Source organism: Eptesicus fuscus, chromosome 2 (genome assembly GCF_027574615.1).
Source record: "Eptesicus fuscus isolate TK198812 chromosome 2, DD_ASM_mEF_20220401, whole genome shotgun sequence".
NCBI lineage: Eukaryota > Metazoa > Chordata > Mammalia > Chiroptera > Vespertilionidae > Eptesicus > Eptesicus fuscus.
In genome coordinates, this window is record NC_072474.1 from 74,985,164 (window position 1) to 75,118,157 (window position 132,994).

The window sequence follows — 132,994 nt, forward strand, 5'->3', positions numbered from 1 at the left end:
AGGTCTATCAGAACAGAAGCTAGAGTTCTGGAGTGAATTGCCATTACTGCTAAACCATTGATGAGGATATGAGGATGATATAATGTTTATTGAAATGTTTATTGAGTGATTACTCTGGTTAGATACTTTCCCAGGTCATCTACCTTCATTTTTTCCATTTGCTACTCACAACTACTCTGAATGATATATTTGATTTTTATCTCTTTTTTTAAAAAACAGATGAATAAATCGAGGCACAGAGATTACATGACGTATTTAAAGTCACAAAGTTAGTGGCAGAGCAAAAATTTGAATCAAAGCCATCAGTACCTAGCTACTGCATTTTAAACTGCTATCTTAAACAGTCAGAGGTTTCATTAAGGCAGTGGTAATTGAGTTGGGCTTTTACCAAGTGTCATATTTAAATGAGAGAATAAGGACAACAACCCAGTGGGAAGGAGGCTGTGATGATGGGAGAGAAATTACAAAGGCAGAATGAATATTAGATGTTTTAGGAATGAGAAGCTTTATTAGACTTAAAGTTCATGATGTATCATGGGAAATATAGTTGGAATACATTTTATTCTGAGAGTGTTTTAAATTTCATTGAACACATTTTTGATGAAGTATAAAATAGAAAGCCATTCAAAGATGTTTTTTAATTATTTATTTTTTTTTAAATATATTTTATTGATTTTTTACAGAGATGAAGAGAGAGGGATAGAGAGTTAGAAACATCGATCAGCTGCCTCTAGCACACCCCCTACTGGGGGTGTGCCTGCAACCAAGGTACATGCCCTTGACCGGAATCGAACCTGGGACCCTTGAGTCCGCAGGCCGACGCTCTATCCACTGAGCCAAACCGGTTTCGGCTCAAAGATGTTTTTTAATAGTCACATGATGAAAGCCAGGCTTTTGGGCTATTAGTCTTTAATGAAGATGATGGTGAATTTGAAGGAAAAGAAAAAAAGTCATTGAGTTTAGATGAAAAGCTGTTATAACAGTCTAAGCTAGGCTAGGAAGAGAAAGGAATATATGAACCAAATAGACAATTTGAAGAAATAATTATTAAAGAATGAAATTGAGGACTGAGTCAAGGATACCTTTCAAATTTTGAGTGTAGGTGTTTGAGATATTGGGTGGTGTCACTGATAAAGGCAGAGAAGGTGGAGGCACAAAGAGTTGTTGGTTTTGAGATACCTAACTAGTCAGTAAAATTCTTTGAGAGCAGGGCATTGTCATATTTACCATTTTAGACTTAGTGATGTGATAGGCACAGTGCCTGGCAAATAGGTGGTCAATAAGACATTTTAAAAAATGTATGATTGCATATGCTCATGAAACAAAAAGTTAGTAGGCATCTATAGGACTACAACTTCAGTGAGGAGTAAAGTGATGATACAGATTGAGGAGTTGTCTGAATAGAAGAGTTCTATAAAGTCATGAGAATGTATTAATTCATGAAAGAAAAAATTGTTTTGGGAAAAACCCAGAGAACCTAGTATAGGAATCATTTACTTGAGGTCTTAAAGGACTTCCTTTAATTTAAAAATTATGAAAAAAGAAATAAAAGATTATTTAGTGTCCGTGTCACAAATAGTCTTTTTGGATTAAATCCTGCCCGAGGAGCTTGTGGTATGTTGATCAGTTTTGGCACAGTTTTTTTTTCTTTCAGTCAAAGCCAATGAGATATAGCTAATATACAATAATGAAAAATAGATTAGTCTGTGTTACTCAGATACAATATCACTTGATAAAGACAAGAGTATCTTAGTCCACTTGATTCTAAATGAGAATAACCTAATGGTTTTTTTAAAGTGTACACTGAAAAGTATTAGTAGATCATATTCATAGTGCATGCTTTCTCATTTAGGAATGGTGTACACAAAAATGGTGGCAGTGGTTAATTCTGATGGGGAGATGGAAGAGACTAGAAGAGTGGGTATTAATCCAAGTAGTAATTAAAATTTAATTATATTTTAAAAGGAGTCTGAATGTATTATAATATTTAAAGGTAGAGAAAGAAAAGTTTATGCTTTTTTCCATGCTCCTCTGAGAGAGGTAATACTTCCCAATAGGTCAAACTTCTGTTTATTTATTACTTATACTCAATCCTTTCTATTTTGTGAAGAGAGTATAACTAAAAGCAGATAATTTTATTCATAAATAATGTACCAAAGCAAGTAAACATAAATTGCAATGCAACTAGATAGAATGAAAGCAAATCAACAAATATCAGTGTCATTGTCTATTGAACTCCTAGTCTTTCCTTAGAGTATCTGGGATGCCATATGTAACATACAACCTGAGATCCAAGACTGAATGACGATTCCAATGTTAATAAAAGTATTAAACATTAGTAATGCTTTGCTTCTTTATTAATATTCTTTAGATTAAAAAATACATGTACAGTAAGTTCTAGTAGTTTTCTCCCATACCTCTGCTGATGTCCTTGTGCCTCACCCCCTCATGGAGTGTAAGCCCTTCTCTTTAAAGACTATATCAAACTAGTCTAGATTCACTCTAAAGGTTAATAATAGAAGCTAAATTGGCAAAAATAAAGGTTTGCTCTTGGGAGTGGTTCTTTAAAATTCTGGCAGCAGAAAATACCCTGGCTGGTATGGCTTAGTTGGTTGGTTGTTGTTGATTCCTGGTCAGGGCACACACCCAGGTTGCTGGCTCCATCCCTGGTAAGGGCATGCAGGAGGAGCCAAATAATGTTACATTCTCACATCGATGTCTCTCTGTTCTTCCTTTCTTCCTCTCTCTTTAAAAATCAATAAACTATTCCTTAAAAAATCCTTAAAAAAAATTCTGGCAGCAGGAAATATTTCCTAGATGTTATCTTAACATACAAACTCAGTAAACAGGGCTATGTGAAGAAGTGCTATCAGAACCAGTCACATCACCTCTGGGATCTACCCAGCTCAGGGCAACCAATCTTGGTTTATCAAACAGAAAACGAAGCTCTCTAAATATCATCATGATATTAATGACGTCATTCAAAAATTGAGAGTAGAGGTAAATATTTTTCACTTTCCTCATTCCCAGACTGAATGTCTCAGACCACATCCTTCCATGGAAAGTTTTTAAAAAAATAATAAAGAAATTAAGAATAAAATTCAACTTTGAAAACATACCCAATTATTCTTCCAAGTTTTACTTCCAACATTACCTTAATAGCCCAAATAGACTAAACTTAGCCTCAGAAATTTGTTTATTCATATAATTCAAAACTGTACTTTCCTCGAAAATTACAACATTTCACTGAAATCTACTAGTTTATGAGTGGGTGGAATAAGGCCATTAAATCACTTAATCTAAATTATTAGTCAAAGGTCACACAGTAAACTTGTAGTGAAGTTATCCAAGAAACAAACCACATGAAAATGTGTTCAGTCCTTATATAGATATCATTTGGAAAATATTGGAACACATTCAATTCACATTAGAAAAACTAACAATTCTGGAACCAAATAACAGTTTTATACCTATCTTGTAAAATTCAACTACAAATGTTTTAGGAGAAATTCCTTAGTTCTATATTATTTATTGAAGAGTAAAAGGATCAAAGTGTTTCTTAACCTGATTGCCATATCTTTCTAAATTTCTTCTCTGTATGGACTGAAAATTACTAACAAAACCACGAAATTCCATAGTGTCTCCTCCCTTTCTCCCCAACATAAGATTTGGGGAAAAAGAAAAACCAAAATCAAACCTGTTTTGTCTTAGAAGTTAAAATCTGAATTAAAACAATACATTTTCTTCATAATTATTAATAGTTATCAAAACTTTTGGGTCTAAGGTATTATAATGCCTAAAAGAGAGTTAAATAATCATGAGTTAAAAGAATGTTAGGAAACAATGCATAATTTAAAGCTATAAATACAGTTTAACCCTAGAAAACCAAATTTCTGTTTTCCAGAACCTGCTATGAGTCCTTCATCTTTTTTGTACCTAATATATAAAACAAAACATTGGGTAAAAATTTCTCTCCACTTCTCTCCCATTCCTTATTACTAATAATTAATTTGGGGCAAGGAAGGAGTTGGTATATTATGAAAATGAATAAACTAGATATGTCTTTAAAATATTCCATGGAGTACTATTAATATGTCTCACAAAACTTTTCCAGAGATTGAAGACTATTTTTACTTGGCAAAATATGAAATTCAAGGTGAGTAACAAACTAACTCAAAGATAGAATGAAATAAAACTGTGTGAATATTTGATGACAGTAAATGTTGCTTGTTTGGCTTCTCTGAATCCTGGAATCCTCACTGTAGTCAAGAATGCTCCTGTAGCAAATTATGTCTGCTATGTTGTGAGAGCAGACATAATTTGCTATGATTATTTGATGTTTGTCTTTGATCAATTGCAAGGTATTTGTAGACAGAAATTAATCTTATTTGCTATAGTGTGCTCAGCAATAATGTGACTGTGACAGATTGCTTTAGCCTGGCTGGCATGGTTCAGTGCTTGAGCATTGACCTATGAACTAGGAGGTCGGGTTTCTATTCCAGGTCAGGGCACAAGCCTGGGTTGTAGGCTCGATCCCCTGTAGGGGACTTGCAGGAAACAGCTGATCAATGATTCTCTCTCATCATTGATGTTTCTATCTCTTTCTCCCTCTCCCTTCCTCTCTGAAATAAATAAAATTATATTAAAAACAAACAAACAAACAAATAAATAAATAAAATCAATGGAAAAAATATCCTCGGGTAAGGATTAACCAAAAAAAAAATTAAATTAAAATAAAAGAATTTCTGGTTTACATCTGCCCTCTAGCCTCACCCTCTACCAATGACTCCATTAAACTGATTTTGTGGTTTTAAAAATTTCTAGAATATAAAAAATTGATACATTTTTCACCTTTGATGTTTACTTGATTCTACTATTACACAACTGAAAATAGAAACTTCCAAAACCATGAGAAGACCATAAAAAGAATGCTATGTTAGTTCCTAAAGTCTTACTCTACTGCTTAAAACAGAAAAAATTGTTTTAACTACCATTATAGATATTTATCAGCAAGGACATCATTTTAGTATTTTATATTTGAATGATAGAATATGTTTACAACTTTAAAGGTAGTTACAATGAAGTAATTAAGCTAATCACATTGAAATAAAATAATTTCTTTTGTATGTGAAACATATATTTTGCTTAAAAATAAAAGGTTTCCAAAAGAAACAATTAGGATCTGAAAAAAAGGTTGTCTTGAACACTGGTTCAAACAACTCTAGGATCTATGAATTGAAATTTTTTAAAAAAATGCATGTATATTATTTATTGATTGCTTCAATTCCATAATTTAATGAGCACATGTAAATGATCTCATTACATGTTAATGAGTTAATGAGTTAATCTTACAGTGAATGTCCCAGTTTTTGTTACTTTCATTTTCTGGACAAACAATTTTTGTTAATTCTTATAATATACTAGAAGCCATCACACGAAATCGCGTGGCCCTGCCCATCCACGCGCCTCACTGCGCATGCAGCTTCCTGGTGATCGGTCTTTGGTCCTTATGGTGTTATGACCACTGGGTTTTTATTATATAGATTATGGAAAGACCACCTAATTTGGTATCCTTTTCTTTAGGCCAATGATACATCCATTTTAATCTATAGGATTTATTTTCTCCCTCAAGAGTTTCCACTCTTCTGTTTTATCACCCTTTTAGCAGTGCTCATATGAGTGAAGATGTGATCCTTCATTAAATCCTCTTATGCTCTTTCTTCAATGGAAAAAATAGTACACTAATTGCCTGAGTAAGTGCAAAGCAAAACGTAAGGTCAACCCTCAAAACTTAGGCTACTAGTAAGTATGAGATTAAATTATATTTTGGCTGATGACTATTTAATTAAGTTCATAAATTTAGTTAATTATTATCAAGCCTGCAATTACAGGGAAATGTACACAATCCCATTATAAACTCTGGTTATCTTTTTCTATTCCTTTCTTTTATTTTGGATGCTGAAGAAATGCAATTAATTTGGGAGCATCTTAACTTTCCCCTTAATGTCCTGGTACAATGTCATCTTATTGCTGACTTTTCCTCGTTGACGTTTTGCATCATCCACTCATTGTCTTTGACTGATAATCAATCACTCAACAATGCAGCAGTAGAAACCAGTATGGTGCCTGCCCACATATGACTGAGGATGCTGAGAACCAATGAAATAAAATTCACATGTAGTAATTTCATTTCTATAGTACAAATTACTAATGCCTGCTAATCCTCAGAACTAGCTGATCGTTTTTCAGCCTAATAAAGAAAATTAATTTAAAAAATTCATGTTACATTAATTAGAACATAATACATCAATGTCTTTATTTATCACAAGTAAAGCAAAGGACTAGAGACAATGTGTTGTTGAAAAGAGAACCATACGAAGAGAAGAGTTAGAAAAATATCACTTTTGAAGTCTACTGAAAGCAATTAGCAATACAGTGAATTCTGGAAGGAGGGAGGGGATGAGAGTAGAGAGAGAATAAAATCCCTAATTTTTGAGGGCTTTATTATGGACCAGGAACTATTTTAAGTCTCATTTAAACTACATACAAGTATTATCCTCATTTTACAGCGGGAGAAACTGAAATGTAAACAGTTAAGAACATTCTCAAGTTCACAGTTAATGGTAACACCTGGAACTGAACCCAGGAGCAGGTGTATTCCACCATCCCACTCCACCACAGAGAATAAAAATAAGTTATTCCATATATTCACTGAAAGTAAAAGTAGGGGAGAAAGCTAAAAACAAACATATAAATAGAACCTTTAAAACCAAATTGAAGATAATTTGAAAGAATGAATAGCAGGAAAGGTTCCTGTGGGAGGCAGTTGAACCTCTATTTTTGAGGTTTTTAAAATAAAATAGCTTCTACTGTGATCGTTCACTAGTTAAATATTACTGTACCTCTGGATGCCCCACCCCAGTCTTCTGATGTAGTATGAAAATGCCGACTTTCTTAACTAGGAGAAGAAATTGTACATACGACATCTCATTCTAGAAGCCTCAAAGCTGGTTCTTGTTCTTACTTTAGACATGCTTAGCATAATTTTCTTCACTTAAGCCACAGAGTATATTTTCTACTGTATTATTATTTATTAATATAAAGAACTGAGAATATTTTTATGAGATTTAACAAATAAAATGAGAATATTTGTTTACAAATGAGAAACATTTTAATGTAACTACTAGACCCATTTTAAAAACATATTTGCACAATGCTAATTTAAAGTTAGCACAAGTACTACTATATAAAAAAATCAAAATAATAATGGGTCATAATAATAAACTAATAATTTTTTCGTACCTTTTTGTTAGATTTTATAAGTTTTTACTCTTGAGAAAAATCAAACACCCAAAGAACAAAGTTACTTTTGCTAAAGTAAGTTATAATTTTCAGTATAATTAAGTGATCTGTTAAGTTTTATGAAATATTTACTCAGAAATTTATTTTCCATCTCAAAATATATTTTCACATCTTCTGTCATATTGTTGATGATTATACATATTGTCAGTCTGCTTCAGTTTTTCATTTGCAAATGTTTTAGGAAATATATTCATATTAATGCTTAGCAGAATATTATAATGAAATTTTAATATTAGATTAATATTATTTGCAGTATTTTAAATAAAGGTATTCTGTATGAACAACACAATGTGTGTTTATAGCTTTTTCCCCCTTTAACATGTCCTGGCTCAGAGACTTTAAAAGTAGCTCTTTAAAATTATCTATTCTGCCTGGCTGGCTTGGCTCAGTGGTTGAGCATCAACCTATGAACTAGGAGGTCACAGTTTAATTCCCAGTCAGGTCATATACCCAGGTTGGAGCTCCATTTCCAGGGCAGGCCATGCAGAAGGCAGCCGATCAATAATTCTCTCTCATCATTGATGTTTCTATCTCTCTCTCCCTCTCCCTTCCTCTCTGAAATAAAAAAATATATATTTTAAAAAATTATCCATCCTACAACTTTACTGATCTTCATTGGACGTTCGTGTATTGAGACGTAAAGTCTGTGGATGAATATAATTATCTAAAGTGAATATGTATAAATAATGGGGAGTTCACATACACTAAGACTATGATATTTATCATTGTTGTGAGAAAAATTCTTTTTTTTTTTTTTTTTTTTGCTTTTTTGGGGGTACATTCTTGCAATAAAATCTGTTCTATTTAGAGCTAAAATGGACAGTGTTAGAAAAAGCTTCTACGGCCCTGCCATTCTACTTTATGAGGAATATAAGTCCCAAGGAGCTAAGCAGCTCTTCCATGGTCACACCAGCAAGGTGGCAAAAACAAGCATCCTGGCCTGTAGCCCAGGTCTTTCCTGCACCACCATCACTCATGGTTCCCTCAAAGGGAAGGGATATACAATCCTAATGAAGAAGTGCCACCAATGTATTCTAATATTTTGTTGTTGTTTTTTCAAAACAAATTGGGGCCACACCTCAGTGCCGATCATACCTCCCCAACTGGAAAATTGTGGCCTTCATGAATCACCCGCAGTTGCACCTTGTGGCCTTCACTGCTTGGAGCTTCTCTGTGGAACCGGCTGTCACAACATCGATCATGTTCTTATCAGACTATGTCTTGGTTGCAGACCTCAGTCACTGAGCCTGTCAGACTTGTTTCTTTTCTTGTTACCAATGACTGTCATTATTTTCCAGCCTCCTAGCCCTGACCTGGCTGATATAGATCAGATGGTGTCTGGATAGAAGCTGCCCCAGTTCTGGGTCCATGATGTATGCGTAAGTACTCACCGAAGCTTGCTTTTCTCAGTCAGGTTATCAACAGGGAGAGAGGTTTACACCTCCTGGGTCAGAAAGGACAGGTGATGGCTGGTGGAGAGTGCTTTAAAACTAAGAGTTTTTCATGTGTTATTGTTTTTTGTGTTAAAAGTTTTATTTTGTTGTTTTTAAGTGTAGGAGTTTTTTTTTTAAACCAAAGGAACCAATGTAGTCCTTTTTAAATAATAGAAATAGAAATTATATGCAGTAATAAATTAATTATGTTATATTTAAACATTTAGAAGAACCTATGCTTCAAAGAGTAAAGTTTTTAATACAGTTCATGTAACTTAGTATGATCAAATAGCTTGGTATAAATTTTTGTCTTATGTTGCCTATAGAAGTATACTCTGGAAAAACTAAAAATAAATTTAAGAGGGGAGTCAATTAGAATTTTTATTTCTCTGACTAAACAATGGAAAGTATGGTAACAACATATGAATGAAATGATGAAAATTAAAATATTGGTATCTAAAAATTATTGAGTTAACAAAATCTAGACTCTATGTGATATTTGTCATAATTCAACTCCAAAATAATTGATTAATTAATGAATTTAAGGCAAAGGATTTGTATATGTTTATATTTAGGCAATTTCAGGCTATTGCTTTACAGATTTGGTAATGAATAACTGATATTTTATCAGAGTGATTTCATTTAAACTCCTTGCTTAGTCTAACTTGACTTCTTACAGAACTTCTTGATTTCTCTACTGACACCAGTTTCCCACATATTCTGCACTGACTAATGTGTCAAGTGTATTCATGATTTTGTGATAATTATAAGTGTTCAGTTATTTGATTTTGTCTTTAATGAAATATAATACTTTAGGCTTAGAGGCTCTGACATTATCTGATGAGTGTTCTTGCTCTCTCAAATAATAGCTTGAGTCATATACATGGGTCCCCCACGGACCCTTTCATGTAAGCATAATGTAGCATATTATCCTAAGTTCTTATTAAAGACAAGGAAGTGTATTTCTTATTTACCAAGATAAGAACAGAGTAAGAAAAAATGTGCAGTGGAAAAAGCTTATAATTATATTTAACAAATATTCATATAAATATGAAAAGCTAATGATTTTAGTTTAAAAAAATTAATGAGCAGAGAACTTGACGTTCTGTTCTCATTTTTTTCAGAATTGTGTGTATGGCTTTTCTACTAACCTGGTTTTCCAATTTATGATGTCATCTCCACTCATTCATTTTTCCACTCTGAAAAATGACATGAAATTTCATTGCAGACATGAAATTTCTATATTGAGCCTCATCAGCTTTAATTCAGAGTTTATAGTTTTGAGGATTTTAAGTATTCTTTCTAATTGCATTCCAGGATGATATTGCCAAAAACTATGGATTGTGCCAGTGAGATAAGATAAGATAAGATGATTACTAATGGAATTCATTTTGCCCAAGATATAGAGTGTCAAGGAACAGATAAGCTAGATATGCAAAGCTTCTTAGCAGAAGTTACCTCTTTTCCATTGTGGCGTAGTGGAAGGAGTAGTAGCATGAGATTTAGATGTGTCTAGATTCAGCTTTGCACTTATTTGTCTGGACAAGTCACCTCTCAAGACTTCACTTTTTTAGTTATAAACTGTGGGGAGAGTTTACCGTAAAATAAATAGGGAAGAGGTTGTCACCATTAATGGGACTTGAAATCATCGTTGTGAATAATAACAAAGCTATTTTTGTTTTATTGGTTTATTACTTGTTTTATTTTGGTACTATTTAATTTGTGTGTTTTTTGTATTAAATAATGATGAGCTACTATCCAATATTAATTTTATTATATTTTAATATATCCCAAGTAGTAAATTAGTAAGTGTAAGTATTATATTATGAAACTGTTGTTTATGTGTGTGCCCCATACTGTGACGTAGAACATTTTTTTATTGTGGGTCATGGTAAAAAATATGTTTAAAAACATTGCATTAGATAGCATTAAAGTTCTTTGGAATACTTAAGTTTTATGATTTCTAAAGAGTTAACAGCTAGTTAATATGGAGATCATTAACTTTCTTAAGGTACTAGGGAATCATTTAAATTACCCCAGGGTTTACTTTTTTTTTTTTTAACTAGTCCCTATATCTGGTACTCTAAACCACAGTGAGGTAGAGATTAGAGATATGGTTACCAGCAGTAGAGACCTCAGAGGCAAGAAGCAAATCAATAAGCCACATGATGGCACACCCTGATAAGTGTAAAAATAAAGTAATATAAACAAGGTGCTAGAAGAGAAACCACTCAATCTTATAAAAGCTTCTTTGAATATACAATGATTGAGTTTAGTCCTATAAAAGCAAGTAGGATTATTAGAAGGAGAAAGAAGGAGATATTCTTGGGTTTGAGAACATAGCCCTTGCAAAGGTCAAGAGACTTGAGATATACTTACAAATAGCTATTGGGCATTATCAGATAAAAATGAAGTGAACAGTCAGACTACAAAAGGACTTTTGTACCAGATTAAAATCTCTGAACTTCATTAGGAGAGTTGAGTGAAAATTAAACAAGAGGAAAAAATGATGAAATTTGCAATTTAGAACTATTAGGGTGGAACAAAGCAGTTTGATGGTTCATTTGTCTTCTGGGTACAGTTGCAGAGCTAAAGAAAGGGAGTGGCATAGAGACCACCTATGTACATGTTTCTTCTGCCTTCAAGAGTTGTCATAGTCTTGAATTATACTTATAATCACCATATGCCTCCAATTAATGTTCCTTCCCACCTTTGGTGAGCCATTATTGTCTTCCTTCAAGATTCTAATCAAAGTTACTGTGAAATCTTTCTCTCCTACCCCCACATCCTGCATCTTAATTGTTCCTGAAGCACAGCCTTCCTATCAAACTTGCATAATACATTGTTTATATTTCTGTTGGCACTTCTCTATATGATTATTTGTTTTTCAATTATATCTCTTCAGTTAAGCAGAGAGCTTTCTGCATTCCCAGTGCCAAACATATTGCCTGGTCCATCACAGACTGTCAACATTCATGGTTTGATGTACAATAAAATATGCCTAGAGCCAAAGAACAGATGCTGAGAAATAGGAGAGGTTAATTAGGAATAAATGAAAATTTCAAACTTAACATTTTTTTACATACACTATTCAAAAAGGTGTATGAGATATTTGAGTTACAGTATTTGAGTAATTCAGAAGGTAAATAAAAAGCTGAGCAGTGGAGAGAATTCATCCCAAGTAAACATATATTGTGGTGCTGATGGGAATTTATTACAGAAGTGATAAAAGTACCAGATAAGTGCTTATAGACTAGATTTTAAAGTTTCATTTGTTCATTAATTCAACAAATGCTTATTACCAGTAGCACACTATACACGCATAATATATGTATATACATACATACATTATACATACACAGGATGTGTTATGTGTATATAGTACATGTGTACACATACACATATCACATACACGTAAACAAATACACATACAGACACACATAAATAAAACATGTTCTCTACTTTTATGGTTGACAATCTAGAGGAGGAGATGTAACAAACAACTAAACAAACAAATGGATGTGAATTATAAATATAAGTATGAGGTAAGGATTTGTACTTTTCCCAAAAACATTTTTTAAATATATTTTATTGATTTTGTACAGAGAGGAAGGGAGAGGGATAGAGAGTTAGAATCATCGATGAGAGAGAAACATCGATCAGCTGCCTCCTGCACACCCCGCACTGGGGATGTGCCCGCAACCCAGGTACATGCCCTTGATCGGAATCGAACCTGGGACCCTTCAGTCCGCAGGCCGATGCTCTATCCACTGAGCCAAACTGGTTTTGGCCCAAAAACATTTTTCTAATTCACTTCATTTATAATTCCTGGATTTGATGATAATGCTGGTAGTGATAACTGATATCTTTTATTTACAAGAAGTTTTTAGTTTACATGATAACATGCTGCAGTCTACTTTTGTTTATCTCCACGATTAATTTGTGAAATGTATTTTTAAAACATTAAGTACTGAAAAAGTTTTCTACTGTGCTTAATGAAGCTTTGTGAAGATCTAAATAGGACCTCTTGACACTATTCAACAAATGTAGGAAGACTGCATAGAAACCAGTATTTGACTAAGAAGCTAAGTCTGTGTTGCTTTAAGCAAGGATTTGTAGTAGTCTTTTTAAAAAGGATATTGTGTATTGGGGTACTGTGCACTGGTGAATGGATATTTAGGGACAGATAGCAAGAAAGTTTTCATACTTTTGAATCATATAATCACTATATGGCTTCCTTATTTATTATGAAGCATTGAACCCTTAGCATTTCAGGAACATTTATATTCAAACTATAGAAATTTATTACAGAAGAGATAAAGCATCAGATAAGTGCTTATAGACTAGACAAATTCAAAGACAAATCAGAAATGTTTGCATTGGGTTCTGTACATTATATTTACTTCCAATAATGTATATGAGTAAACTTTAACTTTTACTTGATTCTTTTTAGTTGCCAGTCTTTAAAATATATTTACTTGTTTTTAAATAATTTTGCAAAGTTGTTAAGGATTTTATAATTGCTTGCTTATTTCTGCTCAAAATTTGAAAGCAGGCTGCTTTGAGGCATGGGGCAATTTATATAACATTATCATTGGGGGAAGAGAGCAACCCACATTTTAGATATTTTATATAAAATAAAATGAATTAATTTAAAATATAACTAAAGAAAATATACAGTAGCATGATATACTAGTGGAGACCATATGAAATTAAACCTTATTAGGTTAAAAATAACTGGATATCAGAAATTTCATATGGTTCAAACTTACCAAGTCTCCTTCAGATCTTGTTTTATTTATTCTAGAATATAATATATGGAATGACTAATGCAACTTTAAAATTACATAATTTAAAAAGCTATCAAGGTAACATTTGAAAAATTTTTTGTACTATCTAAAATATACTGGCTTAAATACTAGAATCTCAACCAATCTTCAACACACATCCCAACAAATGAAATATAACAGAGCAAGTTGGCAAGAATTAACTCCTAAAAATAGAAGAAAAAAATCCAGTGCAAAACAGAGTATAGGGTGTGTCTAGACCAGTGATGGGCAACCTTTTGAGCTTGGTGTGTCAAACTTCGCCAAAAAACTGAGCATAACTCGGGTAGTGTGTCACTTTGAGGAAAAAACATTATTTCGCAAATGTTTCATCCTCAGGAGCAGCAAATGTTTCATCCTCGGCGTGCGGCCGCCTCAGCGGCCGCGTGTCATCAGAAATGGCTACACGTGTCAGTGCTGACACGCGTGTCATAGGTTCGCCATCACTGGTCTAGACACTACTGAAAGAAAAAAACGGGGGGAAAAATCCAGTTAATTGTTTGAGCTACAAGGTGTCAAACAACTGCCTTAAGTGTTTTATCTGCTCCCTTAGGCCCACTGAGAGATTCTTGTATAATCAGACAAATACACTTGAACAGGCATAAGACCTAAAATGAATGAGGCCTTTGGTGTGATATTGTAGTGTTAAATTTTAAGAGAAATGATACAAAGTAAGAATATACAGTTTCATCTTGATAACATTTTATAAAAATAGATTAAAAATCAGGTCAGTAATGTTACTCCCATCGTTCACATTGAAATCATGATTTTGGTCATGCGTGTAGACCTGAACAAGTTGTGGAGACCTGTTAAAGACTGGATTTGACAATTAGCATGAACACTGCCTCGAAACTGCATTAATGGTATCATCTCAGCTCTCTGCTCTACTAAGTCTGTGAGGCATTTCCTGTCCCATTAATTCCCTACTACTTACCCTCCCCTCCCACTTACCATTCATCCTTTCATAATCATCTTTCTCCTGGATGGTTACTAGGGTCTGATTATGGCTTCATTTCCAAACTCAAACTTTGGTTGCTTTAGGTGGTACTGGGCCACTAATTTGCTATTGATAAGGTAGAGGAAAGATTGATTCATTTTTTTCATTGCTTATACTAGTATATCATGTCACTTTTAAGAATACATTAACTCTTAGGTATTATAATTGGGTACTTGGGATATTATCAGATAAAATAGTTGAGACAAGTACCTTCACCTTTTCACATTTTTTAAAAAATATGTTTTTATTTATTTCAGAGAGGAATGGAGAGGGAGAGAGAGATAGAAACATCAATGATGAGAGAGAATCATTGATCAGCTACCTCCTGGGGATTGAGTCCGCATATACCCTTGTCCGTAATCGAACCTGGGACCCTTCAGTCCACAGGTGGATGCTCTATCCACTGAGCCAAACCACCTAGGGCTACCTTTCACATTTTTAGCAAAGCTTACTCAATTAATAGGTCTTCCTTAGAAGTAAACACAGACTTATATCCCTTGCCTTTCATGAGTTATCTTTTTGAGGGGCAACTATATTTTGCTTAGGATTGCTTCTGTATTCTCTAACCCTTGGCTCAACAAGAGCAGCAAGAATTTAGTCAGTATTTACTATTTTAAAATTGGGAAAACCATTCATTTCCCCTTCTTTCAATTCATTTAGCTGGTCAGCTGCCATCATTCTCTTGCTGACAACAGCTGTTAAAGAACATCAAACACTTCTTATAACAACATTGTGACATTTAAAGATATAGCTTATTAGCCAAGAATTTCTTCATTCACAAATTTATGAACTTTGAGTCAATTTGTTAGTAATGTTATGCATATCTATTTGTATTATAGGGATCTATTTGCCCTGACTCTCTCAGGACCCTGCATTACTTGAAAATTTGGATGGGTTAGGTAGAGTTGCAATTTATTATTAAGGAACATAGTAAAGCTGAGTTCAGATTTAAGCATAAAAATCCTTATGATTTTCTTTCTGGGGGTGATTGAATAAATTTTAAATAAGATGCACTTTCATTCAACAGGTTATGTATTAGTTGCTCTAGGTGCCTGGGACTGGATTATCTGCTTTAATTATGTTATCTGTACATTAGAATAAATGAAATAAACATTATTTATAATGTAAGCTACTTATTAGAATAGTATTTTCTTTGATTCATATGCTAATGTTGCATTAATAACACAACTGCTTAACTGCAAAAGAGATTATACATAAAACTGGATTCCAAATCCTACAATATACTTAATAAAATATGGCTATTCTTATAGCTATAGCTTTAAGCTTTATTTCTGTAATTCCTCTTTAGAGTTTTATCTGTAGCCAGATGTAATACTATAAGTTGATTAATATATTTTCATGGAAATATAGAAGTAAATTTCTGTTAATCTATTTATGGAAATAAAAGAAGGATCTAAACGAGTATGAAATTCAATAATAAAACCCTAGGTACTCTTACAAATACAAAATTTAATACTTATATTGCTTAAACTATACACATAATTTGTAAGTTTTCTTTAAAAAGCTCAAAAGTTAGAGTTCAACTATTCTATGTGATTCCATAGCTATATGATATGTCTTTTAAACGTCTGGGAATTAGATGATTTTATTTTATAGCAATCAGGAAACCATATAATGTATACTCAGACCTTAAAATAATGGCTATTTAAAAAATTATAAATCTAATGAAATAGCCTTTGGCTTGTATGTTATTTTTATTCACTAGTCAATGATAAGGCAACTCAGCCTTGGAGAGGAAAATTCCAAGAATGAGGAACTCTTAAACTTCTTTGTATGCAGCACTCTAACCTACTCATTACTTCTTTCACACAGGGCCTGTCAGAAATGTGACAAAGATTCTGGGACATGTTAATTTTGCTTATTTAATATGCAGATTATATCAGTTGTAAATGAGAACATTGTTGACCTCTTTCATCTAGGACATTTATATCTTAATCATAGCTCCTCCCTTTTAACTGGATTGCAAAATACCACTGAAATATAAAACTTTAATACCAATCAATCATACAAGAAGCTAAGAGCAAAATATTGGCTGCTTATTGAAAGCAACATTGTTTTAAAATACATATTTATGCATTTCATTATTTAGTTTGCCAGAAATTGCATAGTAATAGCACATTCCTTTTGGCATCTGTCATACACAGAGTGAGGCAAAAGTAGGTTTACAGTTGTGAGTATGCGAAATTTATTCTTGTATTATTATTTATTAATTTGTATCATTTTCCATACAAATAATTGTAAACCTACTTTTGCCCCACCTTGTATATATATAATAGAGCTATTATTTATGGCAAATTCAAATTTATTGTAATTAATAGCACTTTGTATCACTATTTGGTCTCTAAATTATAGACAAAATATTAAAGATTTTTTTTGTGAATGTCATACCAAAAATGTTCAACGAAAATACAAAATATTTGTCAGGAGAATATGTGCTTAACAGTTATAAATTCTTTTTTTCAGGCACTAAGACTGTTTAAAATCTGCTTTTGCCCCCTAAGATATTCTCTCAAACTCAGTCTGGAGTAGTAAAATGGGTTTCTCAAGAAACATTTATGCTGTGCTGGATGAGGATGGTTAAAATTATTTTAGTTGTCAAAAATGGATTTGAGTTAAAAAAGGATTTAGTCAGAAACCATTGGGCTATCTCATAACACTACAACAGAAAGAATTGACACAGGAGGCATGGATCCAGTCTGGATCCAGTCAGCGAGGTGTGTTAAACGGAAAAGGAATAATTTAACATTTTTCTTTTTAATTTACCTTATGTCAATATTTGAAAAGAGAATTCCTGGCTAATTTTTTGAGGAAAACAGTAAATGTCCGGCCTGTTACCTAGTCTGAAGTACTAATATCTAGTGAAAAAATCTCATTTTTTTTCTTACTGGTAGATGGCATATGCTACTATTTGTCTAGAAAAAAAATAACTTCAAATCAGAGATTCTTGATTTGATCTGGGAAGTTATTTTTTTTTTTCTTAATTATTATTTTGCAAACATTGGTGTATGTCCTCCTAGTCTTGGGAAATGCTGGCAAGTTGTGAATCTGGGTATATTGTGATTCACTTTTATAGTTGAAATTTTCCACGTCAACAAGATTTTCTAACTGCTATGCAAGAACATATAAAAATAAGCAGAAGACAAACTTCTGCTCTTTGGGAGCTTACAATCTTGGAGAAGTAAACTTTACACATGTAAGTAAAAATTAAATTAGCATGCAATCAAGGGCTGAACAGGGTAATCCTATAAAATAAAAGCCTAATATGCAAACTGTCCCCTCGGGCGGTCGTTCGACTGGGAGTTTGACTGAGAGACTGGGAGTTTGACCGTTTGCTATGATGTGCACTGACCACCAGGGGGTGGCACGAAACATGGTGGATGTTGGCGACGCGGTGCTGGCAGTGGGCGGCAGTGGAGGTGCTGCTGGCCCCAATGGGCCCCGATGAGAGCGGGACCATGGTGGGATGGTGGAGCAGGTGAGGAGGCGGTGCTAGGCCAATGTGGGGTGCCAGGTGGGGCTGGGGCTGCGAGGCTGGGGGTGCAAGCTGTGGCCTGATCTTCGCAGGCCACCCTGAGGGACCCTACCCGTGCATAAATTCATGCACCAGGCCTCTAATAGACTATAAAGCACAGGCGGAAAGGACAGAGGAATGTTAATAATATTCCAGGTTGTTTATACAATCATCACAAGCAGTATTTGTATAATTTGTATCCCTTTTGTCTATATGGTATCCCTGTTAATATTGAACTTTTCTAAGTTTCACAATTACTAACTTTTAAAAATATTCAGAGTAATGTGATGCAACTCTGTATATCTACATTTTTGTTTTTAAATGAACTTTATTTGCTATAATATTGGCCAGATTTATAAAGCTAATTTTGTATATTCATACAAAAAATGTTGTGGAATTGTTTTGCATATCTCTTTGCAGTGACTTAGGTTGTTCCTTTTCATACTCACTATGTTTCATCCATTCAAGTATTTTTTCAGTATGTGAACTTGACAAGCTTCCACTCACCTTCCACACAGGCATCATATTTGCCTCCTCTGCATAGGCTGGTCCCTCTGAGCTTTGCTTAATTAGATAACCCTTCAGGTTTTGCTTTAAATGTCCCCAGGGAAACTTTCCCTGATCCCTTACTTTTGGTAAATTTTCCATTATATGCATCTTGCATTCCTTTTAACATTTCATGGTAATTATATATATATACTAGAGGCCCGGTGGATGAAATTAGTGCACGGGGGCCCGAGGGTGTCCCTCAGTCAGCCTGCACTCTCTCCAATTTGGGACATCCCTCTCACAATCCAGGATTGCTGGCTCCCAACTGCTCGCCTGCCTGCCTTCCTGATTGCCCCTAACCGCTTCTGCCTGCCAACCTGATCACCCCCTAACCAATCTCCTGCCAGCCTGATTGATGCCTAACTGCTCCCCTGCCAGCCTGTTTGCCCCTAATTGCCCTCCCCTGCAGGCCTGGTCACCACTAACTGCCCTCCCTTGCAGGCCTGGTCCCTCCCAACTGCCCTCCCCTGCTGGCCATCTTGTGTCCACATGAGAGCAGTCATCTTTGACCACATGGGGGCAGCCATCTTGTGTGTTGGAGAGATGGTCAATTTGCATATTATTCTTTTATTAGATAGGATTAGATAGGATAGAGGCCTGGTGCATGGGTAGGGGCCAGCTGGTTTTCCCTGAAGGGTGTCCTGGATCAGGGTGGGAGTTCCCGTGGGGCGTGGGATGGCCTGGGCGAGGAGCCTGTGGTGGTTTTCAGGCCAGCCACACCCCCTGGCAACCCAAGCAAAGGCCCTGGTATCTGGGATTTATTTATCTTCTATAGTTGAAAGTTTGTAGCCTTCAGCGGAGCCAAGCCTCCTGCTCGCTCCATGGCTGCAGCCATTTTTGTTGGGATTTATTTATCTTCTATCATTGAAACTTTGTAGCTTTGAGTGGAGGCCTGGGCTGGCAAGGGCAGGCAGAAAGCTTGTCTTCCTCCATTGCCTGGGAAACCCAAGCCTCCCTCCTGCTCTCTGTGGCCACAGCCATGTTGGTTGGGTTAATTTGCATACTCACTCCTGATTGGCTGGGGGCATGACTTGTGGGCATGGCTGGTGGGTATAGTGGAGGCATGGTCAATTTGCATATTACTCTTACATTAGATAGGATATCCTACCTAATGGAAGAGTATTATGCAGATTGACCATCACTCCAACATACAATATGGCTGCCCCCATGTGGATACAAGATGGCCACCACAAGATGGCCAGCAGGGGAGGGCAGTTGGGAGGCACCAGGCCTGCAAGGGAGGGCAGTTGAAAGGGACCAGGCCTGCAAGGGAGGGCAGTTGGAGGCAATCAACCCTGCAGGGGAGGGCAGTTAGGGGTGACCAGGATGGCAGAGGAGGGAAGTTGGGGGCAAACAGGCTGGCAGGGGAGCAGTTAGACATCAATCAGGCTGGCAGGGGAGTGGTTAGGGGGTGATCAGGCTGGCAGGCAGAAGTGGTTAGGGGTAATCAGGAAGGCAGGCAGGCGAGCAGTTGGGAGCCAGCAATCCTGGATTGTGAGAGGGATGTCCGACTGCCCGTTTAGGGATCGGGCCTAAAAGGGCAGTCGGACATCCCTCGAGGGGTCCCAGATTGGAGAGGGTGCAGGCTGGGCTGAGGGACACCCCCCCACCCCCGTGCATGAATTTTGTGCACCGGGCCTCTAGTATATCTATACTATTTTTTAATGTCTGCATCTCTCCCTGGCTGTATATTCTCTGAGTAGTTTTGTTAAACATTCTACTCCCAAACAGTCAACTTTTTCAATAACTATTTTTTGAATGACTATATGTGTCACATTTTTTTTAACCAAGCATAAAACTTGATTTCAAAAAAAATTGTTAGAAACCTTTTGTAATTACTAATTATCATGCATATGTAATAGATGCTTCCAAACTGCATAAAATATATACAATAGTTTCTTTCTTCAGAGGGTTATGGTATTTTCTTTTTAAATGTTTTTGTATGCACATCCTACAAAAGCCATAGTCTGAACTATCAAAAATTGAATTATAATAGTTTGAATTAAATCTTCCTTGAAGTTTCAAAAGAAACTCATATTCTTAGAAGGTTCTTGAGGCTGTGCAATTAACATTTACATATGTGTATTAGTTTGATGTTTTTAATTGCAGGGAATTAAAAACTCAGCCTCCAACTTGCTTAAACAAGAAACAAATATTCTTTAATATAACAGTAAACCCAAAGACAGGGCTTAATAGTGCTATTTGATATAGCAGCTCATATGTATTCCATGAGACCCAAGTTCTGTCTCTCCACTTTGTGGTTGTTAGTAAGTCAGCTTTTTTCTCAGTTGGCTCCTGTCAGAGTTGCAAGGTGGCTGCAACAGTCCCAGCAGTCACATTGACACACAATGTCCAGAGGGAAAATAAAGAAGTCCTCTCTTAGTTTGACTTATTTTAGAAGAAAGGAAGTCTTTCCTAGCAGTCCCCTCAACTAACTTCCCCTCATATATCATCAGTGGCCAGAATTGAATGCATGTCCATTTTTGAACAACCATTGGCTAGAGAGATGGAACTGTCTCACAGTAATTACCTGGGTGGTAATAGGGATGTGAGCTAGTGAATTTTTTGTCCACATATCAATGATAATAGTTCTTTTTATAATTCAGTGAATTGAGAACTCTTAAGTACTAAAACTAGCCAGAAATGTTTTCCCATTAAGGTGTCCAACTTCTTATTCAAGATAATATTTAAATAATAATCAGTTACTACTTTTATTAGCTGCTATTGGGGAAAAGCACCAAAAGTCTAAATTTAAGATCAATTCTGAAGAACTGACATGTAACTAGATTCAAATTCATAAGAGCTTTAACAGAAGAAACATACATGGGAAAAGCAGCTACATGCTCCCAGTGGTGGCCTGCTGGGGGGAAACCCATATCCCTCCCAGGACAGGGTCTCTTTTTTATAGGAGGTTAATAGTAAAAGCATATGGTGGGTAGTCATCGAGACCACCAGAAAGAACAATGTATTTCTGAGTTAACAGATAACACCCAGGCAGTTATCCACACTCCAGACATTCATTAACCTCCTTCCTGAGGCCTGACTTTTATCTTCAGGGGCATTCTGGCTTCTGGGTAGTCAGCGAAACCTGAGGCTATAGGCACAGAGAATTAAACAGAGAGCCCAACTTTTCCCAGACGCCTTTACTGCTGGAGCCATAATAAATTTCTAAAGTGAGTTCACCTACAGGTGCACATATTTCTTTTTGGTGATATCTTTCTCTTTTTTATTATTGTAAAACCTGTTCAAAATTTCAAGTTTCCTTGATTCCCTACCATGTTAGGTGATGAATATGAAAAGACATTTGACTGTTCAGTCTGTGAACATGACCTGAATACCATGTACAGTAATTCTTTTCCCTTGAGAGAGTAACTTCTTCCTATTTGATACTCAAGAAAAATAAAGATTCCTAATTACAAACTTCTATTCTTCATTTGGGAAAGTGATAGGTTTCCTCTACTCTCTAAAACAGACATTTCAATGTAATAGGCATAGTACAAGATTTAAGTCAAGTATATTTTCCTGATTTTTCTCTCTCTTTGTCATAATTGAGTCTGTGGAAAAGGAATGGTCTAAGTCTTGTTGAACTGTTCAGCTAGTGATAGTCTTACTATTGCTAAGGTTCAAAGGTTCCTTTGGCCTTCAAAATTACATTTAAAATGAACATTGTATTTGTTTTCTGTTGCTACTTGTCTCCCTTGGCATGTGTACGTCTCTACGTGTGTGTGTGTTTTAAGGAACGTTGTTAACCTCAGTTAACCCATGTAATTAAGAAGGTATTACTAATCACCAGCATTCCCAGAAATGAAGGCTTTTTGGCAAGAAGTAGAGAGAACTATGCCCAAACTGAATATCTAATATGTACCTGTCCTTCAAGTTGAATACAAATATGTTAAGACATGTGTAAGACATAAAAAGAATTCCCTTCAGGGCTACTTCCTGAAGAACACCTGATTAGCACATAAATATTTATGCTATACATAGAGCTCATTTACCTTAAGCTTGGTTATTTACTTTTCTTTAGTACCAAGGATAGGTATTTAAAATCTCATCTTGATGGCATCTTGATAGATTCACTTCACCCATTTCAAATGATTTGAACAGGGTTTCCTTGTAACATTTTAATGACATTGAGAACAAGCACAGAAATATCCCCCATGAGGAAGTCATGTGAGAGTAAACGAAAAGATTTGAATAATATTGGTCACAATTATCAAAAGATGTTTAAAGAGTCCTCACAAAATAACTTTCTTTTTTATTTTAAACCCTTGGCCAACTCATTGTCCTTTTCTTTGTGTTGCTGAGTCAAAATAATGAATAACTTTAAACATAAATTCTTGGCTTTCTGCTTCTAATTTTGAGAGGCATCACTGTTGACTGATTTTAAAACAAAGCCATAGCCTTACATCCTGAGTGAAAAAAGCAGACTTAAAGCCATAGCTTTATATTCTGAGTAAAAAAAAGTATTTCTTAGGGAGATGGGTTGTCATCATTTCTATTCACCTGCTATGTAATTCCTATTAATATCATTCAATTCCTGGAAGATGTATAAGAAATGTTTTCTTAATATATCCTTGACTGTACGGGGATTTTGCTAACTGGTGGAAGGATCTGGAAATGTTCACCTGAATCTAATTTATATGACAACAGGTACGTAGGTTTGTTCATCAGCGAATATATAGTGCCTATAACGGTGCTGGGCATTCAGTAGATGCTCAATAAAACCTGCTGAATGAATTAAATGTGACAGAAGGATCATTTTGTATGATCCTAAAGAAATATAAGTAGTGTAATGGATGTAAACTTTAGGAATGCATTCTTAAAAACTATCGACAGGTTATTCCAAGATGAGAGAAGTTTCCTCAGGACTTTAGGAAGGGAGGGTTTTAAGAATAGGATGGCCAACATTACAGTAGTGACACAATAAATAGGATTTTACCATTGGTGATTGAAGGGCATTGATTATGTTATGTTTAGGAATTCTGAGATTCTATATGGGTTTCTGGGAAAAATCAAGAAAGGAGTCTTCAAATTTCTATTTTCATGCTTACAAATTCAAATACATTTGTATCTGCAACCAATCTCAGAGGAAAAAGTTTCCTTTGTCAAAGACTATCTTCTCTAGATTTCAGTCTTTCTTACCTATCTGAGGATCTGGGAGAGAGAGGGAATAAATGGCTCATGCCTATATCTACCATCTGCCTGGTGATTCCTTACATATAGGTTGAAGTCTGTCAGGAGTTTCCTATGTAGATAAGACTTTATGGAGGTGATAGTTGATCTTGGGGTGCTTCTTGGGGACATGGTAGGTAAAGTCTGGAGGATGGAATGTGAGGATTTCGTTCTTTCTTATGACTCAATGACATTCTATTGTCTATATGTACCACTGCTTTGCTATCCACTCATCTATTGATGGGCAATTGGGTTGCTCCCATAATTTGTCTAATATAAATGACTAGAGGCCTGGTGCACAAAATTAGTACATGGGGGTTGTTCCTCAGCCCAGTCTACACCCTCTCACAATCCGAGACCCCTTGGGGGATGTCCAACTGCTAAACCAGCAGTTGAACATCTCTCTCACAATCCAGGACCACTGGCTCCTAACTACTTGCCTGCCTTCCTGATCGCCCCTAACCACTTGGCTGCCTGCATGATTGCCCCTAACTGCTCACCTGCCTGCCTGAAAACCCCTAAGTGCTCGCTTGCCTGCCTGCCTGCCTGATTGCCCCTAACTGCCTCTGCCTGCCTGCCTGATCTCCCCTAACCACCTCTGCCTTGGTCCACGCTGCTGTGGCTTCATCTGGACGGACATCCAGAAAGACTCTCGGAAGGTCGTTCGGCTGCCTGGTCTAATTAGCATATTATGCTTTTATTATTATAGACTAGAGGCCTGTTGCATGAAAATTCATGCAAGTGTAGGCCTTCTTTCCCCCGGCTGCTGGCACTGGCTTCTCTCTGGCACCAAGGACCAGGGCTTCCCTCCCTCCGGCCAGCCACAGGCACCCGGGCAGCAGGACCAGGGCAGCTTCCCCCAGGCTGGCCACAGGCAACTGGGACCCCAGCAGCTTCCTTCAGGCCGAGCCCTGGCTTTGTCAGGAAGGACATCCAGAATGACATCCGGTCTATCCTGTCTAATTAGCATGTTACCCTATTATTAATATAGATGCTACAATGCATACGTTTGCACCCCTAGATTGCTTTGGGCAGTATGGATATTTTAATGATCCTAATTCTTCCTATTCATATTCTTTTAAATTAGTATTTCTGGCTTCTTTGGGTATTCACCCAGAAGTGGAATTGATGGGTTGTAATGAAGTTCCATTTTTAATTTTTGGGGAAACTCCATACTGTTTTCCCTAATAGTTGTACCAATCTGAGGGCACAATATGCTCTAGGTCCATCTTTTCCCACCAATAGTGCATGAGAATTACCTTTTCTCCACATCCGGGATAACACTTGATATTTGTTGATTTATTGAGGATAGCCATTCTAACAGATGTAAGGTGATATTTCATTGTGGTTTTAATTTATATTTCTCTAGTGATTAGTGATGTTGAGCATCTTATCGTAATTATATGTATATTAGCCATCTGTATGTCCACTTTGGAGAAGTGTCTATTCAAGTCTTTTGCCCTTTTTAATTGGATTGTGTTTTTGTTTTTTGGTGTTGAGTTGTATGAGTTATTTATAAATTTTGGATATTAACTCCTTATTAGATGTATTAATTGGTAAATTTGTTCACCCTTTCAGTGGGCTGTATTTTCATTTTGTTGATGGTTTCCTTAGCTGTGCAAAACCTTTTTAGTTTGAGGTAGTCCCATTTGTTTCTTGTTGTTGTTTCCCTTGACCTAGGAGATATATCAGAAAAAAATATTGTTAAGAGAAATGTCTGAGATCTTACTATGTTTTCTTCTAGGATTTTTACGGTTTCAAATTTTATATTAAAGTCTTTAATTTATTTTGAGTTTATTCTTGTTATGGTGTGAGAAAGTGGCTGAATTTTATTTTTTTGCATGTATCTGTCCAATTTTTCTAGAACACTTATTGAATAGGCTGTCTTTACCCTAGTGTATGTTCTTGACTCTTTTGTAAAATATTAATTGACCTTATAGGTGTGAGTTCATTTCTAGGCTCTCTTTTCTGTTCCATTGATCTATATACCTGTTCTTATATCAGTAACATGCTGTTTTGATTACTATGGCATTGTAGTATAGTTTGATGTCAGGTAGCATGATTCCTCCAACTTTGTTTTTCTTTCTCAAGATTGCTGTGACTACTTTGGGTCTTTTGTGGTTCCATATATATTTCTAGATTATTTGTTCAAGTTCTGTGAAACACATCAATGGCATTTTAATAGTACTTGCATTGAATCTAGATTGCTTTGGGCAGTATGGATATTTTAATGATCCTAATTCTTCCTATTCATGAACATGATATATGCTGCCAATTATTGTATCTTCTTCAATTTCTTTTTTTCAGTCTCTTATAATTTTCCAAGAATAGGTCTTTTACAACTTTGGTTAAATTTATTCCTAGTTTTGTTTGTTTGTTTGTTTTTGATACAATTGTAAGAGTCTAGTGCATTTTTAAGATCATGGGGAAACTGTAGAAATATTACTCCTATTTGTAAGAATTAAATTAAATTACTAAATATTGTTGGTTGTGTAGCTGTTTTCAGAGGTGGAGCTTACCTTGTTGATATTACAGCATGGGAGGAGGTTGCTTCTGGATGCTTACAAGATGGTAATCATGATTTTAAAGGTCAGCTATAAGGAGAAAGAGATCTTGTGCTGGATATAGAACTCATATGTCTAAAAATATTTTTAAAGGAATTTTTGGAAAACATGAAAATTTTATCACCTATGTCTGAAATCTCCTATATGACTTTTACTATTATATTGCACTATTTAAATAGGATTTAATAGGAATAATACCCCTCCATTATATAAAGAGCTATTACACATTCCATTAAAGGAGCAGGATGTTATGCAATTTCTGCCCACTCTCTACAACTTTGCTCTTCTCCCTTGCCTGCCAAACCAGTCATATCTAGCTGGTAGGGAAGCTAATTTTGGTGACTAACTCATATTTTAAATTCCCCCAGTTTCTCACCACTTTTAAAGTTCTTTATTCTTTTGTGGTCATATATGGTCATTTTTAGACTATGCCCTGATATATATTTTGGACAAAAACAAGGATATTTCTTGCCAGAGTCCTTTGATTTGTGTTCTTAGTCTTTGAAATTCTTATCAAGTCCTAAGCAAAATTCACCCTATCATGAAAATACCAATGTCATTACTACTTAGATAGCTGTATCATTTTAAATGTTGCAACAACACACTCAGTTCCTCTCTATTACTACCCATCATTTGCCAATGTTTCTGATTCATATGTTCAAGAATTGCCAAAGTCTTCCCACGGAAACAGATCTCTCCAAAAGAATTGTACTGCTATCAGTTGAACTAAATTAGACTATGTAAACCACTAACATGGTTTCCAAAATTTTCTTAAACTCTTATTCTCGTTTTCATCTAAAATATATGAATTGTTTTCTTTTGTAAATTTTATAAATTTTTCTTATTGAGTGGTACTGAAAAATGCTATTAACCAATAAGTTTTATTTGACCTCCAAATAAACTCATGATCATATTCCTGTTATGATAATGAGAAGTTGTTGTGCTTGTGAGCAACGAGCCATAGGTACAGGATGTACTTAGCCTGTATCACATGCTCGGGAACTCCCTTTATCCTTTGGGGGCTAGCTCAGCTGTCACATTGTCTGAAGTCTTTCCTGTAACCATTTCTGTCCCTTTTGCAAACAACTTTATTCCTCAGTCCTCCATGTTTTCTTTTATGACAGTACTTGGTAAATCTATTATTTTCTCTATGACAATATATTGATTTTATTATTTTATGCCTTTTTATCCTACCATGAGCCCCTTGAATATAAGATCTATGTAATTTTTTATTTGCTTTTTTGTTTCTTTTTTAATTTTTATAACCCTAGTGTTTAGAATGTATTTGGCACATAATAAAAGGTCCTTAAATAGAATTGGACATGTAAGAATCCTGCTGACTAGGTCACACGTCATGTGGCTCTGGGTATGTTCCAACTTCAGTTCTAGTTGAATTTTGTCTAGAAGTGACACATTTACATGAATAACCAATTGTTATATTGTTAATATGTAGTTTTGGGACCTTTTACTATGAACTCAGTAGTCATGTAGTAAGATTGTGACAGAGAAAAATTACTGGAAAAACATCTAATCTTTTGGAGTTTAGAGAAAGTAGATGATACCCAAATTTACAGGGCTTAGATCAAGCGTTGCCTCTGCAATTGCAAATAAAATACTATAGTTTTAATAACATTTATTATTATATAGTTCTATTATATATACAATAGAGGCCTGGTACACAAAATTCATGCACGGGTGGGGGGGTCCCCTCAGCCCAGCCTGCACCCTCTCCAATCCGAGACCCCTTGGGGATGTCTGACTGCCGGTTTAAACCATCAGTCGGACATCCCTCTCACAATTCTGGACCGCTGGCTCCTGATCACTCACCTGCCTGCCTGTTTGGTCGCCCCTAACTGCCCTCCCCTGCTGGCCTGATCACCCTCACTGCCTCTGCGTGCCAGCCTGATCGCCCCTAACTGCCCCCTGCTGCCATCCAGGTTGTCCCCAACTGCCCTCTCCCTGCCAGCCTGGTTGCCCTCAACTGTCCCCCCGTTGGCCTGGTCACCTCTCACTGCCCCCCCTGCCAGCCTAATTGTTCCCAACTGCCCCCCCCACGCTGGCCTGGTTACCCCCAACTGCCCCCAATGCTGGCCTGCCCGCTCCTCACACCCTGCCCCCGCTGACTTGATTGCCCCATGCAGCCTGCTTGTTCAGTCATTTGGTCGTCCCTCACTAACCCCGCTGCATGCCTGGTCATAGGCAGCCACATTGTGAGGGTCAATTTGCATATTATTTCTTTATTATATAGGATATACATATATATGCATATATAATACATGTATGAACAGCTTTTTTTCTATGGATTCTCACATGAAGATTAACAACAAAAAAGATATACCTAAATTGAGGCCTGAGGGACTGGGACATGTTTAAATTATATTATGTTTTATATATGCTTATGTACTATATAAATATAGTTTAATTTTACTCATTAAAAGAGTGCAAATATATAACATATATATAGGTTGAGGACTGGGAAATGTCTTAATCATATAACAATCTCTCCATGTGCCTAACATAAAAGACACCCCTACCATTTAATGCACAAATATATGATGAAGGTAGCTTACTTCTGCATACTTCTACTTAAACTACACTAGTTAGAACCCTAATTAACTTGTCATAAAAACCTCCATTCTAAGAAAAAGTTTATAAAACAAAGTAGAAAAACAACTCTATTCCAAGTAGCAATTGCTCAAATAAACTTAAAAGTTCAAGTCTGAACTAGCTGTAGCTCCTCTCTAATAATAAGCAACTGTCATGTGTTCAATGATTAGCCATCTATGATATACTAATATATTAATCATACCTCATTACAACTAGTGATATAGTTATTGGGAGGGGCCAGGCTTTCTCACCTGTTTATTTAGTGCTTATCATTACAGTGCTTATCATCAAAGATGCCGCCTCTAAAAGATGAAATAATTCTCAGGCTTAATTAATAATCTACACAAGTGGCACTTTGAAGGGGCAATATTACAGATTATGTTTGCTCTATTGAGCAGAATATTGGAGGCTGCATAGAGAGAAAGATATAAGACTGAGATTTATTTTTATATAGTACATCCTTTTGGTCTTTGATAATGTAGTTAGTCTGCTATATTCAGCTGAGTTAAGTTATACGAATGAAATAGTAGCTTAGACCCAAGAAGAATGAAAGCAGGGGATACCTTTGTGGGAAGATAGAAAGGATTTTTTTTTCTGCTAAAGAAACTGAAATGCTTCTCCTATTAAGTCATGAAATATTCACTGGTTTACAGCTGCTTCTCCATACTTTATTAATGGCCAGTTCATCCAACAGGTCAAGTTATTTTTCAATACAAATATTTCACACACTTTCCTGACCTACCATCATTCTATGCATGGCAGATTTCTTCTTATCTTTCATGTCTCAGCAAAAATGTTACCTTTAGAGAGAGGACTTTCTTACTCACTCTTTCTAAGTAGTCTCCTCTCCCAACCAATTCCATACCTTTTTTTTTAAATATATATATATATTTATATATATTTTTTTTTTTTTTTACTGATTTTTTTACAGAGAGGAAGGGAGAGAGTTAGAAACATAGATGAGAGAGAAACATCTATCAGCTGCCTCTTGCACACCCCCTACTGGGGATGTGCCCACAACCAAGGTACATGCCCTTGACCAGAATCGAACCTGGTACCCCTCAGTCTGCAGGCTGACGCTCTATCCACTGAGCCAAACCTGTTAGGGATTACCTTCTTGTTTTTGATCATGGACATCTTATTCATCTTCATCCTAGCTCTTATCACCACTTGTAAGAGTCTCTATGTTTACTGTCTCCCCTTATATACTGTAAGCACTATAACAACAAAGACCATGTGTTTGTGTTTTATTCACTATGTACTCAGTAACTACTAGTACCTAGAAGATGGTAGGTGTTTATGAAATAAATGTTTGTTGAGTATTTAATATAATACTTATGTTTTAGAATTCTTCAGCTTTCATATGCAAATTACTTTTCTAGATCAAGGATCTAGACTGCATTTCTTTAATTTATCATTCATTCATTTATTCAAAGAATAGCAAAATTCATGTAAGGAATTCATCTAGAACTAGAGTAAAGCAATCATATTAACAAAACTTAGGGGAAAAAAAGAAGTGAGAATTTAAAATACTGCAGCAATCAAAATATTTACATACTAAATATATTTTGGAAATGGTAGCATATACCATTTAGGTGAGAAGGAAAACATTGTACATGGGGACATAAGAAACTTTTACTTATTGATTTTGAGAGTAAATCCATAATGATTATTTTTTGTCTTACTGTTTTTCCTTTCTATTATCACAGACCAGCTCAATTTTCAAAAGCTGATGATTACCCTCCAGTTGAATTTCAAAGAAGACAGCAATTTTGGGACCCTATTAGGCTAGCTCTTTTCACATTGGTAATTGTAGCAATCATAGGAATTACGATTGGTATTGTTAGTCATTACGTTGTTGAGGGTAAGTATCCAGGTCACATTTCTATTGCCTAAGTGCTCCATGACTGAATATCTTAAAATTCTCTGTTGTATAAAAAAATGTCATTTGCATGATATTAACATTTTAATTACTAATGTTTTACTGATGTTAAATTATAGTTTGCTCCAGTATTGAGCTCTGTCTTACATATTTCCAACCAGTGAAGCTTGCAATATGGATAGACACATTTCAAAGAAATACATATTTAAAAAGAAAAAGAATGAAAGATTATCTTCAGAATAAAGACAAATTACATCATAAGCTAAGTTTAATATACTTTTCTTAAAACCAATACATTGAGTTGCCCCAAGAAAAGCTGATGATATGAGGAAAGTTACCTAAAAATATTTGTAAAGGGTTAAAGATCAAAAATTATTTTTGAAGGAAGAGGAGATTGTTTCATGATTGGGGGAAGAAGAGAAAATTTAGGAATAATTTCACATTATGTACAAAAATAGATAGTTAATACCACAGGTAAGCCAAATGACAATCGACTAAGATTGATTTGATATGTGTATTTATAATCATGTGACTGAGACTTTGTCTAAAATTTTACTGAAGTATATGACTTACAACAATAAAACCATACTTAAAAAAACCTCCTAGGAAGAGATGAATATTATTCAACATGCCCAGCTTAATTTCCTATCCACTTTATTGAGGGATTGATAATATCCATTTCTTAGACTCTTATAAAATAAAAGGAGAAACCAAATTACCCCATCAATTGTGTCATTGTTGTTAATATCTTCTTTGAGTTAAAATGTAGTGAATTAGTTTTGTTTTTAAAATGCCCTCCATCCCTAATATGGCATGTCTTCAAAAAAGAAAAATTGAGGAGATAATAAAAATAATAGCAAAAAAGCATTTTACAAAATATCATAGAGGTTGTAGGAGGCTGAACAATGCCCCTTTCATAAGGCATCCATGTCTTAATCCTTACAACATGTGGATGTTACCTTATATAGCAAAAGGGACTTTGCTGATGTGATTAAACTGAGGATTCTGAGAGCGGTTATTCTGGATTTTCCGGATGAACCATAAATGTAATCGAAATGTTTTATAAGAAAGAGTCAAGAAGGTCAAAGAAGGAAAAAGTCCATGTGGCAAAAAAAAAGCTGGGGGAGAAGGAGCCAATATGATGTGTGATCACAAGCCAAGGAATGAGGATAACCTCTAAAAGTGGACAAAAGGAAAAAAGAAAAGAAAAAGATTTTCCTCCCCATAGAAGGTTCAGAAGGAACCAGCTCTGCCAGCATGTAGCTCTGTAAAACTCATTGCAGACTTTTGACTTCCAAAACTGTAAGAGAATAAATTTGTGTTCTTTTAAGCCATGAATTTGTGCAAACTTGTTATAGCAGCAATAGGAAACCAATACAGAGGTTAATACTTAAGAATTTGAGAAATCCATGACATGGACCTTCCATGCAGTTCATTGTGAGTTGCCTGATTATAGATAGAAATTTAGTAAAACAAAGGAGAAGAAAGTCTACGACAAAGGATAAGCAAGTGGAAGGGGATAAAATAGAAGTATCTAAAATGACATACACATTAAAAAAGTAATTTACATATTTTTGTAGCATAAGGAAATCAATACCAAGTCAGTGAAGAAAACTATATTGCAGTAACCAAGATGACACCAAGAAGAAGAAAAAAATAATTTTAAAATAGTAATTTTAAAGAGTGGAAATAAGAAAGAAGAGTAAAAATAATAAAATATGTGAAATAATTGAAACAGAAGTAAGGATTTTGTCAGACTTAATGATAAAATTAACATCACCAGGACTGAAGTGTATTTGATGGAGTTATTTTTATCCTAAGGATCTCAGCTTTTACTGTATATAATTCTAACCAATTATTTACTCTCTGTTATATAATGATTTAAAAATAAAGATTATAAAATAATACAGTGACTTTTAGAATATGAATGGTCTGTCAATGTCCTCCAACCAGGGACCACCAGGAACACATCTGTAGTGGGTTCATTGCATGTTTAGGGAAGGAAAGCACATGCCATGGAAACCATGGGACGGGTCAGTCAGACACTGTTAGAGATTATAAGATTTTGATTTGTAACTGATTTGGGGGCATTTCTCTAGATTGGATGCTGTCCAGATGCTGGACTAATGCTGTGATTTCATAACTTAGTACATCTTATCTAGAAGGCAAAAGTAATGAAGTAAGGTTTAAAGTTATAATTGTCTGTCCCTCATAATAGCTAGGATAGAGAGATGGTCTGTCTTATTTGTTTGTTTAGAGAGTGTTTTTGTTTGAGCTCAACATATCTGTGGAATGGTCTTGTTTTTGTCATTGTCTATATGGCCAAGAGTGGCCTTGTGTAATGTTGATGTTCTATGAAATTGTTTATGTTCAGGAGGATGATACCAAGGCTTAGGTGGTAGTAGTGGGCCAGAACTTGAAGTCAGGGGCCACATTTTCTCTCTCAGGTTTTATAAGTACAAGTCCATAAATTCTTGGGTCTTACTTTAAAATATAGTTTCTATATTACTAATTAAATACTGAATGCCAGACAATATCTCTAACTTTTTTTTTGCTCATCATAATGGCTGGGGACTAGAGACAAGAAACTGATGATACTTAAGCAGTGATTTTTGTTGTTTATTTTTGCCTTTCAGATGACAAGTCATTTTATTACCTTGTCTCTTTTCAAGTCACAAACGTAAAATACAGAGAAAATTATGGAATAAAAACCTCAAAAGAGTTTACACAAAGGAGTCATCAGATTGAGAGAGTGGTAAGCCAAATAGAAAATTTTAAAGTTTATAAATGTGTTTTTCTGTCTCACTTTGAATGTGGTTATTATAGTTACTTTGCCTCTCCATGCTTCAATATCTTTTTCTGTGAAATGAGAATAATATAGTATCTAGGTTATATGACTAAGAAGATTAAATAACTTAATGTATATAAAATCCTATCTAATAAAAGAGTAATATGCAAATTGACCATCACTCCAACACACAAGATGGCTGCCCCCATGTGGTCAAAGATGGCTGCCCCCATGTGGACACAAGATGGCTGCCACAAGATGGCCAGCAGGGGAGAGCAGTTGTGGGAGATCAGGTCAGCAGGGGAGGGCAGTTGGGGGGGACCAGGCCTGCAAGGGAGGGCAGTTGGGGGTGATCAAGCCTGCAGGGGAGGACAGTTAGGGGTGACTAGGCTGGCAGAGGAGGGAAGTTGGGCACAGCCAAGCCTGCAGGGAAGGGCTGTTGCAGGGGACCCAGGCCTGCAGGAGAGGGAAGTTGGGGGTGACCAGGCCTACAGGGGAAGGAAGTTGGGGGTGACTGGGCCTGCAGGGAAGAGCAGTTGGGGGTGATCAAGCCTGCAGGGGAGGGCAATTAGGTGTGACCAGGCTGGCAGAGGAGGGAAGTTGGGGGCGACCAGGCCTGCAGGGAAGGAAAGTTGTGGGGGGACCCAGGCCTATAGGGGAGGGCAGTTAGGGGGTAACCAGGCCTGCAGGGGAGGGCAGTTAGGGGTAACCAGGCCTGCAGGGGAGGGCAGTTATGGGTGACCAGGCCTGCAGGGGAGCGCAGTTTGGGGGGACCCAGTCTTGCAGGGCAGGGCAGTTGCAGGGGGGGACCAGACCAGCAGGGGAGAGCAGTTAGGGGCAATGAAGCTGGCAGGGGAAGGCAGTTAGGGGTAACTGGTTCAGAAGGGGAGGGCAGTTTGGGGGGACCAGGCCGGCAGGGGAGGGCAGTTAGGGGTGACCAGGCCGGCAGGGGAGGGCAGTTAGGGGCAATCGGGCTGGCAGGGAGTAGTTAGGCATCAATCAGGCTGGCAGGGGAGTGGTTAGGGGTGATCAGGCTGGCAGGCAGAAGTGGTTAGGGGCAATCAGGCAGGCAGGCAGGCGAGCAGTTGAAAGCCAGCAGTCCTGGATTGTGAGAGGGATGTCCGACTGCACGTTGAAGCCCGATCCTACCGGGATCGGGCCTAAACAGGCAGTTAGGCATCCCTCGAGGGTCCCAGATTGGAGAGGATGCAGGCTGGGCTGAGGGACACCCCCCATGCACAACTTTTGTGCACCGGGCCACTAGTATTTAAAATAATATTCCAGCCGAAACCGGTTTGGCTCAGTAGATAGAGCGTTGGTCTGAGGACTGAAAGGTCCCAGGTTCAATTCCGGTCAAGGGCATGTACCTTGGTTGCGGGCACATCCCCGGTGGGGGGTGTGCAGGAGGCAGCTGGTCGATGTTTCTCTCTCATCAATGTTTCTAGCTCTCTATCCCTCTCCCTTCCTCTCTGTGAAAAATCAATAAAATATATTTAAAAAAATAATATTCCATACTATTACAAGTATGTAGTTAGAGTAGGCAACAAATTAAGACCTGAGGAGATTGTTGGTTGAGACAGATGTTTTCCCTATTTTTAACTTGATTTCATTTCTTGATTCATTTTCCTTTATCATTTTTTAACATGAGAATTAGGATGGTAATATTGGCCTTCTCATTTTATTTTGCTTTTAAATGTATCACATATAAGGATGTGTGTCTTTAATTCTTGATCTCAAAATTAATAATGTCTCTCAAATATTTTGCTTGCCTTTGAAAATATGCATTTATCAAGGCATTTATATTTTAAAAAATATATAAGATAAGCTAAATTTTTACCTTTCATAGTACAAAGTCAAATAGAATAGTGTTCCACTTTTTGCTCTCATGAAAAGCATGTCTGTGGAGACCACAAATTTGTTAGAAAATCAGTATTTTAGCCCTTTTAGCTTATGAGACCTATTAGGGAAAAAGAAGTAATATGTCTATAGAAAAGCAATCTGTCTATGATTGGATATAGATACTATCTCTTTAAAAATATATATTTTTATTGATTTTAGAGAGGAAAGGAGAGGGAAGAGAGAGAGAGAAATATCAGTGATGAGAGAGGATCATTGATTGGCTGGGAATGGAACCATGACCTCCTGGTTCATAGGTGGATGTTCTACCATGGAGCCACACCTTCCAGGTGACACTATCTATTTTTAAATATATTTTTAAATATATATATATATATATATATATATATATATATATATTAATTTCAGAGAGGAAGGGAGAGGGAGAGAGATAGAAACATCAATGACGAGAGAGAATCATTGATTGTCTGCCTTCTGCACACTCCACACTGGGGATTGAGCCTGCAACCCAGGCATGTGCCCTGACCCCTAGAATGGTCTCATTCCAGTGAACCATGACCTCCAGGTTCATAGGTGGATGCTCAACCACTGAGCCAAGTCAGCTGGGCTGGACACTATCTCTTAATTAAAAGATGAGTATTTAGCCCTCCAACACTTCCACTGCTCTCATGTTTTTCTGAATTATTAGCAATGGTGGAAAGTGTTAGCATTTTATTCAGTTATCTTTAGATAGTTTGATTTTAAATGTTAAAAATCAGTAAGTAGTATTTTCCTTTCCACAGCTATTTACTGTTTGTCATGTAACTTAATAGTATTTTTTACAATTATGTTGCCACAATTCTCACTTTATTGGTTGGTGGGTTTATTCAGAATTATGTTTATACTATGTTAAACACAAATATCAAATCATTATATTTTACACTTGTGTTTATTGTGAAATGATTACCACCATAAGCCTGCTTAGCATCACGCATAGTTATAATTTTTTTCTTTTAAATCATGATGAGAACTTTTAAGATTCACTCTCTTGGCAACTTTCATATTATAGAGAAGGTCCTTCAATAATGTTGGTTTATTATAAGGTTGATGAGATGCCACAGGAACTTAACTCTTATTTATATCAATTAGCTTATGGTAAAATTGGTTTCCCTTAAAATCACAAAACCTATCAAAAATGTTAAGTGTAAACATACTATACAATATAGTATTATTACCTATAGTCCCCATGCTATAAATTACATCCACATAACTTATTTATTTTATAAATGGAAGTTTGTACCATTTGACTACTTTCACCCATTTTGAACCTCCTTTCCACCCCAGACCCCTTCCACTCCAGCCCCCAAAGTGATTTCTACATTCTCCTTGAGAGCATCAGGTAGTTAGTGCATTCCTGGTATTATTAAGGTCAGTTCTCTAAAAACTTGTTTGTATACATAAAAGTAAAATAAAAATAGAAGTTCTGATATTTTCCATACCCTCTATGAAACATTGGCTTCATTTTGGAAATTAATGCTCAGAATAATCAAAAAAGCTAATCTATAAATGATATGACAATTATTATTGTTGGATAGAAGGATGACTTCCATTTACTATGCAGAATTTTCAATATGGAAAGCTACTGATGTTGGCTCTATACCTTTCTAACCTTCTGTCTTAAAAATAGCTTCCCATGCAGTTTACCTAGGTTTAGGGTTCAATCCCATGTCAGGGCACATATGGGAGGCAATTGCTCTCATGTTGATGTTTCTCTCTCTCTCTCTCTCTCTCTCTCTCTCTCTCTCTCTCTCTCTCTTTCTCTCTCCCTCTCTCTCTCTTTCTCTTTCTAAACATATCCTTAGGTGGGGATTAAAAAAAATAGCTTCCCATTAGAACCCCCTTTTTTGTGCTCTGTATGTTCTAAAACTGCAACAACTAAGCTTGAATCCTTGAAAAGTTTTTCTCTTTCTATCTCCTTTCCCCACACCCCCTCTTTTTAAAGAAGGAATAAAATATAGAAACATCTCTGGAGATATATAATATTATCTCTAAAGACAGTTTTCCATTTAAGTTCATTACATTTTTTCCTGGTTACAAGCTAAAAATCTCATCTGAAAATTGAAGATGTGTGGTCACTGACCTTCTAAACAATGGGCACATTGAAACAGATGTATAGCAGAGCATTCTCTAGCGCCAACTTATTTATCCCTGTACAGGTGGGATCCCAAAAGCACAGTCTGTGATGAAGATCCTTGGTCATATGATTTATTAACCAAAAGCTTTCAGAAAAATCTTGTAAGAATGTGAGGGGAACAGAAAAGGACAAAGTCAGGAGCTAGACAAAGAGTCGGTTTCAGAAGTGCAGCCTCAGCCTGATTTCTGAGGAGATCTTGAGCCTAAATTACAGCACAGTGTTGGTTCTGCCCAGAGATAAGAGGGCTGGGCTGTTTGTGTTATGACAACAAGAGCTGCCCAGGGAAGGAAGCTTAAGCTACCAGCCATCACTGAGAAATGTGCTCAGGTCAGACAAGGGTAGGCTTCAGGAGAAATACAGGTGTGAGCTGTTATCAATCAAGACCTATAGAAGCTGGGGCATGTCTGTCCAAAAGTTTGGGTAGGAGACAAATATCTGCTACAGTTCCTCTTTTGTAACAATTCATCATCACTTAAGTAAACTTATTCTTAAGGAATGTATTAAGAGGAAAACATTTTTGTTTATGCTTGGTCATAGACAGTAAAGGTTCCATTGACGTACTAGTATGCCTCCAAATCATCTGAGGCATGATTCTTCCTTTGCTTCTCTTTCTTCTGTTGCTCCATAAATGACCTCATTGTTTCCCCTGATAGATGGAACACTTTTGGTAGAAAATAACAGAAACCCAATTAAGGAGTCAAATAAAAAAAGAATGAAAGAGAGAAGTGGGCAGGGAAGGAGGGAAGAGAGTGAAGGAGAGAGGAAAGGAAAGAGGTGGGAGGAAGGGAAGGAAGGAAGGTAGGAAGGAAGGAAGGAAGGAAGGAAGGAAGGAAGGAAGGAAGGAAGGAAGGAAGGAAGGAAGGAAGGAAAGGACTGTTGGGAAAATCTAGAGATTCATTTGGCTTTGGACATGGCTGGATTCAGAGTCTCAAACAATGTCCTCAGGTTTTTAATTTTTTTAAAAAACAAAGTATTGTGCATCATAGCAGCATTATTTAAAATAGCTAAGATTTGGAAACAGACCATGTACCCATCAGTAGTTGAATAGATAAAAACACTGTGAGACATTTACACTATGTAATACTATGCAGCTGTAAAAAAAGAGGGATCTCTTACCCTTTGGGATAGCATGGATGGACCTGGAAAATATTATGCTAAGTGAAATAAGCCAAACTGAGAAAGACAAATCACATGATCTCACTTATTTGTGGAATCTAATGAAAAAAAAAAATGAATTGACCAACAAAATAAGTCCCGAAGCAGGGAGGCATGGAACAGACTGACATACCTCAATGTGGGATTGGGGGAACGAGAAGGGATAAAACAAATAAATTATATACTTACGTGAATAGCCCATGGACACGAGAAATATGGTAGTGAAGACCTATGGGGGTGGGTAGGGGCTGGGAGGATGGGGGAAAGGAGAGGAAAATGGGAGATATCTGTAATACTATCAAAAATTAAAAACATATTTAAAAATGAAAAAAAAAACCCACAATAAAACATTGTGCTTGTGGCAGATAAGATAGCTAATAGCTCTATATTTCCAGGCATTTAACTGAAGCAGAAAAAGAAAATTTTCCATAATAGTCCTTGGAGGAAAGTATGGAGAACCAATCTAGTTGGCCAAATTTGGAACACCTGCCCATCCCTACAATAATCACTTTGAATAAGAGAATAAAATCTTGCCACCCTTGTGGGAAATAGAGGAGGAGACAACGTTAGCTCCATTAGAATGATACAGAATGAGTTCTCTATAGGAAAGAGAGGTCCTCTTAGCAGAAAAAAAGGGGGAAGTGTGATAGATATACAATAGCTCTAATTCCAAAATTTTAATGACTAATCCAGATTTCTCTGAACCCCAGATTTGTAAGGTCCATTGTCTATGTGACATTTCCACTTGGATCTCTCACAGGCACCTCAGAGTTATCATATCCAAATCCAATTCTTAAATGTTGCTTCTTCATCCCATTCTCTTATTCCTATTTTTCCCACTAAACAAATGACACCACTGTTTGTTTAGTTACTAGAACACCTACATTTTCCTTATCCTCATGTCTAATCCATTCACAAGTCATGTTTCTACTATTAATACACAGTCTCCATCCTAGATCTAACTAATATGTTTCTTCATACAGCTGGCTCACAGTTATCACTGCTTCCTCTTTAGGCTTCCTGTGATATCTGGTCTACATAGTAACAAGAATAATCTTTTCAAAACATATTATGTTATTATTTTGTTTAAGATTTCATAAGTAGCTTCTGACTGTGCTTAGTGTATAATTCAAGATCCTCTGTCCCTAAGAAGCTGTTTCCATTTTGTTTGTTCATCTATTTTGTTCTTTAGATTCCACATATAAGTGAAGTCATATGGTATTTGTCTTTCTCTCTCTGACTTATTTCACTTAACATAAGGTCCATCCATATTGTCACAGATGGTACGATTTCATTCTTTTGTATGGCCAGGTGGGTACTAGACTCATGCAGGAAGAAGTTACTTCATAAATTATATAAATGTCTAGCCACTATCCTGTACATCTGAAACTAATATGCAATAATATTGAACGTCAACTATAATTAATAAAAATTTTTTAAAGGTTCCCTGAAAAAAAAGAAAGAAAGAATCCAAGCTCCTCAGGAAAGTCTCCAAGGACCTGAATGTTTTGGCTCTAACTTCTATACTGCTCAATCTTCTCTATCCATATTGACCTTTGTTGAGATTCTTTGCAAATTCTGTTTCTTCTAACTGGAAGATTGTCCCATAGCACTGCTCTTTTTGTAACTTACTCCTTTTGATTCTTCAGATGTCACCTAAATATTACCTCCATGGCCCTATCTGGTTTGGCTCAGTGGATAGAGAATCAGCCTGCAGAGTGAAGGGTCCCAGGTTCGATTCAGGTCAAGGGCACATGCCCAGGTTGTGGGCTTGATCCCTAGTGGGGGGCATGTGGGAGGCAGCCAATTAGTGATTCTTTCTCATCATTGATGTTTCGAGCTCTCTCTCTCTCCCTCTCCCTTCCTCTCTGAAATCAATAAAAATATATTAAAAAATATTACCTCCATGGAGAAATCTGCCCTATTATACACCCCAGCCATTATTCTATATGACTTTACTATACTAGTTGCCTTTTTATTTATTACTTTTAACTCTGTAGTCTGAGTCTAGGGACCACAAATCTTTGCTCACTACTCTTTATCTATTGTTGTCACAGTGCCTTAAATATAGGAGACTCCTAATCAATTGTGTTGAATAACAAATAAATCAGTGATTCTTAACCTTTCTAATGCTGCGACCCTTTAATACAGTTCCTCATGTTGTGGTGACCCCCAACCATAAAATTATTTTCATTGCTACTTCATAACTGTAATTTTGCTACTGTTATGAGTCTTAATGTAAATATCTGTGTTTTCCGATGGTCTTAGGCGACCCTGCTAGTGGTTCTCAACCTGTGGGTCACAACCCACAGGTTGAGAACCGCTGCTATAAAGCCTAAGACCATCGGAAAACACAGATATTTACATTACGATTCATAACAGTAGCATTAGAAAGGTTGAGAACCACTGAAATAAATAAATGAGAAAAAGAGAAGGAGATCTAGTATAGTGAAAGAGTCATGAAGGGATGCAAAGCCAGGATTTTTTTCTTCACACTGTTGCTTAAGATTAACCATGGTTGGAGAAGTCATCAATTAATGAAAATGTTATTGTTCACTTACTTTGTGCAAGGCTATGAAGAATACCAAGGTCTGTATATTACAGTTCCTTCCTAATTGGAGTTTATAATGCAGTTTATGTATGGAAATAATACAAACTAAAATTTTTGATAATATGAGAGTTAAAAAGATGATATGATGGTGTGAGAGCTGCCACAGTGCAGAATATAATTGTCAAATAATTGACCCAAATGATTGGTATTTTAGGAGTTCAGAGGAAGGAAAAATCCCTTTGAGCTAGCAGGAAGCTTTCGTGGAGAAGAAAGGGAAACAGAATAAATGTCCTTGGTGTACTCGCCCTCTGGTGGTACATGTTTCCATGACAGTAACAGGAAATATTCAAAATCTGCCTTACTTATTTTCATAGGTGGATCTGGAAAGGGATTCCCTAGTTGGCATCCAGTAACTAGTGATCTTCCATGAGGACTTAATCTGCATGTAGTTCCCAGCCAGAGGGGAAGCCGCAAGCTCAATCTTGCCAGAGACAGTAACTGGATGCACTATTAGTCAGAGCCACACTATTGTTTCAAACATGTTATACTGCTTTTTAATGCTAGAGTTCAAACCAAGGACTACAATTAGTATCTGATTTTAAGGAGAACTTTTCTATTCTACCATGAGCTCACACACTCTTTTTTTTTTAAATAGAATTACTTTAACTCTTTTAAAAAATATATTTTATTGATTTATTACAGAGAGGAAGAGAGAGGGATAGAGAGTTAGAAACATTGATGAGAGAGAAACATCAATCAGCTGCCTCCTGCACACCCCCTACTGGGGATGTGCCTGCAACCCAGGTACATGCCCTTGACTGGAATCGAACTTGGGACCCTTCATTCCACAGGCCGACACTTTATCCACTGAGCCAAACCAGTTAGGGCTTAAATAGAATGACTTTAAATAAAATCACTTGTTCTTTATGATTTGGACCATAAAAAGGGAAGGATACAATTAATTTTTGTAATTTGGACTAAATGTAATATTAGTGAGTTCTTATAAGAAAAATGTAAACACAAATTAAACATCTCCAGAAATTGCTTACAATAATAGGTATCTGGAGAGGAGCAGTTCCCTTAGCCTTGTTAATCTCAGAAGCAGAAAGGAGAAACCTCCCAAGAGGTTATCTTTTATGAGATTTAGAGTCAGGAAATCAAAGATGTATTGAGGCCTCCTTTAAGGGTTTCCTGCCTGGGCCCTTTCTATCCTCAGCTACCTGAACACCTGTCGTCAAGTGTGTAAGTAACACAGGTTGTTTATGTCCCATAATGGACTTGAGAATACAAAAGCTAGAGCCAGATTCCCTGGGTTCATGCGCCAGAAGCACTACTTTTTGTTGTTGCTGTTCCTCATGCTTTATAAGTTGACAACAACTTTAGGAGGTAACTGCTATATATATAATCCCCTTCTTACAAGTGAGGAGATCTAGCACAGAGACACTAAATGATGTTTCTAAAATTACCTTCTAGTAGAGACAGCTTCAGAAATTGATACTGTGCTTAACTACTATGCTGTCACAACCTCAGACATAAACTTGTTTTTTCTATTACTCCACATACATGTGCCTTTTTGTTTGGATGTTTTTTTCATTTTTTTTTCAATTTTTCAATTACAGTTGACATTTAATATTATATTAGTTTAAAGTGTGTAGCATAATGCAGAATCACTGCTTTCTATGCTATCTTGAACAAGTAATCTTAAGTATTCTGAGCCTCCGTTTCTTCATCTATAAAAAGGGACTGTTGAGGATAAATAAAATACTTTACTCATAAGGTGGTGTGAGGTTTGAACAAAGGAAGCAGTCCCATGCCTACTATGTAGTATGAGGGTTAATACATGTAAGCTGTTCTTAATGGTCATACCAATATTGAAATGTAGCAGAATCTACACATTTTTTTAAATAGAGGTTGACATCTTAAGGGAATCTGATATTGATAATATCACATTTAGTTTGAAGAGATTCTTTTTTTTTTAAATCCTCACCTGAGGATATTTTTTTCATTAATTTTTAGAGAGAGTAGAAGGCAGGGGGAGAGACAGGGAGAGAGAAACATCAATATGAAAGAGGCACATTGATTAGTTGCCTCCCACACACACTCCGACCAGGGCCACCCAGGGATTGAGCCTGCAACCAGGGTATGTGCCCTTGACTAGAATCGAAACTGCTACCCTTCAGTCCATGGGCTGATGCTCTAACCACTGAGAAAACTGGCTGGGGCAGTTTGAAGAGATTCTCGGTAAATTTTTATACTCTGATATGACAGAATCTTGATCATTTCCCAAAGTGCCATTATGTACACAGTTCAAAATTTCAGAGGACTTTTATATAAAATACTAGAGATGTTAAAACCAGATTTTCTCCCTGTTCCTTGAGAAGGGGAAATAAAATGAGCTGAGAGCAGCTTAGTGAAATCATAAGTGATATAATTCAGAACTGATTCAAAATTCTGAAATGACCACCCATGTGAAGGTCACCACTGCGGTCTCTTGGTTCCCACCTTACTTTAGATTCCCATAGATTTCTACTTAAACTTGGCACCATGATTTGCTGATGAAACAAAACCATGTGTTATTATCTTCTTCCCTTTAGTGTTGATTCTCCATTCATTTACTCATGTACTCACTCGTCGATTTATTCATCAAACATGCATTGAGTGTTTAATTTGTGCTAAGTGATGTGCCAAAGCTAGAGATACAAAAATGAATCAGACACACTCCCAGCTGTCACACAGCTCACAGTCTCAAGTAGGAAAGACACACCTGCAAACCGGCATGATAATTGCTGTAATAGAATCAAGATGCTGAGGTGGCCCAAGAAAAGGAATGTTCACTTTGGTTCAGGAGGGCAAGTCACAGAAAACTTAGTTGTCACTGGAGTTTCTAAAGAATTATAGAATTGTCATTGAAGACTTTTTTTCTGAGGGAAAAAAAAGTATATTATAGAAAGACAGAAATGAATGTGTAGAGTCATAGAGGTATGAACCCATTTAGTGGGTTTAGGAAAGAACAGGCCATTCAGTAGATGAGAGAACAGGTTTTGGAGGTAGGGATGGGGCAGGGCCAACGAAAGGACAGTATCATGGAGCTCACACTAAGGGAGACATTGGGCTTAAAGAAGGAGTGTAACATACTCAGATATGCACTTTACAGATATTCCGTTTGCTAGCACTGTAGGGGACACTGAGGGGAGAGAGGATAGAGTAGAACCACATAAATGTGCCAGAGAGGGAACTGCTACAAAGGCCCACGTTTCAAGGGGGCTGAATTTAGACCATAGCAGTAGGATTGAAGGAAAGGATGTAGACTCAATATTTAGGAGGTAAAATCCACTGAGCATTGTTACTAGTTTAGAGGATTCAGGGAGAGGGAAAAACCTGATGGGGGAAAAGGTGATATTCCCTCTTTCCAGAGCATATAGTAATTAAGGTACAAGTTTTACCATGGATGAGGGCCTATGTAAACATATGTGGACCTGTAATTTCTGACCCTCAGTTCAGTGTTGTTGTGGGTTTTGTTTTGTTTTTTGTCTCAGGCGGTGCCTTAATAGTCTTTTGGGAATCAGAACCCTTTAGGAAATCAGTTCACTGAACATCCCAAATATTTTAATGGTCCGGACCAGAAAAGCTGAGTAATAAAATGCTGACAGTGTGACGTGTGGTGAAACTTACTGCTAAACCTAGTATCAGTTATGAAAGCCTGCCTGCCACAGAGAGATGACTAGCAAGCGAGGGTGTCAGAGTCACACAATAGGTGTTATTGCATATTACATCAAATGCTGTAGCAATGAGATAATCATTTAAGAAATCAACCAAATAATATCAATAATGGACTAGATGCCATATTTGAGAATAACTTATGGTAGATTTTTTTAGAAATGAAAATGCTGCCTTAAAGAATAGCCCAGGTTTTAATTCATCTGACAATAATTAAAATGAACATCAATAGTTTACAATATGCCAGGTAAGGTGTCAAATGTGTGATATACATTACTTCATTTAATTCTCAAAACAACTCTTTGAGGTAGATATGGTTATTATCCCATTCTACAGACGCTTAGCAACATACACAAGAGTGTATGTTGAGGTTATTCAATTCTATAGGGATTCCAACCTGGTTTAGTCTTATCACTGTGAATAGCCTGTTCACATATCTGAGAATAAACTGAAATCATTATCACTGCCTCCAGTCTCTAGATAAGAAAAGGAATAACAGTTTTCTTAAGACTAATACATTATAAATTTTTTCTATTCAGATGTCTAGGATATTTCGACGTTCTTCTGGAGCAGGTCGGTTTATCAAATCTCATGTTATCAAAATAAGGTAGGTAAATTTGGTTTGCAACTTCAACCCAGTAATTAAGAAGCATTGAACAAACATGATTGCACAACTTAAGGGATACAAAGATGTCCTGAATCCTGAGCAGCCCAGCTTATACTGCCCAGCCACTTCCCAGTCACAGTAGAAAGATGTAGAGTGCCTTATGACAAGAGACAATGTCACTTATTGGATTAAAAATAAAGACACTCTCCAAGAGAAAAAAACTACAGGAAGAAGAGGGATGGTGTTACCTGCTCCTTAAGTGAGGGCTCAGTGGAACTTAGTCCAGTTCTTTTTGACTATCCTCATTTTAAGCCTAGCCAACAATCAGCCTATGACTTTCTCTGCAATAAGGTTTTTCTTTAATGCCATTGCATTTCCATTATTATTTTTAAAAAATTTCAATGCTTTCATTTCTATACTCTGATGAAAGGCAATATCTAGTAATTGAATATATACTTGTTGTCAGAAACTAAAATAAATGACTAGAATGCATCCTGAATGTACTTCTTACATTATGTCTGAAGGCTTGACATTTATTAGAATAATATAGCTTTTCTATACATTCTGATTAAAATTATTAATTTTTCTATGGATATCAATTGATATATAAATATATGTATTTGTAATACTTATGTGTCTGTTTTATTTCTGGATGGTAAAGTAACCACATAGGGTTAAAGAGCTCATGCCTTTTTTTCCTTCTCCCCCTCTGTATATTTGTTCCTTCCTTCCTTTCCTCCCTCCTTCTCTCTCTTCTTTCCTCCCTTTATTCTTTATATATTTCCAATTAAATTCATTCTCAAAGGCAATAGAGGCTTTCTATACCTAACAAGTTAATATATTTGAAACTCCTATCAAAAGATTTCCTTTTATAACTGCTTCCTCTAATCATCTACTTATCAAACTTGTATTAACTGACCAACAACCGCCCCCCCAACCCCCAATACCAATGGTTTAACACAATAAAGGTTTATTTCATTTCGGTTGTTCAGTTCAAAGAGTCAGAAGCAGCAGCAGGGGATGTGGGTACTGGAGGGGATGGTGGAATTGCCTCCTGAATCTTCTGGTTAGCAAATAAATGAAGAGTGAAGGCATGGAAGAGAGTATGAGAGGTATTCAGGGGCTGGGCCTGGAAGTGGGGCACATCATTTCTGCCCACATTCCATTGTCTAGAATTTACTAGAGAGTTCCAATAAACTGCAAGGGAGGCTAGGAAATGAAATCTAGATCTGTGTTCAAGAGACAAGGCAGCTGGGTTTGGTGAGCACAGAGCATTCTCTTCTACACCACTACTGAAGAATAATGATGGTTACAATTTTGGCTCAAAACACCATAAAAAGCAAATCCTTTAAGTACATTTTAAGCATGATTTCATAAACATCTCCTTCTTCCACAACCCCTGCAGACTATGAGTTAAGTAAGGGGAGAGAACAATTTTTTTTCCAGCTATGTATCTTACCCAGTATTTCTAGAAAAAATGTAAAAATCTGATATACACATATCCATTGTGTTCTTTAAATTTATTGTGAATCTTAATACATAAAAGTTATTAATGATTAGAGAGCTAGCTTTATTATCTCTATTTATATGCTTTTCTGTTCTTTAGTCCAGATGAAAATGGTGTGAACATTCTTATGGTGCTTATGTTTCGATACCCATCTACTAGTAGTACTGAGCAAATCAGGAAAAGAATTGAGAAGATTTTATATCAAAGTCTGAAGACAAAAGAGATGCCTTTGACTATAAACAAACCATCACTTACACTCACATGTAAGTCATTTTACCATCTTTATGATTCCCTTCCCTTGCAATCCTCTCATAAGAATTTTGGTTAATGTATTCTCTCATTTAAAGAACTCACCACTGATTATATATATATATATATATATATATATATATATATATCCACTGATACATATATCTCAGTGTGGGATAAAACAAAATAAAAATTTACTATGAAGTGAAATTTAGTTTTATAAGTATTTGTTTTATACTTGATTTTGGCCTCTGCTATAGTTTCTAATTTTTCCCCATGTATTATCATGTTAGATATTTTCAAAAGCAAAAAAGAGTGGGTATTATTTTTATCACTTTAAGGCAACTGAGACTCAAAGAAGATGTAAGACATGGGACTAATTCCCAGAGGTCTTCACAGGTCAGTTCTGGTGGTTAGCTTCTGTAGTATCAAAGCAATTGACATCCTTATGAAGGTTAACCCCTGTAGGAAGAATCTTTGACACAAACTGTGAAGAGGTTCTTTTTAATGTTTTTATTGATTTTTAGAGAGAAAGGAAAGGAAAAGGACAGAGAGATAGAAGCATCCATGAGGGAGAAACAACATCCATCTGCTGCCACCCACATGCCCCCTACTGGGGATTAAGTAGATGAAAATTAAGTTTAAAAAGGTTATGAAACTTAAAACTATCTTAACGTTATTTGGAATACTAGTTGAAAGGCATTTCTATTTTTCATGCCAATACATCCTATATAATAAAACCCTAATATGCAAATCTACTGAACAGCAGAATGACTGGTTGTTATAAAGCATACTGACCATGAGGGGGCAGATTCTCAACCCAGGAGCTGTCCCCTGGTGGTGAGTGAGCTCCCACTGGGGGAGTGCCGCTCAGCCAGAAGCCAGGCTCACGGCTGGTGAGCTCAGCGGTGGTGGCGGGAGCCTCTCTTGCCTCTGCTGCAGGTGGGCAGTAAGGAGCGAAGGGTCCCGGACTGTGAGAGCCCCTGACTGCAAGAAGGATGTCTGACTGCCAGCTTAAGCCTGATCCGCGCGCCCCGCTCCAGTGCACAATTTTCATGCACTGGGTCTCTAGTAATTAGATAAAATAATGTGTTTCAAATAAGATTGTAAGTGTCAATGTCAGGGACTTTGTCTTTTTATTTTATTACTAGAGGCCTGGTGCACAAAATTTGTGCACACATAGGGTCCCTAGGCCTGGCCAGTGATCAGGGCTGATCAGGGCCTTCTAGCTGCCGGCTGGGGCCTTCTTTCTGCACCGGCCCCTGGTGGTCAGCGCACGTCATAGCGAGTGGTCAAACTCCTGGTCTCCCAGTCGAACTCCTGAGGGGACACTTAGCATATTAGCCTTTTAAATATATAGATCTTTCCCCAAACTCTAGCATATATCTCACATACCATAGTTGTTCCAGCTCTGTTCATTGCATCTCCTTAAGTATTTCCAAGTTCAGTTACTTCTGATTTAATACCAAAATATAAGGCTTGCCCTTTGAACCTGAAAGTATTTCCCCTCCCATGAATTTAAAAAACAGATAGTCTAAAATTAATTTTTATGTTGCTAGAAATTGGGTAACTCCTTTAAATACATTTTGAGATAGAATCCCCACACACATTCATGACAACTTTTTAAAGAAGTAATTAGAACCCTAGCCAGTTTGGCTCAGTGGATAGAGTGTCAGCCTGCAGACTAAGGGTCCCAGGTTTGAGTCCAGTCAAGGGCACATGCCCGGGTTGTGGGCTCAATCCCCAGTAGGGGCGTGCAGGAGGCAGCCGATCAATGATTCTCTCTCATCATTGATTTTCTATCTCTTTCTCCCTCTCTATACCTCTCTGAAATAAATAAAAAATATATTTTAAAAAAGATGTAATTAGAAATAATGAAGAGTATGGCATCCACCTTTATTATCAATCAATTTTATCCAAATAAAACATGGTATTTTCCAGGACAGTATAAATGGCAATTTGAAACTAAATCTAAATTTCTGATAATATAATCACCTTTAATGCATAATCGTGTAGGCTAAAGTGAAATATCTATCATAGAAGAGATGTTAAACTGTAGAATTTCTCATTTTACAATTTAAAAAAATTTTTCAGACTTCTTGGTCATGTACATTGAATTTTCATTACACAGGTTGTTTTAATATCAAAATAACTATTCTATGACCATACTCAATAACCAAAATTCTATTGCATACATTTTTTTTCTGCCATATTCATATATCTTGTTAAATAGAGAGAAGTGAAACTTCCAGGAAACCTCTAGTAAGATTTGGGACTCAGATTCTTCTTTTGCGAAAGTCAACATTCCTGAGCAACTTATCAGATACTTCTCTATTTTTTCTTTATCAAATAGCCAAAACAAAACAAACACCTAGCCACCAAAAATTGAATGACTGAACTTAAATGAACACTAAGATACTTTTGAAGGAAAAAAGATCCCAGAGGGAGGCATAAAGTGAGGGAGACATGGTGGGGTCCATGCACTAGCTGTATATGAGAGAGCTTCATCCCTCTAGTGCCTGCCACTGAGCTACAACTTTTCACCATATTCACCATGAGGGAGAACCCTCAGTTAGAGAAAGCCATCTACCTATATTAAGTGAATTCCTACCCTTTGTAGACCAGGGCCTGATACAGTGCACACCAACTGTGATAGGAATTGGAGATTGTTTCCTAGAGTTATACTGGAACTCCTAAAGAAAGCAATCAGGGACATTGAACTTTACCATTCTTTCCTAATTTTCTAACTTTACTTTCTAATTTCTCAGCAAAAATCAAAACCAAAATGCTCTTTTTAAAAAAATTAAAATTATACATTTTGGATTAAATCAGAATAGAGGGATATTTATAACTTGGCTATAAAAAATCTCATGCCTTCTTGAAATAGACATGTTTTGGATAATAAGCATTTCTTATAGTGCCCATTTGAACAAAATTACATGACAATAGGAGCATATTCTCCTACCAACTAATTCATGTTTTGTGTATTTCAGCTATTGACAGCAAAAAGATGAGGAATCTTCTCAATAGCCGTAAGTTCCAAACCCCACAATTAACTGTCTCTTTCATAGTAAAGATAATGAATAAAAGCCATAAAAAGTTAGTAAAATTTGATAAGGTTTGTTCTTTTTTTCCATTGAGGTATAATTAACATAACATCATATTAGTTTCAGGTGTACAATGTAATGATTTGACATTCATATATATGGCAAAATAATCATTACAATAATAGCAAGCATTTTGTTCATTTTATGTTTTTATAAACTGAACACTTAGCTTTCAATTATTCTTTATTATTCTTAAGATTTTTAAGTTTATAAATTTACATCAAATACAATTTTAAATTTTGTGACTTACAGAATATAATTTTAAAAATTACATGGTATTTTTTATATTATAACATATCTACACTAATAAAAGAGTAAGATGCTAATTGACCATACCTTAGTGACACCCACCAGCCAATCAGGAGTGAGTATTCAAATTAACTCAACAAAGATGGTGGGTTGATTTGCATATGCAGGTGCCGAGTGGCCGAGGGCAGGGTGGGATGCAGGCATTCTGCACCATCCCCAGCCACTCTGGGCCTTTGGGAAACGTGGGAAGGCAGAAAGGGGACTCTGGGCTGCAGCAAAAAGGCGTCTCTGGCCAGAGCGAAGGCGGTGCAGGCAGCCAGGGGAAGGAAGGCCCATTCTTGCATGAATCTTCGTGCATCAGGCTTCTAGTGTAACTATAATTCTAACATTCTATTTTAGTATTTTATTTAAATGATTATTTTTTAATATACTACCACAGTTCAGAGAGCGCTTTAAAGTTGCAATTAGTTAGGCTTCTTCCTGTTAAAAGTTCTCTGATTTCTTGCATTTTTGTTGAAATATCTGGTATGGTCATTTTTTTTTTTTTTTTTTGCCTCCTTACAAAATACATCCATTAAAAATGTTGTAAGCACACTAAAAATGATAAAAATTCCCTATATATAACTTGCAACATTTAACATATTTCCAAATATTATCAATATTCATATATTTGTTCTCAATTCATGTTTTCTAGCTTTTGGTAAATATTTTTCTTCCATTGTGTTTTGCCTTTTTCTCTAAACACATGTTGATGTTTCTATCTTCTAGCTAGCATTTATGTTTTTTAAATCCATATATTAACCTTTATTTCTTAGATATCAAACTCAAGGATAAAGCAAGAACTATGTATAATGAAAAAATTATAGGCTAAATTTCTCTCACCAACTTCAATTGACTTTCCAGTCTTTGATGAGTAACTTTCAATTTTGCTTATCACTTAATCTTTAAATATTTGGTCAATTCATTTTTTAAACATTATGTTCCATTTTATATCCATAGTTAAAATTATTTAGCAATCTCTAAAGTTTCCTATTATATTTTACTATTTTCCATTTTTGAGTCTTGACTTAAAGTTACCTTTTTGCCTGCTACACTGTATTTTCAAGTCATTTTAAGCAAGAAAATTATACAAGTGGTATAGTTTTCTGAGTACTTGCATATGTAAGAATTTCTTTCCATTTCCTTTATCTCTATGTTTTATAAGAAAATTGGGTCATAGACTTTCTCAAATAATTCAATACAAAATATTCTGTTCCTTCTAGTGTTTAGAATAGAAATATAGGATTGGTGTGATTTTTGTTATGAAGGTTATCTTTTTTGTTTCTGAATGAATGTAGGAAATCCTTATCCTATAACTTGTTTGCCAAGAGATCTAGATGTGGTTGTATTTTTCACCGAATTTTGAGTAGGACACAAAGAGTGTTTTCAATGTGCACACAATTTTTTTCTTGTTCTGGAAAAAACAAGATAATAAATTATCTTATCATGATCATTTATTATTGACTAGAGGCCCAGTGCACGAGATTCATGCACTGGGGGTGGGGGGGGGGCGGGATCCCTCAGCCCAGCCGGGGCTCTCACAGTCCAGGAACCCTCACTCACCGCCTGCCTGCAGCAGAGGTGGGAAAGGCTCTCGCCATCACTGCTGCGCTTGCCAGCCATGAGCCCAGCTCCCAGGCTCAGCGGCACTCCCCTGTGGGAGTGCACTGACCACTCTGTCAGTGCATGTCATAGCGACCAGTTGTTCTGCCGTTCAGTTGGTTTGCATATTATACCTTTATTATATAGGACTAGTAAGCCTGCGCACAAATCCGTGCACCAGTAGCTCTCTGTGGGGCTTGTACACTCAGCGCCCACTTCCCAGAGGCTCTCTACAGCCCAGAGGTCCATCTGCAGCACAGAGGCCCATCCGTTTTATCTGTGTTATACCACAGATAAATGCCAGTCTTGGTTCTGGCATTTGCATGCTCGGTGTAGCAGGAACAGGAAAACACCCCATTCATTTGTGAAGTGCCCAGAGTGGCTGTGCCTCCATGAGCCGTGTCTTTTGGATTTCCCCAAGTGGAGTTCTGCGTGTCTCCTTGGGCCTCCAGCACTGCTAGCTTGCACACCTCTTTCCCTCCAATTAAAATGAATAAGTCACAGGGATGACATGCTCCTGTCAGCACTCACTCTGGTAAATTGAGTGAGTGCTGACAGGAGCCCATCCGCGGCTGGGCGCAGAATGCTTGCCTCATTGCTGCGGCAACAAAGCAAGCATTCTGCCAGGCTGCTCACGCTGCCCGCTCTCAGTGCCCCCCCCCCCCCCCCCCGGGACTGGGGGACTCCGGTGGGGCTGAGAGGACTGGGTACCACCATCTTGTGGCTATGGGTGTCACCATCTTTGTGATGGAGTGACGGTTAATTTGCATTTTACCCTTTTATTAGATAGGATTCTGTTTCATTTGATTTTCCCCCTTGGAATACAAATAATTTGTTATTTGAATGCCCATTTTCTGCCCTCCATATTAATTATTATTTACAGTTCCAGCTCAGGTTACTTTCCACTGAATTCTGAAAGATTTTACCAATTCTAGACTTCTGAAAATCACTTGTCTCAGTTGTCTAGTGACATTTTTTTCTCTTTACTTCTTCCATGTGGATTTTATATTTGTTATGGCATTTTTGTGATTTATTAAAGAATTTATTTAATTACAGACAGCACTTTTGGTATATGTGGTCTTATCGCAGCATATTTTTCCTTTATGGTTGTCTGCTTTTGTTATACTAAGGTCATATTTTCTTGCATATAACAAGCACATGTGTCCTAAAGATTTTTGTAGAAAATAACTTTCAGAGATGTATTTGTATTCTGAGATTATATATTATGTGATGTGGGAGGCCTGGATTATTCTGTACACTTAGATGCAGACTTAAGTTCACATTTTACAAGCAGAATATGTGAAAATGACATCCTTCACCCCTCTGTAGCACCAGCTCTATCATTCACTGATGTCAATGATCTTTTTCTGTTTAAATTGCTTTTAATGATGTGTCTTAGTCTGTTGTTGATGGTATAACAAAATACCACAGATTGGATGGCTTATGAACAGCAGAAATGTATTGCTCACAGTTCTGGAAGAAGTCCAAGATCAGGGTGCCAGCATAGCTGGGTGAGAGACCCTCTTCTGAGTCATAGACTTCTTATTGTATCATCAACCACATGGCAGAAGGGGCTATGAGCCTCTTTGGAGCCTCTTTTATAAGTCACTAATTTCATTTATGAGGGCTATACCCTCATAACTTAAGCCATCTCCCCAAATCCCCACTTACTAATATCATCACCTTTAAGGATTAGGATTTCAACAGGTAAATTTGGGAGATACACATTTAGATCATTGTATGATATAACTACATTTTTATAGACCCCTGCTCTCTCTTTGTTAAATCTCTAGATAGTATATTGCACTGGGTATTATGGCTTCTGAATACATACGTAAAGAAAAGTTGATAGGTCACAATGATAGGGATGGTTCAATCTATAGTTTCCACTTGGCTGGGGACAGGTACAGTACTGTTTTATTCCCTGGGTTTGGGAAATCAAATAGCAGTGAGCCAGTGGCTTTGTCACCCTTCTTGTGGTTCTCCACACAGTTCTAGCTCTCTGGGTAGAAAGTGGGTGCTCCAAGAAGTTTCTCAAACCAATCCACTGGATACTGCAGTTATTGAAAATATCTACCAAAATTTATCATGTTTTCTTATCTTTCTTAAATTTTTATGATTTTGCTCTCTTTCCTTTTGAAAATTATCATAGACTTAAAATTTTCATTATCAATATGAAGCTAATAACACCATAAAGAGTTGTGGAAAATATATGTACATGACCTGGCTCATAACTAGTAGATATTATTTAATTATTACCTCCATGCATATTTTAATGGGAAGTTGGGAGAGGAAGTATTGGATACTACTGATATGGCACCATATTAACCTAGAAACCCTATTTATTCAATTTTAAGCTTACCTTAAGCTGAGGTTATTTAACCATGAGGGAATTATGATGAATTTTTAAATCCAACTTTAGGCAACTACTTTTTACCTGTTTCTGAATAAAATTATTTTTTGGGGGAAAAACTTGGATTCTTTTTTTTTAAATATGTTTTACTGATTTTTTACAGAGAGGAAGGGAGAGAGAGTTAGAAACATCAATGAGAGAGAAACGTCGATCAGCTGCCTCCTGCACACCCCCTACTGGGGATGTGCCCGCAACCAAGGTACATGGCCTTGACCGGAATTGAACCTGGGACCCTTGAGTCTTCAGGCTGATGCTCTATCCACTGAGCCAAACCAGTTATGGCAGAACTTGCATTTTAAAAAAAAAAATATATATATATATTTTTCAGAGAGGAAGGGAGAGGAAGAGAGAGATAGAAACATCAATGATGAGAGAGAATCATTGCTTGGCTATCTCTTGCATGCCCCACATTGGGTATTGAGCCCGTAACCCAGGCATGTGCCCTGACCGGGAATCAAACATGGACCTCCTGGTTCATAGGTTGATGCTCAACCACTGAGCCACTCCAGCTGGGCGCATTCTTTTTTAAAACTGTTTTTATTGATCTTAGAGATAGGAAAGGAGAGGAATAAAGAGAGAAATATCAATGATAAGAGAGGATCATCTATCAGCTGCCTCCTGCACATCCCCTACTGGGGGGCATGCCCACAACCTGGATATGTACCCTGGCCAGGAATCAAAATGTGACCTCCTGGTTCATGGGTCAATGCTCAACCACTGAGCTACACCAGCAGGCAAAACTTGTATTCTTAATACAAATAGAAATAATAGAAAAGTACATTAAAAATTACACTAATATACTTTTGAATCTTAAGGTTGGTTTGAAGTCTAATCAATTGAGGGTTTGTTATCAAAGAATTAAAAAAAATTTTTAAAGAAAAATAACAAGAACCAAAGATCAGAACATAAATTAACAAAGTAAAGTCTAAAAAAAACCCAACAAACAAAATAAAAAAGATCAATGAAACCAAGAGCTGGTTCTTTGCAATGATTGACAAGATTGACAAACCTTTAGCCAGATTCATCAGGAGAAAAAGAGAAATAAATAAATAAATAAATAAAAAATGAAAGAGGAAAAGTAACAACTAACATCAAAGAAATACAAAGTATTGTAAGAAAATATTGTGAAGAACTATATGGCAACAAATTGGACAATCTGGATAAAATGGATAAATTCCTAGAAACATACAATCTTCCAAAACTGAATCAGGAAGAATCAGAAATTCTGAATAGACCGATTGCAACTAGTGAAATCGAAACAGTAATTAGAAAAAACAAACTACTAACAAACAAAAACCCTGAACCAGATAGGTTCACAGGTGAATTTTTCCAAACATTCAAAGAAACTATTTCAAAAAATTTCAGAGGAGGGAAGACTTCCAAACTCATTTTACAAAGCTAGCATATTTGAAATTATTCTAATTTCAAAACCAGATAAAGACACTACAAAAAAAGAAAATTATAGGCCAATATCCTTGATGCACACAGATGCTAAAATCCTCAACAAAATATTATCAAACTAATATCCAGCAATACATGTAAAAGATCATACATCATGATCAAGTGGGAATAAAAGGTTGGTACAATATTTTCAAATCAAAAACATGATATACCACATAAACAAAATGAAGAATAAAAAACTCATGATCATTTCAATGGATGCAGAAAATATTTTTGATAAAAACTCTCAGCAAAGAGGGAATAGAGGGTCTATACCTCCACATAATGAAGGCCTCTCTCTTAGGAGTAAAAATACAAACTTTAATGTGGATCCTCCTTGATTTTATATCTAATGATCACTACCAATTGGATGAATTCCAGCAATTTATGTTCTTTCTCCAAGACTGAGTTTCTCATCAGAAAAGAGTTTTTGTTGTAAATGTATCTAAAAACTTAGGAGAGGATCTATACATTCTTTTTTTTTACTATTTTATTTAATTTATTGGGATGACACTGGTTAATAAAATTACTTACATTGTATTTTTGATGCTCAATAAATTATCTACCTATTTATTTATCTATACAATGTATGCTTTATGTAGAGAGACAGAAGTTGATCCTGGATTGGATGCCTTGAAATATTAGTAAATATTTCTTTTGAACCTCAGTAAGATCAGTAGAACCCCTACCAATAACCTCATTGACTGAGTGCTAGGAATGGGTTAAAGAGTGGCAGGTGCAATGGCTTGTCTAAGCATCAGCACCCAATGCAAGTCGGGATATGGTTTTCCCCCCTCCTTTCATGAAAACAAGCTAATGTATATTTCTGCGACAGGCTGCGGAATAAGGATGACATCTTCAAACATGCCGTTACCAGCATACACTTCTACAGAAAGGATTGTCCAAGGAAGGGAAACAGCTATGGAAGGGGAATGGCCGTGGCAGGCCAGCCTCCAGCTCAAAGGGGCAGGCCATCAGTGTGGAGCCAGCCTCATCAGTAACACGTGGCTGCTCACAGCTGCTCACTGCTTCCGCAAGTAAGTTCCCAGGACTGTTGTGGGTCTCCTTTACTGAGTTACCAGTTGTCATCAATGGATTCAGTGCTTGGGAAGAGTCTAATCTCACCAGTTTATCTTCTGCTCCATTATGGATGGACCCTTCTCGGTCCCCTAAAATGCATGATGCTCTATGCCCTGATTATGTTCTTCTCTCCCTGCTCTAAATATCTGTGATGTTTGGTTTATATCACTCTTTTGGTTCTCACCATGTATTTTCCTGTATTATCATGATATTAGTGTTATCTTTCCTACTATATCATAAATTATTTTAGTGTAAAGACTGATTATTATACATGTAACAAGATTAAGCTTTTTCATATAAGCAAGGAGAAAATTCAACCACTTCTGTGTGTTTTTCCCCAATTAATCCTTCTATCCCACTCTCACTTTATAAATAAGACAAAATGAAAGGTGTCACTCTTGAAGCTTCCCTTCCAACTGCATCACCTAAGAACTCCTGTGAGTGGTGTGGACCAGAGAAGTGTATGGATGACGGGAGAGTCCTGCCACCCTGTCTCTCTGCCTTCACAGTATGGAAGACTGGTCTTATAGGGCCCATCAGGAGCAGTCTGCTTGACCTTTCACAGCTGTAGCTCTTAAAGCTCAGCTTTGTCAGTTCATGTAACAAATATCCACAGGCCCACTATTGCCCCAGGTGACCAGGGACACACCTTCTTTCCTCCCTGAATTTCCACCAACAGGGAACAGAAAGTTTTTCTTTTTAAACTCTCAAAAGATAAAAGCTCTGAATGAAGCCCTGGCCAGTGGCACTGTTCACACATCCTTTCAAGAAAACTATCTTTGGTGAGTCTAGGAGGCTTTTGACCATCCTTCAAAGGGTAACACCCAAACGGTTCCAAGGTACCTACACCTCTTTTAAAAATGGGGTAGATGTGTAATAGGAATGACCTAATGAACTTAAGGTAACTGTCTGTCACTCTCTCATGAGAAAAGAGAAAAGGGACTCATTTATATTTACAAAATAACTAGCATCATGTCTTAGGTGAACTTGAGTGTCACTAATTTTTTAAGGCTTTCTGATTTTTTGTTCACATAGTGCTCCAATCTTTATACTTGTTTTGGGGAATATCATTTATTTTTGTTTATAATTGATCTCTATAATTTATGTACATTGAAAATAAATCCAGATGTCAATTTATTGATTTTTAATGAAGAATGTAAGCTATAGTGATTGAGATCCATGTTTCGGCAGGTCCAGTGTAGTTGCTGTGTGCTAAAAGACCCAACTGGGAATTGGCCATTAAGTTTGGTAAAATAGAAATAACTGGTGAGCAATGGATTCAGTGAGTTTAGATGCCACTTTCAAGGAATTTTTAAATAAATGGAAACAGAAATTTGACAAGGGACAATAGGTATAGACTCAGAGGAAGGATTTCCTAACATATGAATGATGGCATATTTTATTCTGGTAATAATTTAAAAGAGTTGGGAAATGAAATGATCCTGGAAAGGGTTCATTTTGGGGAGTGATATTAATTTCATGTACTTGTACAATGACATATACTGTTGTGAAGGAAAAACACAGGGTTCCTTATCCGAAGTGTTTTTGAATTTTATGTTTTTTCCCCCGACAGAAACAGTGTATTATTTAAAAATCATATTTAAGATAAATGTCAGTACTTTTATGCCTATAAAAAAGGAGCTCCGTCTTTGTGAAATAGTGTGGTTGGGGGAAAAGGTTTTGATAGGATGGCATGAGATGTGGACTCTCTCTCTCTGGCACTAAGCAGCTGGCTATGTCCTTCCCCTGGGTAAGCCATTTAACTTGAATCTCAGTGTCCTTATCCACAGCATGTTGAACAGGGCCTATTACAGGAGTCTTCTTTTTTGGTTGACAGTGCATGAAGAGATGGGTACTTTTTTATCTTTTAATCTAACCAATTAGTTTACAAGCTCCTTGAGACTGAAATCACATATGTCTTGTATCTCCCAGAATTCTACTTTTCAAATAATTCTTCATCTCTAAGATTTCAGCTTTGAATAAACACTTCCTTTAAAATATAAATAAGTAAAACAGCTGAGAGAGGAGCCCTCTGTGTCTCCCAGTCCCCACCCTTGGGCTCTGCCTGCTTATCCCTGGGGCAGTGCCTCATACTTTGAAAACCACTAATCTTTCAGGTTTTCATTACACTGAAACATTTATGATTCACCAACACAGTAATCCCGCATGAACAAGGAAATCCCCTTTTTGAATTCTCCTCTGTGTAATTTCCTTCTACATAATTTTCCTCTACAAAGAGAATTTCAAGTTTCTATATATTTCTAGTCATTCTTGATGGGGATAATTAGAAAAAGAGGGAACTGGGTTTTGGGGAAGAATGGGAGGTTAAAGAGATGGCAGTATTACATAGAAGTTGCTTGTGATGTAACTTTGCAGGAGAGAAAAGCATCTATGCCAAGAGAGAACCTCAAAAGTAGTAAGAGGGACTGACCAGGCCAGATCAAAGGGTGGTGAGAGCTCTCACAGCATGACGTTGAGTCAAGGCTGCTTAGTCCTTAAATATCCAGACAGGGTCTGGGCGTAGGTGGAAAAACAATCCTGGATACATACAAGAGTTTGTATACACAAGAGACAAATTACACTTTGTTTCCAGGATAACAGCAAGACCCAGTCAGTAAACAAGAGCAGAATGAGTCATAAGAATGGATGGGGTATCTGAGACAGAGGGAAGATGCTTCTGAGCATGTATAATATCCAAAACAAATAAAAATTAATATCCATACATTTCATTGAAATTATAGAAGACTGAGAATCTAATGAATTTCTAATAAACAAAAAAAAGTAAAGATCAGAAATTAATTGGATGGTACCCATTACTATTAATGAAGCATGAATATTCCATTTAGTTGCTGTGCTCTTTTAATTTTAGAGTATGTAAATATTTTAAGGGCTTTCATACTCTCACTTACACCATCAGCTTGTTTAGCCTCTCTTTTCAATAAGGCTTTCAATTGCAAATTCTCTTACCTTAGGGATTTTCAGGAGCATAATCCCAATAATTGGGGAGAAATACAATATATATATATAAATAAATATATGTAAATAATATATAGAAATAAAAATATATATAATATTAAGTGTCATAAATTTTGTCCTTTAATGTTTTACAGAAATAAAGACCCACATCAATGGATTGCTACTTTTGGTACAACTATTAAGCCACCCGCAGTGGAACGAAATGTGGGAAAAATCATCCTTCATGAAAATTACCATAGAGAAACAAATGAAAATGACATTGCCTTGGCTCAGCTTACCACCCGAGTTGAGTTTTCAAATGTAGTCCAGAGAGTTTGCCTCCCAGATTCATCTATAAAGTTGCCACCTAAAACAAGTGTATTTGTCACAGGGTTTGGATCCATTGTAGACGATGGTGAGTAATTCAAAATAATTTACCAGTACAAGTATGTCTTAAGCTCTAACAAGATGGCTTAGGGAATCCTCTTTAGATTTTTCCTAAAAATAATGTTGATGCTTCCAATGTACATGATCCCAAGGAGATCAGGGTGGCTGTGGGTTAAAAAGTAAAAGGAATCAGGTCCCTATCCTTGAGGAGTTCACAATTAATTGAAGCAGTGGTAAGAAAGGGGAGAAGCTAATATGGAAGGAAAGAACAGAGTATTTTATGTGCTATAAAATGAGACAAACTTTTATGGGGGTACAAGGGAGTAAATGTTTCCAAATTGTATATTTCCCATATGTAAACACTGCTGGTTAGCATATACTTCACACCACAATCTTTGTCTTTTTTTTTTTTTTTTTGGTCTAAATTCTTCCTTGTGCTAATGAGGATTTATGGTATTAATAAATATAAAAGTGTTTTGTGAATTTTTATTTTGGTTAGTTAATAGAATCTGCATTTTTTTTCCTGTGTCCCACTTCTTAGGAGGTTTAAAAAATATCAATTCTAAAATTTTTTACTTTAAAGAGAAAGAGTAATTATGCCAGGCTAGTGTGGCTAGGTGATTTAGTGTTGACCTATGAACCAGGAGGCCATGGTTCAATTCCTGGTCAGGTTCAGGTCACGTGCACGGGGTTGTAGGTTCAATCACTGGTGGGAGGGCATGTGGGAAGCAGCCAATCAAAGATTCTCTCTCATCATTGATGTTTCTATCTCTCTCTTCCTCTCTCTTCCTCTCTGAAATCAATAAAATATATTTTAAAAAATAGATTAATTAAATATTTTAAAGTGGAAAATAAGAAATGTTTGAAGTTAGATCAAGGATATCTTGAAGAAACTAGGAGACAAATGTGAATATATCTTAACCAGGCTTTTGTTTGTTTATTTTTTTGACAGAGTTGATTGTGCATAATAATTCCCAAATGCTCTATGCACATCCAACTTGACTTTGTGAAAGGTTATTCCCTTCTTGCTCACTCAGGGCTACTCACCCACAGCTTCACTCAGGAGCCCTAAGCTATTTCCTTTCTCTTCCTGTGCTCAATTGTGCAGTATTCTCTCCTTCTACCTCCTGGCCCTGCTGTGCTGGCATCTAATTGCTAGCATGTACTGGACATCTGTTCTGTTTCCCATCCTTCAGGATGCCGCTAAATAACACACTACAGCAGAGAGTAGGGCAAAGAGCTCTGTACAGTTCATATCCTGGTCTCCACTTGAAAGCTTTTGGAAAATCAGTCAACTTCCATGAGTCTTAAATTCTTTATATTGAAAAATGTTCCAGTTGGACAAGATCAGTGTGATGGAGCCTCTCCGCATGAAAAAAAAATTTATATATATATATATATATATATATATATATATATATATATATCCTATATAATAAAAGGCCAGAGGTGTCATGATGGAAACAATCAGAGACCAGACCACCACGGCCGCTCACAGGCTAGCCCCGCCCCCAAGCAAGCAAGCAAGTGGTTAGGACAATCAAGCAGGCAGGGAGAGTAGTTAGGCATGATCAGGTAGGCAGATGGCCCCTTCAGGGCTGTCAACGTCCCCCAGCAAAGAAAGAGGAAGGCCCAGGCCAGCCAAGCCATCACATCCCAGCCTGTTGCCTGCAGAAGGAGGCCACTGGTGGCAAGTGCTGCACAGATGGCAAGCAGTGGCAGCAGCGGGGGTGGGGCCAGTTGCCTGCAGCTGCGGGAAGGAAAGCCTCTACAGGCACTGATCTCAGGCCAGGCCTAGGGACCCTACCCGAGGGGTCCTGGATTGTGAGAGGGTGCAGTTCGGGCTGAGGGACCCCCACCCCCGAGTGCACGAATTTTCGTGCACCGGGCCTCTAGTGTGTGTGTGTGTGTGTATATATATATATATATATATATATATATATATATACACATATATATTACTGTATGTGGTTGTAAGGGTGCCAATAGCTTATGCACTATTAGGATATAATATTGTATTGTATATGTTTATGGTCCTTTGAATATAGACATTTATGAAACAAAATAAAATTAGGCAACAATTAATATTAATAAAATAATATTATGCTTTTGCTCCTAGGGCTTTGTCTTCCATGCTTTTGTCTTCCATGTCTTAGATACAACTGTATTTAAGAGCGTGTTTTTTGTTTGTTTGTTTGTTTGTTTGTTTGTGTAATAGGACCCACACAAAATAAACTTCGGCAAGCCAGGGTGGAAACCATAAGCAGTGATGTGTGTAACAGAAAGGATGTGTATGATGGTATGATCACTTCAGGAATGTTATGTGCTGGATTCATGGAAGGAAAAGTAGACGCATGTAAAGTAAGTCCAAAGTCAGGTCAAAACATTAAAAGGAAAGTTTCTATTAGCTATTTCTAAATTTGGCATATATTTCACTTGAGATTTTAAAAAAAAGGCATTTATTTCACCAAGGAGTCAGTTTATTTAATAATCATAATAACAAACATTATGATATTGAGTGTTTCCTGTGTGCCAACCAAAATAATTAGCACTTTTTATACATTATTTTACTTAATATGAGATTGAACTAGTACTATATTATAAACTAGAGGCCTGGTGCACGAAATTCATGCATGGGGGGGGGGTCCCCTCAACCCAGCCTGCACCCTTGTGCAATCCAGGACCCCTTGGGGGATGTCCGACTGCTGGTTTAGGCACAATCCTGCAGGGATCCCTTTGGGATCAGGCCTAAACCAGCAGTTGGACATCCCTCTCACAATCCGGAAACGCTGGCTCCTAAATGCTCGCCTGCCTGTCTACCTGATTGCCCCTAACCACTTTGCCTGCCATCCTGATTACCCCTAACCCCTCTGCCTGCCTGCCTCATCACCCCTAACCACTGCCTGCCTGCCTGATCCCCCCTAACTACTCTGCCTGCCTACCTGATCACCCCTAACCACTCGCCTGCCTGCCTGATCACCCCTAACTGCTCGCCTGCCTTCCTGATTGCCCCTAACCACTCGCCTGCCTGCCTGATCACCCCTAACCACTCGCCTGCCTGCATAATTGCCCCTAACCACTCTGCCTGCCTGCATAATTGCCCCTCACCCCTCTGCCTGCCTGCCCGATCACCCCTAACCACTCGCCTGCTTGCCTGATCACCCCTAACCTCCTCTCCCTCGGCCTCCGCCGCTGCGGCTTCGTCTGGAAGGAAATCTGGAAGGTCGTTCAGCTGTCTGGTCTAAGTAGCATATTATGCTTTTATTATTATAGGCTAGGGGCCCAGTATATGAATTCATGCATCTTGAAAGGAACTGTGGCCACGAGGCTGTGGAGGGCACAGGGGCAGGTCTTGGCCCATCCTCCGTGGCCCCACCTGGCCCCTCCCTCCACAGCCCCTGGTCCCCTGTCTGCCTACTGCCCCACTCCCGCCACTGCTCCCACGTGCTGATGGCGCCAGCCCCGCTCGTACCCGATGACAGTGTGGAGTGATTGGGGCCAGTGCCAGCAGCGTGTGTGAGTGGCAGGTGCTGCCCCAATCATTCCTTAGGAGCAGGGGGAGGTGGAGAAGCCCTCAGGAGTGATTGGAGCTGGCAGCAGTTGCGAGCACTGGGCGGGAGCAAAGAATTTTCAGTAACCACCAGAGGCTCGTTCTGATGACAGCAACCAGTGCCCTGCCTTGGTCTGGCACCTCCACTCTCCTACTCCACCATCCTGCTGCGGCTGATGCCTGCCATGTTCCATGCACACCCCCTGGTGGTCAGCACACATCATACAAACCGGTTGTTCAGTTGTTTGGTTGTTCCGTCGTTTGGTCTATTTGCATATTAGGGTTTTATATATATAGATAGATCCCTTTATTCTGAACTGATGATTTTGTTTCCCAATTTTCAAAGAAAATAATAATCTTAAGAGGGGACTTTTTCCATCTTCCTGGCACCAGACATGCACACCTGCCTTCATCTGGACCCATTTTATCCACCTTCAGTTTAGGCCACATCAGAGGAGCTGCCTCTTCTCTAAGGCTGATTACTTCTCTCCTCAGGCTTCTCTTATTGGCATTTTGGAAAAGTTTTCACTAGCTGTTGTCCTCTCACTCTTTTCATAGTCCACACTTCTTTTGTAACTAGATTCTTCCCCATTCAGTTCTCTCAAGTTAGGAAAAAAGCAAACAACTCTTTCTTGACCCATTATATACCCTGTCTTCTCTTTACCATCAAATATTTGGGAAACTGTCTATGTGCATTGTCTAATTTTTCAAACAATTTCTATATAGTTTCTGTTCTATCACTTCATGAAAAATAGTTCTTCTTGAGGTTTTCAATGATGCACCAATGACCTCCAACTAATGATTTTTGGTCTTTTTTTTTTTTCTTAAACCTCTCAACAATGCTAACCAATGCTAACCAATGCCTCTTTTCTGACATATTGTCTTACCTTGGCTTGTAATGATTTCCATCCTACATCTCTGTCTGTTCCTTCTCTGTATCCTTTTCAGGACCATTCTCTTAATCCCAGACATTAAATTTTGGTCTATTTTATACCTGTTCCTCTTTTACTCTATACATTCTCTGTAGAAGATCTATTTATTTTTCCACCATAGCTTCATTATCATCTTTTTACTTTTAGGTCCCCAACCTCCCCTTTGTCTCCAGACTTATATATTTCCTCAGCCTCTACTTTTATCTCCAGACTTACACAAGGGTGGGCAAAAAAAGTAGGTTTATAGTTGTGAGTACATGAAAGAGTTTATTCTTGTATTATTATCTATTATATTATTTATTTATATTGTTTGTCTTATTATTGTTATTATTCATATCCTTACTTATGATTTATCTTTTAGGTAATAATGGCTGGTAATTTAACCAATGACCAATGAAAGTGGATACTTAAATAGTACCTACTTTTTTGCCCAACCCTGTAGATTCTACTCCACATGGATATTTCAAAGGCATCTCATTTAAAATTTGCTGATTCTGCTCTTATTCCCCTCTCCATCTGATCTTTTCCTATGCTTTGTACCTCTATGAATGGCATCCCCTTTCATTCTGTTAAACAAGCCATTCCAACTTCCCTTGTCCCTTATCTATGCACAAATACTAACCTCTTATTAAATATTTTATGCACATGCTTACTAAACCATGCATAAAATATATAATCAAACTAGCAAAAAAATCCAAGGATGTTGAACCAGAAATAATGTATCCACTCCATATGAATGTTAGTTTTTCTAGAAAAAAATGTACTTGAAAGTTTAGCATTTTCTTTGTACCAATTTTCTTTTTTTTCCCCTGTGGAAAAGAGATGATTGCAATGACCTTCCTACTCAATTAGAGTTAACAATTTTAAATATGCTTTTGTTTTTTCTCCAGGGTGATTCTGGTGGACCTCTGGTTTATGATAATCATGACATCTGGTACCTTATTGGTATAGTAAGTTGGGGACAATCATGTGCTCTTCCCAAAAAACCTGGGGTCTACACGAAAGTGACTCAGTATCGAAACTGGATTGCCTCAAAGACTGGTATCTAGTGTGAATTGTCCGTGAATTATATCCATGGCACACAAACTGAAACTCCTGCATATTGTATATTATTTATATTCATGTGGTTTGGATCAGTGCTTTTGCTGGAGGTCTCAGACCAATCCTTTGTGACTGTACTCTCTACTCTAAGGGAAGAAGACACAGCAAATGACAGGTAGCACTGACTCTTTGCTCACAAGGGAAACTGTGTTACGTATTAACACGATGAATACTTATAAATAGTTTTCCTCAATGGAAGATGAGGACCATCATTTTCCACCGGATATGAAGAGCTGCCAGTGCTGCCAAAATCTTACTTCATATAATATCTGGAGCACTTGGGATTATTCTAGCAAAGCAAGTCAAACAACAGTCTTCCCTGAGGATTCAGCACTGATGATTATACTCTCAATGACTGGAATGGAGAAGCAGGATTTGCAATATAACTTGAACTCTAACCTGGGTTTATAAATTACAATAGAGAATTATCATTAGCCACAAGAGTTGTCACTTTAAAAATGTTAAAAGGTATCTGAACTTGATGTTAACATTATTTTAAACACAAAAACACTAACTTCAGGATGCATATTGTATTGTTAATAAGCAATTCTGATTTATTTTTTAACAGTATCATCAGTCAGTATTAGGCCAGAAAGGAGAATAAAATAGACTCTTGGGAACGTTTTCCCATCAATACAGGAAGATAAAAAGAACTGATGCAACCTAGGCTAGCAGAGTTGGTTTCAAATTATTTGTAACAGGACAAACATTCCAGATTTTTTATGGAATGAACTATCCCCTTATTTATTTAGAAATATCTACATCAATGTATTGTAACTGGTGCTCTTGTAAGTCTTCAGCCATATGACAAGTCATATGTCTATCAGCATGTCAAGTTGAGAGAACTGATTTGTGCGAAGCACTTAGGACAGTGCCTGGTATATATTTCATGCACTATAAAAATGTTTGCTATAATGGAAAGGAATGCTTCTGTGAGTTTTAAGATAAGTCAAACTAAGTTGTCAAATGAGTGAATGACTTTGAGGCTTAAATCAGCCCAGAATCTAATGGGGGAGAGCACAGGCTTTGGAATTGGGCTGCCTGAGCTTGAATATTGGCTGTGCCTCACATGAGCTGTTTGTCATTATACAGGTTTCTTAACGTCACTGTGCATTAGTGCTCTCATCTTTATGGTGGGAGTAAAAATGGTGCCTACTCATATGATTGTTATGAGAATTAAATGCACTACTATGAGTAAAGAAAGCTCTCGGAACAGTATCTGCACACAGTAGGCCAATGATATGGACTGCTATGAATTAGTGTGCTTTGGACTCAATAAAACAATATACTTTTAAAAACCTGTCCCTTGCTTCTTTAAAGTCATGTAATCAATTTCGGAATACTTTAAATCACATTGTAAAAAATTAGGTGACGCTAGATTTTCAAAAATGCTCTTTATGTCTAATATATTTTAAACGCTGTCTACAAGCAGACATCGTTCAAAATATAGGATGCATAGCCACCTGGCTTCAGGGTTGTGACTACAGTGATGCAGCTGTATTCATTTTCAGGCCTCGATGCAAGAACTCAAGTGCTACATGTGCTGCTCTGATTTATCAGGGGGAAATTTAGCCTCTCTGTTTCTTTAATGACTGAAAGTTTTGTTAATTTATGTGTATGTGTTTATATGTAATATATGTAAACAAGATGTATCTAACTGAAAAAAAAATCTCCTAGTTATTTACACCTTGATATTAAGATATATCATGAACAGAAAAGGATCATCCACAGACGCTTTTCTTTTAAAAAGAAACTGACACCAAATTTCTGAGTTGATGACTACTAATAACTAAATATCAATAGAAAAAGCAAAGTGAAAACTTAAATCTTTACACTTCTTTCTATATTCAGAGAAACACCCAAAGCTTCCTGGAGAATATTTAGCATATTCAAGATGTGCTTGATTGACAATAGACCTTTTTTATATTAATGCTAAACACAGCCTTTGGTAGAAACAGGAAAACGAATCTATCTACAGAAAAAATTATTTTCTACTATGTAAGTTCTGCTACAATGGATATGTGCTGTTGTGTAACTAACTATATTTATATTTCAGAATACTGTGATAACTTTTTGCATATGTGTCTGTGAAACTATATATACTGATTTAAATAATTGAATATTTAATTCAATTCAATGACATTTTGACACAAATGAGAGGAATAAATCCAAAAGTCCATAAACAAATTTAAGAAATAGAAAAGTGGATTTTAAAACAGAATTTATATGTACTATTTCTAGTTTGATTAAGCCTGACCTATTGTATGATGTTATAGTAACTATGCAATAATAGCTTTTCCTCAGGTTTTCCATCTACCATATGGGACATATATTAAGCTAGCTACCTCTTGGCATTATTGTGAGGCTTTCCTGTTGAATAATAAAGTTGAAAAGTCAAAGAATGCTTAAAACTTGCTCAAAAAAGTACAAAATGTATCACTATAGACATATCAGTACAGATGCTGCTGCAAATGCTCTAAGATTGTAAAGAAGTTTTGTTTTTTTTACAGTGTCAGCATTTTTATTTATCAATACTCTTGCTTTGTGAGTTTTGCAAATATATAGTGGTTAAAAACACAAAAACCTGGGCTTTGCCTCTTATGCTGTGAATGCTCTAATAATATTCACATATTTTAATAGATAAAAAACTTTTAATTTGTCTGACTCCTTGTTTTAAAAGACAGTTCAAATTCATTAGGCAGACAGTAAACACTCCAGCACATAATCTCTGTGGGATCTTGATGGAATGTTGGGTGCCATGAGAAAGAACTAAAGGTTCGTTTATAATGCTAGATAGAACAAGATTGAAGCAAAATTTTTACAAACGCTTAATCATATTCTCTCAGTGAAATCTTCATGATTCAACAATAAGAACAAAAACATATTAACAGGAAGCTACCCTTTTGAGAATAAAGTTGTGGCTTTGTTAGTATATTTATTTGACAGAGAGGAAATGTGTGGGAGGCATTCCTTCATGCAATCATGGAAATGGAAAATAAACTTGTTACAAATTACTGAAACTAAAGTTAGAATTATAGCTGTTAAAACCTGGAAGGACCTAAGAGATTATCTACAGCAATGGTCACACCACTTCTTTTGACTGATGTAAAATCAAAGCCAAGAGAATTTTTCCAAGTTATACTGTAGGTCATAGCCAGTGTAGAAACTTAACCCAGGAGACCCTTGTGTCCAGTCTAGCCATCTCTCTATCACTCTAATCCAAGTTATTCAGGTTCATTAGCCAGGAACACTGCAGTTCTAGAAGTCACTGGAATTAAATGTTTGTTACTAAACCAAAGTTTCTTCTTGCAAAAATATGAGGTAAAATGGTGTTCGGCAAAGCATATCAATGGACAAAACCAGTTTTACAATTTAGACAACACCACAACACTATAGCCACCTATCCCGAAGGAAATGGAGGATGATTTGAATGTAGGAAAGCTGCAGAGTCAGTTAAATTCGCAGGTCAGAACACTCCATGCTTTTGTAAATGCTTACAAAGAAACTTCTTTTACAGGTTTCAATGTTTTCCTTGCCCGAAAGTTTTAACTATGACTAATAAGAAATGAGAGAAACGCAATCACATCACACAATTTAAAAGATAAATATTCCTTCACTCTAAATTGTTCTCAGTCTGCCAAATGGAAAATTAATCTATCAGCCTCATGATGTTGTGAGGCTTTTCTGCTAATTAATAAAGAACAAAAGCCAGAGAAGGTTCAAACCCATTTCAAAGTGCAAAGTATATTACTGTACACTCAACTGATGCTGCACATGCACTAGGATTGTCATTAAGTTTTCACAGTGATGGTTATTTTCATTGATCCATAGTGTTGCTCTGTGCATTTTGCAAATACTACTGTTTTGTTGAAATTATATTTAGCTTTTTCTTGAAAGAAGTAATATTTAATATAGCTTGTGTGGTCAATATTAATTTATTTAAAAAGAAAAATACCAGGCAAATCAAATTAGTTTTGTTCATTTGATACCTTTAAGAATAAATATAATTCATTTTATTTAAAGCATAATTTACGATAGCATCTGAGAGAACTCTGTAAATCAATCTACTAGGAACGTTTTTATAGCTATTCTGTAGCTGACAGAGGAAAATATTAAAAACCAGTCCCAAGTCAGCATTTAACATATATTTTAAAGACTCTGCTTAGTAATATTTTAATTTATATTCTGAATTATTAAAGGTCTTAAACTTAAGTCACAGAGCTATGCTACCCAGATATCATGGATTTCCTGTGAATTTTTATAGATTTTGTTCCCCAGTCAGATTTTGTGTCCCAACTTTTACTGAAAAAAAGTATAGTCTTGTAGATTAAAAAAAAATTATCCTGTTAGGTCTTCCTTCTCTCTACTTCTAAACTCTAAAAGATGTTTGGATGACCACCTTTTAAATATTTTCAGGAAGAGAAAATTAAATGCCTAGGATTGCCTTCCAAATGGTATTAATAACTGCCCTTTTCTGTATTCAAAACAAGTACCTTTGCTTATTCTCAAGCTTGTATCTTCCTGTTTAGATCTAGGTGGAAATTACAGAATTTGGGGTGAGCAACTCTGGCCCAGCAGGGGGATAATGTTTTAAATCCATTTGTGTTTGTCCTACAAGTGACAATCTTTAGGGAATGAGGATTAGGAGGTTGAATGAATAGTCTGAGGTGCACCATGAACAAAAGTGGAGAGGAGAAATAAATAGAATCTAAAAGTTAAAAAGAAGTCATTGGAAAGACAAATATTAAGCCACAGCTACTTGACAAAAGTTTCATAAAATATAGTTGGACCACAGAATAAAAATAATTGTTTTAAGTAAAGGAAATGGATGATTGATTTATCTCCATTAAAAACAAACAACAGGAACATCATAATTAATACTTTTTCAGAAGGAGAGGGCACACAATTGTATCAACACAATTATTTTATCTTCCAATCCTTGTATATATTCATCCATATATTTTATAAAGTTGACATAATTACATATATAAAACTATGTATTTCTTTATCTGAGATTACCTAAGATTTTTTCAATAACTATGTGTTTTATATAACCATAATTTTTATTGACTACCTTTGACTTGCTACATCAAATAGTTAGGCTACATAGTCTGTGACCAGAACACTAGGCTAACCTGATATCAACTAAATTTTATACCAGGGTCATAAACCATAAAGTATGGCACATCCCTTCCATGCTCCCTGAACCCTCTAGAACCTCACAAAATGAAAACCCCCTGTTATCACCTATACTTCCCTGAGCTTTACTTCTTTCCCACAGTGACTATGGCTTCTTCTCCTCATACTGCTTTTTGTCTTCCCTATTGGTTTAACATATCTATACTACCTCTTTCTCAGCTGGTTCCACTGAATCCTCCTTGCTTCTTTTAATTCAAATGTTCCTATGCCCTCAATCTCTTCACAGAATGCTCCCTCACCATCTTACTAAAGTCTGGATATCTATATCTAAAACACACCTTCATTGTAGCCATCTCAAGTGATTGCTCTTTCTCCCTGGTTCTAATATTGAGTCAGAATTCTTCTAACTCTTAAGTAAAAGATCCCAAATACGTGTGTAATCTCCCAACAATTACTGTTGCACACTAGTATAAAATATGTACTATTTTAGTACAAAGGCTCATGCCTGTAGCTATACCACACATTGCCCCTCCTAATTACTGTCAATCTCTTGATCACTCCCCACATTTAAGGTACTAGTCACTTGCTCAAAATAGACCACTCTACCTAACTTTATCTTCATTGTGGTCAATTTCAACATCTAAGTGGATGAATCACACCTAGCTTCAATTCTTTGAACTCATAAATGCAAATGACTTAAACTTCTATTCCACTCCCAACATCTCCAGTCTAGACTGTTGAAAGAACCTCAAAATGATCTTTCTTCTATAATCTTGATGCCCTCTAGTCCATTCTCCTGAACTTGTTTCAAATAGCTCTAATTTATCCACCTCTTACAAAAGAGATACTTAATCTAGAGTCCACCAGGAAAAAAATTCATCTTTATTTACACTAACTTTTGAAAAAATCTACTATTTTATTACATTATAAAATAGGCAGAAAAAAATCCAGTAACATAAGCTGTATTACTGACTTTGTGATCAAGAGAAATCATAGATATTTTTATTTTATTTAAAAGTTACATATGTATCAAAATATATTTATATTTACCACAACTTTGAAATTATGTAATTAGTTTCATTGCTATATGATGTTATCTAATGTTAATAGAGAATCATACTTATTACTAAACCACAAATTTAAAAAGTATTTTTATGCCTATATTGCCATATGTTGATTTCTGTATATTTCTACATATTCTGTTTTATAAATTAAAAAACATTATTATAGAAGGGGCCTGTAGTCTTTACCAGAGAGCCACAGATGGCCATGATCATGACACACACACATATACAAATCAAGAGTCTTTGACCTTTAGGTTAAAGACAAAAATCTATTTTCTTGATGTACAAAAATTTCATGATTATCCTCTCCCTACTTCCATTTTAATCTCCTGCCTTGGGTTCTTTCCTTTTGCCATTATTCATTTTAGCTTTTAAAGTATTTCTAGCACTCTAAACACACTGAGAAGTCTCATGCACAAAAGGATCCTGTTGCGTAGAAGCTCTTCTCTCCTTTTCACTTCAGCAAGTTAGCTTTTTAAAAAAAATGGTATATTTTTTATTGATTTCAGAGAGGAGGGGCGAGAGAGAGATAGAGAAACATCAATGATGAGGGAGACTCATTGATTGGCTGCCTCCTGTGTGCCCCACACTGGCTTTTGAGCCCGCAACCAGGGCACTTGCCCTGACTGGGAATCGAATTGTGACTTCCTGGTTCATAGGTTGACGCTCAACCACTGAGCCACTCTGACTAGGTGCAAATTTGCTTTTTAAAACTGTTGTACCAACTGACCCTATCTCCAGAGTATGTAAATGTTGAATTTTACTAAAATCTACTAACATTATTAAACATATAGTTTTAAAATAGAAAACAATACTTTATTTTAGTATTGTAGTAGTCAGAACTCTAAAATTCTAAATGTCTGCCTTTATTGCACTGTGAATACGTTGAGATATCATACTCATTATCATGTTACATTACATGGCAAAAGAAACTTTGTAGATATGATTAAGATTATTCATTAGTTGACTTTTGAGTTAATAAAAAAGATTCTACAGGTGGGTCTAATCTAATTCTTTAGATGTAGAGTCCTTTATGTTGAAGTAGAGCATTTTCTCTTTCTGGCAGCAGAAAAGTCAGAGAATCTAAGAGTGAAGGAATGTACTATTATTGGCTTGAAAATGAAGGGAACCATGTGTCAAGGAATGCAGGTAGCCTTTGGAAGCCAAGGTCAGCCGAGGCTGACAGCAACAAAGAAACAGGACCGTAGTCTTTCTGAAATAGCCTGAATGAGTTGGGAAGTGATTCCTCACCACAGCCTCCAGATAGGAACTCCGATGAGTCCACACCTTGCTCTCAGCTTTTGAGACACTGAACAGAGAACAAAGTTGAGCTCACCCAGATTTCTGACCTACAAAGTAAAAACAGATAATTCAAGGCTGTTGTTTTAAGTTTGTCATAATTTGTTATACATGAATAGAAAATTGACAAAAGTATGTCATTTTTATTTATTAGCAAATTTGAACATTTTTCATATGTCCATTTATTAATTGTAATTATATATTCCTGTTTTGGCAAAAAACTGTTTTTTTCTTTCAAAACAAAAGAGGGACTGAATCTGAATATGAACATTGATGGTCAAATCGACTGAAAGAAAGTCAAGTATTGAATGCAAAGTATTTGCAGAGTTCTGGTATGTGCATTTAGTAAAAGACATCACAGTTTCTGGCCATCACAGTTTCACTATCTAACATGAGAAATGGGTCTACAAACCTAAAAGCAAAACTAAAACTATATTCCTGCTTGAAGGGAAAGCATGGGTTGTTTAGATAGTGTGAAAGCTGGGAAATTAAAGGGAAACATCCTGGAGGAATTATCTTTAGAATCTATGTACCCTGTGTAGACAGAGTCTGATTAAATGACTTTAATCTTACACTGAGGTGGACTTGGAATTGAGAACTGTGCTATAAAGAAGGGAAATGATACTTTAGGCTTGTGGGCAAAGACACAATGGGAAGAAAAGGATTGGATTGACAGAAAACTCAAGCTCAGAGAAGGTAGACATGACTATGACTACAAAGGAGAACACATGGAGAGGAGACAATCAGCAGTAAAGCCCTTTACAATGGCAGCTGGCACAAACATATTTTAATTTTCCCTTCTTCAATCCAGATTCCCCTTTAGAGTAGATGCAAATGAATTACTGAGCTAGACGTGATGATTACATGTATCATTGCACAAAGAAAGGCAAGTTGAGGGTGTCAAATGCTCTAGAAAAGTCCTAATGTTGCCTCTGAAAGAGATGAATGGCAGGGCCTGAAGACCAGGCTTGTCCTGACTCAAAGAGTGCCACCTCTGGAAAGCCAAGCACAAAACCATGCAAAGTATTCAAGGGTGTTGCTTAGGTTTTGAATACGGTACTCTTTCCCCCACTTAATTAGCCAGAACCAGGAAATTTTTCCTGCAATAAAGACAAGTGATTCTTCACCTCAAACCATAGTATTGGTTAAAGTTTACCCATCCCAACTTGTCAAACTTGTTTATTTTAAATCCTTAAGCATTCTTTCTTTAGTCAGCGTACAGGTCTGAAAGAATGCCAGGATGCTATTCATTTGACGAGAAATCACAAAGCAGCACGGAGGTGGAGGAGTTTGCATTCTCAACAGTGTATGATGTATCAGTAAGTTTAACTTTATTTCATGTTTAAAAAGATTCATTTCAGATCATGGTTTCCAATTCAGGGAATTATTCTGAATTGGAAATTTAAAGGTGTTTTTTTTTTCCTCCCTACTGTTGTTGGAGAAAATAATAATATAGATTTGCTAATACTGTTTATTTCAGGAAACCATGCTAACAATTTAATATTTAGGATTAAAAGGTTTAATGGGTTGGATTTTAATTGAAAAGTTTAATGTAAAAATAAGATCATCACAGAGAAGGAGGAAAAACGGAGAGCCTAAGGTACAATACTATAAATTTGTAGCAGTGGAGGGATGGGGCATGGAAGAAAGTGTCTTCTCACTCTCAGTTCAGAGTTTAGGATATATAATAGTATTTTTTAATCTACCCAAATTATGCATTTCATTGATTCATTGAAAATAGAGGAAACACACAAATTGTGTAAGAAGTATTGTATTTTAACCCCTATTTTAAAATTAATAAGTACAAGTAAAACTCCAAAAAACAAATACAAAATATAATGTCTTTTGAGATATTCTTTGTCTCTTAAAATAAAATTTTAGTAAACAATAGAAGAACAATTGGTACATCAGAATGCAAAAGTGAGAAGCAAATCAGTATCATAAAAATTTTGAATTTTAGTAAACTTGGATGTCTATAGAAATGAAAGTGACATAAAGGTAGAGAAATAGAAAAATAGCCTGAAATAAAAATCTGTGAAAGCAAAAGACCTACATCTGGGAATAGTCCAAGAAACCATTTAGGTCTCTTTATTCCTATTACTTTCTATTTTCAAGATTTTTAAAATTGTCCCCTCTGGGTCTGAAATCCCTAAAAAGTCTACAGTTCCATTCCATATCAAGATAAATCAGTATGACTACTTTATACTTTTTTGCTCTGGTTTTCTTTAGCTTTGTAGCTTAGAGGGATAGTAAGGGGTGAGAATGGAGGGATGGGAGGGAAGGTGTTGTTGAAAAATAATCCCTACTTTTCCTATTGATAATTGATGTCTGAGGTAATTAAGTCAGAGGGTTTTCTCCATTTGAAACACACAAATGAAATTTTATTAGTTTTTGTCATCTGGAAGTAATGTGAAGAAAATATACTTTACTCTTTGTTGTACATGCCAGTATCTAGTAGAATGCTTGGCAAAAGCATATTAATTGAACCATTTAATTGTTCTTCAAATGTATTTGGTACCAACTAATTTCCAGCTAACAACTCATCTGCTTGATTTAACTGGATTTCATGTCACCTTTAAAGCCTTTTTTCACACTGAAGTAGTTTGTTTATTTTTCTAGTAAGCCACTCTGTATTTAGAGATCATTATATAAACAGGTATAAATACATTTATAACATTTAGTCCTTGTTTTCTTTCCAAAAAATGGGTAACCCTATAATAGATTGTTTGGATTATTTCATTCCTATAATGAGATTCTGAATAATTTTAAATTTCTCTTTACCTCACACAAAAATATTAGCCTTTTTATCAAGATATAATTGATGCATAACATTACATTAGTTTCAGGTGTACAGCATAATGCTTCAGTATTTGTATATACTGTGAAATGATCACCACAGAAAGTCTAGTTAACTTCTGTCACCAAACATAGTAACAAATTCTTTTTCTTGTGATAGGAACTACTCTCTTAGCAATTTTCAAATGTACAATACATTTAGTTACTATAGACACCATGCTGTATATTACATCTCCATGACATTTATTTAATTACTAGGGGTCCAGTGCACGAATTTGTGCACCTTGAAAGGAACTATGGGCCGCGAGGCTGTGGTGGGCACAGGGGTGTGGGAAACCGTGAGAGGCAATCGGGTAAACAATCCAGTAACCTTGTTTTCCCCGCTTTACTGGGGCCCTTTGTTTCACATATTTAGGTTTGATACATAGCAGACTCGAAGAGGGAGTAGCATTGTGGTAGGGACAAAAGTTGCAACATGTTTTCAATAGCAGGGACAAAAGCTGTAGTATGTTCTTGATATCAGGAACTAGGATAGGGAGGTTGGCGGGGAGAGAAGTATAGAGTGTACCTAGGATCCTGTGGAGGCGGGAAAAACATCTAGCCTTGGCAATGACCTTTATGCTTGCACAAGCTGTTTCTGCTTATAAAAAGGGCTGAGAAAATAAACTCGGCGCGCAGTCTTGAACTGTTTGCCCTCCCGGAAACTACTGTGTCTGTGTTTTTTAATCCTCACCCCCCCTTTTCAGGTACCGTTCAACTGTAGTGCCGGCAGGCTCCGGCACAGGGGCAGGTCTCGGTGCATCCTCTGCATCCCTGCCTGGCTTCTCCTGCCATGGCCCCCGATCCCCTCTCTGCCAGCAGCCCTGCCGCCTCAGCTCCATGCACTGACAGTGCTGGCCCTGCTCGCACCCACTGACAGCACAGAGCTATTGGGGCCAGCGCTGCCAGCGGGTGTGAACAGTGGCTGTTGCCCTGATCGCACCTCAGGAGCATGGGGAGGTAGAGAAGCCCTCAGGGGTGATTGGGGCCAGCAGCGGATGCAAGCAGGGCTGGTGCCAGCAGCAGGTGTGAGCACCAGGCAGGATCGCGGTGCATGAAAACAAAGAATTTTCGGTAACCACCAGAGGCTTGCCCTGATGACAGTGACCAGTGCCCTGCCTTGGTCTGGTGCCCCCACTCACCTGCTCCACCATCCTGCCACAGCCAACACCCACCATGTTCTGCGCTCTGCTGCCTGCTGCCAATGCCCACATGTTCTGCACACACCACCTGGTGGTCAGTACACATCATAGTGACCGGTTGTTCAGTTGTTCAGTTGTTCCACCGTTTGGTCTATTTGCATGTTAGGGCTTTATATATATAGATTGAAAGTTCGTACCTTTTGACCACCTTCATCCATTTTGCCCAACAACCCACCCCAGCTCTGGCACCACATAGAGTCTTTTTCATGTAGTAACACCCATTAGTGAATTTTAAGTTATTTCCCACGTTGATAGTTAAAACAAGTTTGAGATTCATAATAATAGGCATAAAAGGACTCTGTCAAGTGAAAAAATAAAGAAAGAATAAAATAAATATTCAAATAAAATAAGTCATTAGGGTGTAATGATTTTAATTTGTAAACCAAACTTGTCATTTAAATGAGAGGCCATACTCATTTTCTGTAATAGAGCCTTAGGCTCTTGGAGTTCAGCACTGACAATGTAGGACTAGGCACAAAAAAATAAAGACAGATGGCCCTTAAAAAGAGTACCTCTGAAATAGCATAATTCCAAGTTTAAAAATGCAATGTAAGCTTTATCAGAACATATACACACATATTATGCATAATACAAATATGCATATATACATATACACATTCATATTCTATCATATATTTTTAAAAAATAAAATTAGCAAGATACAGACATATCTGTTTTATATATGCTAAGTATTTTTATAGGAAAATGTTATGATAGATTATCTTTAATTTAAAACTATTCTTTTTTATTTTGCAATATTGGTAAATTTGTAAACAACACATTAATAATGAACATCCTTCTGGCTAATTTTTACACACATTCAAAATTCTAAAATTCTTTCTTTAGGATAAATTATCTTCTACACTTTCAAAATTTCTGGAATGCCATCTCATGATTAACAAAATACTCTGTATCCTAAACTTCTTTTTCCTGAATATTCCCTATATACCTAGAAAATTAAAATACAGCCATTTTTTTCTCAGAAGATAGCATTTTTACAGCCCTATTATGGAAGATTTAGTCTTTGCCCTCTCACTTCCTAATGCCACTTCAGACCATTACTCTCCACACCTTTGTAAATTGCTTTGTTCCTTTGAGGCTCAAACAATTCTGCTCTCTACCCTCTTCTCTTCCTCATCACTGTCCTATGGACCCATGATTATGCCATGATTTATTAAAGACTGACACTGCTTCCCTATCTCTTTCTGTAATCCAAGTCCTAGGTTTACCCTAGGTAGTATCAGTGCCCAGGTGGTTGATCTTCAATATCCTACTCATCTATTTCCTTGATCTTCTCATCTCTATAATTCTCTCCAAATATTACTTTCATGTCCACACCTTAGACTTTGTCATAACTCAAAATTACTCTCTCTGAATCATAACTTTAGACAACTAACACTATTCTAACCTTCCTTCTTACATACTCAGTTGTTTTTAATGCATCATTAAAAAATCATTAGCTCCACTCTATGAATTCTTCATATCCATCAGTTGTCATCTCCATCAAACACACACACACACACACACACACACACACACACACACACACTCACTCATCTTTGTTTCTCTTATGATCCTTAATTTCAACAATGTTTTGAATTTTGTTTTAAACTCCACTAAATTTTTTGAGCCCTTATTTCTTTCATCATTCATACCTGAATAAATTCTAAAGAGAATACAGCTGTCTGAACAATGACTCCCCTCTGCCCAGACCACTGAAGAATGCTACAGAAAAGCTCTCAAATGTGCTGGAAGTGCCAGTTCATTTGAGCTCTCAACTCTTACCACTATTCCTACTATGTCATCTTAGTTAATATTCCAATTTTTCACAATGATTCTTTTCAACTTCTCTAGCCTCCTCAAAGTTCCAAGTTCTCACCATGTGTCCTTTCCTGTTTCAACTACTTCAAAGAGATAAAGTGATTGATCAATTAGATAACAATTCATTCAACTTTCTGACAATGAACCAACAAACCTACCTATATCCATTCACGCTCTTTAGAGGATTCCTAGAGTTTATCCAACTTCTCTAATCTATTATGTTGAACTATATGAAAATGGTTCCACTTTTGACCTACACAAATGTCAATTTCATACCTGCAAACATAATAGTTTAGAATCCATGAACTTTCAGATATGCTCTCAACCCAATCCTCCTCTCAACCCCAGGACTTCTACTGGCTAGTCTATACTATTATAAGTATACTCAAAATTGTCCCATTCACAAGAAAGTAAAATCCTCCATTAACTCCATATGCCTTGATGACTTGTCTCTCTCTATCCATAGTTGATATCCACTGTTCCATCTCCTCACTTAAAATTTTCCTTCAAATCAACTGACATTTGGTTTATAATTCCACTACTCTGTTTCTTTTCCTTTCATGGTCACCAGTAATTCGCTATTGCTTAATCCAATGGGTATTCTAAATTTTTATTATATTTGATTTCTCAATAGCATGTAACACTCTGTATCAATTCTTCTTTGAATATCCTTTATCCGTTGTTATCATATCACAGTTACTTTCCTTCTTATTCCCTCCTTATTTTCTTAATGTGGTTTCCAGGATTCTTCATTCTTTGTCAATATCCTAAATCTTAGATTTATTTAGAGTTCTCTGAGTCCCCCCCCCCCTACCTATTAATTCAATTAAAAAATTCTTGAGCATCTATCATATTCCAGGTACTAAAAATACAGTGATGCATTTCACACAGGACTTAACATTTTTAAATGAAAAAGTAAAATTGTTAGATTATAATGAATGCAGATGTAATGACTTTGTATTTATGCTGATAAATTAACTTTTCCTTTTCATATTTGTAAATATATAACTTACAATTTGCCCCTTGACTTTTGCTTTTGAAAACTAGATCAACAGAAGATTTTATGCTAACTTAGTTTTTTCTCTTTCTTTTATTTAAGTAGTCCAATTTAGTGTTTCCCTTGATGATTTCTGCCTCTGTATGTCATTTTTAGGAATAGATATTTCATTCATAAGTATAATAGCAAAGAGTAAATATAAGCCATGATCATGTGTAACTGATTTTTTTAATCTCATAGCTCTAAGAATTTTACAAGCAAAGACAATAAAACAGTGAAAAATATATAATTTATTTAAATAAGGCAGTTTTTATAAGGAGAGTTCTCCTCATCATGTGGAATTTAAGTAGTACACTTAATGTTTTGAGTTTTTTGACTAGTATTGACCTAGTACAATACTTAAATGTCCCAGTAGGAATAAGTAATGTGTAATAATTATCTTATTTTATAGACTTATAAAAGAGTAGTTTGTAGCCTAAAATTACAATTGGCCAATCCATCTATAATAAATCTTGATTCACAAAATTCACAGCTCAAGCTATATCATATTTCATAGTTTATCAGTAATCTAAAAGTAAATTCCTTCTATATTTTCTTGGTATTGACATATTACTGAGTTAGAATGCAATCATGATCCTTAGATTTGGTGAATGAACTAGAAAGAGAATTTCAGGCTCATACATAGAGGACATAGTGAGTGAATACTGAGAATACTTCTTATGCCAACCAACTATCTAAATAATAATGAGACGAGCTCCAAGTTATTTCATTTCAACAACATCAAAAGAGGTACTAATTACTACCAACAAAAAGACTTGTAACTGGGCACATGGTAGAGGAATAAAGGAAGCAAGATCGCTGGTAAGGGGAAGAAAAAGAACAATGATCAGTAACAAATATAATTCAATTTAAATTGAATGAAGGTTAAGCGCAGGTGTAATCAATGCACTTTGTCAGCATTACCTAAAAGGCCAGTACTTGTGCTGCTGGTGATATATGAGATGACTTTAGGTAGGATTTACAAGAAAATAAAGCAACTATATCAAACTCAGTATTTGGTGAACATTCTTGCTTAGGGATTGGCTATATTAAAAATGATTCTATTTTACAAATTTAAGGGAATTGATTTAGAGGTATTAGTGCTTGTTGCAAAATTATGATGATTGCAACTGAAATTTGGAAAACACTATAACAACTCAATGAAAGAACAATTAATTTTAAGCAGGATAGAAAATGAACATTTTAAATAGGGCATTTGGATGAGACCTTATAGTATAACTAGTAGCCCGTTTGCACGAAGATTCGTGCAACAGACCTTCATTCACCTGGCTGCTTGCACCAGTTTTCTGCCAGCACCGGGGACCCAGGCCTTGGCCTCGGGCGGTGGCCTTGGGCTCGGCCGCACCCAGCGTCCCTGCGACCGATCGCAGGAGCCGACCCCCAGTGGTCTCCCGCGATCGGCGCAGGCTCCCCGCTGGCTTTCCCGGCCTTGGGCTCCGCCACACCCCAACGTCCCTGCAACGGTTTCCTGGTGGGCGTGGCTTGGTTGGTGGGTGTGGCTTGGGCGTAGCGAAGGTGCGGTCAATTTGCATATTTGTCTATTATAAGGTAAGATGAACCCCTACTATACATTTTTAGAAGTAGGAAAGTAGGAGAGGGCAATTTTAGACTTGGATTATTAGACTAACAAAGTAGAATGCCTTCTTACCTAATGTAAGAGGTGTTTTGTTTTGTTTTTGACCAGGTTGACATTCTCAAGAAAAACGCAAAATTACAAGTCATTATTTAGAAAACAAATGCTTATTTATGGGTTTATTAGAGAAGGGTAATATATATGCTTCAGTAGGTATAAAATATATCACAAACAAGGCAGGGTGAAATTTTATGAATAATTTTATTTTTAAATTTTATTGTTGTTATTGTTTTTTACAATTACAACAATTAAATATTGTTTTGATAGTAACTATATGCATTTGCCAATCCTTTCAAGTTTACACAAATGAAATCTTCTAGAATTATTTTTTAAAATCTTTATTGTTGAAAATATTACATAGGTCCCCCTTTTATAATTCTTGCAATTCAAACTTAAATAGTGACTCTCTGGCAAAATACCCAAGCCCTCTCTAAAAACATTCAATTTTATGAAAAATTAATAAATTAAAATTCAAATTAGTTCAATAATTTTATTACAAAATAAAGAGCAGTTTAGAACAAACACTGTGAAAGAAGCACTGGGTTTGAGGTTAGAACAAACTAACTTTGAATCAATATTCCTCCAGTTAATACATATGTGTCATTAGCCTATTTTTACCTCTGTACTGAGATAAACACCATGAAAACTATAAAAGATTCCAAATATAAAAGGTAATCATTGCTAGTGGGCCCAATGGAGAAGATAGTTTAGTATATTAAAGTAGGATTTGGTCATGACCCTTGTGCTAGAAGCACTTGTGTAACAAATGACCAGTTGATTTTCTAGGGGTTCATTATATTTCTTTGACTTGAGTTCCTAGTCAGATTCTTAAAAACAGACACAATAGAATGGTTTATTGTGTCCCATTTATAAGTGAATTAACTCTCCTCACTAAAGGGTTTTAAGTCTCTCCAAGAGGAATAATAATTTTCTGGCCACCACCTCTTTTTGGGGTGCCCAGTCCAGACAGCTGGTGATCTCACCATTTTAAGACTCATACAACAGGTGACCCAGGCATGCCTCTCCCATATGGTCTGCTGGGAAGCTCCACTGTAAGGCTTTGGTTTCCAAAGTTACTCTACAAAGTACTAGAAGCTCTTAATTGCTGCCATGTACTGCTCTTATGAGTCTTGGGGTTCTTCCAGACCTCTGGATCTTGGTTGAGAGTAAAATTATTTCTTAGTGCAATTCTTCTCAGCAAAATGTATCTCCCTGTTTCCAAGCTTCTACTTTTCTACCATATCTCATTGGTCATTGTTGTGCTATAATTTTGGATTAGATCCTATGTTCTACAGTGGAAATGTTCACAAATAGAAAAGAGGGAACTTAGGTGGGCTCAAGCAATTAGTACTTTTAAGTTCTTAGGGTAATCATTTTAGTCTCAGTTGAAAAATGGACATAATATTTACCATACGAACCTTACAGAAATGTTCAGTGTTATAGGGTATATTAAAGCTCTTTAAGAACTATAAAGTGCTATCTAAATAAAAACTATTATCATCATTATTAGTATTGTTAGGATGACCTATGTTTCACCCTTATACCCTTACACCCCACCCTTTGCTCTCCAAACCTGTTTGGAATAAGGTGGGGCAAGCTTGAGTAAAGTACCACTCCCTATTTTTTAGGGGCCCTAAGACTCCCTAAAAGCACTCTCATGAGGCTCTGATTATACTGTGCAAATTTATCAAACACAGACATAAGAACTCCCAACAATTAAGATAGCTCATCAGATATGTATAAATACCACATATATTTAACTGAGGTCATAGGGTTACTCTCTGGCAGGTATTTTGCCACTGAAATGTGAGGGTGAGTAATAGAAAACTGGGAACAAGAAAGCTATCTGGACAAAGATCCCTTGGTTCCCATGTAGACAGGAATCTCCAAAATGAGTGTGATCTCTACATAGCGATGGAATTGCCTTGGTCAGAGCAGTTATTAATTGTACAGACTTTTCAAACCATATAATTGCATTTAGTAGGTTCAGCCAGTCACAGCCACTCTTTAATCAAGCCTGATTACAATCGCTAACATTGAGTGAGCACTTACTATCTCTTTTAGTTCTCATAATATCTCTGTGGAAATCATCTGCATTTTATAGAGTAATAAAATCAGCTCTAATAAATGAGGCAAGGTCACAGATAGTGAGTATAGAGGCACTACATCTAAAAAGACCCAGTCGCTTTTCATCACACATGCAACCTTTCTTCAGAGAGCTGGTGAGGCTTCTGTGATCAAAGCAAACTCTTAAGAAAAAAGTAACATGAATGAAATATTGATTATTTTCTGTTCAAGACTATGTGAGTTTGCAGGATTGGCTAGAAGAAGTGGAATATCATAAAAATGCACAACTAGTTTATTACTGCATTGTCTTTATATACTTTCCTAAGAGCCTTATCCATAATAGTGTACAATACATACATTAGATGCAACCCAATAATAAAATATAGGCAACTCTTGGGTTCTTTCTTGTTCATGAGACAGCAACATAGAGACCTTTCTTAATATTTGATAGATCACATACAGACCAGATTATACAGATGAGTTATATACTGAAAACCCCATCTGGGCAATTAAGAGAAAGTGGCAATTTTCCTTTTAATTATTGAAATAATTGTCTAAATTCTTTACTTCCTCTTTTCAAAGTGAGTCTAAAAAATTGTAGGAGGATAAGACAAGAACCCAGTGTTTTCACTCCCTATCCCATAACCCCTTAAATTATTGTCTTTTCAGAAAACAATTGTCAGTTCAATGAATTAACAAGAATGTATTGCCCACTTTGGGCCAAGCAGTCTTTTAAGTGTTACTGTTGTAACAAGAAGAAAGGCAGAGAACATGGGCCCAGAAACAAGCCATAAAAAAGGCAGATGGGGTGGCAGATGATTTAGTGGGAGCTTGTGGATGCTCTCTTCTGATTATTTCTATTTTCTCAGTAAAATGGAATCAAGGTCATTAGCTGAGGGTGAGGTTGAAAGAGGAGTTATTGGAGATTTGAGAATAAAAGATATGAAATAGTTGTTTATTTCTCACACTAGGAGAAAGAGAGAGAGTAATAATTAGTATGATGACCAGAAAGCACTGAGGGCCAACACACGATTAATGGTCCTGCATTTAAAATGAGATTCATCAGCATAGTTGATCATTTTTCCCAACCACAGTTGTATAATCACAAAGTATCTAGAAAGTTGTATTTGGAGTTTTACTACATGATTATGACTGAGAGAGGATTATAGGAATGAGGGTATATGGCAGGGGATGAGTAGAATGAGGGACCATGGGATTTATCCTGGGTAAGTGAGCACTACCAGCATGAGGATGATGGGAGACAGTAAAACAATTATAAATGCCAGTGGGATTGAAGTCAGGGTACAAAGGCCGTGAGTTGGAAAGATGAGTGGTGGTAGTTGAAGAGTTGGATGATTAAAATTTAGATTATGGATAAATTAAAGCTGTTGAGAATAACAGTATAGAGAACATGAGTATGAGAGTGGACAGCTGAAGTAGAGAGAAGAACAAGGTCAGTGGCACAAATAATGAAGACAGGAAATAGAATAGACAAAATACAACAAAAGAGACAGCAACAAAGCAGTTTGGAAACTTGAAGGTAGTTGCTAAGGGGAGTGAGGGAGGCGGGGACACCTGTGAGAGGAACTGGCCCTTAAGGGAGGGAGAAAGCATTAGAGCATCCCAGTGAAAGATTCCCAGAAAAGGAAATGCCAGCAGCTGGGGAAAGGAAGTTAGAAATACAGAGGAAGGGGGACATTTTAGACAGGGGATATTGTAAGCAGAACAATGGTGGGTGAATGTAAGGGACAGAAGAGCACATGTGCGGGCAAGTACTATACATTAAGCCAAAGGTAGGTTAAACATAGCCAATGAAAGGCCCTTCTTTTAAAAATAAAAAATATATCATGCCCTCCCATATTTAAAATTGTCCATTGGGTTCCTATTCTCTTAGAATTAATAACACCTTGCCATGGACTTCAGTGGTCCCATGATTTGGTCCTTGCCTGTCTCTCTGGTTTAACCTTCTCTAGTCTTTGTTGGATCCATGGGGATCCAGTGACACTGGCCTCATTTCTTTCAGGAACGCAACAAGCTACTCCTTTTCCAGCTCTAGAAACTTGCTGCCATCTGGTTGTCCATTCCCAGTTCTTCTAAAAGTTCTTTCCTCATAATTCGTCTCTAAGATCAAATGGCCTCTCTTCAGGGATGACTTCCTGCTACCCAGTTAAGGACCCCACCACAGGCCTCCAGTCACTTTTTATTCATTAACTAGTAGCCCTGAGCACAAATCCGTGTGCTAGTAGCTCGCTGCCACTTGCCTCAGCTGGCCACCCCGCCCACCACCGCTGGTAGCTCTCCACCGCTCGTAGCTCACTGCTCTGCCCTCCTGTAGCTCTCCACTGCTTGTAGATCGGCCGTGACATTATGGCATCCCAGCAAATTTGCATATTTCTCTATTATTAGATTAGATGTATTTTATTTCCATGAGTGAAATTTCCATGGTTTATTTTCAGTTTCCTTCTACTAAACTACTTACCACAGGTTTTTTAGCAACAGAATCAGTTTTTAGCACATAATGGGATCTCGGTAAATATTTCTTGAATAAGTGAATACTAAGCTAAAGAGTTTATAGTCTCAGTAATGAGAAATATCTGAAGGTTTTTGAGCTAGAGATTCACATTATCAGAATTATATATTTGGTTTGATATGGGGTGGTGAACACACAATACAACATATAGATGATGCATTATAGAATTGTACACCTAAAACCTATGTAATTTTATTAACCAACCTATATCGTGCACTGGGGGGGCGGTCCCTCAGCCCAGCCCGCACCCTCTCACAGTCCGGGACCCCTTGAGGGATGTCCACCTGCTGGCTTAGGGCTGCTCCCCACCCTAAGCCGGCAGGCAGACATCCCCCAAGGGTCCTTAGCGCTGCTGCAGAGGCGGGAGAGGCTCCCGCCACCACCGCTGTGCTCGCCAGCAGTGAGTCCGGCTTCTGGCTGAGCAGCGCTCCCCCTATGGGAGCACACTGATCACCAGGGGGCAGCTTCTGCATTGAGCATCTGCCCCCTGGTGGTGAGTGTGCATCATAGCAACTGGTCATTCTGCTATTTGGTCTATTTGCATATTAGCCTTTTATTATATAGGATGTCCAATAAATTCAATAAAAATGTTTTTTTTAACAAAATGTATATTTAGAAGATAATTCTGGCAACAACATTGTAGAATGTATTTGAAGGGAAATTACCTGGAGATAAAGGATCTATTAAGGGCTATAGTGATTGTCCAGATAAAACACATTGAATGCCTGAGGTAGGTAGCATGGTGTTAGGAAAATGCACCAGGGTGTAAATAGGGAAGACAATTCAGGGAGTTGTGGAGAGGGAGCTATCATATGATTTGAAGGTTCAGAGAGAGTAACTGGAAAATTATAAATAATTTTATTCTTATTTTTGTTTTTTAAAATGTGATTAAAAATGAAAAAATATAAGGAGACAGGAATAAGATATGAACAGACTAAGGTATAAAGAGAGTGTTGTAATAAGAATGAGGCAGAAGAACCAAGTAGAAGAAAGAAAGAAAAAAAAAAAAAAGAAACCCATTATGGGATAGTAAAGGAAAAAAAAATTAGTGAAGATGTTGAAATTATAACATTTTTACATTGTTGATGTGAATATAAAATGGTGTAGACACTTTAGAAAAGTTTAACAATTTCTCTAAATGCTGAACATACATTTATCATTTGACCCAGAAATCCAACTCTCAGATATACATGCCAAAGAAATGAAAACACATGTCCATACAAAACTTAAACATGAATAGTCACAGCAGCATTTATAATAGCCAAAATGTAGTAACAATCCAAATGTCCATCAGTTGATGAATATATAAATAAAATGTAGTATATCCATAAAATAGAATATTATTTGGCAATAAAAGGCATGTAGTCTTAACTCCCATGATATCACATTGATGAAATTTGAAAATAGTATATTAAGTGAAAGAAGACAGGTAAAAAAGGCCACACATTAAATGACTCTATTCATAAGAAATGTCTCTAATAAACAAATCCATAGCAACATAAAGTACATTAGCAGTTGCTTAGGTTTGGGGGCAATAGAGAGTGACTATTAATGGGTATGGGTTTTCTATTTGGGACATAAAATGTTTGGAAATTGGTTTTGGTGATTGTTCTACAACTTTGAACATATTGAGCCATTGAATTGTATATATTTCACTCATTTTGTCAAACGAGTGAAATATATGGTATGTTAATTACATATCAATATAGACATTAAAGAAAGAAAGGAAAAGGAAGAGAGAAAAGGAAGGCAGAAAAAAAAAGGAAGAAATGAGACATCAAAAGGCTCTGGAAGCTCAAAAGTGAGTTTAATTAAAAGTAAAAGCTCCTGACAGTTATTGTTCACTGAGGCTGTCCAAGTCACCTAACTATCATTATCTTTCTCTTTGGCATTCATGTTACACCTCCAGAAGAATCAAATAGTCCTTTCTGGCTCAAGAAAGGCCTTATTTAATTTTCTTTTCACATTTCAAATTTTATTTTCTTAGATTAAAACTATTTCCCAACTGTCACATACAAGTGACAGTAGGACTTGCTCATTAGAAAACATTTGTAGCTAATACATTTTTGCATGTATTAACAGTCAAAACAAGCCCCATTTCCTTCTAAAGGTCAAAATTTGTTGTTAAATCACAGTAGGAAGCAAGATGATTGAGGGTAAGTGATGATTAATTGAAAACATTAGTAAGAAAGCAAGAAAATGTACCAATAAAACTGAAGCAATATTGGCCAAAGTGGGTGGGAAGTACTGCTTGGGATACTCACCTTATCTTCAATAGCCCAGGTCAATTATTTTTTATCCTCATGTGTTTTAGTTACCTCAATACTCTAAAATTTCCTTCAAGGAACAGCTTCTCATGGAACCTCACCATGTAAATTTGTATTAATGAACAGAGATTTGAAGAGTAACACTCCTGACCTTGATTATTTCCTTTTGAACTCTCACAACTAAAACACCAGTTATTTTAATTATGACATCAATCAACTTTTCACTTATGAAACATGTCTTCCTTATTTGCATAATGTGGGGTTAAAGAAACAAGACACACAGCTTATCAGAACATGAAACATAAAAGGAAGCACAAATGTTAATTTAATCTTATGCACAACTTTTAGTATTCCTACATCATAGATTTTATAAAAGTCTCATCATATCTGGTGATACAATTAAAGTAATCATTGTTATCATTGTTACTGCTATTATGAATAATAACATCCCCACCTCCTGATATTTTCATAACAACTTTTTTCCAGAGTTCTCTGTCTTTTCTAGGCAGTAGATTAAAACCCCAGCTACATGATTCACCCATCTCGTCTTATCTTAAATTTTATCATACCCATTGTTGTCCAGTAACTCTTTCCCAAGGATGCTCCAAAATATGCTCACCACATGATGGATACCTCTGAACTTTGTGATTGATTACTCTTGAAGGCTCTAGTGGTCCTTTCCCTAAGCTGTAAATCTCTTATCTGCTGGAATGCCCCTTGGAGATCATCAGGGCTTTGCTGGGCTCCCAAATTGCTTCCCAGTCTTGCATAGTTTGTACACAGTGTTGCCACTCAGATTCCAAGATCCTAGGCACAAGTTCCCTCCTCTTTCTTTCAAGAGCAGCACATCTACCATCCAGCACCCACTTTCCACCAACTCACCCCACCCCATTATGCATTCCTTGGTTATCATTTCTCTGCTGCTTTTGATAATAAAAATAATAAAATAAATAAAACTCCTATGTCCTCACCATGTTTTAGTTACTGTTCTAAGTGCTCTTACATATATTAACTCAATTGTCTCTGCAGAAGGTGCAATACCCATTAGATGGGTAATTTTAGCTCCATTTTATAGATAAGGAAGCTAAGGCATAAAGAAGTTGAATGACTGCCAATGTCCCACAGTAGGGAAGCTGGGATAGGAACTCATTTCAGCTGGATGCAGAACTCACACTCTTAACCACTATGCTGAACAACCTCTTTCATGTGGCCACTGCTGTGGCAAGAAGAAATCCTTTTATTCCTCATCCTTGACTCATTGAGTGACAACATTTGATAATATAAATAATTTTAAAAGCACCAGGGGGAAAAAAATAGATGTTAGGAGAGCTATCTAAGAGAAAAGGCCATGAAGATGTACCTTTATAAAGGTACACTGAAAAGAGCCAGAGGAGTTGATTCCATTCTGTTGCGGTCAAGAAGTACCTCCCCAGGAGACAGTCTGGGTAATGAGCCACTCAGAATTTACATAAAAGTAGGGGAGAGATTAAATAGAAGACACTTTTCAAAATGCTTCTCTTCTTTGTGAAAAATTTTCTAGACTGACCTGCTGAGTGGGTAGCTTTCATCACTGCTCATCTTTGCTTTGGCAGGAATACTTCAAAAGATGAGGTCACATATTTTTCTTTTGGTTGAATGTCAAAAGTTTCTCTCAGGCTGTATTTTCTTGTACTACAATAAACCTATTTAGTCATCTTGCTGGGATAGTCTGACCAAATTAAAAGCTTTGAATTGGAATGGTTAGGGGGAGAAAGAGGCCAAGAAAGAAAGAAAAGAGAATTGTCCTTTAACAACTTGTAAGTATAAAACTTGTATTCTATTCCAAGTAACTGCTAATCTTTCCCCTCCTGCTATGTTTGAAAAACTCATCTCTAGCAAAACTCTGATAAAAATAGTTCTTGTGTTGTAAATAATTTAGGGTTACCTACCACCTGAAGACACATTCTCTTATTTAGTGAACAAACATTTACCTAACATGTGTGAAGTGCAAGCTCCACCAATACAGAATAACCGCTGAAATCACACATTGAAATTAGTCAATGTGTAAGTTAAAATTATATTAGTACTAAAAACTGGGGAGAAAATAAAATCTTACTTTAATTTTTTTAAAACATCCAAGAATCCTATCTAAGAAAAGAGTAATATGCAAATTGACCGTATCTCTGCTACACCCACAAGCCATACCCACCAGCCAATCAGGAGCAAGTATGAAAATTAACCCAACCAAGATGGCTGCAGCCACAGGGTGAGCAAGAGGCTTGGGTTTCCCTGGCAATGGAGGAAGCCAAGCTTCCTGCACACCCTGGCCGGCCCAGGGCTCCCTCCACTGAAGGCTACAAAGTTTCAATTATAGAAGATAAATAAATCCCAACAAAAATAGCGGCAGCCACGAAGCTGGAGAGAGCAGGAGGCTTGAGTTGCCCTGGCGATGGAGGAAGCCAAGCATTCCGCCAGCCCTGGCCAGCCCAGGCCTCCGATGAAGGCTACAAAGTTTCAATTATAAAAGATAAATAAATCCCAGATACCAGGGCCTCCGCTTGGGTTTCTGGGGGCGTGGCCAGCCTGAAAACCACCACAGGCCCCATGCCTAGGCCGCCCTACACCCCAAGGGGACCCCCACCCTGATCCAGGACACCCTTCAAGGCAAACCAGCTGGCCCCCACCCATGCACCAGGCCTCTATCCTATCTAATAAAAGAACAATATGCAAATTGACCATCACTCCAACACACAAGATGGCTGCCCCCAGGTGGTCAAAGATGGCTGCCCCCATCTGGATACAAGATGGCCAACAGGGGAGGGCAGTTGGGAGGGATCAGGCCAGCAGGGGAGGACAGTTGTGAGTGATCATGCCAGCAGGGGAGGGCAGTTGAGAGGGACCAGGCCTGCAGGGAAGGGCAGTTGGGGGGACCCAGGCCTGAAGGGGAGAGCAGTTGCGGGGGGGAACAGGCATGCAGGGGAGGGCAGTTAGGGGTGACCAGGCCTGCAGGAGAGGGCAGTTAGGGGTGACCAGGCCTGCAGGAGAGGGCAGTTAGGGGCAATCAGGAAGGCAGGCAGGTGAGCAGTTGGGAGCCAGCAGTCCTGGATTGTGAGAGGGATGTCCGACTGCCCGTTTAGGCCCGATCCTACCAGGGATCGGGCCTAAACGGGCAGTCGGACATCCCTCGAGGGGTCCCAGATTGGAGAGGGTGCAGGCTGGGCTGAGGGACATCCCCCACCCCCATGCACGCATTTCGTGCACCGGGCCTCTAGTAAATATTATAAGTCATGGCTGCCTGGTTAAGGAAATAAATGTACATTTTTACTTATTATTCATATGTGGACCCCCAAAAAGAAAGATTCATTTAATGTAAAACTCGAAATGGAATTTATCTGCTGAGATGGATTCCCCTTAGTCAACCAGGGGTCCAAATCTTATAAATAATTAGAGCCCAACAGCCATTAGCTGGCAGGGGCTCCTTGTGTACTCCAAAAATGGGGAAGGACCTCAGATTGAACTCTCAGCTTCCTACACTATGCCCCACATGAGTCAACAAATGAGTCACATGAGGCAACCAATACAGGGGAAGCCCTGGTTTTGTCTTTCTATGAATTGAGACCTACCCCATCCAATTAGAACTGCACAATTTGGTACCTCATTTATATAAAATAGACCTGATTGGGAACCTGGGTGGGAACGTTCACTATAAATGGCCAGCAACTTCCACTCTGTCTCAGGGGAACACAATTTAAGTTGCTACCTGAATCTGTGTCTCCCGGGCTGCAGCTCCATTTGCTCAAATAATTGCTTTTTATTTTTTATTACAGCCTAAAATTAATTTTGGTTTACACATACCTAAGTCTGTGATTCAGTCACAATGTTTTGGGTGTTAGAAATAGAACAGTTCAGTGGGAAACTATATGCTTCTGAAGATGAGAACTTTGTTGCAAAACAAGCTCCCCCTTCAGTGATGATTTTTCCTGACCCAGAGAGAAGACAGTGAAAAAATGGGTCCAGCATTTTCAAGCTTTAAAAAATTATCACTATTTGCAGCCATTATCTCCTCCAAAGAGAAATAATTAGTTTTTCTTCAAGATTCTCTTAGAAATTCTCTGTGACTCTGGTAGCAATGTGTGTGCATTGTGCTCCTTCTCCTCTGTAAGACTATACCTTGCGAGGAGGCTATACTTAAGATGCTTTTTACATTCCCCTACTTTGTACAGGGTAATGCTCAATAAATTTCTACTAATTTAACTAATGGAAACATGCATTAAGCTTACCTCTATTCTTGTTCATAAACTCTACTTTCTCAAGTATGTCCTTGAGAAGTCCTTCTCCTTGCCTCATGTTTCCTTGTCTTTTTTTATGTTGTTCCCTCTGCCTGTGGTACATGTCATCCTTGCCAATTTCTACTCCTCAGCCTTCATGGCCAAGTTCAAAGGACAAATTCTTTAAGACAAAACTAACCCACTTACCTCTCATAGCAAAATCAACCCACTTACCTCTCTTGGGCATATTTCATTATGACATTTGTCATTTGTATTATAGTCATTACTTAATGTGTCTCTAAATAACACATTCTTGTAGATGGGAGACTATGTCTTATTCAATTTTTAATCTCAAGCAAAAAGTGTTTGGCAAAGAGAAGAAATCAGCAAATGTCAACTGAATGAGTTTATGATTGACCATGATCCTCTATTAATAAAGGTGATAAGCCCTAACCAGTTTGGCTCAGTGGATAGAGTGTCAACCTGCGGACTGAAGGGTCCTGGGTTTGATTCTACTCAAGGGCATGTACCTTGGCTGTGGGCTCAACCCTAATAGGGGGTGTGCAGGAGGCAGCTGATCAATGTTTCTCTCTCATAGATGTTTCTAACTCTTTATCCTTCTCCCTTCCTCTCTGTAAAAATCAATAAAATATATTAAAAAATAAAAATAAAGGTGATAAATATGTTCATTAGATTTTGTCTATGCCCCAGTGGGATCCTAGCTTTTCTAACAATACTTCAGATATCTGCAGATTGCTGCAAGTACTCTTGTCTTGCCATCAACCAAAGAGTAGCAGGCCAAAATAACTTTAGATCCTTTCAGAAATATAGCAGAACTCAAAATTAATGCTACCTGAGGTATTTATCAGGGTTTAGGTTATAATTCCTGAAGTAGGAAAATTGCTTCTAGATTCTTTGCCCAGATGCAAGGATACAGGAGCATCCCTACTCCTTCAAGATCATTGATGACAAAAGGCACACCTCAGTTATATCTTCAATTATTTAGCTAGGGCCTATATTTTCTACTTTAACACCACCAGCTATCAATCACAGAGAAGGCAATTCCTTCTTCTTTTCCATGTGTACTTGTAAGATAAAAAGAAATAGTATCTATAATTATCAGAACAATATTCCTGTCCAGTTTTCTAATTTGTTAGATCTCCCTGGACAATCCCTGATGGTCCCCTTCTAACCTGCCTTGATTCTATAAGTGTTCAGGTTTAGTATTAAGTGTGGGCTCTGAGCCTGAGATGGGGGAAGCGCTTTGTCACATTTTCCTGTTTCCACAAAACTTTGACAAATATCAGTCATTTGCACATCACTTTTTACTTTTTCTCATGTTTGCATGCTACTGGTACTATTATTATCTTAATATTTTCTTTAAATTGATTCATTATTTACTCAAATAAATATGGCCTTATTATACACAATGTTATCTATAAAAAATCACAGGTTTGAATCTTAGAATCCTACTAGAGGCGTGCTGCATGGATTCATGCACTGGTGGAGGCCGTGGCCTGTGGGGATTGGCCTGCTGTGGGAGTACCACTCATCCCAGTCAGCCAATTGGCTATGGATCTGCCCTCTGAGTGGCTGCTCCTACTGTGGGAATGCACTGACCACCATGGGGCAGCTCCTGCTTTGAGTGTCTGCCCCCTGGTGGTCAGTGCACGTCATAGTGACTGGTTGACCGGTCGTCCTGGTCATTCTACCATTCTGTCACTGGGCTTTTATATATAGAGATGAAATGGTTATTCATTATATACCCCCAGTGGTTCTCATGCCATGAAGTTTCTGGATCCAAAGTCCTGAACTATCACTATTTATTTGTTTGTTCATTATGTCGATGATTTCTTTTTGTGTCGTTTATTATTTCTCCTTATTGTTCTTTTCTGTTTTCTTTTACATGTCCTGTTTTAGATGTTCTTTGTATGCATTACAGATTACTTCTTTTATAAATGGAGATTATAGGTTTATGTACAGATGTGTGCAAAGAGCCCTAACAGACCAAGTCTGTATTCTAGCTCCTCCAGTTTTCAGTAGTCACTCAGAACCTCTGTGTGTTCATGCTAGAATGAGAGAAGTGGCCCATTTGCCCTCACTCTTTGAGGATCATTGTGATTTGAGGCACATGAACCCAATATATGATATTAGTACATTTACAAAGAAAAACTATTTCAGAAAATCTAGGTAATGAACTGGGGAATATATAAAAAAGTAGTCATTCTAGTGTAATTCTGACTTTTTAAGATCAAAATATAAAGTTAATCATCAGTGAGTTTTTATTGACAGTATTTTTTCTAATTTTATATTTTTAATATATTTTATTGATTTTTACAGAGAGGAAGGGAGAGGGATAGATAGTGAGAAACACTGATGAGAGAAAAACATCATTAGCTGCCTCCTGCACAGCCCCTACTGGGAATGTGCCTGCAACCAAGGTACATGTCCTTGACCAGAATCAAACCTGGGACCCCTCAGTCTGCAGGCCAATGCTCTATCCACTGAGCCAAACTGGTTAGGGCTTTTTCTAATTTTTTATAAAAAACATATTCAAATGTTACTAAGTATAATATGAGCTAACCATGAATTCTAGAGTAAAAAAAAAACCAAAAACATTCTAAACAAATGGAAGAACATACCATGTTCATGGATTGGTAAAATCAACATCATTAAAATTTCCATACTACCCAAAGCAATTTATAGATTTAATGTAATCCCCATTATAATACCAACAGCATATTTCAAAGACCTAGAACAAACTTTCCAAAAATCCATCTGAAATAAAAAAAAGACCCCGAATAGCCACAGCAAGTCTGAGAAAGAAGACCAAAGTTGGAAGGATCCCAATACCAGATATTAAACTATATTACCAAGCCAGGGTTCTCAAAACTGCCTGGTACTGGCACAAGAACAGATATATAGACCAATGGAACAGAACAGAGAACCCAGAAATTGGTTCTATTATACACAAGCCACTATGCTCAATCAATATTTGACAAAGGAGGCAAAAGCATACAATGGAGTCAAGACAGTCTCTTCAATAAATGGTGCTGGGAAATTTGGTCAGATACATGCAAAAAAATGAAACTAGATCACCAACTTACACCATACACAAAAACAAACTCTAAATGGTTAAAGTACTGAAATGTAAGATGGGAAACCATAAAAACCTTAGAAGACTCCATAGGCAGCAAAATATCAGACATATATCAAAGCAATATCTTTACTGATACAGCTCCTAGAGCAATGGAAACTAAGCAGAAAATAAATAAGTGGGACTACATAAAAAAAAAAAAAACAAGCTTCTGCACAGCAAAAGAAACCAACAAAACAACAAGAAAGCCCACTGTATGGGAGAACATATTTGCCAATGCTATTTCAGATAAGGGTTTAATCTCCAAAATTTACAGGGAACTCATACAACTTAACAAAAGGAAGATAAACAATCCAATCAAAAAATGGGCACAGGACCTAAATAGACACTTTTCAAAAGAGGACATTCAGAAGGCCAAGAGACATATGAAAACATGCTCAAAGTCACTAATCATCCGAGAGATGCAAATCAAAATGACAATGTGGTACCATCTCACACCTGTCAGAATGACTATCATCAATGAATCAACAAATGACAAGTGTTGGAGAGGATGCAGAGAAAAGGAACCTTCATGCACTGCAGGTGGGAATGCAGACTGGTGCAGCCACTGTGAAAAACAGTATGGAGTTTCCATCAAAAGTTAAAAATGGAACTCCAATTTGATCCAGTAATCCTACTTCTAGGACTATATCCCAAGAAAACAGAAACACCAATCAGAAAAGATATATGAACCCCTATGCTCATAGCAGCACAATTTACAATAGCTAAGATTTTGAAACAGCCTAAGTGCCCATCAGCAGATGAGTGGATTAGAAAACTATGGTACATCTACACAATGGAATACTACGCTGCTATAAAAAAGAAGGAACTTTTACCATTTGCAACAGCATGGATGGAACTGGAGAGCATTATGCTAAGCAAAATAAGCCAGTTGGAGAAAGAAAATATCACATGATCTCACTCAAATGTGGGATATAATGATCAACATAAACTGACGAACCAAAATGGATCCAGAGACAAGGTGGCACTGAGCAGACTGTCCAACCTCAGGGAGAAGGCAGGGGTCAAACAAAGGACTTGTCTGCATGCATATTAGCATGACCAATGGACACAGACCCTGGGGCAGTGGGGGCTTGCCCTCGGGGGTGGGAGTGGCCAGGGGGCGTTAATTGGGAAAAAAGGAGACATGTAATACTTTAAACAATTAAAAAAATTAAAGTAATTACTCATGAAAAAAATAAACAAGAACAAAAAAACACATTCTATGCCAAAACTATGTGAAATTGAGATTCTAGTCTTTAAGTTCTGTTTGTTTTTAATATATAACTCTCTCTTTCAAAAGGCCACCTATACGAGGCAGAAGAACAAATTCCTTGAAACCATGGATGATTGCCCTTATTGTTGCAGCTGTTGTGTTGGTTCTAGCAATAATCATCGGTCTCCTTGTTTATTTTTTGGCATTTGGTAAGAATCTATCTCATTGTGTTTTTTTTTAATTTTAAATATCCACTCACTTATTTCAAAACCTTAATATTTTTAAATATTTTAGAATACAATTTTCATTGCAACAATCATTTGCTTAAATGTATACATACTTTGCATAATGTAATGTTGATTTGCATAAATTTATCTACCTTTCGGAAATTATAATCTTTTATGTATAAAAATGCTTCTAGCATTTAAAATTTGACTTGGTTCATGTAATACTATTTCTTGACCAATGCCATAGATTTATATCCTATGTTATTGTATGATTTAATATTCTCAATATGATTTATTGAGAATAAAAAATGATTTTAGTAGCAATTCTAAATTCAAGGTCAACTTGTGTCAGGACACAACTGAAAATTACACGACTAAGAGATTGTGCAATCTCCAAAAAGGAAGAGAGAATTATTGGCCACAGCTATTGAGTTAATTCTCAGGAGTTCATCAATTATGGGATATTTTTGCATGCCATTCCCTTTATTTCCATTATTTTTGTAGCTCATATGAACTAAAGAGAAACCATGCATATTTGTTCTCCCTTCTAGGTCAGAAAAAGTTGCACTATTTCCAGACCTCCTTCCAGATCCCCAGTATTGAGTATAATCCTGATTTTTCAGTAGAGCACTCAAAAGTTAGGACTGACCTGAAACAAAAAATCAATGATGAGGTAAGTCTAAGTTTTGCTTGTATCATTTCTACCTGAAAATACTGTTAGGGGGAAAGAGGTTAAAATAAAGTAAGAGGTGAGTTGAGAACACACAAAATTACATCTATGTTAGGTTTGCCAGATAAAACACAGAATGCCCAGATAAATTTTAATTTCATATCTTCCTGAAAATATACTTCATTCAATATTTTCAACATGCTGATACTAAAAAGCATTTATTATTTATCTGAAATTAAAGTTTAACTGTATTTTTATTTGCTACTCCTGGCAACTCTAACCAACATTGTCTCAGGTACACTGGAGAAAGGATGATTGCACCAAAGACTGAACAACGCAAGCTAAACAAAAAGAAAAAAAATTAGCTGAAGTACAAAAAAATAGCGTATTTGGAAATATAATTCAATCATTCAGGCACAAACAACATTACCATGTAACATTTATTACACACCTACAGTGTGTATGATCCTAATACATTTCCCATTAGGCAATTATATTGAACATTTGTTCCTAAAAGTAGAGCACAGAAACACATAGACTTCCACTGAAGTTTTCAGTTTATATACAGCTTCTACTGAGCCAAGCATTGGCCAAAGATAAAAGATCATTCTTGCCAGCTTCAGAAATATTTCTTTAGCCATTTCCCAACCAAAAGCAGAAGGTGATGAAATGAATTGAAATATGCAACTAAGTGGCATTGGCAGGGTATTGAATATTTTATTACAGGAATAAATATGTTGAATTGGAGACAGTCTAAGCTTTGAAGTCAGAATATCTATGTTCAATAGGCTTCTCAACTTTGGGAAGCTACTTGACGCCTCAAGGTTTCCACTTTTGAAATAACGATAATTACACCCACCTCTGAGTTATTCTGAGAATCAGTTTATGTTGCAAATAAAAAGTATGAAAAACAATGTCTGAATGAATGTTAATACCTGTTTCTTGTGTTCTCATGGAACTTTTCACACACCTCTGCTAGAGCACTTACTGCCTTGTGACATTATTATTATTTTATATGTTTAGGTCTCTCTGGATTTGTGAAGGGCTAAATCGACTTATTCTTATAATTCTGGTGCCTGTCACAGTGTCTGCCACATGGTAGGATCATAAAAATACTCATCAAACAAATGACCAGTGGATAAAGATTTTACTAGTAGTGGCCCTGTCCTCTAGAATACAAATGGTGACTACATAGGAGAAGTATCATAATTGAGAAGTACAGTACAGAAGTATGGTAATTTAGACCAGGAGTTGGCAATTTTTTTTGTACAAAGCCAGATAGTAAATTTTCAGCTGTGCAGGCCATACAGTCCCTTTGAAGCAATTCAGATCTGTCTTTGTAGTGCTACTGCACCAGACACAATACGTCAGCCAAGCAGTGTGGCTGTAGCCAAGGAAAAATTAATTCTGGATGCTGAAAGTTAAATTTTGTAAAAATTTTTAGCGGTCACAAAACGTTACTATTTTTATGATTTTTCTCAACTATTAAAATAATGTGAAGACCACTCTTAGATGATGGGCCCACAAAAATGAGTGGCTGGCTAGATTTTTTCTATCTTTATATATATATAAAGCCAGCAACCGGAATGCCGGAACAACCAGAACAACCTGTTGCTATGACACTCACTGCAGCCAGCCAAACTGCCAGATCAGGGGCGGAGCTGACCTGCCAACCTCCCATGGCCCCTCCCCCCCAGCCAGCCCTGCCCCCAAACAGCTTCCCCCACCCTAATAGGGAGCAAGGCCAGCCGGCCAACCTCCCATGTCCCCTCTCCCTGCTGGTCCTGCCAGGATTGGGGTGGGCAGGCCTACCCCACCCGTGCATGAATTCTAGTAGGCTATAATTTGCTGATCCCTGATTTCTTTATTTATTTTAATTTTTTTATTGTTTAAAATATTACATATATTAGTAAATATATCTCCTTTTTCCCCCCATTGACCTTCCCCCAGCCTACCCTACCCTCTGTCACATGCCCTTATCCCACCTGTGTCCCAGTGTCTTGTGTCCATTGGTGTGCTTATATACATGCATACAAGTCCTTTGGTTGATCTATTTCCCTCCATCCCCAACACTCCCCAGCCTTCCCGCTGTAATTTGACAGTCTGTTGGGTGCTTTACTGCCTCTGTATCTATCTTTTCATTCATCAGGTTATAATATTCTTTATTTTCCATAAATGAGTGAGATCATGTGGTATTTTTCTTTCATTGCCTGGCTTATTTCACTTAACGTAATGCTCTCCAGGTCCATCCATGCTGATGCAAATGGTAAGAATTCCTTCTTTTTTATAGCAGCGTAGTATTACATTGTGTAGATGTACCATAGTTTTCTAATCCACTCATCTGTTGATGGGCATTTAGGCTGTTTCCAAATCGTAGCTAGGGTGAATTGTGCTGCTATGAACATAGGGGTGCATATATCCTTTCTGATTCGTGTTTCTAGTTTCTTGGGATATAATCCTGGAAGTGGGATCACTAGGTCAAATGGGAACTCCATTTTTAGTTTTCTGAGGAAACTCCATACTGTTCTCCACAGTGGCTGCACCAGTCTGCATTCCCACCAGAAGAGCATGAGGGTTCCTTTTTCTCCGCATCCTCGCCAACACTTGTCATTTGTTGATTAGTTGATGGTTGCCTTTCTGACAGGTGTGAGATGGTACCACATTGTCGTTTTGATTTGCATCTCTCGGATAATTAGTTACTTGGAGCATGTTTTCATATGTCTCTTGGCCTTCCTTCTATCTTCTTTCAAAAAGTATCTATTTAGGTCCGTTGCCTATTTTTTTATTAGATCATTTATCTTCCTTTTATTAAGTTGTATAAATTCCATGTACATGTTGGAGATTAAACTTTTATCAGTGATAACATTTGCAAATATGTTCTCCCATACAGTGGGCTTTCTTGTTGTTTTGTTGATGGTTTCTTTTGCTGTGAAAAAGCTTTTTATTTTGATGTAGTTCCATTTGTTTATTTTCTCTTTAGCTTCCATTGCCCTAGGAGCGGTATCGGTGAAGAAATTGCTTCGGCATATGTCTGAGATTTCTCTGCCTGTGGATTCTTCTAGTATTTTATGGTTTCCCATCTTATGTTTAAGTCCTGTATCCATTTTGAGTTAATTTTTGTGTATGGTGTAAGTTGGTGATCTAGTTTCATTTTTTTGCATGTATCTGTCCAATTTTCCCAACACCATTTTTTGAAGAGACTGTCTTGACTCCATTGTATGTTCATGCCTCCTTTGTCAAATATTAATTGAGCATAGTGGTTTGGGTTGATATCTGGATTCTCTATTCTAGTCCATTGGTCTATATGTCTGTTCTTGTGCCAGTACTAGGCTGTTTTGAGAACAGTGGCTTTTAAATCTGGTATTGAGATCCCACTTACTTTGTTCTTCTTTCTCAGGATTTCTGTGGCTAATCGGGGTCTTTTTTTATTCCAGATGTATTTTTGGAGAGTTCTTTTAGGTCTGTGGTATTTTAATGGGGAGTGGATTGAATCTATAGATTGCTTTGGGTAGTATGGACATTTTAATGATGTTGATTCTACCAATCCATGAACATGGTATGTTCTTCCATCTGTTTACATCTTCCTCTATCTTTTTTCAGTGTCCTGTAGTTTTCTGAATATAGGTCTTTTACCTCCTTAGTTAAGTTTATTCCTAGGTATCTTAATTTTTTGGTGCGATGGTAAATGGGGTAGCTTTTTTAGTCTCTCTTTCTGTAAGTTCACTATTGGTGTATAGAAATGCCATAGGTTTCTTGACATTAATTTTGTATTCTGCTACATTGCTGAATTCATTTATTAAGTCTATTAGTTTTTTGATGGAGTCTTTCAGGTTTTTTATGTACAATATTATATCAACTGCAAATAAGGACAGTTTTACTTCTTTTCCAATTTGGATGCCTCTTATTTCTTCTTCTTGTCTAATTGTAATGGCTAATACTTCCAGTACTATGCCGAACAGGCGTGGTGAGAATGGGCATCCCTGTCGTGTTCCTGTTCTTGTGGGAAATGGTTTTAGATTTTTGCCCATTGAGTATGATGTTAGCTGTGGGTTTATCATATATCGCTTTTATTATGTTGAGGTATGATCCCTCTATTCCCACCTTGTTGAGAGTTTTTATCAAGAAAGGGTGTTGGATTTTGTCAAATGCTTTTTCTGCATCAATTGATATGACTATGTGATTTTTATCTCTCAGTTTGTTTATGTGATGTATCACGTTTATTGATTTGTGGATATTGTACCATCCTTGCATTCCTGGGATAAATCCTACTTGGTCATGGTGTATGATCTTTCTGATATATTGCTGGAGCCTGATTTGCTAGAATTTTGTTGAGGATTTTGGCATCTATGTTCATAAGGGATATTGGCCTGTAATTCTCTTTCATTGTGTTGTCTTTATCTGATTTTGGGATTATGGTAATGCTGGCTTCATAGAATGAGCTTGGAAGTGTTTCTTCCTCTTGAATTTTTTGGAATAGTCTGAGGAGGATAGGTTTTAGTTCTTCCTTGAATGTTTGGTAAAACTCCCCTGTGAAGCCATCTGGCCCCGGGCTTTTGTTTGGAAGCTTTTTGATGACTGCTTCAATTTCTTCCATAGTTATTGGACTATTGAGATGTTTAGATTCTTCCAGATTGAGTTTTGGAAGGTTATATTTTTCTAGGAATATGTCCATTACCTCCAGGTTGTCCAGTTTGTTGGAATAGAGTTGTTCATAGTATATTTTAACAATCCTTTATATTTCGGTGGGGTCTGTTGTTATTTCTACTCCTTCATTTCTGATTTTGTTTATTTGGGTCCTCTCTCTTTGCTTCTTGGTGAGCCTGGCTAGAGGTTCATCAATCTTGTTTATCCTTTCAAAGAACGAGCTCTTGGTTTTGTTGATCTTTTGTATTTTTCCTTTTTTTTTTTGGTCTCAATGTCATTTATCTCTGCTCTGATCTTTATTATTTCCTTCCTTCTGCTTACACTGTGATTTTCTTGTTGCTCTCTTTCTAACTCTTTGAGTTGTAGGATTAGGTAATTTATTACCATTGTTTCTTGTTGTTTGCAGTAGGCTTGTAGAGCTATGAACTTCCCTCTCAAGAATGCTTTTGCTGTGTCCCATAGATTTTGGATTGTTGTATTTTCATTGTCATTTGTTGCCATGATGTTTTTTATTTCTTCTTTGATCTCTCTGGTAATCCAGTCATTGTTTAATAGCATGCTGTTTAGTCTCCATGTGTTTAATTTTTGGGGATTGTTTTTATTGTAGTTAATTTCCAGTTTTATGCCACTGTGATCTGAGAAGATGCTTGATATGATTTCTATCTTCTTGAATTTGAAGAGACTTTGCCTATGTCCCAACATATGGTTTATCTTTGAAAATGACCCATGTGCACTTGAGAAGAATGTATATTCTGTGACTTTGGGGTGAAATGTTCTGAAGATGTCAATTAATTCCATCTGGTCTAGTGAGTCATTTAGGATTGATGTTTGCTGATTTTTTGTTTAGAGGATTTGTCCAATGGTGATAGTGGCGTATTAAAGTCTCCTACTATGATTGTATTGCTGTCAATCTCTCCCTTGATATCCTCCAGGAGTTTTTTTATGTATTTGGGTGCTCCTGTATTGGGTGCGTATATGTTTACCAGAGTTATTTCTTCTTGTTGGATTGCTCCCTTTAGTATTATGAAGTGGCCTTCCTTATCTCTTGTTATGTCCTTCACTTTGAGATCTAATTTGTCAGATATAAGTATTGCTACCCCAGCTTTTTTTTTCATTTCATTTAGCCTGGAAGACCTTTTTTCATCCCTTCACTCTTAGTCTGTGTGCGTCTTTTTTTCTGAGGTGGGTTTCTTATAGACAGCAGATACATGGAACGTGTTTTCTTATCCAATCCGTTACCCTATGTCTTTTGATTGGTGTATTTAATCCATTTACATTTAAAGTTATTATTGATAGGTGCTTATTTGTCGCCATTTTTATTCTTTACCTCTGTGTTCCTTTTTCACTTCCTATTTCTTTTTTTTACAGCAGACTCTTTAGCATTTCTTGCATTGCTGGTTTGGTGGTAATAAATTCCCTTAGTCCTTTTTTGTCTGTGAAGCTCCTAATTTCACCTTCAATTTTGATTGATAGCCTTGCTGGGTACAGTATTCTTGGATTCAGACCCTTCCTTTGCATGTCTTTGTATATTTTATTCCATTCCCTTCTGGCCTGATGAGTTTTTATTGAGAAATCAGTCGCTAGTCTGATGGGGGTTCCTTTGTAGGTAACTTTCTGTCTCTCTCTGGCTGCTTTTAAGATTCTTACTTTGTCGTTGGTGTTTGCCAATTTAATTATAATGTGCCTTGGCATCGGTCTTTTAGGGTTCATTTTGCTTGGGACTCTGTGAGCTTCTTGGATTTGTATGAGTTTTTTCTTCCCTATATCAGGGAAGTTTTCTGTCATCATTTCTTCAAACAGGTTTTCTATTCCTTGCTCAGTTTCCTCTTCTTCTGGAATACCTATTATGCGGATGTTGTTTTGTTTCGTGTTGTCCCCAAGTTCTCTTAGGCTCTCCTCCTGCTTTTAAATTTTTTTTTCTAGAAGCTGCTCTACTTGGGTATTTTTTCCTACCTTGTCTTCTAGCTCACTAATGCAGTCCTCTGCTTCTTCTAGTCTACTCTTGATGCTTTCTATTGAGTTCTTTACAGCAGCGATGTCATTTTTCATTTCTTCTTGGTTCTTCTTCATTTCCTCTTGGTTCTTACTCATATTGTTGAATTTGTCTTCCATTCTTTTCAGCCACCTTATGACCATTTCTCTGAATTCTTTCTCTGGCAGGTTGCTTGCCTCCATTTCATTTACTTCCTTTTCTGGTGATGGCTGCTTTTCTTTCATATGCGGGCTATTTCTTTGTCTCCCCATGGTCTCTCTTCTCTGGGTGTCTGGTTATGTAGTTCTCTCTCTCCTTTCCATGGTGGAGTGTAGAGCTCCTCTGAATCTGCGTGTTTGTGCCAATTGGGGACTGGTGCTCTGGGGTTCGCAGCTGTTCTGTGGGTGCTGCAGTTGTAGATTTTCAGGCTTCCGATATCATCCACTTTCCCCTTCAAGATGGCGTGGTCTCCGCGTCCAAGCCGGTTGCTCTGGGAGGGAACCCAGCAGCAGTGGGAGCTGCCTGGTCAGGGGAGCCCCATCCAGCAGTCCCCCACTGTCTCCTGGAGTATAGCTGTCCCTCAACTCACCAACAAACACTCCCTGTGCAACCCTCAGCTGTTCTTTCTATCTGTTCCAGGACAAGGCTTGGGACATGTCTGTCTATTCCACCACCATTTTTTCCTCCCCTCGCTGATTCCTGATTTAAACTGTAATTTACAGTTCTAGGAAACATTATCCCAGAAGAAATTACTAAAATTAGTACCTAAAATGAAATTTAGAAATGTCTTTTGAAGTTCAATAATCTAGACTGTTTATATTCTCAATTGCCATGGGCAATAACATGGTTCACAAAGCTATGACTTAAAGGAAACAACAACAAAATAATGAAATAGAAAAGAGAATGAAAATAGGCAGAGAAACTATAATAAAATTTATAAAAATCTATGTAGAAATCTGGAAGTACATATGCCCCAAATGAAAATAACAGGTTCTCTGCAGTGATTTAGAAATTATTTTAATTCTTTTCATTATGCTTTGCTGTTTTGCTAGCTTTTTATAACGTTTTACAATGAATATGTATTAGGTATTTTCATATAAATGTACATGTGTGTATATAAAACTATATCCTTAGAAAACAAATTTTCTATTATTGTTAAAGGAAAACACATGGCCATTGTTTTTCTTAATAACTTGAATTTTCTTCTTTTTAATAACTGTTGATTTTTCAATAACTTTATGCATACCATCCTGTCTAATAGGATATGATATGGTGCCTTACCAGAGGAAATTTCATAAATGAAATCAGACAAGTAAAAAGCACTTGTTCAGCACATGCCTAGTTTCACATTTTGGCAGCTCTTCTCTTCTGATTTGAGGAAATAATTATTGAGACTCAGGTTCACGTAAGATTTGGCACATGATCTGTCATTTTTTTCTGAAAAGCCAGATTGAGGAATCAATATTAATGAATAGGTTAGTGCAACCACAGATTCTGTAACAATCTGTGGTTTTAGTAAGAAATAATTTCTTCTAGGAATTAATATTACACAGAAATTATCCCACAAAAGTCTAAAATGACACGCAAATCAGTCTTATTCTGTTATTATTTCATGATTTTTTTCTTGCTGAGTATATTCATTTTAAAGAAGTACCCAAAAATATATATTCTTTTCCTCTCCCCCATTTATCACAGAATCAAGATATGGCCTAAAAAGTTTCATAAAAGCCTAAAAGACTGATTCTTTAATCACCTCCTTGAGGATGATAACTGACCTTGAATGACAGAGGATTTTAAGTCCTTACATTGCAAGTTTTCAAAGAACTTCAGTCTTTGTACCTCCAAGTCTGTGCATATTTTATATTGGCTGTTGAAACAGCTAGCTTCATTCAACTCTACATCAGCCATCTTTAACCATGTGACAATTTGTTTAAATATCACCATCTAATTACCTGGAAGATCTTTCTGATAACAGGATTATGCCCAATGAGCTTTCTGGGTGGGGATAGGTATAAAACAACACAGAATTAAATGCTATTTGAATCACTGCATGTTTTATAGAAACTTTTTTGTATTATATTGAAATGTGTGAAATTTATATTTAACAAAGTTCTATGCTGTGTGTGTTTTTTTTCTTTTCTCAGATAGATAAGATATTTCGAAATTCCAGTTTAAATCATCATTACATCGAGTCTCATGTTGTCAACTTTAGGTAATCATAACTAATCAATTTGTACAATGAAAAGGCAATTTTGTTTTATTTAATAATTCTTCATTTATTTGCTTTGTTGACAGGATATAAAAATCTTAGATAGCTCAGCTGGCATGGCTCAGTGGTTGAGTGTCGACCTATGAAACAGGAAGTCACGGTTTGATTCCCAGTCAGGGCACATTCCTGGGTTTTGGGCTTGATCCCTAGTAGTGGATGTGCAGGAGGCAGCCAATCAATGATTCTCTCTCATCATTGATGTTTCTATTCTCTCTCCCTCTCCCTTCCTCTCTGAAATAAAAAAAAATATATTTTTTAAAAATCTTAGACATACCAAGAGCAAAAATAATTTCATTACTACATTTAATTCTTATTCCTCTTCTACAGAGTACCTATAGGGGGCACTTTCTTGACTTGGGTAGAGATTAAATACATTCTTCTGCTTGTTCTTTTAAAGACTTGCATTTCAGCCCTGGCCGAATGGCTCAGTTGGTTGAGCATGGTCCAGTTGGTTGAGCATGTTCCTGTGCACCGAAGGGTCACTGGTTTGATTCCCCATCCGGGCACATACCCAGATTTTGGGTTTCATCCCCCCATTAGGGTGAGTACAGGAGGCAACCAATGGATGTTTCTCTCTCACATCAATGTTTCTCTCTTTCTCCCCTGTACCTTTCTCTCTCTTAAAAAAAAATTAATAAAAACATATTTTGGGCAGAAAAAAGGTTGTGGGTCTTATCTGGTAGGGCACTTACCTAGGTTGTGAGTTCAATCCCCAGATGGGGCATGTGCAGGAGGCAACCTATTGATGTTTCTCTCACATCGATATTTCTCTCTCTCACACACACACTTCCTTACTGTCTCTATAAAAACCAATGAAAACATATCCATGCATGAGGATTTAAAAAAAAAAAAAAAGACTTGCCCTTCAGTTAAAGATTCCCACAATCATTAAATACTTTTACTTAATTTTTAAAAATATATTTTTATTGATTTCAGAGAAGAAGGGAGAGGGAGAGAGAAATAGAAACATCAATGATGAGAGAGAATCATGGATCAGCTTCCTCCTGCACACACCCTACTGGGGATCGAGCCTGCAACCTGGGCATATTCCCTGACCGGAAATCGAACATGTGACCTTTTGATTCCTGGGTCGAGGCTCAACTGCTGAGTCACACCTGGCTGGGCTTAATTTTTAAATTTTACTTAAATTTTAAACATAAACATATATGAATTTTTAAAAATCAAGAAAAAATATATGTTGACAGAGTTGATGGATTTAACAAGTACTTTTGATTTATTTTTCCAGAAAAAAAATTCCAAAACTCTAGAATTTTACTCTCCCCTCCCTGAATATGATCAAATTTTACAAGCAGGGAATAATTTATGTATTAACACTAAATGATAAAAGAAAGGGAAAATCTATGATAATAAAATGTATAAAATATTTATATTTATGTTGTATTTTTAAGATATAAGTAATATTTAAATAATAAGGTATAAAATAATAATTATGGCTATGACTTCATTTATTTATTCTGGTGTTTTTGTTTTCCAGGTCAAGTGATAATGGATTAAAAACAGATGTATTGCTTAAATTTCACTTTATTTCTAACAATGCAGAAACAGTAAAAAGTCAAGCTGTTAACATTTTGCATCAGAAGTTAAAATTAAACCAAAGCTTCTTAAAGATAGATACTTCATTGCCTTATCTTAAAGGTAAGAAATACCACTTTTCTCTCCTTGCTATAGTTCACAATTTTACTATCTTCTCATCTACAGATAAAGGATCTTTATTTCACTATAAAATAAAACTGCTTTTCATGTTTATGTTTCTCATTTACTTGATAATAAGCAAAAGCCCAATCAACACCAAAATATTCCTTTGGTTAATATGGAAATAATTATGACAGAATAATTATATAATAACACAAATATAATAGTATTTCCTCATTTTTTGAAAGAGAGATATTAGTATAATTGTTTGAATTAATTAAACATGGATAAGATTTTTTTTAAAATACCTGCACTCTGCTACTGTGCCATGACAAGACTCCCTTGTGTTACTTCTTTATAACCACACCCAAACCCTCTGCCCATCTCTAGCCCTTGGCAACCCTAATCCATTCTCCATCTATGTAATTATATTATTTCATGAATGTTACATAAATGGAATCATACACTTTATATCCTTTAGAGATTATTATTATTGGCAAAACCTAATTCTAAGGGACTTAGTCTAATAAACTCCTTACCCATAGTTATCTGCAGATGCATTCTATGTTCCCGGTTAGAGTCTGACCTACATTAAAGACTCCTTAATTTGCAGGTTTACTGAAATTTTACACAGCTTTCATTGTAACAAAATGTGGGTCTAGATTGCTCATTATGCTATCTGGCACAAGGTAGAATTCATGTAATTGTGGGGAACAACTGAGCATGCTTTGTTTTCTATTTTACTTCATTAAAAAAATGACTAACATATTTGAGGATTTGTTAGGATATTGGTGGATTTTGATTCCACAGGGAGCATCTGTGGACCAACCCTAGATGCCAGCTGTCTAAGACTCTTGAATGGCTTTACTGTAACACTACTGTGTGAATGAGGATGGAGGAGAATGCTGTCCAAACATATTAGTATATATGTAAAAGTGGTCTTAGATTCTCTTCAGTTTCACTTATATTTTAATAAATTGGCATGGTATTAATTAATTAGATGTTATCTGCCTTCATGACAAACAATATCATCCTCTCTGCCAATATTTTTATAACCATTAACCAGTATTTTCCTGGAGTCCACATATAGTAGTCAGAGGAAAGTTTAATTTATATCTAAACCTCCCCTTTTCATAGGATTTTATTCTACTGCCTTTAAATTAAGTATTTCCTGACTAATTCAGTTTCTTCCAAATAGAAATATTCATGTCATGGGTACAGTGTTTTAAATGATAATTGTTCCATTGCTGAGCAATTATCTTGTATTTTTTCCAGATATAAATGAAATTCAAGCAGAGCACATTCTGAACAGCGGTAAGTTCAAAAATATCACTGAGATGTTTTATAAATCAAATAATAAAACTTAAAACACTCTTTAAGAGTTTCTTGTCCTAGCCGGTTTGGTCACTGGATAGAGCATTGGCCTGTGGACTAAAGGGTCCCAGGTTTGATTCCAGTCAAAGACACATGCCCTGGTTTTGGGCTCGATCCCAGTAGGGGATGTGCAGCAGGCAGCCTATCAAATGATTCTCATCATTGATGTTTCAATCTCTCTCTACCTTTTCCTTCCTCTGAAATCAATAAAAAAGAGAGAGAAAGAGAAAGGAGTTTCTCTACTCCCCTGTTTACTATTTCCAAAAGTATATGATATCTCTAAATGGATTCATGATTTAACTCTCCTCAAAGGAATAGAATTATTAGTAATAACTTGGAATTCATGTCACATGAGCTCCTTGGAAATAACTTGCTCTTCTTTATAGAAGGATTCACTGATGACTTCTTTTAACAGTTCCCTTTCATTTTATCTTATTTATTTTTATTCGGTTCACTTTGTTAAAGTAGAAAATTTGCTTAGAAGTAAACGACACCCACTAACTTTAATATGTAAACTTTGATATTTATACTAAGTTATGCAGTGGTTTTAATATTAGACAAGTATTTAAAAAATAGTATTTTTTTCTGCAATAATTAGTGTACATTTCACAATCAAAACCATCGACTATCACAGGGGTAAATGCTGCACCTAAGAACATAACCCCAAAATATAAGAAAAAAAATTAAGTGAAATTGCTTTAAATACATCAGGGAGTGTATTAAATATTTTATGTTTTAAATTAATCATTTTTAGTGTAAATTATCATTCTATCATGTAATTTTGATTAAACTTTTAAGGCCAGGCAAACCCATGAATGTTTTCATATTTTACTATGTGCCAAATATACACATTGATAACTCTAGAAATAATCATCTTATTCTCTTATGACAGGTTGTGGTTTAGGGAGGGAATCTCCATCCATGGAAAAAATTGCTAATGGTTATATTGCAAAGAAAGCTGATTGGCCATGGCAAGCCAGCCTGCAAATGGATGGCATCCACTATTGTGGGGCCTCTTTGCTCAGTGAGGAGTGGCTGCTGACTGCCGCGCATTGCTTTGACACGTAAGTCCTCAGTCTGTACCAACAGGGTCACCAATTGCACTTCTTTTTCTCACCTTCACTTCTATAATTCGTATCCCTTTTTCACTAAGCATCTTAGGCCTCCCAATAGTATTCGTGATTTTTCTGGCAGGCATAGAAAAAGTGACAATTACTGAATAGTAGAAAACAATTAGACAGAGTATCTTCAGCTTTAACTGAATATGCAGCATATTCTCCAGCAATCTCAATTTTAACTAAGAACAAGCCAACACTGTCAAAATTTAAACACACTCACTAGTTTTTCTGAGCTATATTGTGGAGTTTTAAAAACTCTGCTAATAATATCCCAACCCACAAACTTACATCTGATTATCCCATAAACTTATATTTGATTTTCCCACATGGATATCTTTGGTGCTGTACTTTTATTATTTATATACTCATTGAAAATTTAACATATGGGACACTTGGAGAAAATAAAGCGATAGAGTAGCTCTAGTGAAATTCACATAAAATGTGAAAATATTCTGAATAAAATTTAACCTAAAAGAAAAGAAAGGATGAGAAAACACTGAATCAATTATGGCTCTAATCTCTCTTTCTCTCTTTCTCTCTCTCTCTCTCTCTCTCTCTCTCTCTCTCTCCCCCCCCCTCCCTCCCCTCTATACATAGATACATTTATATAACTATGCATGGACATAGTGATATGTATATGTATGTATACAATACCTCTAATTTTTATTCACTTATATTTTCTTCACAAAATAGCAATAATACATTGGTTTCTTTAAAAAATAAAATATATATATATAGCTGAAACCGGTTTGGCTCAGTGGATAGAGCGTTAGCCTGCGGACTCAAGGGTCCCGGGTTCGATTCTGATCAAGGGCATGTACCTTGGTTGTGGGCACATCCCCAGTAGGGGGTGTGCAAGAGGCAGCTGATCGATGTTTCTCTCTCATCGATGTTTCTAACTCTCTATCCCTCTCCCTTCCTCTCTGTAAAAAATCAATAAAATATATTAAAAAAACAAATACAAACTCCCCCTGAAGGAGTATACTCTAAGCTACATGAGAATGGGGGGATTTGTCATCAGCTAAATCAACACAAAGCAGTCCTAGGGGAGAAGCCTTAAATGCGAAGGTGGGAGGATCCCAATCTACAATCACCTTAAACAATTTGCCCTTCTCCCACCCTATGTCCCCTGCTCATGCAGAGTCCTGGGTAACTTTAGATCATAAATGAACCAACCATAATCCTTTTCATCTGTGATCAGTTACAAAAACCCCAAACTCTGGACGGCTAGTTTCGGAACAACTCTGAGCCCTCCGCTAATGAGAATAAGGGTGCAGTCAATCATCCTTCATGAAAACTATGCTGCCCATAAGCACGAAGATGACATCGCGGTGGTGAGGCTCTCCACTCCCGTCCTGTTTTCCGAAGATGTGCACAGAGTCTGTCTCCCGGATGCTGCGTTTGAAGTCTTGCCTAAGAGTAAAGCGTTTGTCACTGGATGGGGAGCACTTAAAGTAAATGGTGAGTGTCTCAGTAAAACAATGAAATCCTCCATCTGAGTGGAGATGTAAAATAAGATACCAAGTCAAAATACAGAAATTAGATTAAACCAGTATGTCCCATGAAAATTATGGCAGAAACAACAAACAAAAACCAGATAGTGTGAATTATGAAAACTTTGGCTATTACTATTACATGATATTTATGTTTATTGTATTCTTTATGGGTTTCTCTAAAAACTAGTTGTAACTTTTTCAAACATAATTAAAGCATATTTTTTCATATGATTTTTTCTTTCATTGCTCTTTCATATGTAAAGATTCTGTTATGGCTTCGTAATTCTTAAAGTATGTTATTTGTGAGCAGTAGTAATGTATCATAAACAGAAATAGTCTTAAGAGAGCAATCTGAATGACATTCCTGATGCTGAATATTAAATGGGGCCTTCTGACATGTATCTATAAAAGTTGTTTGAGTTTGAGAGTTTATGAGGGTGATAAGTATACTATTTTACTATACTTAACAAACCTATCTAATAAAAGAGTAATATCCAAATTGAGCATCACTCCAACACACAAGATGGCCGCCCCCATGTGGTCAAAGATGGCTGCCCCCATGTGGACACAAGATGGCCACCACAAGATGGCCAGCAGGGGAGGGCATTTGGGAGGGACCAGGCCTGCAAGAGAGGGCAGTTGGAGGCAACAAGGCCTGCAGGAGAGGGCAGTTGGAGGGGACCAGGCCTGCAGGGGAGGGCAGTTGGGGGGAACCAGGCCTTCAGGGGAGGGCAGTTGGGGGGACCAAGCCTGCAGGGGAGGGCAGTTGCGGGGACCAGGCCTGCAGGGGAGAGCAGTTGGGGGCAACCAGGCTTGCAGGGGAGGGCAGTTGGGGGCAACCAGGCCTGCAGGGGAGCAGTTAGGCATCAATCAGGCTGGCAGGGAAGTGGTTAGGGGGTGATCAGGCTCCAGGCAGAAGTGGTTAGGGGCAATCAGGCAGGCAGGCAGGTGAACGGTTGGGATCTAGCAGTCCTGGATTGTGAGAGGGATGTCCAACTGCCCTCGAGGGGTCCCAGATTTGAGAGGGTGCAGCCTGGGCTGAGGGACACTTCCCCCTCATGCACGAATTTCGTGCACCAGGCCTCTAGTATATGATAAACAGCTGATAGACATTTAGATATTGATGTAAGTTTCTAGTTTTCTTAGTTGCACTTTTTACATATGGTTTAATCTGTCCTTGACTTACTGATTCTCATTCCAGGCTCTTATTATGAAGTTGTAGTCTTATTATGTTCTTGCTCAAAGTACAGCTTTTATCTACCGAGTCTTCATCAGTTGATTTTTATAGATGTCTACTCTCTCTCGATATGCACTCTAAAATTCTCACATGGGATCCAGGTTGACACACTGTTGTTATAACTGAGAGTCCTTTTCCTCATTACTAAGGTATCTGCCTTGTTATATAGGGTATGGTGATAATTATGAAGGAGAATTAAATCCTTTGGAATTAGGCAAACTGCTTACTGATTGGAATAGAAATATATAGCATCTACCACTAGGGCAGGACCATAACACCTCTTCTAGAACCTAATTAAACTTAACATTGCCCTTTCTAGAGTAGTAGTTTAGGAGTGATTTGTAAGTTCATCATGAATCATTCAATGCCCAAAAGTGTGCAGATTACTGTGTATTGACCTAGCTATTGTTATAAGTTGCATCCTTTTTTTAAAAAAAAAATCTTTATTGTTGTTAAGTATTATACTGGTCTTTTTTATGAAACAATAGTATTTCATTTATTTAGTACTGAATTTAATTCCTAATAGTAGAGACTTGCTCTATATTGTTTTTTCTAAAGGATTCTCAATTCCCAATATAAGTGTGTCATTAGAAGAGTGACAATCCAGATTTCCTGATAAATTAGGTAAACTGTGACAGATTTTCCCAGGTAGTGATAAATGCCCTGACTTTAAATAAAATATTATCCCCATTTAGCTAAGTGATCATTGCAAGACTCAAAACCAAGTGAGCTTTGGTTTATTCATCTGAAAAAAAAAATCCATATCTATCTTTAGTAATTGTGAAAAGTATGAAGTAAGACAGTGGAAGTAAACGTGCCAAGGATGATACCTAACACATAGAAAACAAAAGGGCATCCAGGAAATATAACTTGACTCCGAAGCACTGTCATCAAGCCCAGAGTCCCACAATTTCCAGACATATATTTTATCATTAATCTATCCTTTGCAAGACACAATTAACTATTATAAATACAAGAATTTGGAAATTCTTCACTTGTTTTTTTGTTTTTTCTTCTTAGGTCCTTTTCCCAATACTCTTCGACAAGTTGAAATAGAGATCATAAGTAATGACATATGTAATAAAGTTAATGTATATGGTGGTGCTGTGTCATCAGGAATGATATGTGCTGGATTCTTGACAGGAAAACTCGATGCCTGTGAGGTAAGACTAGACACAAATCCAAAAAAAAATTAATCTGTTGATATAAATGAGCTCACTGACCATAAGTCAATGTCACTTCATGGATCTCCATAAAATTAAGTTCTGCAGGAGAGAGCAGAGTGTAAAAGGAGGGAAAGGAAGAACCATAAGAAATACTCCTATTATTATCTCCATGCAAATGTAAAAAATGACCACCAGATGCACATTAGGGCTCTAATTAGAGAAAAGGAGTCGCAGCAGATAAGAGAAACTAAGTCAGGAAGCCACACAATCAGTGCTTCAAGCCATAATTATAATTGATAGTTAGATATCTAATCCCTACTAGTTGTAAGGCATTGTGAGATGGGATTGGCAGTATCATTCTATGGGTGCTTGAGCCATTGACCTTAAATAGTACATCCAGAGAGAATTACACTATTTAGAAAAAAAAATTGTCTTAATCATTAAGCATTTAAAGAGAATATCACTTTTATTTTTTCCCTTTTTAAAAATGTATTGGGGTAACACTGGTTAACAAAATTATACAAGTTTCAGATGCACAATTTCACAACATGTCACGCATACAGTGTATTGTGTATTGACCACCCCAAGCCAAATCCCTCTCCATCATTTATACCTCCTATGGTCTCCTCCACCTCCCCTCATCTTCCCTCACTCTGGCTATCACCACCCTGTTGTCCCAGTCCATGAGTTTCTTCTCTTTTTTTTTTCTTTTTTGCTCAATTCCTCCACCTTTCCCACCCAGCCTCCCAACTCCCACCCCTCCAACCGCTGTCAGCCTGCTCTCTGTTTATGAGTCTGCCTCAGTTTTGCTTGTTAGTTCATTAGATTCCACATATGATTGAAAACATATGATACTTGTCTTTCTCTGACTGGCTTAGTTCACTTAGTATAATGCTCTCCAAGTCCATCCATGCTACCACTTTTAAAGTCTGGTTATATAAAAGAAGAAAAATAAATATCAAAATTAATAAAGATTTTACCTATAGCATTTGAAACTGAGCTCAACATTTCATAATTCTTGAAGGATTAGGAATGGCTTTTAGATTGTTACACATGAGTGCTTTTTTATATGCAAAGTTGCCACCATTGATCTGCCATTGATAATAAATATTCATTCACTTATTCATTCACTTTTTGTGTGAATTGCAAGGTACTATGGCAATTACTGAAGGAAACATAAACACTTAAAAAAGCAGGAGTCCATGATGAATTTACAATCTAATAACAGCACATAAGTACATAACTAAAAGCAGTGGACAGAAGACAAGGATTTGGCTACATATTCTGGAATACAAGGCCTCCTTCTACTAGTTTTAATTCTTAAGAAGCAGAAACAACATGTATGCTTCAAGATAGAACTGGATCACATGACTTTTGAGGAAGAAAACAAAAAAGTCTATAATTAGAATAGACTCAAATCCACAAAAATGAATCTGTTGAATAAAAAGTTGTATTTGAGTTTATAAGAAAGCAGATTTCCTCTTTCTATTGGTCCATGCTCTCTTGCTTCCTTCACCGCTAGCACACTGAAGATCTAAGTTCGGATGTGGGCTAACTTAGGAGAGGAGCTAAGGAGCTGCGGAGGATAGCTTTTGGTAGACCAAGGTTTTCACACTCTGTCCACTGTGCACTGAAATGTATGAAAAAGCATATTAAGGAAAGAGAGCTAAAGTGATAAGACTCTGGGATCCCATGCCTACTTCAAACAGGACCGTTTCTCTTATTTTAAAAAAAAATATGTAAGGGACTTCCACATAATACTTTTTTGGAATGAATAGGTTCATTGCTAAAAGATAAGTACAAATCAGTTGTCCACATCTAAGGTTAAAGATGTCAGGAAAGTCCTCAGGATTCACAACATCCAAACCAGATCTTGAAGGCTCGGGATTGCATCTTAGTTTGGAAGCAAAATCATTTGTGTAATAAATGGTGCACATTGGCTTGGAGTGCCCTTTGCAAATCTTCTTCCTCTCAAACCCCCTGCTACACAGTGATAAGGTGCCCAGGACACCTTTCTATCAGCTGGTGAGAGTGGAACAAGGTGAGACTTAAACTCAAAGCAAGAGATTATTTCTACGTAACAGAGTTAGGAGAGGCTTCATTGTAGAGGTGATGTTTAGTTGAAGCTTGAGGTATCTTTTATGTAAGAACTGGACACCTAAATTTAGATACAGTTTGCACTCTCTATTTAGATAGAGCAAAACTAAAAAACTATACAAGGATAAAAATGAAACATTATCTTTGTTATCATCTTTCAGGTGAAGGCATTAATAGAGATAAGCAGACATAATAAGATAATAAGTAATAGCACAATTATTATATTAATGCTAATAGCAAGTAGAAATAGAATTAGTTTTACATACTTTAAAATATTAATTTATTAGATATTAAGTTACTGATTAACTGTCATTCTGACACTCATTTATTACATTGACAATATTTTTCTTCTTCTCTAGGGTGATTCTGGGGGACCTCTGGTTATAGCACCTGATAGAAACATCTGGTATATTATCGGAATAGTAAGCTGGGGAATAGACTGTGGTAAAGAAAACAATCCTGGAATTTATACAAAAGTGACTCATTATCGGGACTGGATTAAATCTAAAACTAATATCTGATGCAACAACCATCTACCTCCAAGTGTAAATGTCATGTGTGGTGTCCAGGAAATTGTGTCCAGTATGTGTTTGCCATGTATGCTGTCATTGAGGTCAAGATGCAAATAAGCATGATCTGACAACTCTCCCCCCTTAGATGTGAGGAGAAGGTAGGCTTTCTTTCACATAATCTGAAGTGTTTTGCTGACCATGAACACACAAGATCCACCATTGCTGCTGTGTCTCTGATGACCTCCTTGTTCACCTTTCTATCACTACTACACACTTCTCAGTTTAGCATAATCCAGCAGTTTAAGTACGTAAGTACCACTTGGCTAAGCATTCTCTATTTTTTTTCCGCTGACAGATCACACTGTCCTTTTCCTGACTCCAAGGTTTTTACCTTCCTCATCAAATAGCTCTCATTAGGAATCTGTAGGTCCATGTACTAGGCAAATCACAGTGATTAGTATTGGCCAATGCTAACACAAATGATGGAGGGGCACTAGACATGAAACCAGGACTTAAGAGATGGCCCTACTGTGAGTTCTTTCCCCTTTGCCCTCAGATGCATATTTTACCTCTCTTTGAAACTTGAAGAAAAACTGTAATTTACATTTACACCCAGATTTTAATCTCCTTAAGCAACTACACTAATCTTTACTTTTGAACAATAATGAAATATTTGAGTCAGACAGCAGGAGAACTGAAAATATTGCCTAGCACTGGATTTTGTTTTAAATTATGTAAAAATGCCTTTTGATAGTCAGAAAAGAAAAGTTTCTTGGCCTTTTCACTGGGTGGGACTGAGAAGAAGAGGCAAGGACTGGATAAGAATGAGCTTCTTGCCTCTCTAACAAGGGGAGAAGTTCCGATCTGAGTGCAAATTTACTTTTCATTTCTGTTTAATAATTTCCTAATACAGTTTATTTTCTAAAAAAATTTTTATTTTCAATCAACTTCAGAACAATTAAGGAAATCACAGAATAAGTCAATGTAAATTAGATATTCATAAATAATTTAAACAAGAAGCCAGTATAAAATTAGACATTCATGGATACTTTGATGCAAGATTTTGGGAAATATCTTACTATACAATATTTCAATTTTCTGTTTAAAAGTTAGGCATTATTTGAAGAATGGTATTTATAGAGAAACTTAATCAAGAAAGCATCTTTGAAATGGTTTCATTATTTTCCTAGGTCATTTTCATATATAATTAAATGCATTTTTTGTGGCACTGTACATGGCAACATGACATGAGTAATATTCAACAAAACTCAAACTTTCTCCTGTGCATCTAAACTTTTATTTGCTTCCCCCCTCTTTTTACAATTAATTAATTTAGTTAATGAAATAACTGTCAATGCTAAGAATTTTTTTTAGTTTTATATCAAGGGAGAGTCTCTCTTGTACTGCATAATATTATGTTATATACATTAAAATATATTTATAATAATAAAGTCAAACTCATTCTTTTTGGTCATCACTATACTGCAGGGTTTCTCATCCTTGGTACCATAGACATTTTGTCAGAGATAAATCTCTGGGGGATGTGGTACATGGAGGGCCAGCAGCTATCCTCTACTTTGCAGAAGGTTTAGTAGCATTCCTTCTTTCTACACACTGGATGCTAGCAGTAACCCTACCAAGTTGCAACAAACAAAAATGAATCCAGACATTGCAAAATGTCCCTTGAGTGGCAAAATCATCCTCAGTTGAGAACCTCTGCATGGGATCAATAGCCAAAAGAAAAAAATCACTGTTAAAAATCTTGCACCATAATTTTCTTACATGAGTTTGGGAACATCTTTCTCCTTCCCATTTTCATTTTTTTAATTTTAATTGAATTTTTAGAGAGAGAGAGAGAGAGAGAGAGAGAGAGAGAAACATCGATCAGATCGAGGGATAGAACATGCAACCTGGGTATGTGTCCTGACCAGGAATTGAAGCCATCACCTTTTGGTGTATAGGACGACGCTCCAACCAACCGAGTCACACCAGCCAGGGCTCTTCTCCCTCTTTTTATAATGCTGATGTATTGAGGATGCTGAGAAACCATCATGATCACACCCATATCTAAACAATTCTAGCTAAATTAAGATTATTTAGAAACTGGACCTGGCTGGAGGAAAGAGGCTGTTTGAAGTTTGAACAGCTTTGGGCAAATAATTCATCTGTCTATCTATACAACCACCTATAGAGAGATTTATATAGAGAGAAATCTATATACTATAAAGTAAAAGGCTAATATGCAAATTGACACTAATGGCAGAACAACGCAGGAGCTGCCCCCTGGTAGTCAGTGCATTCCCACACGGGGAGCTCCACTCAGCCACAAGCTGGGCTGATGGCTGCTGGTGCAGTGGCAATGGTGGGAGCCTCTCCTGTCTCCTCGGACATTCCCCAAGGGCTCTCGGGCTGCCAGAGGGATGTCTGACTGCCAGCTTAGGCCCAATCCCCTGGGGAGCGGGCCTGAGCTGGCAAGCCCCAATGTGCAGGAACTTTTCAAGACTCTGCTTGTATCATGTTTACTAATGTCTCATTTGCCAAAGCAAATCACAAGGGCCAACCCAGGTTGGGAGGGATCTACATTAGAAGGCATGATTCATTGGAGGCATTACTGTAACCATCTGTCACACAGAGCCTGCTCTAAGACTGCCAAATTGGGGGTGGGGGAGGGTGCAGCCTGGGCCCGGCACTGTGACTGCCACCCAGATCCCTCCCCCTGTACTCCTCAGAAGCAAGAGGAAGAGCTACTGAAAGACAAGAGGGCTTTGCCAGTGACACAGGAACACCCCCAAATCCTGGTACCTTCCACACCTTAGCTTTGGCTGCTCCTCTGGTTGGGAAATCACTTTTTCTCTGCTGCAGGGATGACGGTGGGATAGTGTCTGTGGGGAAGGGAAGGCTGCGTGAGACTCCATGGATGGTCCCAGTCGGGGCTGCAATAATCTTCCCAATCAGCCATGGAGAACACAGTGTGGAGGTCAAGCCCACCGTCTGAGGGCAGAAGGAGGTCCTGGCATCAGAGCTGATGGTGCTGCTGTGTCTACAGGCCAGAAGGAGGGGCATCCCCCAAGTGGTTCCGGACTTTGAGAGGATACAGGCTGAGCTGAGAGATCCCCCCCCCCCCCCGCCCCCTACCAAGTGCACAAATTTTCACACTCCGGGCCTCTAGTAGATATACATATATCTACAAAGAGAGTTATTTCTCAAATACCTTAATTCTGCAAAATTGCACCATAAATATCCTATTTAGTATCTCCAAAATGCATAAAGAGATACTACTTGAAAGAGCATTATATATTTGGCTGAGGCAGAATGGTCCACTCCATCATTCACTAACAGTGTAGAGTGTAGACTAGAAAATTGCAAAGCAACACTAGACACTAAAAGCTGCATTGTCCAATATGGTAGGCACTAACCAGATGGGGCCACTTAGATTTAAATTAGTGTAAATGAAATACAATTAAAATTTGATTTCTTCAGTCATACTAATCACATTTTAAACACAAAATAGCTACCTATGGCATATTGAGCAGTATGGATATACATCATTTCCATCATTGCAGAAAATTTTATTGGACACTACTGACCTTAAACATTCTATGCAACTACTTACAACAGCAATTTTCAACCTTTTTCATCTCATGGCACACAAAAACTAATTACTAAAATTCTGCAGCAAACCAAAACACTCACTATATGTTTTGCTAATATGACAGAAAAATTGGTATAAGTTCGATTCATTCACACCAGACAACTATTGTTGTGTTGACCAGTATCATATTTTTATATGACACTCTAAGGGAAAAGAGGTCAGTGCCCTGACTAAATGGGTATTGCTTGTTTTAAAAATTCTTGCAGCACACAGGTTGAAAATCATTGACTTACATAATCACTTATTCATTGAACAAACATTATTTGAGGCTCTATGTGTCAGACATTGGGTACTCTAGACACTGGGTATACAATTGTGTATAAAGCCAAGTCCTGTTTTCAAGATCACATAAAAAGGTAAAAGTGTGTTTGATAACTGCTGGTGAAAGTAGGAAACCCTTGGGGTGTGTGGCTCCTTTCAGACTCTCCTTCCTCTAGGGGCACTGGTCCAGGAGTGGAGAGGTGAATCTCTGTATGAGTACAGCAGGCCCACCAGAGACCCACAGGTAGATGGAAGTGATCAGAAATCACTTTTCAACCTTCCAAAGATCCCAGAACTTCCCTAATTAATGGTACATTAAAGAATAAAAAAGTCCTTTGTTGCTTTTTAAATAAACATGAAATTTCTTATAACTCAAAAAGATATATAATGACAACCAAAGAAAAGAGTATCAAGTAAGGGAGAAGTATCAGAGTCACAAAGTTAAAAATATTAAATGATGTTTTAAGCAAGAAGCCAACCCAAATAAAACAAGGATTGGCATGTGCAATATGCTAATGTCATTTTGGTTGCCAGAGAGGAGGGAAGGGTGGTGATGAGTAAGAAGGGGGAAGGGGAATAAGAGGCACAACTTCCATTTATAAAATAAAATAAAATAAAATAAGTCATAGTGACGTAATGTACAGCACAGGGAATACAGTCAATAATATCATAAAAATTGTGTAGTGATGTTACTAGACATTGTAGAGATCACTTCATAATTCATAAATATATAACTGTTGAATAAATAGGTTGTACACCTGAAATTAATATAATATTTTATGTCAACTATACTTGCAAAAAAAAAAAACAACGCTGCAAGATACTAAGAAACTTAGACCAAATGTGTTACTATGCTGCCATCTCCTGGTCAATGTTATTTTTAAAATATATTTTATTGTCATCTCATTTCAAACTATAATTTATACAATCTATGTTCCAACATAGAGTAATACACAGAAAAATCTGGCAATCTCTCCAAAATTTTCTCCTAAGCTAATCAAAGTTTCCAGTTTTATATATCTTTTCATGGTTTTCTTTGTTTATATAAACATAATCTAAAGGATTTACCCACTTAAAAAATTGTATCTTTTTATCTGCCCCTCTCTCATTTCTGCCAAAATGCTGAACTAGCATAGCATACCTACTCCCTCAAAATCAATCCAATCAGAAGAAAGAAGTAAACATGAATTCTAGGCCAGGAAATTATAATAAAAGTGAGAGACGAGGAGACTGAGGCTATCCTGAACTGGAGTATGTGAGGAGGGTGGGTGGCGGAAGCCTAGAGTGGAATAAGAGAATACTTAAAGAAACACTTTCTAAGTTTTACTCTTTCATCCCTCACCCTGACCCCCAACACCCTTCCTTTCCTGATGTTGCCTTGAGACAATGTTCTCCTGCTTTTCATACCAGAAACTAGTCACAGCAATCCAGACTGCCAATTTTGGAAAGTATCAAGGCAAATGTCTACTAAGGAGAGGAGTTTCTACAAAAGGTGACAACTAAGCAGCCACTTTCAGATATTCTCTTCCTCACGCACACTCCTCCAGACCTCCAGGGCTGCTATTGTTTCCTCCTAGTGCCGCTTAGCTACTCCTCCTATGGCCAGCCTTCACCCTCAGAGAAGAGCCAGTGTTGAGCTTCTCAGTTATGCTCTAGCCCCAATCACCCGCTCATCTAGTGGCTTTGATAAGTAGAGTGTCCTCTGGGCCACCTCACATAGAACATATCCCCTGATGGGTCTTCCAGCTTTACACAACATATCCAGCATCTTTATTTCTTTCACCACTCTCTACCAGGACACATAGGGCTTTTCTTTTCTTTTTCTTTTTTCATTTTCTTTTTTTAACCCTCACTTAAGGATATGTTTGTTTTTTTTGGTTTGAAAGAGAGAGAAAGGGGGATAGAGAGATAAACATTGTTGTGAGAAAGAAACATCCATCGGCTGCTTCTGATACACACTGCAACTGGGGATTGAACCTTCAACCTGGATATGTGCCCTGACCAGGAACCAAATCCACCACCCTTTGGTGTAAGGGATGACCAACTGAGCCACACTGGCCAGGGTCATAGGGCATTCCTGCTTCACTCAGCTTTGACTATTGCTTTCTTCAGGCTAAGAGCCACCCTAGCAGCAAATCTGCCCAATCTCCTTGGGTCCTTGCCAGTATGTTAAATACTATATCTCAAGAAAGTCAATAAATTCTTATTTAATTGTCTTTCATTCAATGCTGCTTCATCAACCACCCTCAAAATTCAATGCCAGAAACAGGAGTGCCCCTCTGTTGGCACATACTTATTCTTATAGTATTTTCAGTGCACTGTCTTCTTCCTCCCTTATCAGACCCTGCACATTCCTAGCTGTTATTAGCCTAGTTGTCAATCAAGGAGTTGGGAATATCTCTCAAGAAGGCACCTGTGTCTTAATAGGCCTGCTCTGCTTGATCAAGCAGTGGAACCATTAGTTCTAACTGAATTTTATGCTGAAGCTAAATACATGAAAGAAATTACATTGAAGTAGATCTGGTTGAAATGAGCAGAGCATACCCAGAATCCCACTTACCAGAAATGTTTTGTGAAAGCTATTGTCCTAGAGGTTTCAGGAGGAGACTTCTTATTCTGTTTAAAGAAAGGTCATGGCTTGGATACTGATCCAGGAATATCATAGGCATAGCTATCATACTATCCACGCTTCTAATTAAATAGAACAAAAATAAGGGAATATGTTCATGTACTTATTTTAATCAAAGTTGCCAGTTAATGCAGTTAGTTACAAGTATAAGTTATACATATAAGAATCTACTTGAATTAAAAGATTAAGGTATAAAATCTTTCTTTTTACTGCCTGCATCTCTGAGCGATGAAATCTATGTTGGTTGTTTTGCATAGAAGGTGAGGTCAATCCTTTACTGCTTACTCTAACAACCTTGAGGTTTATTCAAACTGTGAAAAACTCTTTCTGTCCTTTAACAATTAGATAAAGATGGATTGTTGATTCTGAAAACTATGAAGACTGGCAGCATCACTTAAGAATGTATGTTTTTTCCTTCTGCTACAAATATTCTATTCTCAGAACTAAACTCTTATCAAATGTGTTCTTGATTTTTGGTTTGCACTTGAAATTTTATGGGAAAATTAAAACTTTTCCAGATAATCTAATCTGAAGAAAATGCACTTGGATACAATTTGAAAGTGAACTGTGGATGATATAGAAAATTATAAAAATCTGGGGGTCTTTAGACATTAAATATCGTTTCCTATACCATGGACTGGGTGGCTTAAACACAAATAGTTTATCACTCACAGTTGTGTAGTCTGGGAAGGTCAAGATCAGGCACCAGCAGATCTGGTATCTAGTGAGAGGGTGCTTCTTGGTTCATAGATGGCCATCTTCTTGTGATCTCACCTGGAAGAAGAGACAAGAGCTCTGTGGGGTCTCTTCTAATAGGGCATTAATCCCATTCATGAGGGCTCCACTCTCATGACCTAATCACCTTCCAGTGGCCCCACCTACTAATATGATCACATCGAGGGCTAGGGTTTCAACATACAGATTTTGAGGAGACATATTCAGTCTACTACAGATGGTTCCTCAAAACATTAAGCATAAAATTGCCATATGAAACAATTCCACTTCTGCGTATCTGTCCAAGAGAATTAAAAGCAGGGACAAACAGATACTTATTTGCACACCCATGTTCACAGCAGCATTATTCTCAATAGCCAAAAGGTAAAAGCAACCGAAGAAGCCATTGACAGATCAATGGAGAAACAAAATGCGGTGTAGATTCATGTAATGGAATATTATCCCACCTTAAGAAACAAGGAAATTCTGGCACCTGCTACAATATGGATGAACCTTGAGGACATTATGCTAAGTGAAATAAAGACATGCTGTGTGAGGTACCTAAAGTAGTCAAATTAATAGAGACAGATAGTAGAAAGGTGGTTTCCAGGGACTGGGGGAAAGGAAAAATTGGGAATTAATGTGTGATGGGTACAGAATTCCAGTTTTGGAAGATGAAGTTCTGGAGATGAATGATGGTGATGGTTGCAGAACAATGTGAATATACTTAATGCCAAGGAACAATATACACCTAAAAATGGTTAAAACAGTAAATTTTGTTATATGTATATTTTATCACAGTAAAACAAGAGAGGACCTGGCTGGTGTGGCTCAATAGTTGAGTGTTGACTTATGAACCAGGAGGTCACAGTTTGATTCCAGGTCAGGGCACATGCCCAGGTTGCTGGCTCGATCCCCAGTAGGGGGCATGCAGGAGGCAGCCAATCAATGATTCTCTCTCATCACTGATGTTTCTATCTCTCTCACCCTCTCCCTTCCTCTCTGAAATCAATTTTTAAAAATTCTTTAAAGGAGAGGCTCTTTTGTTCGGCTAAGGAGAGGGCCGTTGGCGTGGGCCTGCGGTACGCCGCTTCAGTGAGGGGCTCCACCGGGGCCACCTGGCCTGTTGCTTTTCTGGGCGCCACTCCTCCGCCCCCCCCCCACCCCCACGTGACGCGCCAATAGCGCAGCACCGATTCCTCTCGTGCTTTTGGGCACTGCTCTGAGCAGCGTCACCCTTTATACCAGAAAACTGGCGGGCACTATGGGGGAAAAAAAAAAAAAAACAAGAAGAAAGTGGAGGAGGTGCTAGAAGAGGAGGAAGAGGAATATATGGTGGAAAAAGTTCTCGACCGTTGAGTGGTAAAGGGCAAAGTGGAGTACCTTCTCAAGTGGAAGGGGTTCTCAGATGAGGACAACACGTGGGAGCCAGAAGAGAACTTGGATTGCCCTGACCTCATTGCTGAGTTTTTACAGTCACAGAAAATAGCACATGAGACAGATAAATCAGAAGGAGGCAAGCGTAAAGCTGACTTTGATTCTGAAGATAAGGGAGAGGAGAGCAAACCAGAGAAGAAGAAAGAAGAGCCAGGAAAGCCTCGAGGCTTTGCCCAGGGTTTGGAGCCAGAACAGATTATTGGAGCTACAGACTCCAGTGGAGAGCTCATGTTCCTGATGAAATGGAAAAACTCTGATGAGGCTGACCTGGTCCCAGCCAAGGAAGCCAATGTCAACTGCCCCCATGTTGTCATATCCTTCTAGGAGGAAAGGCTGGCATGGCATTCCTATCCCTCAGAGGATGATAACAAAAAAGATGACAAGAATTAACTCTCTTGAGTACCAGCCCCTGTCACATCTGACTGTGGGTTTCAAGTGGGGAGGGGAAGGAGTTCTACTTGTCTTAATGCATAGAAGTGGCTTGAGAAGATGTCCTTTGAAGAGCCAGAATAGTTTCTGTGCCCTACAGCAGCCCAAGTGCTTTAAAGCCGTTCCATGCTGCATAGTTTGCACACCCATCCATTTGGAGGGGAAGGAGGATAAGAGTTTCAAGGCAATTCATTCTGCACTTTGCTGAGAAAAGGGAAAGGCCTTCTATGAAGGACAAAACTTGCAGAATGGGTGTGTGTGAGAGCAAAAAGATACTGTAGATCTTCAAAGAGCATCTCCACAACCCACAGCCTTCTTCCCAATAATGTTAACTGCATTTTTACAGCGTAGCATGTGTGTAGTTTTTGGCTATTACTGCTGTACTATTTGGGGGTGGGAGGGATGGGGTAGGAAGGGAGATGAGTAGGATTGTTTTTATTAAAATTTGGGACCTGGTTGCGGAAATGGTGAAACAATGAAAAGAAGAAACTGCTAATGATTTGGTTTTGGTGTCCAGAATATTTTCTTTTTAAAAAATGTAATTGGCAATCTAATTGAGGACTCTGAGAGACTGTTTAAAAGCTGTGAATGCCTGAAACTTACAGGCCAAGGTGTTCCCTGCCTGAGATGAATTCTGTTCCCAACAAAGGACTAAGCCAGTTGCTAAGTTACCAAAGCTGCCATTTGGGGTGGGGGGTGGAGGGGTGGAAATTAGTTGAGAAGGGAAAGTCTTTTATTGGAGCATATATATAGGCAGATTATTCTGTCTTAGAGGTGCTAATTCTTGAAATTGACAAAACCCTTTCTTTTCTAATTATGAAGCTATAGATATTAGCTTGTCCATCCAAGCTCCTGGCTGAGGTAATTGTGGAGAGGTGAAGAGGATGGTATAGGAGGTGTGAGAGTAAAGAGAGGGGCCCATGTTTTTAGGATGAAAAAAACTCTTGGAGCCTCTCTGTTTTTTGAACTTTGAACTCTGAAACCATTGGTGGCAGTGTTCAGTCACTGACAACACAAGTTCATTGAATCACTTCAAGAGTTGGATTATTTCAAAAGCCCTGGTCTCAGGAGAAGATTCAACTTTCACTTTCATACTGGGGCAGTGGTTCACTTTAAGACACAAACAAAAATTCTTTTTTTTTAATCCCAAGAATTAACTAATATCCAAACTGCTGTCCTTACTCATAAAATCCATCAGTTATTGACATCATCCAGTCCTACATCTAGAACTTCATTGTAAAATCCTTTTAGGCATGTGTTAGATTTCTGTGAAAACGCTGTTTAATTATAAACTTCATACAACACTGTCAGTATTATTTTAATAAAACTATAGATTTATTAAAAAATTCTTTAAAAAAAGTAACAAAAGAGAGGGGCAGAAAATGAGGGAACACAGAAAGAACAGAAAAGACAGCCATATGGAGACTGAGGCAGAGAATAGTTTTCAGATATGAGCCAAGGAATTCCTGGGGCCACCAGAACAGGAAGAGGCAAGGAAGGATTCTTCCTAGAGCCTTTGGAAGGAGTGTAATACTGCTGACACCTTAATTCCAGATATGTGGTCTCTTGAACTGTGAAAGAATAAATTTATGTCTTTTAAGTCACTAGGTTTGTAGTAATTTGTTACAGCAGACTCGGGAATCTAATACAGAATGTATGAAGAAGGTCATCAGCTAAGAGTGAGAGTGGGAGAGTAGCTGAAGGGGTTTGAGGAAAAGAGAGAGGTGAGAAATTGCCCTGGGGTATGGGAAAGTCAATAGCCTGGAAACATATAAAATGACTGCCTGCAGCATTAGGAGCTACTTTAGGATCATAAACAGGAATTTAAAATGAGATAAATCGGTTTGTGTGGTTTTTCCTACAGATCTGTTTATCTGTACAAGGGTACAGGTGAAGAATCATAGAAACTTGAATTTATCCAAGGTTATCTTTTCATCAAGAGAGTACAAAGTAAAAGACAAGTAAAACAGTTGATGATCTATGTAAAGAACTGATTTTAATGATTGTCTTCTTTTGTAACTGCTCTCATCTTCAGGTACCTACAACATACCCTGACACATCATAGGAACAGAGCAAATATCTATTTGATCAATTACTAAATGGCATGATATTTACCATAGTAGGCTTCTCCAAAATAAACATAACACAATAGAGTCTGAGCTACATCACAGATAAACCTAACCACACCACAATCTCCTGTGTGTGGGCCCATGAAATGCTCTTCTTGTGATCCTGTGGAAGAGCCTAATTTCTACCAACACCATGACTCCTAAGCTTTGTGATGCTTTCCACCTATTCCCTTCTTACATGACAATACTTGTTTGTCACCTGGTATCAGTTCTGTCATTTCCCCTCAGGAGAGAGAGAACAAAAATATCAGTTGAAGAGAAATATTCAGAGAAATATCTCACTTCTCCAAGAAAAGTATATTGCCATTGTTGATATAATCCTTATGCTGTATATGTTTGTCAAAACTCAGCATTTTTAGTGAATAGTTCTGTGAATTTTGGCAAACACATACAGCCTATAACCACCACCACAAAATAGAAAACATTTTCATCATCTCTGGTAGTGAATGCCTCCCTGCCACCATCGGACTCTGGAAATTTTGATCTGTTTTGTCCTTAGGAGCTTTGTTTTTTCTAGAATGTCCTATTAATGGAATCATGCATTTTGAGTCTAGATTCTTTTACTCAGCATAACTCTTTTAAGGTAATCTCATTTTATTTTCATATACGTTACTATTCTCAGAGAAGAAAAAATTATATTCAGAAAGCTATGAACCTACTCAAAGCTGTAGTTCTTGAGGGTCAGAAATTTGGTTCCAGTTGCTTCAAAGTTGTATGCTTCTTGTTCACTATGCCATATTGCCTTCTGTTAGCTGATGGCTTATACAACTCTCACTACCAATTCTTGAATTTAGCCATTTAGTCCTCTACCCTCCTGCAAACAAAGACCAGAAAGCTTAGAAGACAGACATCAGGGCCAATAGAGGCTGTCTAAGCAAACTTCCTGCTATGTTTGCCATGCTGACATTGGGGCAGCCACCATGTTATCTTAATACTATTAACGATTCAGTTCTTACATGTGCCACTAGTGTGGGGAGCATTTTACATGCATTCTTTCACTTAATTCTTACAACAGTCTGGAAAGCTATTTTGAATTCCATGCACAGAGGAGGAAGCTTAGGTGCAGGAAGGGCCAACCAGCAGTAGTGTCGGGGAGCCAGGATTTACAGACAAGGGTATTTTCTTTTTCTTTTTCAAAAATATACATTTACTTTACTCTCAAATTCACATGGAAATTCACCAATAGGTCCATAAAAAAAGTTAACAAATTTTAACAGACATTATACAAATTATATTCTCAAAAAAATGGAATTAAACTAGAGCTCAAAAGCAGAAAGATAACTGAAAAATCTCCAAATAATTGGGAATTAACCAGCATACTACTAGTAATGTGTATTTTCCTCCAAAGTCTGAGCTTAGGAAAGGGACCAGGCCTTCAGCCCCTTACAGTGGAAGTTGCCATTTAGTACCAGACAGTGTGCTAGGCAGTGCCACATACATTATGTTATTTAATTCTCACAAAAGTGGTACATAAATTTATATGCAAAGGCCGCTGCAGGCAGCTTGGGTGGGATTGTAAATTGGATGAGGTGGTATCATAAGGAATCATTTCATACAGGAGAGCACATGCTGAAAGGGTTTATGTAGCCTGTCAAAGTTCACCTAACTATAGGATTCCATTCTAAGTCCATGCCTCTGTTCACTATCCCTTGAAGCACTATGTCAGTGGGGGAGATGGGGAGGGGAAGGGCAAGGAGGGAAAAGATGGAAAGAAAGGAAACAGAAAGGAAGGGAAGAATGTAGCTATGTGTGCTCCTTCCTTGTTAGTTCAGTCGAATGAGCTTCACTAAGGGTTTCTCTGAAAAATGTTAGCTAAGAAAATACATACAAATAAATTAAGGACTTCTAACAATATTAGCTGATATTTTTGTAATGCTTCCATTGCACAAGGCACTAATCCAAACATTTTACCTATTTTAACACATTTATACTTCAAAAAGCCCTATAAGGTAGTCACTATTATTATTTCTATTTTACAGACTACTACAATTTAAACCCTGGCACTCTAATTCTAAAGAGTTTGTCCACTTAGAGCACGACACGCACAGTACTAAAATTATTTCAAATATACTCTCCCTATGAGTTAGAAGCAATGACTGATAATAACCTTTGTTTGAGTAGTGTTTCCCTTTAAATGGGTACAATTTAGTTGTAAGATTATAATCAAGGCTAAACAGGGTGTTCATACTTCATATAGTAGTCAAAAAGAGAAGGTAGGGAGAACCAAGATAGCGGCATCGGTAAGCACCTGTACTCACTGCCTCCCACAACCACATCAAATTTACAACTCAAATACAGAGCAACCATCATCTAGAACCACTGGAAAGCTGGCTGAAAGCACACTGAGACTGGTAGGAGTGCAGAGGCACAGAACTGGCTGGTCTGGCACCCACCTGTGCTGCTTTTTTAATCAGGAGGGAGATCATCTCTGCAGAGGACACGCAGAGAAGCCAGGGGTCCCAGCCCCACACCAGACCCCCCCCAGTCCAGGGTCCCACAGCTGGGAAAAGAAGTCCCCATAACTATCAGCTGTAAAAACCAGTGCAGATTGGGGCTCAGTGACACAGAGGCTGCTGGAGACCCAGCTGTTCCTCTTAAAAGGACGGCATCATGAAGTGAACTTACAAGGTCCTGGTTTCTCTGAGCTCCAGCTCCAGGGCGAGGATCTGGGGGACACATTTGTCTGGCATCAGGGCAGGAACTTGGGGGTAGCTCTCTCCCATACAGAGGTACTAGTAGGGATCATTGTTTCTGTGCTGGGACCTCCCAGGTTGCAGGGCTGACTGGCAGCCATTTCTGTTTGCTCTGCTCTGGTGATTCCTTAAGATACCACCTCATCCAATTTACAATCCCACCCAAGCTGCCTGCAGTGGCCTTTGCATATAAATTGAAAATCTCATACAAGCTGCAGCTGGGTCAGGGAGCCTCAAGCCTATCAATAAAAGGCCCAAGACCCGGAACCAGCACCAGCCTGCCTTGCTTCACAGCTGGGCCTCCTCTGGGCACTTCCATACCCAATACAAAGAGGAAGAATCTGAGATCTCTCTGTAGCTCCTACTGGGTGGCCCCAGGCAGTGGCTGACTTTGCACCTCTCTGGAGACTCAAAGCCAGTGTACCCAGTGGTCAATGTCAGACCATACCAGATTATAAGTCTACACATCCATAAGAGACACACTCAAGGGGCAGACTCAATGAGCACCAAAGCCCCACTGAAGCAAATCCTGCTCCATAGGGGTGTCTCCTGAATGGTAGTTCTCCCACTGTAGTCACAGCTGGTCCTCATAGCCAATTGGCTTGGAGGTCAATTTCTCCCAGTGATGCCAATAGCAATAAAGGCTCAACTGCAACAAGACTGGACTCACAGCCCGCAAAGGGGTGCACCTAGAGTGCCAAGTTCAGGTGACTGGGGAG

General features: G+C 37.2%; 2 protein-coding genes and 1 pseudogene across 2 annotated transcripts; all 3 read left to right on the forward strand.

The window, feature by feature from the left end:
- Window positions 1-8,631: 8,631 nt before the first annotated feature.
- On the forward strand, window positions 8,632-66,552 carry LOC103301730 (transmembrane serine protease 11F). The gene is made up of 10 exons (XM_008158734.3): window positions 8,632-8,741; window positions 30,752-30,906; window positions 33,561-33,679; window positions 45,705-45,772; window positions 47,379-47,542; window positions 50,522-50,560; window positions 57,214-57,415; window positions 60,569-60,828; window positions 63,019-63,161; window positions 66,173-66,552. The coding sequence occupies exons 1-10, from the start codon at window positions 8,731-8,733 to the stop codon at window positions 66,329-66,331; spliced, it is 1,320 nt and encodes a 439-aa protein (XP_008156956.2). The 5' UTR covers window positions 8,632-8,730; the 3' UTR covers window positions 66,332-66,552.
- A 19,193-nt stretch (window positions 66,553-85,745) lies between these two features.
- On the forward strand, window positions 85,746-118,340 carry LOC114228768 (transmembrane protease serine 11G-like). The gene is made up of 10 exons (XM_054722196.1): window positions 85,746-85,813; window positions 97,984-98,105; window positions 98,675-98,796; window positions 107,554-107,621; window positions 109,174-109,334; window positions 110,607-110,645; window positions 111,598-111,769; window positions 113,025-113,284; window positions 115,577-115,719; window positions 118,179-118,340. The coding sequence occupies exons 1-10, from the start codon at window positions 85,746-85,748 to the stop codon at window positions 118,338-118,340; spliced, it is 1,317 nt and encodes a 438-aa protein (XP_054578171.1).
- A 2,855-nt stretch (window positions 118,341-121,195) lies between these two features.
- LOC129150500 (chromobox protein homolog 1-like) lies at window positions 121,196-127,348 on the forward strand (annotated as a pseudogene).
- Window positions 127,349-132,994: the final 5,646 nt, after the last annotated feature.

What these genes read in the sequence shown, in the direction of transcription:
- LOC103301730 (XM_008158734.3), top strand. An exon ending in TCTCATGTTATCAAAATAAG is followed by an intron (nt 45,773 to 47,378) that starts GTAGGTAAATTT and finishes TCTGTTCTTTAG; the next exon opens with TCCAGATGAAAATGGTGTGA. An exon ending in GCTGCTCACTGCTTCCGCAA is followed by an intron (nt 57,416 to 60,568) that starts GTAAGTTCCCAG and finishes AATGTTTTACAG; the next exon opens with AAATAAAGACCCACATCAAT.
- LOC114228768 (XM_054722196.1), top strand. Translation starts at nt 85,746, where the DNA reads ATGAGGATGATGGGAGACAGTAAAACAATTATAAATGCCAGTGGGATT. An exon ending in GAAGTCAGGGTACAAAGGCC is followed by an intron (nt 85,814 to 97,983) that starts GTGAGTTGGAAA and finishes CTCTTTCAAAAG; the next exon opens with GCCACCTATACGAGGCAGAA. An exon ending in GGGAGCACTTAAAGTAAATG is followed by an intron (nt 113,285 to 115,576) that starts GTGAGTGTCTCA and finishes TTTTCTTCTTAG; the next exon opens with GTCCTTTTCCCAATACTCTT.